General features: G+C 35.0%; 1 pseudogene; it reads right to left on the reverse strand.

Annotated features, from left to right (window-relative positions):
* Positions 1 to 32,011: 32,011 nt before the first annotated feature.
* On the reverse strand, positions 32,012 to 32,427 carry LOC141513500 (peptidyl-prolyl cis-trans isomerase A-like; annotated as a pseudogene).
* Positions 32,428 to 144,179: the final 111,752 nt, after the last annotated feature.

A 144,179-nucleotide genomic window follows, 5' to 3' on the forward strand; every position in this document is an offset into this window, starting at 1 on the left:
CATCCATGCAAAAGTTAACAGCAGAAAGCAATTGAAACTTTAGACCACATTAGGACAATAGAACAGAATTACAGCAGAAGGCATAAATTGAGTGGCTGACACTCTGGAGGAGTTGAAAGGAAAAAAATCAATGAGGGCAAGAATGCACAATTCTACAAATCAGTTAACAAAAGTTACTTATGTAAGGGGTTTAGTTACTGCCCTCCCAACTCAATTAACAAGATGCTCTACACCTCTTGATACCATCCCCCCCCCCAATGGAGAATGCCTCTTTGATTGAATTACAGAATCAATCAAGGGGCATGCTGTGGTTATTTTCCATTTGTACTGTATATATCTTGGATGCCTGTATTTATTCCTACACTGTCTCCCAGATAAGAATGTGTACTCTTTGAGGGGAAGGGATATTTTTTTCTTCTTTAAATTCTTGGAACTTAGCAAGACCTAATAAATGCTAGTCCATTCAGAAAATTGCCTATATCCTGAGATCTGAAATTCTTGGAATGGAAGAAAGGGGGGGAGTGAAATTGGCTAAACAAGTTTTCTTGGAGAATTCAAAAGCAGATGAATTTTAACTGTTCTTAATCCAAAGGAATCTGATGGTGGTAAGAGACTTTCAATTCTGTACATGAAGATTGTAGTTAGAAGCAAGTCATTCAGGTAAATTGCTCATCTTGTTTGCCTATACAGATAAATAGATAGATAGATAGATAGATAGATAGATAGATAGATAGATAGATAGATAGATTCTGTATCTCAATCAAAGAGGCATTGTCACTTTTGGTGTCACTACTGAAAGCATCATCTTCACTGGCAGTGATGTTCATATGTGACTAGTAGGTTAGGTTGGAGGAAATCACCCATTACACTATGATAGTTTATAATTACTAACTACATTCCTAAGTTAAAAACATCATCTGGATAAAATCCATCCCAAGCTCTCAGGTCCGTTGAGCTCCTTAGAGGGTTCCATTGAAGCTCAGTTACTGTCCAATGACAAATAGTCTAAAAGAAAATTCAACTCCAGGTGCTCAATGACTTTCAAGAGTTTAATCAAATCCAGAGCCCCTAAATTCTCAATGTCTCTGTGGATACAGGAACTGGAAATGATCTTCTCAATTCATCATAACTGGGAAATAGGCTTTTGGGACAGGTTACAGTTGAGATCAATGAAATGGGGAGAATGGAGAAACAACAATTGACACAATGAAGAGATTGCTGACACCAGAGTTAGAAAGAGGTGAATTCAAATCCAAGCTCAGACATATACTGTGTGTGACTCTGAGCAATTCACTTAATTTCTTCCTATCTCAGTTTACTCAATTGTAAAACAGAAAATTTTATCTACAGGGATAGGAGGACTTGTGTGACCCTGGGGAAGTCACTTAACCTCATTACCCCACAAAAAACAAAATAATAATAATAATAATAATAATAATAATAATAATAATAATAATGGCAATAATGATAATTATAATAATTGTAATCCTTCTACCTACATCTCAGGGTTATTTTGAGGATATAATGAGACAATACTTGTAAAATACATAGAGCAACTGATTTATAGTAGCTATTTGGCAAACATGTGTTTCCTTTCTTCCTTTTATAAAGAGCTCCAAACTTGGGAGTTATGAAACCTGTATACAGGTTCTGCCACTTGACTTGAAAAAAGTAATTCTTATTCTTCAATCTAATTTTCCTTGTCAGTTGAGGTGTTCATGTAGAACTGGAAAATATCTTAGCTCTTTTCTCTTAGGTTCATTTGAAATCCTAAAGCCAGAATCATTGAATATAACATGTTAGGGAATAAATTATTAGTACTGGAAATGAGAACTCTAGAAAGGATTTTAATTTTTTAAAATTAATCTTAAAAAACCCTTTTCCTTTTTTAGTTCATTCCTGTCTCCTATGCCCCTCTCTCTCTTGCTTAATTTGTCTATTTATTTTCCTATGATAGTGGGAAAGGGAAAGCTGGAGAATGAATAAAAAATGAAACATTTTTTAAACTTTTCTGGCAGAGAGAGAGAGAGAGAGAGAGAGAGAGAGAGAGAGAGAGAGATAAAATCAATCCGAAGCATTCCCATATTGGCAATGTTCAAAAGTGTTCATCTCTTTCCGCATATAGACTTACATCATTTCTCTTCAAGGAGGTGTATAGTATTTTTTAATCACTGGTGCTCTGAAATCTATTAAAGGCAATTCAGGAATTTGTATTGATTTGAGGTCTTTAGTCTATAAAAGGGACTTTAGAACATAGAATCGCAAGATCACACCAGTTGGTAATAGAACTGACACTTGACCTTAGGAGTTCTGATTCTTAGTGTGTTGTTCTTTAGGGGACATGTAGAATGGTATACTTCCCCCAAAGGATATTTGCCCAAATGGTAACCTTAAGATTCTAACTCTAACCTTCTACATATCTATGAATACATTTTTAGTCTTTCCCATGAGTGCAGCTGGTAGAATTCTCCTTCTGTCTAGTCTCCTATTTCTGGATCAAATAGTACAAAACATAAAACAAGCAGAGTTCATTTGTCTAGTTCCCTCTAAAGAGATCTGGTCTCAATAATATAAGTGGAAATATAGAATTTGCTCAAAGAGCAATAGAGGAAAGTCTAACTCAAAAGATTTGAAAGAATGTCAGAGAAAACCTTGTCCTAAATCTTCACTTTATAGGTGAGAAAACTATCTTTCCCATTTCATTCATTCATTCATTCATTTTTTGTGAATATCCATTTTCAGAGACCTGATATGGACCTATGTAACTCTAATTTCAAGGCCTGGGTTCTATCCATATTGTAAAATTGTGGCATAATGCAATTGTTCACATCATTAAATGCCACTGCAGTTCCAGAATAGGACACACTAGATGTGTTTTCATTACAAAGTAAATGTACTATCATGAGTCAATCATATCTATGATAATAATAACTGGTCCCATTGAGGCATCCAAAAGCATTTTTCTCTTCTGTGAGGTGAGTAGCTCAAGAACACCTCTCTTTTTGGTGGCAATGGAGGGAACTGAGGCACAAAGAATTGGGGCAACATTCAGGTTTATGTAGTTAATTTAAACTAAAGTCTTTATTGAATCTAGCTTCCAGATCCCAGAGCTTCTTTTTCAGTTGTAAGTTCCCCAATGCTAAAAAGGAAAAGAAATAATTTAAAAAATATATTGCTATGATTTACAGGAAAAAAAAATCACCAACAGAGCACATAATGAAGTAATTAGAAAAGGGGCATGATTGTTTGGCACAGTTTTAACAAAAATTTATCTGATGATAGCCTAAAAAGGACTCAAAATACAGACATTAAGGACAGCCCATCTGGGAGGAGAATTCCAGATTTGTTGTATTGAGATTTCCCAATATTCAATGTGAATCTCACCCAGACTGCCACTTTAAACATTCAGGACACATAGTTAGTACTGCTAAAGCAAGGGTATCTGATTGAAAGGAATTCTCTGTCTGCAGATCATGTAGTTAAGATGAACAGTTAATGATCATCTTAATTAACCCACAAAACTTTCTGCAAGACTAGTATTCAGCCAACCTTTCGATTCCAGACAGAAATCTATTAAAGGCAGTTCAGGAAATGGAGACAAAAATCTGATGAAAGTTTCTAGCTCACTAGATATAAAAGCTAGCAGGATTGATGACTCTGAGAGTGATCCATTTGCCAATAGCAATATTAAATTAAGTTGGGAAAACATGGCAGGCTGAAATGCCAGCTGAACTCACAGACGAATACACCCTAAATTAAGACAGTGTCACTGTGTTGCTGTAGCCAGAAATGATAGGTTAGTCATGAGGACTATTTAAAGGGATTCTGGAGCCTGGAAGGAGTCTTATAGAAAATTTAGTACAAAGGATGTACTAGTATATTTTCAACAACTGACGCTTGGAGGTGCAGCGGGAGGAATGTACCTGTCTCTCTTTAAATTTAATCCATATTGTTAATATGTTCCCATTCATTTTAAAGAATCAACAAAATAATAAATTGAATCCTGATTTGTACCATTTGCTCATTTTCAAGGTGTAAATTTAATAACCGGCTTTCTTTTGGATTAGAGCTGGCTCCAGCACACAACTGGATCAACCTCCTCATTTTTCAGATACAGAAACTGAAGTCCAGGTAAGGGAAAGAAATTGCCCAAGGTCTGGGTAGTTAAGCTGTGGCAGAAAGATTTGAATCAGGAGTTTTGTCTGCAGATAAGTGTTCTTTTCAAGACAATGCTATCTCCTAAATAGATAAATTAGATTATAACTCTTAGTATCCTTATGTAGGTTTGAATATGCTGCAGGATTAAAGACAAATTATATAATTAAAATTAAATATTTAAAGGTTTAAAAGGTAATGTTTTTATTAAGATTATAATGGAAATAATATAATAATAATTAAACTTCTCCTAACATAATAATTTTCCTCATAACAATTCTGTTGAGAGAAGACTGAAAGTGATATTAGCCTCATTTTATACATGGCAAATGGATCATCAAAGATAAAGTGATAAGTCTATGATTTCATGACTGAAAAGTTGTAAATATTAAACTCATTCAAAAAAACCTTTAAAATTTAAATAATAGTATTTGTGTGCTATTTTAAATTTGCAAAACCCTTTAGAATATTTTATGCTCATAACAATTCCATGTTGCTAATAAGTATAATAGTAATAGCAACAATAATACCAGCTAGTATTTATTTAATATCTACTATGTGCCAGATACTTTATTAAGCCCCTTACAAAGAGTATCTCATTGGATTCTCACAATGACCCTAAAAGGTGGGGGCTATCATTATGCTCATTTTACAGATGAGGAAACTGATATAAATAGAGATTTTCCCAGAGTATCTGAAGATAAATTCATACTCTAATCTTTGGGGCATCTAGGTGATGTGGTAGTTAGAACACTAGCCTTGTCATCAGGAGCATCTGAGTTCAGTTCTGGTCTCCAACACTTGATACTAGATGTATGATATTGGGCAAGAATATAAACTCCATTGACTCCAAAAGTAACAACAACGAAAACAACAAACCAAAAAAACCTCTAATGTCATTTCTAGGTTCATCGCTCCAGTGACATCTCCATGCTTCTTTTACAAAGAGGCTTGAATCCAGGTCCCTTAGTCTAGTGCTCATCAGAATAGGTTAGCACACTATTATAAAGAACTAGCTGCTCAGCTTTTCTACTCTGCATTTTGCCTAAGATGTGACCCATTCTTCCTATTCACTGTACTTCTGCTCCAGACACCTTTCAGTTTTCAATGTAACCCTTACTTGTCTTTTCTCAGTGACTGACTTTTGTTCTGCCACCAAGGCTCAGGTGCAGTGTGGTGTAGATGATAGTATACTAAACCAGGAACCAGGAAGACAGAAGTTTGAATATCACCTCTAGTTGTGTGACATTGGGTCACACATGTGACTCTTTCAAGTCTGTTTCCTCAAACATAAATGGAGATAATGATAGCTCCTATTATCACAGAATTATTGTGAGGATCAAATGAGATGCTAACTCTAAAACCCTTTGTAGATGTTGAAATGCTCACCATATAAATGGTAACTTATTACTGTTATTAGTATAGAAAGGTGCATTTAGCCAGATCTCATTCACAGGAGAGGAAATTAAAGAAAAGGGAAAATGATATGCTCACTGGAATTTGAATCCAAATTTCTTTCTGTCTGACTTCCTTTGGCTTTCTTGTACCATACCTCTTCAAATCCCTTGATGATAATCTAGCTACAATTGCCTTTACCACTTAGGAAACACTTATATTTTCCTCTTGTACCCTCCTTCCCATTGTCCAGTGTGTCCCATCACAGTCAGAGAAGACTTAGCTGCTCACTGTTGATTTCTGCAATAGTTGCAGGCTGCATGAATTCCTAGCTTCCCAGTGTCCCACAACAAGAGTCTGACATTCAGCTCCTGATTGGAAGTGAAGTCACAGATGCAAAATGCCTTATGAAGATGTAAAATGCCTTATGTCACATTTAAAATCTAGTACTAAACATATATTGCAGAAAGCTTTTTCACAATGTTTTCCAAGTGACTGAGGTTTTTGAATAATATTATATTTATGGGAAATCATTACTAGGGGTCATATCATTCTATAAGGCTTTAGGAAGAATTTTAAAACTGAAGGTTATAAGCAAGAGAATATTACAAGAAGATCTGAAGGGAGCATCTCCATAATGTGAATTACCTAATTACCTGAGGCTTTTTTTGCAAAGTATTTTGTAATCAGCCAGTATTTCCAAGGCATAGGTTGTCCCCTTTGAGGACTCAATAAATCAATGTAGCAAGCAAGCAGGCATACATAAATTACCTACTATGCATCAGGCTCTGTCCTAGGTACCAGTGACACAAAGATAAAAATAAACAATTCCTTCATTCGAAAAGTTTATTGTATTACATATGCAATATAAGTACATCTAACCCGTGTCCACTTGACCCGATTCATATCTGGTCCTGGATCCAGAAGATTCAGGAGGAGAACATAAGGTTGTTGACTTAACACAGCTTTTCCTCACTCAAATCTAATTCACGTTCATGTGGGGGAACTCCTATATGTCATGGTTTTCTTTGAGAATGAAGGACACACAGCATCATCTAAATACAAAACAAACATAAAAATGAAAGAGAAATCTAATCCAACCATTTCCTTGTATAAATGAGAAAAATGGAAGTCAGGGATGTAATTTGTTCAAGGTCATACAGACAGTAAAATTCAAAGGTAGGATTTAAGGATTTAAACCCACTGTATTCTCTTGTTCTCTGTCTTTCTGCCTCTCTGTCTCTGTCTGTCTGTCTGTCTGTCTCTTTCTCTCTCTCTCTCTCTCTCTCTCTCTCTCTCTCACACACACACACACACACACACACACACACAAAACTATTTTTCTCCAATTACAAGTAAAAGTATTTTTCAACATTCATTTTTATAAGATTTTGAGTTCCAAACTTTCATTCCTTCCTCCAGTGCCCTATCCTCAATATGGTAAACAACCTGATATAGTTTATACATGTGCAATTATGTTAAACATTTTTCCACATTAGTCATGTTGTAAAAAAAAGGAACAGAACAAAAGGGAAAAACCATGAAAAATAAAACAAAAATGAAAATAGTGTTTGCATTCAGATGTTGTAATTCTTTCTCTGAATGTGGATAGAATTTTCTGTCATGAGTCTTTTGGAATTATCTTGGATCATTGTATTGCTGAGAAGAGCTAAGCCAATTACAGGCATCACACAATGTTCTCATTCTGCTCACTTCACTCAATATCAGTTCATTTTCATCTATACAGAATTTCTGAAATCTGTCTGCTCATAATTTATACATATATAAGCTTTTCCAAAGAACGAAGTTTATCTTTAGGAAAACATGATTTAATTCATGACCTATTTGGATATGTTACATTAAAAGTCTTTTCTCAAATCATCATGGGACTGAAATGATCTTGGGTCTCAAAAGATATGCCAGTGGATCACAAGTTTCCAGGTAAACCTGTGAAGTTATAAAAATGTGATGAATGAGTCTTGGGTTGCTTTCATCACAAATCTATTTTGGCAAGGCCATTACAAATATATGTTACTAATTTTAATTGGGTCTTCACTGTAACCAGTTTTGTTTACAACACCCTGACTCTCCCACTTACCACAGATTATTGTAATCCTTCTCATTCCTCTTCAAGACTCCCATAACTCCCTCTTTCTCCTCTCTGGCAAAAGGACTTTACCTCATATTTCCCTGAAAAAGGATGAAACAAAACAAACAATAAAGCAAAAAAAAAAAAAATCCCAGGAGCAGGAAGAGAAAATTTTAATATCAGTCTAAGGATAACATGGGGGGGGGGCAATCTGCTGGAGATTTCAAGGTACTATAGGATCCAGATTACAGTTCAAGGGGTTTGCTGGGGGATTTCCTGCCAAGATGGTAGAGAGAAGACAGGCACAGTTGTAAAGTCACCTGACCTTTCCCCATCTATGATATGAAACAAACCTCTTAACAGAAATCTAATCTGGAAAACCCAGAAAGAAAAGCCAGGAGAAAGAACATCTACCTCAGGATTTGTCTTCCACAGCCCTGGGTGAGTCCAGGCACAGAGGGTGGATGAGCAGAGCATCAGACTGATTAGCAGTGGGGTTGGAGCCCTAGGAGCCTGATGGCCCAAAAGCCAGACCTGTTTAATGAGCTGGGCTAGAGCCTGGTCAGCTTGGGAGCTTGGAGTCAGTTAGGGAGCTGAGGCACTGGTGTTGGCGCTGACCCTCTGGAGCTTGCAGACAGGGCTGGGGGGAGAATTCCGGTGCAGGAGAGCTGTGGACACCATCCCTGGGCTCCTCTGGTCTGAGGAACTCTGAGTCCACACCTCCATTGTGGCTGAGGCCTCTTCCCAGAACAAACACAATTACAGACTACTTCTGCCTCAGGCACAGGTGTGTGAGCAGAAGAACCAGCCCAGCTGACAATAGGGAGAGGAATGACCTAACTCCTGGGTAGAGCCCACCATTGATTGAAGACAAAAGTATTCAACAGCTTCAATCACTCCCTCCAAACTAAGGGAGACAGACTCAATCAAGGTCACAGACACTCCAGAGAAAGCAACCAGCACCTCCTACTGGCCATGCAGAGAAATTGCACTCAGTGAATAAAGCCTCTAGGGATACCAACACCAAACCTCTGTGAAACCAGCTGTTCCCTAACTCAAGGTCTTAGCAAAATGAAAAAAGATCAGAGAAAAGATGGATCCATAGAAAAATTCTTGGAAGGAAAAGATCCTAGCTCAGAGAGACCTAGAACCTCTGAGGAGATTATGACCTGTGCTCCAGCACAGAAAGACTTCCTTGAAGAAATCAGGAAGGAGTTTAAAAATCAATTGGAAAATTTGGAAGTGTCAATTAACACCTTGCAACAAGAAAAAAAAATCATTGTAAAATACAATTGGACAAATACAAACTGAGAATAAATCTTTCAGATCCTTAATTTGGACAAGGGGTTTGCTGCAAGAAAAAGAGTACTCTATTTTTTGTGAAACTGAAGTGTAGGAAGAGGTAATGGAGGAAGATGTTGGAGTGATTTGAGATGAGGAAGACAGTAGAGGACAGAACTCTGAACAAATGATCTCAGACTTTGGGGTTTAGTCAGTCTGATAGGTTTTGTGGTGTTATCTCAAAATTCTTTTAATTTGTATTTTTCTAATCACTGATGATTTAGAGCAATTTTTCAGTTGACTTGATAATTTGATTTCTTCTAAAAACTTCATTTTCTTGTCCTTTCATCATTTATTAATTGCTCCTAACTTTTAATTTTATAAAGTTGATTCAGTTTTCTATATATTTGAGTAAGTCCTTTATCAGAAAAACTTGTGCTAGTTTTGCTTGTGCATAAATTTTTTAATTGCAAATAATAAAAATGAACTGTTTTACATCTACTTGGTTCATAATAATAATAATCTACTCTTGGTTCATAATAATTTCTTCTTGTATTCAACCTTTTTACAGGTACATTTTTTCTATACTGCAGTACTTTACTTATGAGATTCTCCTTATGTCAATCACCTACAGATTTTGATTTTGTTGGAATACAGTGTGAAATGTTGGTCTATACCTAATTTCTGCCCAGCTGCTTTCCAGTTTCAGATAAAATTTTTTTCACTTAAAAAGCTGGATCTTTGAATTTATCAAACCTTAGATCACAAGGGTCATTTACTATTGTACATTGTTTATCTAATCTGTTCTGCTGCTACCACTCTATTTCGGCAAAAAGTACCATGTTGTTTTGATAACTTCTTTATAACATAGCTTGAAATCTAGAGCTCTAGAAGCTCATCTTCTTTAACATTTTTTTTTCATTGATTCTCTTGATACTCCTGACTGTCTTTCTAATGAATTTTGTTGCTGTTTTTCCTACTTCTATCAAATAATTCTACTTTCATTGATAGGGAAGTGAAAAAGTAAATTAATAGGCAAAATTATCATTTTTATTATATTGGTTTGGACTATCCAGGAACACCTAATATTTCTCTGGTTGTTTTAGATCAGCCTTTATCTGTGAGCAAAAGTATTTTTGAATTGTGTTCACGTAGTTTCTGATTTTATCTTGGCAGGTAGACTCCCAAGAATGTTATATTGTTAGCAGATACTTGTAATGAATTTTTTCTTTCTTTCTCTTGATAGTGTTTTAACATATATAAATATATCCTTCTATCTATCTATCTATCCATCTATCTATACTATATGGAATTATATATTGGTAATTCATAAAAATACTGTTGATTGATGTGGATTTATTTTATATCCTGCAACTTTACTGCAGTTCTTAATTGTTTAAACTAGTTTTCTTTCTTTTCGTTTTATCAATGTGATGTTTTATTTTGAAGGTTTCTCTAAGTATACCTTTATGTCATTTTCAAAGATTAATAGTTTGGTTTTCTCATTGTCTACTTTTATTCCTTCAGTTCATCTTTTACTATTATATCTATATTTTCTAGTACAGAATGGGAAAAACAGCTATGAGAAAGGAAATCCTTGCTTCTTATTCTTATTCCTTTTGAGAGGCTTCAAATTTATCACTATTAGTCATAATGCTTGCTCTTAGCTTTAGATAGATATAATTGTATTTAATTTATTATTTTAAGAAATGTTCCATTTATTGCTATTCTTTCTAGTAGTTTTAGAAGGAATAGATAATGTATATTGTCAATGGATTTTTTAAATTTATTGAAATAATCATATGGTTTTTTTGTTATTTTTTTAATTGAACTGGTCAATTATAATGATAGTTTTCCTAATATTGAATCAACCCTGCTTTCCTTGCATAAATTCCATCAGATCATATTATATGGTCTTTGTGATAATTGTTATAATCTCTTTGCTAATATTATTTTCATCTTTTTGCATATTCAATTAAGAAATGAGCTTATAGTATTCTTTCTCTTCATGCTCCTGTTTCATAAAAGGAGTTTGGTAGGACTCCTTTATCTAAATTTTTTCAAATTATTACATAGCATTGGGATTAATTATTCCTTTAATGTTTTGCAGAATTCATTTGTAAATCAACCTAACCCTAGACATATTTCCTTAGGCAGTCATTCAAGTTGTGTTCAATTTCTTTATCTATGGTAGGGTCATTTGCATATTCTATTTTTTCCTTCTGTTAATTTGGATCCTTTATATTTTTGTAAATATAAACTTAGATTGAGATTGTTAGGTTTTCATTACAGTTATGAGTATAATAACTCCGAATAATTGACAGTACACGCTTCTTTTTTTGGTTTTTATATTGGTAATTTGCTTTTCTTTTTTTTTCTAATAAAATTTAGCAATGGCTTTTGCTGTCCCCCCTCCCCAAACACACAAACACACACACACACACACACACACACATACACACACACACACACACACACACACACACACACAGACAAAAAACACAAAGACACAGCATACAAGCTCGTAGTTTGATTCTTAAGTTTTTTTTTTATTAACTTTAATCTCTCCTTTGACTTGCAGAATTTTCATTTTGGTGTTTAAAGGAAAATTTTTAATTTTTTCTATTTTTTCATTTGCAAGCCCAATTCATTGTTCTTTCTCTATTTTATTGATCCACAAAACATGAATTTTCTTCTTAATACTTTTTTGGTTACATACTATAAGCTTTGGAATTTTATCTCACTGATAAAAATTCTTTTTAATGAATTATTTATATGTTTTCTTTGATCCACTCACTGAAGATGAGATTATTTAGTTTACAATTAGGTTTTAATCTATGGTTGCAGTCTTTTGTTTAATATATTTTATTGCCTTGTGCTCTGAAAATGGTGCATTTACTATCTCTTGCTTTTCTGCATTTAGTTGTGAAATTTGTATTCCCCAATACATGCTCAGTTTTTGTAAAAGGTATATTTCTTCCTATTGTCAGGCAGATTTCTTCAGAGTTCTTGAATATCTAACTTTTCTAATATTCTATTAATTACCTTGACTTCTTTATTATTTGTTTTATGTAGCAAAGAGAGGGGAAAGTTGAAATCCTCAACTAGTCTTGTTTTATTATCTATGTCCTTCTGTAACTCACATATTTTTCCTTTAAGAATTTGGATATATGCCATTGGCTGCATAAATATTTAGTACTGATGTTTTATTATGCATTATTAATTTTAACAAGTTGCAATTTCTCTGCTTGTCCCTTTTAATTTGGTTTATTTTTGCTTTAGCTTTTACAGAGGTCATGATTCCTACCCTTGCCTTATCCACATCAGCTAATGCATACTAGATTCTGTTCTAGTCCTTTATTTTAACTCTGTGTATGTCTCTCTATTTCAATTGCCTTTCTTATAAACAGCATATTGTTGGATTCTAGTTTCTAATCTATTCTGTTATCTGCTTCTAATTTATGGGTAAATTCATCTCATTTAAATTAATGGGTTTGAATGATAGCAAGGCACTTCCCTCTATCCCATTTTCTTTTATTTATCCTTTTCATTCTAGCTTTGTCTTTTTTGTTGTTGATGAGTCATTTCAGTCCTGTCTGACTTTTCATTACTCAATTTAGGAATTTCTTGGCAATGAAAATGGAAAAGTTTTGCATTTCTTTCTCCAATTCATTTTATAGATTAAAATTGAAAGGGTGCCTGGGTGGTGCAGTGGATAGAGCACTGGCCTTGGAGTCAGGAGGACCTGAGTTAAAATCAGACCTCAGACACTTAATAATTAACTAGCTGCATGGCATTGGGCAAGCCACTTAACTCCACCTGCCTTGCAAAAACCTAAAAATAAAAAAAAAAGAACTGAAGAAAATATTATAAAGTGACTTGCTCATGGCCACATAGTAAGTTTTTGAATTCAGGCAGATGAGTCTTCTTGATTCCAAGTCTTGTACTCTATCCATGTACCACTCCCCCCAAAACTAAAATTTGTATAGCCCAGCTTATGTTAACTCATTTGATCCTTACATTAATTCTATGAGGTAGGTGCTTTTATTATCCCATTGTTGTTCTTGTTGCTGCTATTTAATTGTGTCTGACTCTTCCTGACTCTGGCTCATACTAAGTGTGGGATATTCTTGATAAATTCACTGGAGTGTTTTGCAATTTTCTTCATCGGTGGATTAAGGCAAATGATTGCCAAAGTGATGTTGTTTAGTCATTCTCACATCTGACTCTTTGTGACTCTATTTTGGGGTATTTTCTTGGCAAAGATAATGAAATTGCTTGCCATTTTATTTTCTAGTTTATTTTACAAATGAGAGAACAGAGGCAAATTAGGTTAAGTGATTTGCTCAGGGTCACACAGCTAGTGTCTGCGGTTGAATTTAAACTTAGATCTTTCTGACTTCAGGTTCAATACTTTATCCACTGCGTCATCTAGCTGCCCTTTTCATTCTATATGTCCTCTAAAATCAATTTGGCTTCCAATCACAGTCTTCTTGTGTCCCCCTCCCCCTCCCTCATTTTTAATCCCCTTCCTCTCCTTCTCTGATGCTTAAAATAGATTTCTATTACCCATGGTGTGTGTATATTTTTCTCTTTGAACCAATATATATGTGAATAAGATTTAAGAAATGCATCCCACTATCCATCATTTCTCCCTTTCCTATAAAAACTTTTTCCTTGCATGACTCCTTTGTGTGAGATTTCCATTCTTCTCCCTTCCCCTTTGTCTTAGGGCATCCTTCTTACTCTACTATATATGATTTCACATTATTCTAAAATAATTGGTTCACTTCCACACTATCTGAATAGTTTCCTTCTAGCTGTTCTAATAATGAGACAGTTCTTAGAAGACATATGTATATATTTCCACATAGAAAGTTTAAGATGAAACCCTTATGATTTCTCTTTCATATTTTCCTTTCAATACTTCTCTTGACATTTGTATTTGATAATCAAGTTTTCTATTTAGCTCTGGTGTTTTTAATCAGAAATTCTTTAAAGTCCCTTATTTTATTAATTTCCAGTTGTTCCTCAAAGGATTATACTCAGTTTTGTTGGGTAGGTTCCTCTTTGCTGTAATTCCTTTTCTTTTCCCTTGCAGAATTTTATATCTCAACCCCCCAACTCCTTACCATGGTAGTTGATGAATCTTGAGTGATTCTGACTGTGACTCCATGTTTAAGAATGATTTTTGTTGCCTGAAGTTTTTTCTCATTGACTTGAAAATTCTGGAATTTGACTGTAGTTTTCTTGGGTGTTTTAATTTTGTGTTCTCTTTCAAAAGATGATCATTGGATTTTTTTTTTAGTATCTATTTTACCTTTTAGTTCTATGATATTGAGACACAATTTTTCTCGATAAATTACTTGAAATATGATGTTTAGGTTCTTGGTCAAGGATTTTAGGTAATCCAATAATTTTTATGTCATCTTTTCTCAATCTGTTTTCCATCATAGTTGTTTTTCTGAAGAGATATTACACATTTTATTCTATTTTCCCCATTCTTTTGGCTTTCTTTCATTATTTCATGATGTTTCACTGGGCCATTTTACTTTATATTAGTCCAATTCTAACTTTTAAGGAATTGTTTTCTTCACTGAGTTTTAGTACTTCTTTTTCCATTTGACCAATTCTGCTTTTTTGAAGAGTTAGTTTCATGAGCAATTTTTTGCATTTTTTTTTCCATTTGGCCAATTCCATTTTTAAGATATTATTTTCCTCAGATTTTCCCAATGTCTCTTTTTTCCAAGCTGTGAATTGACATTTCACAATTTTTCTTCCTTTTCTTTCACTTCTTTAATTATTTTTGCTACTATTTTTGAGTTCAAAAATATAATTTTAGCTCTTCCAGAAATTCTTGCTACCTTATATCCAATTTTCATTTTTTGTTTGAGGCTTTGCTTGTAACTATTTTGACTTCATTTTTTTTTGTGTGTTTCTATCTTGTTCTTCCCTTCACCATTATAGTTTTTTTTAGGTTTTTGCAAGGCAAATGGGGTTAAGTGGCTTGCCCAAGGCCACACAGCTTGGTAATTCCACCTAGCCGCCCCCATTATAGCTTTTTTTTATGGTCAAATGCTTTACGATTATTGTTTTCCCATTTTTCCATGCTAATTCTTGATTTAGAACTTTATGTTAAAGTTGAGCTCTGATTCTGGTGTTTTTTGTGCACGGGGCCTTTCTCAGGTTTTCTTCTTTTTTTTCCCTCACTGCTATTTTCAGAATTGGAAATTTTCATTGTTTCCAAGGTAGTGTGATCTGAGGAAAGGTGTGGTTACTGCCTGCTCTTTCCTTGGAACTGAAAAAATATGTCCCTAATTCTTAGCAACCCCTCCACCTTTGAATTATAACCCAGAAGTAGGTATAGGTGATGGAATTACTCAGTAGTATCTAGTCCTAATAACATTATTAGCACTGAGTCAACCTGTTATCTCCTTCAATATGAATTACTAGGTATTCTCACTGTCCATTGTTTGAGAGCTCCTAAGTTACTCTGCTTCTGTCTCTACCACTTAGTACCACCATTGGCATTTCCTACACTGAACCATCCCAGATTTCTTCTTCCAAACTCCTAAATTCTTTTGAGCTAAAAGATTCTCTTACTCTGACCTTTTATTAGCTCTGTGACTTTAGAATTCAATTTGAGGCATTATTTTAAAATTGTTTAGAGGGGAATGTTGGGAGAGTTTGATTAAGTGCTTTCTCTACTCCATCATTTTGCCTTTATCCCAGAAATTCTACATTTCCTCTTTTTATTGAGTGCTTAATGTACACTGTCATGTTGTTAGATACCATTCTGTTTACCTATGTATCTATATGCCTGGGCAACTAGATGCTAAGTTCTCGGGAATGCATAAGGTATAATTCCATGAAGTATACTCTAGTGGGAAGAATACCAGACTTTGAGTCAGGAGACTTACCTTAATGTTCTGATTCTAACACTTACCAACTGTGTGACTTTAGGACAAGACCTTCCTTTTTCTAGTCCTGATTTACTTCAGTCATAAAATGTAATGTTTGGGTCAGATGAGCTCTCAGGTCCCTTGCAACTCTAGAATCCATTAAAATAATAGCTTTTCTGATCTTTATAATCTATCTTTCTTTCCCCCATCACTAGGTTTTGCATGTAGTCATTGTTGGATAATCACCTGATTATTGATTGATTGACAGGCACTCCTCAGCATGGAAATTTCCCCCCCCCCCACATATTTTAGTCCATTTTTCAATTACATTCAATACCTCAAAATAGAGGCTGCTTAATTGCAATTTCTCTGTTTAGCCCCGTTTCTTCCTTCTCTGCTTTTGAAAATTTATCATCTTAGTATCTTTTGAAATTGGCATAAATTAAATGACCCCAGCTCTGTGGATAAGTATTCTCCTGAGCACTTTGCTGGGGATTGGAGAGTCCTCTGTATCTTCCTTCAGCACAGCATGCTGCAAGTGCTAGAATTTCTCTTCTTTAGATTATGAGAGAATAAGGACTGATCCTAATTAACAGTGTGTGAGCTCTGGGATTTTCAGAGGGCCTCTTCACTAGAGAACAAGGTTGAGCTAGATCACCAGAATACTGGAAGGGGTTTGACGAGTGATTCTCATGAATGAAGATAATAAGCCCCCTTTTCGATCAAGTCCTGATTTGGGTCATCTCTTCTGTATAATCATCATCCTGCATCAGTTTTCTGCTCCAGTTTTCACAGATCCCTTTGTCTGGACTAGGCCTTTGTTTTTATAATAATAATATTTATGTGGCATATTAAAGTTTTGCAGAGCGCATTACATGTTATCTCCTCACAACTACCCTTTGAGGAAGATATTATTGACATCTCCATTTTGCATATGAAGAAAGTGAGAGTGACTTGCTCAGAGTCATGCAGTTAGGATCAGAGGAAATAATGGAGCCTACATTCTTCTGACCCTCCCATTTCAGTTTTATGTCCACTATGTATCACTGCCTTGAATCAATCTACCCTATACACTGGATTCTTCCCTGATGTGTGTGTGTGTGTGTGTGTGTGTGTGTGTGTGCACCTAGGTGGTGCGGTGGATGGTACACCACTCCTAAAATCAGGAGGACCCAAGTTCATATTCAGCCTCAGACACTTGACAGTTACTAAGCTATGTGACTTTGGGCAAGTTACTAAACCTTAATTACCTCACATCCAGGATTATCTCTAGTCATCCTGATCCATATCTAGTCCCTAACCCCAGATGATTCTAGAGGAGCAATGAGACTGGTGATTTAGCACAGCCCCATTCACTCACATCCAATTCACGTTCATGTCATGGAATCACCTCCTTGATGTCATTCTTCTTTGATAATGAAGAAAAAAAAATACACACACACACACGCACACACACACACACACACACACACGTGTGTATATAATGTATAAGCCTATTTATGTAATCATGTATGCATAAAAGTAAACAATAAAAATACATATATTTCTATGGTTTTTGTCTAAATTCATTGAAAAATTCATCTTCAATCATTACCTCCACTTCCCTCTTACTATTTTCTAAATCAGGTGTGTCCAACTCATGAGCCACAGGCTCCATTTATATTTCATTATTATATACATTGGCAATATGGATTACATTAAATTCATAAATGAATAACAAATTCTATATGTGGCTCTTGACAAGTTCTGTCAGATGATATGACCTCAAAGTGCTAAAAGTTTGGACATTTGTGTTCTAAACATTTGACAGTCATTTTTTGATGTCATCATTTCACTGAAGCTGACCTCTCCAAAGCCGAGAGTGAGGTTATAATTGCCAAATCTAATGACCTTTTTCTTGATCCTCATCCTTTTTGACTTCTCAGTATCATTTGACTCATCCATCACCTTCTTCTGGATACTCTTTCGATGTGTTTGTTTTTTGCTGTCTAGTGATTTTCCTCCAACTTTTTTGATTGCGTCCTCTGTTTCCTTTGCTGAATCATCATAAATCTCAATTCTATCAACTATGACAGTACCCAAAGGGACAGTGTCTTCTCCTCCCTTCAGACTAACTCTCACTCCAGTGACTTTGGCTTGTATATCTATAAAAATTATTCTTATATTATTTTTACCCAGCCCCCAATCCTGCATTTCCAGATGTCTATTTGACATGTGTCCTTAGGTGGCCCATAAACATCTTTAACTTCACTGTTCAAAGAAGAACTCAACACCTTTTCCCCCAAACTCTCCTCCTTCCTAACTTTTCTATGCTGTTCATGCTATCCTCTTGAAAAATCCTTAACTCCTCACTCACTCATCACACATAGTCAATCTATTGTTAAGTTTTATTCTTTCTATCTCCTCAAGACCTCTTCAACATTTTCCTTCTATTCACTTGAACAGTTATCAACCTGGTATACTTCCTTTTCACTTCATGCCTAGACTTATTCTAGCTTTCTGGTCATTCTCCCTTTTTCTATGTCTCTCTCTACCTCGCTCAGTCCATTCTATATTTAGATGCTAAAGTCACCATCTTAAAGAATACCGTGCTCCTTCCATCTATTTACCTTGGCAGTGTCCTTTCCAAAGAGGCACACATGGACAATGAGGTTGACACTTGCATTACCAGAGCTAGCTCCATATCTGGGAGGCTCAGAAAGAAATTGTGTGAGAGAGAAGAGGTATTAGATTGACTATCAAACTGAAGGTCTACAGAGCTGTTATGTCGATCTCATTGCACTATGCCTGTGAAACCTGGACAGTCCACCATGTCAGGACACTGAATCGTGTCCAATTAAATTATCTTAGGAAGATTCTGAAGAGCACCTGGCATGAAAAGATACCAGACACTGAGGTCCTTTCTTGACTTAAACTGCCTAGTATTTCAACAATACTACAGAGAGAAAAACTATGATGGGCTGGACATGTTAGCAAGCCAGATGTACCCTTGTCAAAAAAAAAAACAAAACTATTTTATGGAGAACTCACAGGACAAATACTTACAAGGGGGAGAAGAAGTGACACCGAGTAAGTCTCATTGAAGAACTTTGGAATTGATTGTACAGCATGGGAGATAATGGCACAGGACTGCCCAGCATGGCATGCCCTCATCAGAGAGGGGGCTGCACTCTATGAAGAAGGCAGAATGGAAGCAGCTCAAAGGAAACATGATATTCATAAGTTTAGAGTAACCACACCAGGTGTTCATATGGACTATTTGTACCTAACCCATGGTAAAGTACTCTGAGCCCCTATTGGTCTGATCAGCCTCAGTAGGACATACTGTAATTTGTCTCAAACATAATCATGTAATTTTGGTCTTCTTTGATAAAGAAGGACAAGAACCAATAAACCAACCAATGCAATAAATTCTAGTGGTTCTCTACTCTTTCCAAGTCCAAATAGAAACCGTTCCTTTGAACATTTAAATTCCTTCACAAGCAGATTTCTTTCAAACTTTCTGGATTTTATTTTTTAATTTTTAAAAATACTTATTTATTTTTCCTATTGCATGCAAAGACAGTTTTTAAATCATTTTGTAAGGTTTTTAGTTTCACATTTTTCTCCCTTCCTCCCTTTCCTCCCCCCATCCCCTGACAGAAAGAAATCTAATGAAGGTTTTACATATATTACTGTATTAAACATATATTCATATTAATCATGTGGTGAAAGAAGAATCAAATTAAAAAGAGAGAAACAATGAGAGGGGAAAAAAGGCATAACATAGCAAATTTGTACAAATTGAAAATAGTAAGCTTTGGATCCAGACCCCACAGTTCCTTCTCTGGATGTAGTTGGTATTCTTCATCACAAATACTCAGGAATTGTCTTTGATTATTAAATTGTTGAGCTAAGCAAGTATTTCACTGTTGACCAGCACACATTAATCTCTTCCCCTCACCCCTACTCCTACACTAGCTCACTATGATCTAGTTACTCCTCCCTTTCAGATGCACTCCACCTCTTGACTTTGCAATCTGCCATAAAAAATAGGAGCTTCTTCAAGTCAAGGAACATTTTTTTCCATTCTTTGTAGATCTAGTACTGAGACAGTTCTGGAGCATATTAAGCATTGAATAAATATTTTTAAATTGATTGAGTGAGTGAATCTCTGGTATTCTGATTATCTCCATTTGCTTCCCCTCTAGCTTTTTTTTTCCTTCTACTTTGTGTTTCCCTGGAAACTCAGGAATGCTTTTCATCAATTAAATTCAATAAATATTTTTAAAGTACTGAGTCTTTGCACTATAACCTCCAGAATATGCAGCATATTCTTTGAGAGTATATTTTCTTTTTTTTTTAGTCTTTTATCTCCAGTGTCAAGGCTCAAACTTTGCCCATAGTAGGCACTTAATAAGCATGTGCTGTATTAAATTTAATAGACAAAGATAAGGAAACTTTCTGAGATTTTCTTCAGTTCCAAACTTAAGACTAGAAGGATTGGGAGACTAGGTTTTAATAAAGTCAAATGTCAGAATGGGCAAACATCACTCTCATACTGCCGTCATTTACAGCAGACAGTACAAATTAAAAATCTGTGATGACTCTTTTTTATTGTCAAAAGATCATAAAAAAGAATGGAAAGTAGGACAAATTAATCACCAGTGTAATGAGAATGGAAAATAGTGCAGAATGAATCCATTTTCTATGTGGTATTAAAATTGCCACTTCATTACCCTTTGTGGACTGATGAGTCTTAACTAGGAGGGATCACCTCATTCTTCAGGAACATTCTTCAAAATGGTGACAGTATTCTTGCTTACTTCTCAGAGGATCTTCATAACAATTCTGTGTTGCTATTTTTATGTCTTCTCTGGAATTGTGACTTCTTTTTCCCATAAGTATTGAGGTTGTGATAATTTGGTATGATGCATAGCACATAGTACCAGGAGACATTTTATCTGAAATATTCATCTATATAGACTAATGCCAATTGTATACATGTCCTTGTACAAGTCACTTTTCAGAAACTCAAGTTTTCTATTTATTTATAAGGGGAACTCCAATGTGACTATCTCTGCTTTAAGATCCTTTCTATACTGATCATTTTTTGATCCAAGGTCACAAGTTCATAGGTCCAAGGTATGAGAAACATGGATTTGGAGGGGACCTAAGATGTCATCTACAATGACCCTTCTTATTTCTCAGATGAAGGAATTGGAAGATAATATAGGTCACAGAGGTAGTAACTGATTTATTTAGTCAGGATTTACACCTAGGCCCTCTGATTTCAAACTCAACAATTTTTCTACCACACAAACAACATAAACCTCAGCATTTAAGAAAAAAAATCTGTCCATAATATTTTTAACTTCTCACATTCCATCCCAAAATCCTTCTAATAGAAAATGTATCTGTACTGTGATTTCAGATAGAAATACACATTCAAATTCAATATAGCTTTTTGTGATCACAAAGTGCTTAGAATATATAATCATAGATGGTTTTTATAATACATCCATTCATGAGAAGTTACAGCCCATAACAGAAAAGAAGCAGGATTCAGAATCAACGGAGACCTGGGATGGAATCCTGATGTTTATATTTCTTAACTAAGTCCCACTGGACAGTCAAGTAATTTGTCAAGCACTCAGTTTCTTCATATGTAAAACGAAGAGTCACAATTATTGCACTTGCTTCCTTACAGATTGTCTGTGTGTCTGTGTGTCTGTGTGTGTGTGTGCGTGTGTGTGTGTGTGTGCGTGTGTGTGTGTGAGAGAGAGAGAGAGAGATTGAGATTCTTTGACCCTAAAATTCTATAAGAATATGAATTACTATCCTTGTTGATAATAGAAATATTGTGACACTCTATTCCTATTTAATTTCCCTTTAACTTTTGAGAAGCAAACTCAGACAGGGAAAATCCTATAACTAGAGGTTGGTCATGGAAAATGGAAGCAGCATTCCTGCTCCATTAAATTATCTGGAATTTAATCCAGATTGTCTGGCTGCTCCTTCCATATTCTTTTCACCATGGGGAAACTGGAGAAACTCATGTAATTTTGAGTTGATGCTAATCAAGTCTATTCCATTTATGAACAAAAGAAAATGAAATAAAAACAAAATACTTCAGCAAGGACTTCTTGTTTTCTGGATGAATTTCCTTTTTGAAATGTTAGTCTTAAACATTGCATCAGCAACAATCTATTCACCTGCATTGAGTTTCTGAAGAACGATTAAGTCACTAGGATATACACACATGTATTTTTTTTACAAGACCTCTGTATTTTTTGGATAATAGAAGCACCGGGAAGACATGGTTTCAAGGACTTATTTTCTAGACAATAGGAAATAGCTTAAAAATGTGTCTAATGCCTTCCTCAAGCAAATGCTAAGATTAATATCAATACCAATGTAAATATTGATACTAATGCCAATACTGCTACCACTACCACTACCAATACTAATTCAATTCTAATGTTAACTCTTTGTATTAGCCAGCATTAGCATTACTATTAGCATTAGCAAAAATATCCTTTCACAGCATGGAAATGACCCTGAGTCCTTGAAAACACTAAAGTAAGACAAGTTTGGCTGGCTTTCTCATGATGGAAAGGATTCCAGTAGATTCCTGGAAGGAGATTGTGTCTGTTTTCCTAGAACTAGTTGAGCTAAGGCTGTAGTAGATTGACCTCTTGTTATTGACCTCTTGGGTCATAGCAAAACATGAAAACATTAATGTAGACGAGAGCTCTCATTTGTGTGACTTTCATTTATAAAAGGATGGTTAGTACTACAGTAGAAAGAAGGCTCAGAAGATTCTAAAAAATCTGAGATTTTAGACTGTCTATATATATTAACCATTACTACTTAAATATGAGCTCTTTGTCCAATGACCAATGTTTGGATTTATTACTATAGGAAATGAATTGGCTGAATCTTGACATTCTTATAATAATTGAAAGATGACTCACTGATTCTCCTTGGAGAAGCAAATAAAGGCATTGGCACAGTCAAATTTATCGTGTATTCAAAGGCAATAAGAATTATCATGGGACATTCTGTCATTCTATTTCAGTACTTAGATTAAGTATTTTTAAAAATGAAAATAGCTTTATCTTATGCATCAATTTGTTTTATATACACAGAGGAAGAGAAGAGAGAGAGGAACCAGAGAGACAGACCGATAGAGAGACAGAGAGACAGACAGATGCAAATAGATATGATATGGAGTTAAATAAAGTCCTCTGTGACATCCCACAATAGACCAAATGAAAATACATTTAGAAAACATTTACTGAAGCAATCCTATTTCTCAAGAAGTCCACAAAATTACTTCATGGAGACTGTTTCACTTTCTCTTTACACACACACACACACACACACACACACACACACACACACACACACACACATACATCTTCACTGGATGATCTCATCTCCTCCAATCGTTTCAATTACAATCTCTATGCTGAAAACTTTCAAGTTTACCATTCCTGAAATAATCTTTCATTAACCTTCAATCTCACATCTCTAACTGCCCTTCCAATATCTCAAACAAGATGGTCCAGTAAATATTTCATACTCAATGTATCTAAAATGGATTTTTTTTACTCAAACCTTCCTTGCCTCCTTTGTTGCTGTTTTTCAGTCATTTTGATGCAGAGAATTACGAATGTAGCTTTAATGCTGTTAAAATCTTGTTAATTGTGGAAGGCTGCTTGATCCTGAGATGTCTCCTCTTGACTCCTGTTGTTTATATCCCATCTCCCATTTTTCCCCTCCACCTAACTTTGGCCATAGATGCTGGAATGACAGGAAATGATATGTTGAACTTGGGATAGGAAGGACCAGTATATAGTGGTCCAAGGTGCAAGACCACTCCCCAAGCACCACCCCTTGTCCAACATACTACAGGGTATTGGGAAGCAATGCCCCTTTTTGTTTTCTTAAGTATCGTGGAGCATCATGGGTCTCTCCCATGCCATGTAGGCAGATTAAGCCAAGTCTCATGTCTGCCTGCCCTTCTCTCTCTCTCTCTCTCTCTCTCTCTCTCTCTCTCTCTCTCTCTCTCTCTCTCTCTCTCTCTCTCAACTGTCTTCATCCTTATCACTCTTTATCTCCCTCTCTCTGTCTCTGTCTACCAAGCTTTTGTTATTCACCCTGTTCTAAAGTGCTTGTTGACCCTTCAGGAGGAAAAGGGATTTTTGAAGCTGTTTACTTTGTTATATTTCATAATTAAATCCTGAGCAGTTTTAAAATCCCAAAGGGAGCGTGCAAATTCTTTCACTTTTCAGTGACCTTAGATCTTCTATCTTCTATCTATATAAGGGGCAAAAATTTCAGTTGTGTCAGATTCTTTATGACCACATTTGGGGCTTTTTTTGGCAAAGATACTGAAATGATGTGTTTTTTTCTTCTCCAACTCATTTTACAAATGCGAAAAATGAGGCAAAAAGTTAAGAGACTTGCCCATAGACATACAGCTAGTAAGTTTCTGAGATCAGATTTGAACTCCAAACTTCCTGCCTCCTCACCTGAAGGTTTATCCACTAGGCCACTCAGCTGTTTCCTATTACTTTAGGAGACAATGCCATTCCCCTAGTCTCTCAGTCTCACAATTTAGGAATCATTCCTGACCTCTCACTATTTGTTACCCCCATGTAGCGCTACTATGTTGCTAGAATCTTGAATTCACTTTTTTAACATTTCTAAAATAAACCCCCTCTCCTCTTATACTAAATCCACTTCACGTCAGACCCTCATCACTTCATACCTGGAGGATTCCAATAGATCTACTCTCTACTCTAATCCACCCTTCATTCAGTGCTTAGAGTCCTTTTCCTAAAATGAGGGTCCACTCTGTCACTCTTCTACTCAATAAACTCTAATGGCTTTCCTCTTGCCTCTAGGATAAACTACAAAATTCATTGTTTAATATTCAAAGTCCTTGAGAATCTATCCTCCTCCTATCTTTCCAGTCTTCTTACATTTTACTCCCCAACACAACTCCTCTTCCATCCAGTGACATGCCTTCTGGCTGTTCCATGAACAAGACATTTCATTTCTCAGTGTTGGGCATTTGCTTTGATCATTAATCCCTATAATGTTCTCTCTTCTCTTCTTTGTCTACTGTCCTCTCTGGATTCTTTTAAATCCCAACTAAACTCCACCTTCTACAGGAAACATTCCCCTAGTCCCCTGATTCTAGTGCTTTCACTCTGTTAATAATTTCCTGTGTATATTGTATCAAACATGCTTTGTATTTATTTGTCTGTTGTCTCATTGGATTGCAAGCTTTTGATATTTAGGTACTATATTTTTGCATTTCAGATATCCAAAATTCTTAGTTCTCAGGAGAGGGCCTAGAATGTGTAGGTACTTAATAAATATTAATTGACAGATGTGACCCTGGCCACTCAACCTTTTTTGGCTTCATTATGGTACCTAACACCATTTCCAAAAGCCTTCTAGAAGTCTCTTTATTATTATAAAGCCTTTGGTTGTTTTGGGCATCAAATAAGTTAAAATGCATTATATATGTTTTTTTTAAAAACTTAAAACACTATTTAAATGATCATTATTTTCATTAGATTGAATTTTTCTTTGTTTCTTCTGAATTTACTTTCTACTTCCTATTTCCCTTTCAGAGCTGTTCCCTCTCACCCCCTGAAGCCATCAGGACCCTGTGACTTATTCTTTGGAACTGGCCTGCTATTGATAGTCTAGGTTATTTATCAAGTTAGATCAGGACATGAAGAGTAATAAATTTTCCCTGAGGTCACACAGGTAGCAAGTGGTGAAGAAGGAATTTGAATCCAGGTCTTCTGATATGAAATTCAGTGCTTTTTTCATATGATATTGCACTGAATGTTTTCTCTCTTTATAAAAGAGAGCTTTACAACTAGACATAGGATTCAAAGTAAAAAGAAACCTATGTGGGAGATGTTTAGGGGCTAGAAGAATATCCTCTTGAGGTCACACCACAGAGACAGTGTTCCTCATGAGGTTCAATAAGTTAGAAAATGTAGGAATTTCTAAATCATGAGAAAGTTATTTTCTTTCTGTTGAACAAGAATTGGAAACATTTCATAAAGTCTTGAACACTAAGATTACACTGGCTGCCTTCATTCTTCCCTATTTCAAGGTAACTGTTAAAATGATTCAATTGTCAGTAATAAAATATTCTTAAGATGTCCCTACCATACACTGGAATGATATGACAGCTTCTACTGTTCATAACAGCCTAAACAGTTATAATGTTGTCAGATTTCAAGAGTGGCATTTACTCTTCCAATCCTCACATTCATTTGTGTAACATCATAACTGTTGGAAGGGGGCAGAAAAAGAAAGACACCACCATTTTCTATCTGAATGTATTTCTTGAAGTGTCTGCAAGGGAGAGATTTTGCATACAAATGAGGAAACAATTGAATATAGAGCATCAATGGTCCAGTTAGAGAATTTGAGATGGGGAAGGGGAGGAAGTGTCCTTTCTAGATTTCAAAACTTATAAAAGTACAAATACACATGCAATGGGGTGAAAATGTCCTAGGTTCCTGTTTTGAAAGAGCTAGAATACCTTTCAACTGCCAGTGGAGATAAACAATTTATTGCCTGACTCTTGACAGGTAAAATGTCAGATATGATCTTTCCAAATGTGTGTTGAAAGTAGCCATGAAGTTACGTTTAAATAAAGTCTATTCTCCTTGCCAAAGAAGGAAAAGAAAGAAGAAAGAAAAAGAGAAAGAGAGAGAGAGAAAGAAGAAAGAAAGAAAGAAAGAAAGAAAGAAAGAAAGAAAGAAAGAAAGAAAAGAAAAAGAAAGAAAGAAAGAAAGAAAAGAAAAAGAAAGAAAGCAAGAAAGAAAAAGACACCATTCCAAATACAACATTTGTAACATAAGTTTTTTGTAGTATCAAAGAACTAGAAACAAAGTAGATTCCAGGTAGTTGTAGAATGTCTAAATAAAGGGGGTATATGAATGTAATGAAACATTGCCATGTTGAAAGAAGTAACAAACATTAATCAATAAAAGCATAGAAAGATACACATGAATTGATACTGAGAAAGAAACACAATTTGCACAATGACAACCACAATGGGAATAAAAATAATAATATATAACCAACAATCAAAACAATATTGCAACATTCCAAAGAAGTTTGGTGCCAAAGGAAAAATATAAAATGAAATCCTTCCTATGCACTCCTGTCAATCTTTTGTATAATTTAAGTTGAATAGGTGTGGAACATTGCTTAGAATATTAGAACTTTTTTTGACTTGTTGATAAGTTTTATTGTTTTTCTCTGCATTTATCTTAAACTTTATTGTAAGGAGTGATTCTCAAGGAAGTTAAAGGAGGAAGGATTTAAAGGGGAAATATTCTGTGTCGCTTAAATACTAAAAAAAATGAAATTCTACTAAGAATAAAATCTACTCTTCTTAAGACTTAGTAACAGGAGTCCTCACTTTCAATTGTTTGCCCAAATGGCTTGATAATTCAAATCAATTTATAAATTATTCATTATACATCTATTATATGTAGGTACTATTCAAAGCATTAGAAATAAAAAGACAAAAATGAAATAGATTTTGCCCTCAATGGTAGCATATGAGTTTCTTTCAGTTCTGTTTCATTGCACAGAACGCATTCTTTCCTTACCTACTATTCTTTGATCTCTCTAGGTTAAAACTCATATCAAGCACCTTGTATTATGCAAAACTTACTTGATAGCGCTAGTCACTATTTTGTTTCCATCTTCCAAATAGCTTATAGTCAATTCGTTGTATGTGTACTTCATATCTTATGTGTAATGATTGGCTGGGGTGACAAACAGGCCTATTAAATTACTCCTATCCCTTTCTTCTCCAACTACTAGTTTCTCTGAGATGATTTTCCTACTATAAATATTCCTCAGCTCTGGAATATTGAAGCAACGGAGATATAATTTCCTCTATATCTTATCTCTGAGTCCCAAGCTTGAGACAGAACACCAGCAAAACAACACAGAGTGATTTTTGTGAGAATGTTCCACTTTCATTTGTCTGCCTAGTTGTATTTATGATTACTACATCTAGACTAACAAAAATCTGTAGTAAATTCGATTTATATATTCAAAATTAATATCTGAAGGGAATAAATAATATTTTAACAGGCTTTCACCATGCCTATGAAGAAAGGCTTCAGGTTTTCATCAGAGAATCCTGGATCAGGAATAGGGGAGATATTTTATTAATATGGAACTTCCCTAATTTCCCCAAATCCCTTGTTCTCTATCATCCAAAATATCCTTAATTTCTTCATCTAAACTCTTGTGTTTTCTATTCCATCCTCTGCTTCTCTTTGTCTCCTTTTTCACAACTCTATGAATCTATGAATCTTATGATTCTGATGAAGCTCATTTTCTCTGAGTCTCAGTTCTGGACTCATTTGTCAAGGGATCTCCAACAATTTTCTACCATTTCAGTCAAAGGAGGTAACATTTACATATAAGCAGATGCAAGATATATCCAAATGAATACAAATTAATATTTTTGTGGAATGTTCAAATAGTTGGATGTTAGTAATTTTGAGAAGATATTAGCTGCATTTCAACAGTTTATAATATCTCATAACAAAAAGTTTTATCTAATATTGGCTTTCCTCTTGATTTCATAGGATGAATTTAAAAAAAAAAAGAAATCATCCAATCTAACTCCTTCATCTGACATAAGAGGACACCAAGGCCCAGATAGAAGCTACTTGTCCCAGAGTACACTAGGTAGAAAGTGTCAGTGGAAGGATTAAAACCTATAGTCTCTAATTCCATATAGACCATTTTTTTCTTTCCTTTTTTTTCTTAAATGATTTTGATCTTATTTACTTAACAGAATATTGTCAAGTATTAAGCCAGTATGCCAATTCAGTAAGGGTTCAATCTCAGTGACTTGTAGTCAACTGGTCATTTATATGGCTAAATTTGATGGGTACACCTAGTTTGCAAACCTGGAAAGATGTACATGAATAGATATAAAGTGAAGTGAGCAGAACCAGAATGGTAACAGCATTATTGTACAATGAAGAATTAGGAATGATTTGACCATATTCAGTAATACAAATGATTAAAAAAAAAACAATCCCAAAGGACTCATGATGGAAAATATTGTGCTCTTCCAGGTAACAAATTGTTATTGCCAAATATAGACTAAAGCATACTAATTTTCATTCTTTCTTCATTTCATCCTTCCTTCATTCCTTCCTTCTTTTCATTCTTTTGTTTCTTTCTTACTCTTTCTTTCTCCCTCTCTCCTTCTTTCCTTCCTTCCTTCCTTCCTTCCTTCCTTCCTTCCTTCCTTCTTTCTTTCTTTCCTTCTTTCTTTCTTTCTTTCTGCCTCACTTTAATTCTCCCTCTCTTTCTCTCATTCTTTTTCTTTCTTTCTTTTTATCTTTCTTTTATTCTTTCTTTCTTTCCCCCCCTCCGTCTCTCTCTCGTCTTTCTTGTATAAAATGACTACAATGAAATATTTAACGTGATTCACATGTAACAACTATACCAGAATGCTTGCCAGAGAAGGGAGGAATAGATTGGCTTGGAACTTAAAATGTTAAAAGAAAAAAAAGTTAAAATTATTTTCCATATAATTGGGGAAAATAAAATATTATTAAAAATGTCTTTAGAAAATTAACAAATGAATTAAAAGTTATGTTTAAATGACTAAATTTATATCCCAGTGATTTACCTTCAACTATTCTTACAACAATTCTCAAGAAAATGGCTAGGCCAGAGGCCCTGAATATGTACAGTGTCAGTAATGGTAAAACAAGGAAGGAAAAGGATAGGATCACTTCAAACTCCTTAAAATCACTGGTTTCTTTCAAGATCAGCCTAAAGACCAGCATTCTTTGTGAGACTTTTCCTTTTCTGGTCCTTTCAGCAGATAATGCCTTCAAAGTTAAATTGAATCTGCTTTTAATGAATTATATATACATATATATATGTATATATATATATGTATATATATATATATCCATGTAAGTATTATTCACCACATTTGTTTATTTTATTTAATAAAATTTATTTATAGCATCTATATGCACCTGTATGTTTTTAAATTTTATTTATTTTCATAAATATGTACATGTATATTTTTAAGTTGAAAAATTTCTTTCCACCATCTCTTCCCACCTCCCTCCCCTCAGTGGCAGTCAGTATAGCATTGTACAAACATATTTATGATGAACACATTTTCAAATTAGTCATTTTTAGTATGCAGAATTAGATTTAAGGGAAAGAGATACATAAGACATAATTTTTATAAAGTTTTCATCAGATTTTGAAGGGTTGATTTGTTTTGTTTTATTTTCTTCTTCGGGATGGGGATTACATTGACAATAGCTGGTCTAATACAGTTGTCCTAACTCTTTGAATTACTGAGAGGAACTCTTGCATCAAGGTTGAACTTCTCACAACATTGTTGTTATGTACATTGTTCCCTTTGTTCTGCCCCCTTCACTTAGCATCAGATCCTGTAAGTAATTTGATGCTTCTCTAGAGTCCAAGCATTCATGGTTTCTTATAGAACAATAATATTCCATAGTGTTCATGTACCATAACTTGTTTAGCCATTCCCTAATTGATGGGCATCCCCTCAATTTCCAATTCTTTGCCACCACAAAAAAGCTGCTGTGAATATTTTGGAACATGTGGGACTTTCCCCCTTTTATGTAATTTCTTCTGGATATAGACCTAGAATTAGAATTGCTGGGGCAAAAGGTTTGAACAGGTTTATTGCTCTTTGGTAATAATTCCATATTGCTCTCCCTAATGGTTGAAACCATTTACAACTCCACCAGCAATGCATCAATGCCCAATCCTCCCACAACCCCTCCACCATTGCTCATTTTCCCTTTTGGTCATCATGGCCAAACTAATAGGTGTGAGGTGATATTAATTTACATTTTTACATTAATTTACATTTCTCTAATCAATAATGATTTGGTGCATTTTTCCACATTATATATAGCTTTAATGTCTTTGTTTGAAAACTGTCTATTCATATCATTGACCATTTATCAGTTTGGGACCATTTATAAATTTGATTTAAATTCTCTATATATTTTAGAAATGAGAACTTTATGAGAACTCCTAGCTGTGAATATTGTATACCAGCTTTCTGCTTTTCTTCTAATTTTGACAACATTGATTTTTATTAGTGCAAAAAACTTTTTAATTTAATATACTCAAGCTCCTTCATTTGGTGGTTTATTATGTACTCTAATTTTTCTTTGGTCATACATTATCTCCTTTCCATATCTCATGGATAGAGTATTTCTTGGTCTATAAATTTAACTATGGTTTCATCCTTTATGTCTAAATCCTTTACCCAGGGCAGCTAGGTGGCACAGTGAATAGAGCACTGACCCTGGAGTCAGGATGAGCTGAGTTCTGATCTGGACTTAAATACTTAATAATTCCCTAGCTGTGTGACCTTGGGCAAGTCACTTAACCTAATTGCCTTAAGTAAATAAAAACATTTTTAAAAATAAATCCTGTACCCATTTTTACCTCTTTTTGGTAAAGGGTGAGATGTGGGTCTATGCCTAGTTTTTGTCATACTATTTTCTGATTTTCCCCCACAACTTTTGTCAAATATTGAATTCTTATACTAAAAGCTGATATCTTTGGGTTTGTCAAATAGTAGATTGCTGTAGTTAGTTACTGTGGTTTGTTTTGAAGCTATGCTAAGCCCCTGATCTATTTTTCTATTTCTTAACCAGTCTCAGGCAGTTTTGATGACTACCCCTTTATATTATAGTTTTAGATGTGGTAGAGTTAGGCTACCTTCCTTTACATTTTTTTCCCATAAGTTCCCTTGATATTCTTGACCTTTTATTCACCACATTTAAATGCAATCTCCATGAAAGCAGGGACTGTTTCACTTTTGATTTTTACATTCGAGACATTTCAAATATAGGTGCAAAAATATTATTAATTGGTAGATTTCCATGTAATATTTTTTGTAGTTTAGTTTGGATTTCATAATCATAAACTTAACCCTGTTGTTTCTAGCCAGACTTGTGGAAAGAAAAAGGAAATAAAATCCCAAGAGACTGCAGGAAGTGAGAGCACAAGGATGACAGAGTATAGGAGCAGATTGAATTGGGGTGCTCTCTCCAGCTACAGAGGAATGGTTTGGTGGTTAAGACAGAAAAACAAAACAAAAAACTTACGAGAGGTGTGCACAGTCAGCAATGGTGATCTTTTTGCTGGTCTTGCCATCCTAAGAACCAAAACACTCTATGGTTTCCACAATGCTCATGCCTTCTTTCACTTGACCAAAGACAACAGTACAGATGAAAAACTGGGAATCATTTGTGTTGGCCTGGACCAGTATGCTTCAGAATGAAGTTCTCATCAGTAACTTTCTCCCCATAGATAGACTTGCCACCAGTGCCACCCTAACATATGAACCCAGGAATGATTCTGTGGAAGCAGGATCCCTTTTAACCAAATCCATTCTCTCCACTGCTCAAAACACTGAAATTTTCTGCTCTTTTTTGGAAACTTGTCTGCAAAGACCTCAAAAGTAATCCAGCCCAGGGGTTTGTTATCTACAGCAATGTTGAAGTGCAAGTTGGCCATGGCCACATATGCCTGGCCTGGGAGCAACAGTGGAGGCAGAGGCAGTGGGGAATCAGTGTCTGGTGGTCGGGATGAAAACAAGCACACTGGGTAGCCACATCTGCAAAAACCATAATTTTTTTTCATATTTGAAAGAGCCTATATAGACACCATGATGGGATAATTTAATTTTAGTACAATGAAATTTGTTTGTTTTATCAAAATAAGATCTTGAATTCTTGGATTTAGAAGGGAACTTAGATAACTCCTGACCTCATATTAAATGATATATTACATATATATATATATATATATATATATATATATATATACCCTATTTTTATGTTTAGAAGGCACTAACAAAGAAAGGCTATTATTATTGCTATCATTATCAATATTAACTACCTTTTTACAAATTGGGAAACTGAGACTGTATAGGTGAAATGATTTATTCTAGATATATAGTTAAAAAGTAGTAAAGCATTGCCTTTTAACATGTTTTCTAGCTTATATGTCCAATTCTCTTTCCATTAGAATAGACTACCTCCCTTCAAATTTTCTTCAATTCCTTTTTTGTTTGTTTTTTCAAGGCAGTGGGGTTAAATGGCTTGCCCAAGCTCACCCAGCTAGGTAATTATTAAGTGTCTGAGGCAGGATTTGAACTCAGGTCATCCTGACTCTAGGGCTGGTGCTATATCCACTGCACCAATTAGCTGCCCACTTTTAATTCATTTTTAAATAAATCTGTGATTTTACTTCTTCACATATCTCTTCTAAAATGGTAACTCATTGTCCATTCATTAATTCTAATTCTGTAAAATTCTTTATCAAGCTCTTCTCAGTATACTTCATGGGATCCATCTCTAAATTTATCACTCAGGAAATTCCATCTTCTCCTTTCCTCATGCTTGGGATATTTTTCCTCTTTTCTTCTACCTCATAGAATCCATCTCTTTCATAAAGAAATAACCCAAGTACCACCTTCTTCATGAATCATTTACTCATCCTCCCTACCTTGTTAATCCTGGTACACTCATTTCCTAACAAGCTTTTATTTTACTACTTGGTTTTTATTGATATTTATATTTTATATTAATTCTTTCTATCTATTATCCATCATTTTTATCTATTTTTGTGGCTCTCCCATTGAAACTTTAGGTTGTGTACTACTACTTAGTCCATATTCCAAAGAGATAAAAGAAGAAGGAGAAGGACCAATTTGCATAAAAATATTTATGACCACTCTTTTTTGTAGTGGCAAAGATTTAAAAATTGAGGAAATGCTCATCAATTTAGGAATGACTGGAAAAAAATTGTAACATCTTGATTTTGATGGATTACTATTTTGGGGCTATAAGAAATGATGAACAGGATGTTTTTAGGAAAACTGGGAAGACTTACATGAACTGGTGCAAAGTAAATGAGCAGAATCAAGAGATCATTATACATGGCAACAGGACTTATGATGAAAAATGCTATCCATTTTCAGAGAAATAATTGATTCTGAATGGCAAATTGAAACAATTTTTTTAACTTTATTGTTTTTGTTTTTGTATTTTTCTGTTTTGGTCTTTTCAATGTGGCTAATATGGAATTTTTTTGCATAATTACACATACATAATCTTTATCAGATTGCTTGTCTTTTCAATGAGGAAGTGAGAGAAGGGAGTAAATTTGAAACTCAAAATGTTAAAAAATTTTAGACACTTTTGTTTACATGTATTTGAGAAAAATGGAAGAAAATGAAAAAATCAGTTCTGTGGAAGTATGGATTTTTTTTCATTCTTTATTCTATTATAGTAGATGACACATAGTGAGCTCATGGTTGTTGATTTATAGCTATTCTACCTAATGTGCTAAAGTTCTTCTGATGTTTATTTTTATATTATTGAGTCCCATGCAGCACTCATGCTATTTATCTATTAACTTTCACTCTTGTCAATATGACCTGCATTCCTTGTTATTTGATTATGCATCTCCCGAATATTGTCATTTATGTATTTCAAATTAGATCACTTTTGTGTTGTCCAGAATCATGAAGCTGATATTTCCAGAGAAATTGCATGATACACTGCATTCAATTCTGGGATTCAAATTATAGGATGGGCATTAGCAAACTGAACGTCATCCTCTGAAATATGAGTAGGACATTAACATGACCCAAAACCACTGTTTACCATGGATTAAAATAATAAGGGTAAGATTGAAAATATATATGAATGTTTTCTTTAAATATTTAAAGGTTTGTCATATGGAAGAGGACACAGAGAAGCAAACTAAGATCAAGAGGTTAAAGCTTCATGGAGATAAATTTTGACTCAATATAAGGAAGAACTTTCATTCAATGAACATTTATTATAAACTACCACGTTAAGGGGCCTATTGCCAGAATTAGATCTGGGGGAGAGATATAAAATTTAGATAAAATGCAGTTTCTGACTTCATGGAGTTTAACAATCTAACAGAAATGGGTTGCATTAGAAGACAGTTGTTTCAGGGATGTTTGACTCCATGAATTCATCTGGTATTTTCTTGAAAATGATAATGGTCATTTCTTTTTTCCAATTCATTTTACAGATGAGAGAATTGAAGCAAAATTAAGTAAGGGTCAGCTAGTAAATGTCAGGCAAGATGTGAACTCTAGCCCTTGATCCATTGCCTCACCTTGCCATAGGTATTCAAGTTGAGCCTGAGAAAAAATAAAGAAATAAATTGATGGATAGACAAAAAGACAAATGAATAAATAAAAAAATTATGTAAGAGATGTCATGCAGAGGATTGATGTATGAGGGAGGCACTGTACTAATAATTACTAAAGTCTCTTTCATCTCCAGGATGCCAGGGTATATCTCTCAAGAAATTCCTTGGTCTTAAAAATGTAGTCATGAGATAAGGTATTAGGACTAGAACAATAGTAGTGGGAGTGATGATGAAGATGATGATGATGATGATGATATAAGGAAAAACAGAAATTATGCAACACAATACAGAAAATTGCAAAAATGAAGTTCCTATACATGTTCTTAGGAGTATGTGACCTTATGGATAGAATTTCATATTAGAAGCTTACTATTATTCACAACTCCATTTATAACAAATGCACAAACAATAAATCCAGGCTTCAAAACAGCCTTGAGAATTCAACAACCTGCAAGCAAATAAAACATCATTATATATAAAACTACTGTCCACAGTCAAGTGGATATAACATTGATCTATAAAGCTGTAAAAACAACATTTTAATAGATGTCACTACCCTGAATACCTATGATCTTCAAACTCTATGATATAAACAAAAACCCAACATTTCAAAATATAGATACATAGCACAAGAATTTTAAAAAATAAAATAAAAATATGGCAACAGGATGAAGAACACACATCTCTATCATTCTCTCTGCTAATGGAATTACCTAAAAATGCTTTTAGTGAACCTTGTATCCAAGTTCTTCAACCCTTTTGATAACCTAATCCCTTCTATCTTTTCAGTCTTCTTACACCTTACACCCTGAACAGTACTCTTCAATTCATTGATTTTACCTCCAGTATTCTCCAATAACAAGACAGAACAACTCCTTGCTCCAGGTGTTTTGTCTTTTTGTCTTTTTGTCTTTATATTTATCCTCCATTCCTATAATGCTCTCTGTCCTCTGTTCAGACTGCCAATTTCTGTGGCTTCCTTTAAGTTGAAACTAAAATTGCATCTTTTATTGGAAGACTTTCTCAAGGTCTCGTAATTCCAGTACATTTTATCTGCTAAATAATTCTCATCCATCCTTTATATCACTGTGTATATATTTGTTTACATGTATATATTTGTATTAGTTTTTTGACTCTAAGGGCAGAGACTGTCTTTTACCTCTTTTTGTATTCCTGGGGTTTAATATTGTGTGTGAGATATTGTAGGTAAGTAATAATTACAGTGTTGTTTGATGGAAATTTAAAAACACACACAAATAAACACAGGGCTTTTCTTCTCACCTATATAATAGGTAGCATCAATAAAAATGAAAGAATAATAGAATAGCAGGAAAATGACTTCCCCACAGTCCTGTTTCCGTGGTTGATTTGGCCTCCTTTGAAAAATGGAAACTATTGTTTTCATTACTATTATTTGAACTGTATCAAAGCAGAGAAAAGTACTAATAATAAGCCACACTTCTATAATTCTTGAAAGTTTGTAAAGCACTTTTAATACATAATCTCATTTGATATCGAAGACATGTTAAAGCTGAAATTGTCCTCCGGTCTAATTTCATTTGTTTACACAGTAGATAGGAATGACTGCTTGCTTGATTGACTAAATTTTATTTAATGGGAGGTGATCAATTTTTTTAAGTTTTATTTTTGCATTTATATCAATTCCGTTTTGCCTACTACATAAAAATTCCCACTTTAGATAGAACAATCACATGTAATAACACCTGAGCATTGAAACAATTACAGTGACTAAATTTGACAATGTATACAACATTTTGTCCTCATAGTCATCCTTCTGCCTGCTATGCCAAGGGAGAAATTATCCATTATCTAAGACTTTCATTTTTTTATTATTTAGAATTTGACTTATTTTTGTAGTCTTTTCATTTGCATTTCTAAAATAAGCATTCAGATATAGGCTTTACATTTGTATTCATGCTAAATATAAATCAAAATTGATTGTGCTGTGGAAAAAGATACAGAAGGAAGAATGAAAATATTAGAGATAACAAAATTACATAAAACATAAGACAACTTTCAAAAAATGAAGTATGCTTTGGTCTTCTAAATCATTATTTCTTAATGGGAAAAACAGTTCCAAAGCTTTTTTTAGGTTTTTGCAAGGCAAATGGGGTTAAGTGGCTTGCCCAAGGTCACACAGCTAGCTAATAATTAAGTGCCTGAGACCAGATTTGAACCCAGGTACTCCAGACTCCAGTGCCGGTGCTTTATCCACCTAGCCACCCCTCCTCCAAAGCTTTTTATCCAACATTTGACCCATTTCCCATTAAATACAACTTACATAATGATCACATATAGCAAATGAAAAAAAAACCAAATGAACAAACAAACAACACAAAGCATTTATCCAAGTGTATAAGTAAACAAGTAAGAGAGGGTATAAACAGAGGAATATGTGCCAGATAATGGCAGAGTAAGTGAAAAATCTCTCCCATGGTCGGTGATCAGTTTAACTAAGAGAGTCTCAGTTTTCACCCAGGGAAAAATTTCCCAAAGTCTTTGTATAGCAAACTAGGGAAAGGAAAATGATGATGATTAATAGCTACTTTCATATCAGTATGTTCTCACAATTTTATTCTCCTTTGGCAACCTTAAGTAGGGTTTGGTACCAATCATTTTCTCTCCATAAATCTGGAATCTAGAAGCACCCCAAATGACTAGATAAGAACCCTATTCTCTCCTACTCTTGGCAGCTCTCTTCATCCCACATTGATCTCCACCACAGAGGAGAGAGTCCAGTATCAATGGGCTGTGGGACTCAAATGATATTATCTTCATCATTTCTTACCACACAAAATAATTCATTTCACTCATATATCACTAATTTTTTTTTGCAATTTCCCGAATCAATGAATATCTATTTTCTCTACAGATCTTTGGTATCATAAAGAGAATTCCTATAAACATTTTGATTGATATTAATACTATGTTATTTACTTGGAGTTCAGTGAAGTATATACCCATTAATTGGATCACTATATCAAATATTATGGAAGGCTCAATCACTTCTCTTATATAATTCAGAACCAGAATCCTTGGACCACTTCCAAGCTGCTCCAATGGTGGATTCATGTATTTGTCTTTCATCAATTTTTCTAACATTGACCCATTTTTTTGTCATCTGTGCCAATTCACTTTCATTCCTTTCTCTTTACTGAAAAGTAAACTAAGACCTAGAAAATCATAAGTATTTAAGGGTAAATTAGAACAGAGGACTTTTATCTCAATGAATGTTGTTTCTTCATGTTGTCATGAAAAATGGTTAAAAAATAAACAATAATAAATCATTTCCTGTTAAATCAGGATATGCTCCTAGTCTCTATAAGACCATATTCACTTCATATTCACATTCTGTCTCCTTTCCCTGAGCTCTCTCTTCAAAGCCCAGCATCTGGGAAGCCGCCCTCCCCATGAACAGTTGTCCTTAGATCCATTTCACGATTCAGATCGTTAGCACCTCATTCTTGGAATCCCTACCTTGTAAAATGCCTTATTCTCTCACAGTTAGAAGGGAGAAATGTAGCTGAAAAGAATTCTCCTTTCAGCCTATTCATCTGTTACATCTGAAACAGAGCAAAAGTGTAAGTGAGTTCAGCCTTTGATCCAAAACAAAGAGCAGTGGTGGATTAAGTGTTTGCTGGGGAGTCTGACAGCTCTTGGTGAAAAAAAAAAACAGATTAGTTACATGGGAAAAGAAAATGCATCTAATTCATGGAAGGAAACCAGGTGAGGGAAGTGTTTAGAAAGATGCAGTTACTATGTCCCTGTAAATCTGAAGCATAACCAGATTCAGCTGTAAACAGGTATCTATAAATATACATTTTGCTCTGCAAGGCCTCTGGTCTCTCTGGTAGAAGTGGGCAGGGCAGTAGGCAAAGAGGAGGGGTCCACAGGTAGAATCATTGAGCTCTATCCTCAAATGATGGTTATGGGGAGGGACTCACTAATGGGGGAGAGGTGATTCTCCAATGTGGCAGAAAAGGAGGAGTTTGGAGGGAGAATCTCACCTACCTGAATTGACTCATAATTTGATTATTGCATCTGTATCTCAGTCTCATATGCATAATATGGGTGGTCATAGCTGGACTCACAAGATGTTGTGAGGATCAAATGGGAGGATGGATATGAAACTGTCTGCAGACTTTTTCTTTAGTTCTTGCTATAAGGGAGTAGTCATTCTATTTCATTAGTCCTCAAAAGAAAATGTCCCTTACCCCTTCCCTTCACTACAAGACTCCCTAGTTGCAGAGGGGAAAATAGGAGTAAGAGTCTTTTTATATCCTAAGAAGAAAGAAAAATAAAAAACAGCAGCCTTGGGAGTGTGTGTGTGTGTGTGTGTGTGTGTGCGTGTGATAGTCAGATGAGAATGAAAAACTGTTGGATGGGGGGGGTCACTAAAAGGTATGGGCATCTCTGCTCCATCCACTGCCTCTGACTTGATGGATAGCCCAGAGATCCCCAACATTATCCTGTTTCTTTCCTCCTGTCAGTTCAGTATGGTTTGTTACAGCACTCTGTTTATTATCTGATTGCGTGGAGATTTAAAATATGGTCCTCGGATGCAAAAAGAGGGAGAAAATGGTTGAAAATCAAAGACAAATAAAACAAAGCAAAGCAAAATACTGGACCAAATTAGGTCCTGCCTTTAAAATCTGAAATCCTGCTCTGCTCTGCTATGTCTGTGATTTCTGCTCCATAGCCGTTCTGCTTCTCTCATCACCTGCTATTTTAATGAAACCTCCTGGTACCTACACAAGGAGGGTATTTTTATTAGAGACATCTGGACTGATTTTCATGTTGAAAGCATTTGGTGTAAAACATGAACACATTAAGTCCTAAGATCTCCATCCAAACGTTTCCTTTGAAAAGTGAAAATTATGAAGGAATACATGGCAAGAAGGAAGTATGGGGAGAGTGGCCTTTTTCTCTCCCTTTGCAGAATGGGGGAGACTGGGGGAAGAGAGGGAGGATGGAGGGTGGCAGCAGGGTGAAGAGCAGGGTGGGAGGGAGGCTTCACAGCTTTCCTAATCAGCAAGAAAATACTGGAAATAGATGCTAGGAAATAAGCAGGGTCTGTTTAGACAGAGTGTTTTAGAAGTTGTAAGGGGCTTTAATGAGCACATAGTCCAGGTGCATTATTTTACAGATGGGGAAACCAAGGTGATGAGAGAGGAAAAAGAAACTTACTGAGGATCATACAATTAAGAAGGAAAAATATCAGAATTACAAACTAGATCTTAGTTGTTTTGAGTTCCAAAGTAGTGCTCTTTTCATAAACCCATTCTTAGACAGCTGAACTGATAGATAAGTAGAGAGCCAGATCAACTGTCAAGAGATAAGCAAGTATGGGGTGGCTAGGTGGCGCAGTGAATAGAGCACTGGCCCTGGAGTCAGGAGTACCTGAGTTCAAATCAAATCCGGCCTCAGACACTTAATTATTACCTAGCTGTGTGGCCTTGGGCAAGCCACTTAACCCCATTTGCCTTGCAAAAAAAAAAAAAAACAACCAAAACAAGAGATAAGCAAGTAGATGGAATACTGGGGAGAAAAAACAATGCAGTAGATAGATTACACACACACACACACACACAGACATCCTGACAAAAATGGGGAGGAGGGGTAAAGAATATCTGAGCTAGAAAATTAGTTTTCTTTTACATCTTGGATTTACCCAAATTTTTACCACATTGTTAGTTGTTTGAGGAAGATTATGAAATGGCATTAGCTGTAGTGTTGTGAAGGCTGTGGCTTTGTTAGGCATCTAGAGGTGATTATCAGAGTTCTGAGGAGACCTGAAGGTTTTTAGGTTTCTCTGTATTAGAGTTGTACTAGAGGTTAAGGGAGGAGTTATTGATAATTCCCATTTTTATGATCTTTTTAAGGTTAGAAAAATAATTTTCTTACAATCTAGTGAAATAAAGAATACATGTATTGTAATTTCTATTTTGTAATGAGATAATTGAAGGTCTAAATGGTTAAGTGATTTGCCCTGAATGAAAGTTTATATGCTTTGGGTCCAGTGATCAAAGATTCCTGAATGTGAAACCCAGGGTTATTTTTAATACTTGCAATCCTTTTTTCTTTAGAAAAACCAACAGAGATTCTTTGCTTACAACCAGAGAGAAGAGAGAGTGGAGAGTTGAGGAAGAGAGGAGAGAATGGAAAAGATGAAAACCAGAGTATAACAATGCACATCTTCCAAAAGGACTGGGATATTAAGGAACTGATATAAGGATAAGAGATGGAAGTGGCTTGTCCAAGGATGATAGTAATAGAACAATGATTGAAATCTAGGTCTACTGAGGCCAAAACAAGGTTTATTTTCAACTCTATAAAGTTACTACATCAGGCTGGTTATTTTTTTTTTAAATGAATAGTTTTAATGGTGATGGAGTTTGCTATTTTTCTAAATCTTATTATGCTTAATTTTTAAATAAACATGTTATAATAGTTGGGTAATTTTTGTTTTAATTTGGAAGAGATGCTTGAGGAAGCCTTTTAAATACCTTTCCAACTACATCTCCTAAATTGTCATATTTCATTCATTCATTCATCCAAAAAAATTTGTGTCTGCTCTGCAGATCTCCATATTAGACATACTAGAGAATACAAAGATGAATCTGGAAGGAGACTATTCCCCAGGAACTTACAGTCTAATGGGGGTACTTATATATGAAGTAAAAATTAACTGTACAGTGTTGAGCTTTAGATGTATAAAAATTCAATATGAGCTTGCTATTGTGCTATTGCACAATTTTGTGCAAGACTCTAGGATTAAAAAAAACAAAATAATAACCTAGATCCTCAAGAAGCCTTCAAAATTTTTTCAACAGGAAAAAAAAAGTGAAGTGTTACGAATTCAGATGGAGAACTGGCATTTAACTGATAAGGATGAGCAAACCATCAAAGAGAAAGTATTGGAGCTAAACCTTGAAACATACTTAGAACTCATCCAGTAGATAAGGGTAATGGAGAGGACATTATAAGCATTATGGGCTGGGAAGCTAGTACACCTGGGCTAAAAATTTTATCTTTTAAATAGAAGAACCACTGAAGATTTTTGAGCACAGAACTGATATGGTAATTCCTCATTAAAGCTATTAATCTGCAACAACTTGTTGTATTGCTCTGGTTTTGAGGATCCTTTAATTGTCAACTCTTCTCTAAAGGCCATCCCCATATATAATCACTAATTGCTATTGCTCTCTCCTTCCTGAAATTACCAAGATTGTATTTATTTGGGTACCAATTATATCCATTCCCTTTTATAATGTAATTACCTTGAGGACAATGTGTCCATGTTGTTGCTGGCTTCTTTCCTATACCAGCACCAAGAATTATACTTTGGACATAGCAGTTATGTAAAAATTGTATTTTTACTTTTATAGTCTTGGAAAAGTCATCTGACCTGATTGGGTCTTGTTTTCTTGATCTCTCAGTTGAGTATGAGATAATTTCCAACTTCAGATCCCAAGAGACTATAACTTTATAAGGGCTACTACTGATTCTCATCCCTTTATGCTCTAACCCATCCAAGTTCCTTCATAATTCTCATAATCTAAGGTGGATGTCTGCAATTTATGTACCTCAAAAGTTGATCTTACTCAGTGATCTATCTCTGCATCAGAATAGCATGCGAAAGAATACCTAATCAATACCTTTCAAGATCTCTACAAATCTTCAATGAATCTAACACCAAAATTCATGAGTCTGGAAGAAACTTTTTCTCCCAGAAAGAGATATTCAACTGCCTTATGCAGAAATTGTTCAGTTTCAGGTCTTATTAGGACTTGGTTGGAAATGCAATGCTGTCCCAATTTTATCTCAGGAATTGAATTAATTAGCAAAAAAACATTTGCATGTATAATTTGTTTTTCTTCAGATGCACCAGGATAACAAGCTATTCTTTTACATCATTAGGTTGGAAACATATTATATTTTCATGCAAAGTAGAATCTGTTATTTTTAAAATGTTGAATTCCATCATCTTTATAATATTTGAAAAACAAACGTGTACCAGACACTTAATTTCCTTAACCTGGGTAAGCTCTAAAACATGTGGTCCCATCCTTATCATTTGGATTGATAAGGAACTATAAAGAATATCTAACACTACCACCTCATTTTATAGAAGTGATAAGTGAGACTCTGAGAGGATATGTCATTAATTGGTTAGATAATAAGCATATATTAAATTCTTAACATGTATTATGGACTGTGCTAAAAGCTGGAAGGCAGTTGACTTGCTGAAATACCACAAGAGTTAATGGCAATGTGAGAAATTAGAGAAGCCCAGAATTTTGACCCTAAATCTAACAGCTAATAGTGTTTACTCTTTGACTCGAGAGTTTTAGAATTTGGCTATAATATTCCTAGGAGTTTGAGGTTTTTTTAGGGCGAGGGATCTCTTTTAGGAGGTGATTGGTGATTCTCTCAATTTCTATTTTATCCTCTGCTTCTAGGATCTCAAGGCAATTTTTCTGGATTATTTCTTAAAAAATTGAAATCTAGGCTCTTTTCCTGGCCATGACTTTTAGGGAAGCCCAATAATTTTTTTAAATTAAACTCATGGATCTGTTTTGCAGATCAAGTGCTTTTTCAAGTATTTCACATTTTCTTCTCGTTTTTCATTCTTTTGGTTTTGTTTTATTGATTTCTCACAAAGTCATCTGCTTCCTTTAGCTAATTCTACATTTGATGGAGTTACTTTCTTTGGAGAGATTTTTTTTAAATTTTAAATTTTAAATTTTTTAAATTTAAATTTTAAATTTTTTTAAATCTCTGTTTCCAACTGCTCAATTCTGCTTTTCAGTGTATTTTTCTCTTCATTTTCCTTGTGAACTGGTTTTTACCATGCTATGTTCTTTGGGATTTTTTAATATCTCCTTCAGGATTTTTTTGTATTTCCTTCATCAAACTCATGACTTCCTACATCACTCTCATTTCTCTTCCCAAATTTTCCCCTACCTGCCTTACATGCTTTTTCAAAGTCTTTTTTGAGCTCTTCCATGACCTGAAACCAATTCCTATTTTTCCTATTTTTCTTGGAGGCTTTGTATACAGAAGCTTTGATTTTGTCATCTTCTGAGTGTATAGTTTGATCCTTTATGTGACCAAAGTAATTTTCTATGGCCAGATTATTTGTTTCTGTTGTTTGCTCATTTCTACACATGATTTACCTGATTTACTACACTTCCAAATTGGGGGGGGGGGGGTTGGGACCACCCCCCACCTTAATTTCTTCAAGATCTTTTGAGAGGTTCTGATTGCTCTCCTGTCTGTGGTCTGGTCTGTGGATGACCACAAGCACTCCCCTCTGCCCCAGAGCTGTGAGGAGAATCCCTGCTCCTCTATGGAAGTATGGGTGCCCGAGACTGCAACCTGAATCTGAGTTTGTGCAAAGCAGCAGAGCCCTGTCTCAGGAATAAGAGACTTCTGCAGAATCTCCCCACCCCCTTACTGTATGTGGACTGAGCTCTCTGGAAGGAGCACACAGCAGTTGCTGGGTGAAACTGCAGTTTCTCAAGGTGGGATTACCCTGAGGCTGTCACTGCCCTGAGCTCCATGTTCACTCTGGTGTGGTAGAGTTCTTCCACCAACCTTCCAAGCTGTTCCACAATCCTCTGGGCCAAGAAGTCTGGAAACAACTCTTGCTGCCAAGGAAAGCACCCCCAAGGTTTCATGAGTCCCACAAGCTATTCCTGGAAGGCCAGAGAAGGATTGCTTTAGTACCCACAAAGCTATAGCTGTTCTGGGACTTTTTCCAACTCCTGGTTCTGTGAAATAGACCTTCCCTGTGGATCTACCAAGTTGTCTTGGACTGAGAAATTACTTCACTCAGCCTTTCTGCGGATTCTGCCTCTCTATAATATGGTTAGAGTCATAATTTGATGGCTTTTGGAATTTGGGGGGGAAGAAGTTTCTGGGAATTCTTGCCCTCATGACACCATCTTTGCTTCACCCAAGATGGTTGAATTTGAAAGGAAATATAAAGATTGCAATTTTGGACATGTAAAGGTAGAATATGAGTTCTGTTCATAAAAGAAATCACAAATCTGGACGCAAATAAAAGAAAATTATACATACTTATCTCATTTTAAGTTGTAATATGTTTATTTGTTTATATATCTTTTCCCTACTATTAGGCTATAAACTGCTTCTGGGAAGAAAATGTTCATTATTTTTCTTCTTTATATCTGAACATCAATGATAGAGTTTTGTGTATAGTTGAGTTTTGGTTACTTTGCTCCAGGTGCAGGTCTAGGAACTAAGGGAGTAAATTAAAAACAGGTAGATTTAGTTTGTTGTGAGGAAAAACAGTAGAACAATTGTAGTTACTCCAAATTAGAAAAGGACTTACTTTGGAAGCAGTAGACATCCTTCATTGCAAGGTTTCTAGTAAATACTCTATGACAACTTTCCAGAGGAATTTTAAGACCTTTTTATTAGTATACATGGCCTGTATACACACACACACACACACACACATGCACACACACACACGCCTCTCCATGAACATGTATTATTCACATTTATATGCATTTAGGTATATATTTATGAATATGTGCCCATGTAGATTGTTGGTTGTTGTCCTTTGTACTTTCAAAGATAAAAATTACATTATTTTGGAGTCAAGGTTCAATGTTCTTAACTATAGCTGACCAGAAAAATACAAATTCAAAAGACTCTGCCATAGAACAAGTACTCCATATGAACATTTGGAGTGGAGACATCTAAATTTGCAATTTTCACATTTCTTTTGAGCTACTGAAATTCTGCTTCACTCAAAAAACACAGGCATGCTTTGTTGGACTATACTTTGCCAGTGTCTCCCATGTCACACAATTGATTTCAAAGTTCTTCAACAAGACCTTGAGAGTGTCTTTGTGTGACTTTTTCTGATCACCATGTGAGCATCTCCCTTGAATGAGTTTGTTGTATAATGGCATTTTAGACAAATTTATGTTTGTCATTTGAACGACATGGCCAGCCAGTTCATCAGAGTTGCACTCTCTGCAGTAGAATATGTGTGCATAAGAGAGTATGACTGTATGTATGATGCATGTATGCATGCACATTTATCTGTATCTGTGGTTGTATATCTATTAGTCATCCTATGCACCCAATCCTTCATCTTCTCTTTTTTCTCTTCACAATCATGTCTCTCCCACCAGGACTCAGCTATTATCTCTATGTAGTATCTTTCAGATACCTACTCATAATTTCCTTACATTCTCAAAGACTTGCATTTCCAAATGCCTTTTGGAAATTTCTAGTTTTAAGCTTTTTAAACAAACTCTTAAATCACTTTTTCATAATTTTCTTGCATCACTCTCATTCATTTTCTGGTTATTTTTTTCCTCTTTCTTTTTCTTTAATTCTTCCAGGAGTTCATTTTGCACATAAGTTGAATTAGCATTTCTCTTTGAGACTTTAGTCATAGTTTTTTTTTTTTTTTCCCATAGTGTCCCTTCTATCAGTTGGGTCCTTTCCTTATGATTTTTTAGCATTTTATAAATTCCTTTTTTTAATCTAAGTCATAACGCAGATTTCTACACAGACAACTGTTGCAAGGATGATATTCACATTAATAAGTAGTCCTTTCTTGACAAAATATAATCTTTTTTTTAAATGTTACTTGGTGCTCTCCATTTCCAGTTCTATTATTACTTTGCCAAAGAAAGTATTCATGATGTAAAAGTTTGGGATTTCTGTGGAATCTATAAGATTTTTTCCTTTCTCTCATTCCTTCTTCTTGGGTCATATTTTCAATGGATATATTTCCATGCATTTATTGCTAGCTTTTCATTGAAGTCATTTGCTATCAAAATATATGTAGATTTAATTTGGAGGGTCTTATTGAGTTCTCAGTAGGATATCTCTGCAATTTTACCCACAGCAATTATTAGTGCATATGCTACAATTGATTTCATGGTGGTCCTTTTTTGCAAAACACATATCCTAAGAACTTTAATATGAAATGACTGAATGTCCCATGAAATAATGTTTCTTGTTTTCTTAGAGTGTACATAAAACTAACTCTGTCAAGTCGTATCTTTGCCTCTTCAAGGAGGATCATTGAGCTGGAACTGTCCCCTTTGTTTATAGTTTCATTTATAGAGAGAATGTCAGAACTGAGATGATTATGCCTCATTGGATGCCTAGAGAACAGCTTATCTAGCTGTATGAAGGAGATGGTACATTGAGTTCTGAAAATACCTAGTTATCCAGTTTGGATGGAATGTAGAGTATGCCAATGTTGTAGTAAGATGCTTATAATGTGACAACCACTGAGCAGGAGATATAAATAAAAGCCCCCCCCCCAAAAAAAAAGACAGACCCCTCTCTCATAGGGTAGAAGATAATAGAAAAAGAAAAACTGAAAAGGGTGGGTGATTGGAAGAGAGTAGAAATATCTGAATTAGGGAGATGATAAAGAAGTCTTAAAAAGCACAAAAGCAGTATAACTTGAGGGATTCAGATAGAGGTCCTAGAATACAATGATCCTGCCCTTTAGTAAGAGGGTCCAATCAGGAGGGGAGGAGGGTATGGATGAGATGTGATTACCTGGAAAATTCCATCTTTCAGGATAATATAATTTCTCAAAACTTCAGGGACCAGTTTGAAATTTCAAGGCAAGGTCTTTCTAGGTGTTGGTAGAAGAACCAATGTGAGTTGGAAGGTAAGGAGTTGCAAAAGCCAGAGCCTTTAAGGGAATAATATGAAATGCAAATAAAGAGGTAAACTAATACTAGACTGTAGAGAGAATTCATTGGCAACTGGAAAAGTCTGCATTTTTCATCAGAGGACCAGAATTTTTTGAGCAACGAAATAGCATGATCTTTCCTCTACTTACAGAAGATTATTTTGGTCACTGGTAGTAGGATGCATTGAAAAAAAGGGAAGACTAGGAGTTAGAATAATGGTTATTGACATATTCCAGGTGGCAGTTAAGACCTAAACTGAGATAGTGGTCATGCAAGAAGAGGAAAAAAATGTATGATATGAGATACATAGAGAAGGGAGACTTTATAATATGCGGCAATTAGTAAAGGAGAGGGAGCAACGCTGAGTTTGGTAGCCTAAATGATTAGAAAATTATAAACGTAGAAGTCTGGCTCAGGTCACTAGGGAAGGAAGTAATGAGCTCTATTATACATGTGGAATTTGAGTTGCCAGGAGAATATTCAGAAGGAAATGATGGACTGATAGTTGATGATGTGGGGCTGGGAAAGGCATTAGAATTTCTCTACTTTCTCATGTTATTAGTTGTGACATCTATGGTAGTCATCTGTATAGAAATAATGGAATGCATGGAAACATTTGAGTTCATTATGCAAAGAAGGAAGGGCAAAGGAAGAAATCTAAGAAGGAAAGGGAAAGAACGAGAAGGGAAGAAAATAAGAGGAGAGGTAAGGCAAGGCAAAGCAGAATGATAAAGGCAAAGTGAGACTAACCAAGAAGCTATAGATGTAAATGAAAGGATACTGATTACTATGCAGAGAAGGAGATTTAAAAAGTATAGTCAAATAATAAAGAGGAAATTAAGGAAAGAAAAGTATCACAGAACCCAAGGGAGATCAGTGTATATGAGAGGAGGGGTTGTAAACAGGTTTAAAAGTCAATGAAAGTCAGAACTGAGTGGCAGCTAGGTTTTGCAATGGATAGAGCACAGGTCCTGGAGTCAGGAGGACCTGAGTTCAAATTCAACCTCAGACACTTAATAATTACCTAGCTGTGTGGCCTTGGGCAAGCCACCCCATTGCCTTCCAAAGGAAAAAACAGTCAGCAGTGGTTATCTACTGGCCTTTAAATACTCTAGTGGAAAAATCATGAGTGAAATTATCACATTTCTGGTAAATTAATTTGGCCAGAGAATTATAAAGAAAGGAGCAATGTTCACAGCAACCCAGAAATGGCCCACACGATTGAATCTTCATGCAGTTATTTCACATTGCTACTTCTTCATCATGGCACTATCTATGACTTCCTCTCTCTTTTCTTTCACCTTCTTCCAACAACATTGCAGACTTCATACATTAATTTGATTTTGCTGCATTGAAGCCTTCACTGCAGAAATCTTGAATCACTTCTCTGAGGCATGTTCTAAAAGTCTATTTCTGTGTTTATATTCTATCAACTCCAGGAGCACTATTATAGAGATGGAGAATGATACTGTTCTCCTTGAAAAACTCAGTTTATTCAGCTTTGAATTTGCTCTCACCTATTATTACTCAACCCTGTAAAAGAAATTTAGAAGCTGTTTGTCTCTGACTTCTGGCAAGTACAGCATTTTATTTGATAGTAATTCAATTCATTTTAAGAAATATTAATTAAGCATTTAATAAAAGAAAAATTTAACCTCAATCTGAGGGGGACACAAAGATATATAAAAAGATCTCATACTCTTAATGAACTTCCAGTCTTCAAAGTTTCTCCTGATTATGAATATATAATTGTTCTCTATTCATTTGCTCCTTGAAAATCCCTGAAAAAATAAAACAATCTCTGCAACATTATTCTTAAAGTCCATGATGTTTTTGCTTCTTTTTTTATGTGTTATGAGCAAAATGTTGCAAATCAGAAGATAAACCATGAACCCTTTAATTAATCATAACCTAGAAGTGGAAATAAACAGTTATCTATCTCAATATTTATCTTAAACAAGAATCTCCTGTAAAATGCTCTATACCTCTCACAAATGATCATTTAGATTCCACCAGTGATGGGAAACTCAATACCTCAAATGACCTTGAGTGAATTACACAGGTCATTATTAGAGACAATTAGATGATATAGGGCATAGTCCATAGGGCCAAATCAAGAAGATCTCAGTTTAAAGCTCAGGTCAGATATTACTAGTGGTATGACCTTGGGCCAGACATTTAATATTTGCTTCAGTTTTCTTTTATTTGTAAAATGGGAATTATAGCACTTACCTCCTAAGAAGGATTCAATGAGATATTTGAAAAGTACCTAATACAGTGTGGGTATATAGAAGGTGTTAGATAAATAAATAAAACTATTATTATTATTTATTAATCTCTAATTTTTGTAGGTTTTGGTTATAGTGAGTCAAGATCTTCTCTGTATCCTTCAATCATTGAAATTAGTTCTGCACCCTGGAATGGAATTAAATACATCTAAAATCTTTTCCAAATAAAAATTCTTCAAATATTTAAAGACATTGATCATGCCATCCTCTCTTCCTTTCTCCTTCTGTGTTTTCTATTTTTAAGAATGAATATCTTATACACTTCAACTAGATCTGTTAGGGCATGATTTCAAATCTTTTCCCCATTTTTATCATTTTCTAAATGATTTCCAACTTTTCAATGTTCTTTCTAAGACATGATATCCAAAAATGTTTGCAGTCCTTGAGATGTAGCCTGACTCATGTAGAGATCAGTGGAAACATCTACTCCATCTGGATACCAAGTTTCTAGTATATTGTCTATGATTTCAGTAATATATTTGGCTGCCTTAGTCCATCCTTGCTTTATAATGAATTCATGTCCACCAAAACCAAAGTCTTTATCTTGCCTTGGCATAATCAGAAACATGAATTGGATTTTTCTTGACATTGGGAATAGAAACAGAAAATAAATAGAGTTTATCCTATCTATTTATCCCTAAATACATATTTTTCAACCATTTACCTAAATACATATTTTTCAACCATTAAGCCATTGGAGACTACAAATTCTCACGTAATTGATCTCCAGCAAACTTTGCATGGGTTTGGACATTTCCCCTCACTTAATAGTGGTGGTTCTGATCAAGACCAAAACCATTAACATAAATGTAGATAAATATAAGTGGAATAATGATATTCCCAATTGCTTCTGTGTTAACCAACTTGGCCCATCAATCTTGCCTGACTAGTTAAGAATATATTGAGAGAATTTATAAGCCAAGATGATTCTTTCTTAGAGCATTTGTGCCTAACAGAAGAGGGGAGGGATTAATCATCCTGAGAGGCTGAGTAAACCAAATGAAAGCTGTTCATCTTCTGAAAACCAAATCTCAGGTACAATTTTATTCACTGTTACAATAACTTCTCTTTCTGGGGACACATTATCCCAAATTTAACTTTCCTTCAGGGACCCTTTCTGAGTTTGCTGGAAAATGTAGACCATTTTCAAGAGTGTATGAAGGAACACTGGGGTTAGAAGACATGTGATTTGTGTATAGTCTGGTCTCTGGTGGCAGGAAGAGATTGTCTACAATTCTAGTGTTCTTTTCCTAGTTCCTTTATCCCAAGCTTTCTTCCATCACATTTTTAGTCAAAATTCCCATAGCTTTTGTTAAACTCAAGAAAGGTCTAGCTGTGCTACATTTCTGAATAACTGACAACAGGAGCATCACACTGGAGCTAGGAGGCAAAAGACTTGGGTTCTATTCCTGGTTGCAATATTTTCTAACTATTTAATTCATAATATGTCACTATTCCTTTCTGGGCCTTAGTTCCTATATCTGTGGAATGAGGAAAATAATACTTGCAGTATGTAACTCAAATGTTTTAATGCAAATTGATTATGGTGAAGAATTATAGAAATATGTATTGCTTTTGTTTGGTCATTTCATTTATCTTTATCTCTTTGTGACCCCATCTAGGTTTTTCTTGACAAGGATACTGGAGGGGCTGGATATTGCTTTCTCCAAATCATTTTAGAGATGAAGAAACTGAGGCAAATTTGTTGAAGTGCTTTGCACAGGATCTAGTAAGTGCCTGGAGTCAGATTTGAATTCAGAGAAATGATTCTTCTTGACTCCAGGTCTGGCACTCTATCCATGTGTCACCGAAGTACCCTCTTCCAAATCTCTTTTTAATCTGTTAACCCTGCTTCCATGTCTTTTACATGTATATTAATAATCTGAGACCAGTAAAGAGTTTTCTAAGGGACATTACTAGTTTTTTCAGCTGTCTAGTCCTTTTCTTCCTCATAAGAGTTTTTGAAATGGAACAGAAATCAAAAACAAATAAATAAATGACCTCCACAAAAGATGGTTTGAAAACATTTCAAAAACAAATTCTTCACCACTACCACCACCCACACTTATTTTTGTTTTTGACAAAGTAGTTAATGTTCATCTAAGCATAGAATAGTCAAATTGGATAAGAAGGTATTAGAAGACTTAGCCTATTTCACTGGCCCTTTCAAGATAGTGAAACAACAAAAGAGCAATGTCCAAAACATTAAGCATTGTTGGGGGAAATATGGAAAACAAATACTCATGACTTAAAAGGTATTGTTGAGCTAAGATTTGAATCAATGGGTTGGGTACACTATTAAATGGAATCATGGAACTACCAAAATATTCAAACCACTTGATTGGTAAATGGAGCTAGAGGGGAATTTAGATATAATGTATTTTGATTTCAGGATGTCTATATATATATATATATCCTTGATACTTTTCTTAACAAAGATAGAGCCAGGTGAACTGCACTTTGGTACTAGTTTGGTAGATAATATAGATAGATGAACTTGTAAATTGCTTAGTGCATCAAAGAGTATTTGTTGATTATAGACTAATGGAAAACTTTTGGTCTTATCTTCAATCAAATTATCTCAATTTTAATATCAGTAGCTCAGATGAAGAGATATGGTCTTTTCCTCATGTCCACACATGACTAGATTGAAAAAATAGTTAATACCATGGATGACATACTGGAGATACCAAAGAAACTTAGATGACCCAAATGAAAATCACCATAAACAAGAAAAAATAGGAGAAAATGAAAAGATTTCATCTGAAAAGAAAATTTGGGGAAGAGATGTTTATGAAAATGTGATGTATTGTGGATGACAACAGAGAAAGGAACTCAGACCAACCAATGAATACACTAGGGGCTGATTTACTGTAGGCATACTTTAGTTCAATATAAATTAGCTTCAAATATGTTTAAATTGAGTTATGTTGCTCAATATAAGGAACAACTATCTTACAGTTAGAACTGGCTGAAAGGGAAGAAGGCTGATTTAGGAGGGATTGAGTTTCTGGTTTTGGAGGTATTGTTAATTTAGTGGAAAAAGAAATAGACTGGAAGTTGAGGATCCCACTGCAGACCTCTCAGGGTGATCTTATATTAATCTATAGAGATGGATGTGCTAGAGGCAGCTCTCACTGGCTTAAAATGACCCTGTTTCAACTGCTAGTATGAATATTTAGGCCATGTTGACCAGCAAATTCTATAGATCAAGTTTGATTTATCAGTTCGTTGTGTTTAAACTTAGGAAAGTAATGAAAAAATGTTAAAAAATAAACATGTATTGAGCTTAATTGTGGGTTGTGTTTTTTGGAGAATAAGTTGTTAAACATTTATCAGCAAACCATTAGTTATATAGACCAAGCAAAATTGTCCTCTTGAATTTCCATCTATATGTCAAACCCAGTCTTCTTTGTCCTAGTGATGCAGGTACCTTGAGGATATTATACATCACAATAAAATATGATGATATTCAAGGAGAAAACTGAAGGCTGAAGAGGCCCCAAAGGTATACTCAGAAGTTCATCCCAGAGCTCAATCTATGAGCTCATCATTCAGAACATCAAGATTTGCTACTACAAAGCTGAAGTTTTCATTCAGTCAAATTAGCTTTTTCATAGATTTAAAAGAGTATCATAAATACATAGGGGATAAAGCACTGGGCCTGGAGTCAGGAAGATCTGAGTTCAAATCAGACCTCAAATGCTTATTAACTCTGTGACTCTGAGCAACTCACTTAACCTTGCTTATCTCAGTTTCTTCATCTGTAAAATGATTTGGAGAAGGACATGGTTAATTCACTCCAGTATCATTGCCAAAAAACTTCAGTCACAAGTAGTTAGACACAATTGAAAATTACTGAACAACAGCAAAAAATTGAATTCTGCTATTTAGATGATCTTGACATCTATAATTCAGTACAGAGTCCTATAATAGATTACTAATTTTGGATGACTTGTGTTTGTGTCACATTCTGCTGGTTCTTAGTTACATGACCTTAAGCAAGTAATTTCTCTCTGGAACTCAATTTCCTTGTTTCTAAATTAAGATTACTAGATAAGAAAATATCTAATGTTCCTTTCAGCTCTAATTCTAATGATTCTCTTGTCACCTCCAAATCTTGTAAAACTATATCTTTAACTCCTAAAGAAGAAATATTAATGAGGAGCCTCTTTCCTTTCTTCTTGATATTTTTGTGTTTCTGATGGAACAAATAGTTCATGAGGCAGTAGGTGGCAGAGTGGAATTGAGAAGAAATAAGTTTAAATACTTCCATAAATTCATACTAGCTGTGAGACCAAGGGCAAGTCATTTGAACTTGCAAAGCCTGTTTCCTCATCTGTTGAATGGAAATGATAATAGATTATATATCATAAGATTGTTATAAGGATCAAATGATAATATTGATACAAAAGTGTTCTCAAGTTAGATGCAAAGGGCATTTGATTGTTAAATTTTTATTGTAGGAATTTACACCATAAAAATTAGCAAATGCTACAAATCACAGCTTAATTTATTATTTTGCTATTATTTCGACTTAAAGGGATAGAAAAGTCAATAATTCAGGTTTAAAATTAAAGTGTCTTGTGCACATTTTGCCAGAGAGTAATTATCTAGTGCAATCCTTTTAATTGAGATAAAGAAACTGAAGACTAGAAAGGTTATTTTATTTACACAAGTAAGGGGGTAGTATAACTAGTATTAGAACCTCTATCTTCTAATTTTAGACCCAATACTCTCCTCACTATATCATGTCTAGGTGGCTTGCTGAATAGAGTCAGGTATGAAGTCAAGAAGACAGAAGTTCAAATTTGACCTTCTTATCTTTGGGTCAAATACGTCACTTAATCTCTTCCTGCCTCGTTTTCTTCATCTGCAAAATGAGGATAATAATAATAATAATAATATCATTAATCTCCCATAATTGTATCAAATTAAATATTTCTAAAAGTGACTGAATCCTACAAACCCCTATTTTAATATCAGTCATCATCATCCTCATCATCATCCTGTTAGAAAATGGCAGTTGGGGCTTCTAGGTTCATAGAGTCAGAACCCACTAGGAGCTGAGAGAGTACCTGTTGTAATCTCCTTTTTCCAAAGAACAGGCAATTGATCCAGAGATATTATAGTATAATGGAAAGAGCTCTGGAATTAGAGCTCTTTAGACAGAAGCCCATGGTTTAAATAATCTCTTAAGATTCTTACTGCCAGGTGAATGTTGAGCAAGATACTTTAACTACTTCTCTCTTCCTCCTCTTTTCTAATATATAAAAGGAGTGGGTTAGACAAAATGGCCTTTCCAGCATGAAATCCATGTTAGAACGGGGTTTAGAAGTCTGTCTAGCTCAAGACCATACTGTCGAGGAGGAATAGAATCAAGATCAAACCATTATCTTCTTATCCCAAGTCCAATTGCCTTCCTACCAATGGATGTATTGACTTATTAGTCATTGTATTAGTCATTGTATAGTTATTATCATTGTTCCTGGCAAATTATATCATAATTTCCTGTTGTAGCACATTATGTTTATATATGTGTGCGTATGTATTATAAATCTTAGTCATGTATATACATGTATATACAGTTTCCTATATGTATACATATATATGCATTTTATATATATATAGATATATATTTGTTTATGATTAGACAAAACTGGAGCAGCTAGGTGGTGTAGTAGGTGGAGCACCGACTGTGGAATCTGGAAGACAGAAGTTTAAATCCAGACAAACATATACTAGCTGTGTGACCTTGGGAAAGTCACTTAACCCTGATTGTCTCACAAACAGAGCTATCTCCACTTGTTCTGATTCATATCTGACCTCAAGATCTTAGATGGCTCTGGAGGAGAAAGTGAGGCTGGTGACTTAGCACACCCTCACTCAAAAAATGCAATTCATATGCTTGTCATGGCATCATCTCCTTGATGAAAATGGTCTTCTTTGAGAATGAAGGACAAAAAATAAAAGGTAAAACTAAGTTCAGATTATTGATCAATATTGGTATAAAAAGTTTATTTTTTTTGCAAGGCAAAGGGAGTTAAGTGGCTTTCCCAAGGCCACACAACTAGGTAATTATTAAGTGTCTGAGACCAGATTTGAACCCAGGGACTCCTGACTCCAGGCCGGTGCTTTATCCACTGTGCCACCTAGCCACCCCCGAAAAAGTTTATTTATAAGAATATGTGCACTTATATATAATCTCAGATCTCTTTAGGTTGCATGACATCATCTCCAAAGCAAAATTTTAAGTAAGCATTCTCTGCCCCTTTGTATCTGATTATTACTTTTACTTTTAGCTATTTAATTTCTCAACATGGCCTGGCAACAAGAACACAAGCCAATAGGAATAATGCTATTGGTATAGCTAGTGGGTCCAGGGAATCATCAAGCCGGCACACAATACACAATAGAAAACCAATGAGTTTTTAATTTATGATGACTATAATACGTTTATATTCCTAATAAAGCCAATTATTGTTGAATTCACTATTTCTCAATTTTCCACCTCAGCTTAGACAAAACAAATCTAGAGCTATTCAAAACAAATAAATAAATAAATAAAATAAACTCTAGTAATTGCAACCACTGCAGCTGTCAAGGAAATTGTCTAATAATTATTTGCTCAATACAACGACCCTCACAGGAATTTGAGAACATATTGGAAATATGCATCTGCTTGGTAGAAGAGGTGATCTAAAAAATTGACAAAAGATATTTTTGCCCTGGATTCAAGCAATTTTAAGGTATTTTAGATACCTTAAAAAATTCTAGTCATGATCTAACACCCCATGGTATAAGGGAGACAGCCCTAGAGTGAAAATAAAGAGATTTGGATTCTTGTCCTTATTCTGCCAATCACATGCTGTGTGACCAATTTCCCTCTCTGAAATTCAGTGTCTAGAACTTTAACATGAAAAAATTGAATGAGATGATTTTTTAAAGGTCCCTTCTAACTCTGAAATTCTATATTCTAAAGTTGCTTGCAGTACTGGTGTTCTGTTAAAACATTTAATGTCCTAAATTCTTTTCTGTTATTATTTCTTGTTATTATGTCCTATTCTATGTTCTAATATCTCTCCCATATTTGAAAGCATATGTTTTAAGGTCCTTTCTACTTCTAATATTCTATTCTTTAAAAAATTATTTGTTAAAATGAATATATTTTCCCATTAACAAAGACTTATTTTCTCTTCTACTTATCTCTAACAAAAATACAAAACCAAAATTATTCTAACAAATATTCAAACTGATTGTATTCTAAGGTGCCTGACAGATTTTACCTTAAAGGACCCTTCCAGCACATGTTACTTTCAAAGATTCTTTCTAACCCCAGTAATATATACTAATTATCTGAGGGTTCTGAGAAGACTCAAACATATTGAAACTATTGACTCTCTTGATCTAATCTGGCACAGAAAGTTAGCATCCTTGAATGTCTTAGGTATTTTGGTTCTTATCCACAGCTTAATCTCTCTGTGCAGATGTCTCAGGCTCTAATTTCCTCCTTATCTTTTTATTGTTTCTATTATATTTGGCTGATTCAAATTTTGAATTGTGTTTATTACACGTCTACCAATGTAGTGCTTTGTCTCAGGACTGTCTAAATCATTATTATTAAAAAACAAGGGAAATAACAATAATAATAGTAATAAGCAACCCTAGAGTGAAATCCTCCATTACAAAATTTTATTGACTATGGTACCACTGGGCCACTTAGGTTTAAAACAATACAGAGTCTTCTTCCAGTAATAGTCATATTTTGTATAACATGTTTAATTTGTCTGGTTTCATCCATTTGTTCCACTGAAAATTTCAAAAAAGATAGTGGGGTAGCTTGGTGGCACAGTGGATAGAACACAGGCTCTGGAGTCAGGAAGACCTGAGTTCAAATCAGACCTCAGACTCTTAATAATTCCCTAGCTGTGTTACCTTGGGCAAGTGACACACCATTGCCTTAAACAAATTTTTAAAAAAGGGTTTTATATGATTTCTGGATCACCAAAATTCCCAAATTCATCACCTTGTGGTTATGAACCATTCAACTCATGACTAGTCTGGAATGTGGATGACAGATACGGAGTTGATCACTCAAGCCCATACTTTTGCACCTTGTTATTATGTCCTAAGTATGAATTTCTCATTGGTCAAAACCAATGGTTAGAACTAAAGATCACTGGTATGTAACAGTGGGGAGTTGGGACTTTTGTGACTGTGATATTTGGAATCTGGTAAATTTGCTAATATAACAGTTTTTATGGTTTTCCAGCCCTCAGAAATATCTTTTTTTTTTTTTTTTTAGATTTTTGCAAGGCAAAAGGGGTTGAGTGGCTTGCCCCACACAGCTAGGTAATTATTAAGTGTCTGAGACCAGATTTGAACCCAGGTACTCCTGACTCCAAGGTGGGTGCTTTATCTACTAAGCCACCTAGCCGCCGCCCTCAGAAATATCTTAACTGAGGTTCCAGGAACAAGCCTCATTGGTGAATATTTATCTTTTAATTAATTTCTTGCTTTGCTGTTTGCCTCATTATTCTAGGATTGCTTATCTTCTCAACCAGGAAGACCTTGGTTACTCAGTTCTCTAATTCCACCTCAAATTAAGATTTTTGAGGAATATTCTTCTTTTGGTTTTAGTCTAAAGTCCCCAGAAGTGGGAAGGACATTAAAAGATGTTTTGCGAGGGTGAAGTCAAGATGGCAGAGAGAAGTCAGAAACTTCCTTAAGCTCTCTTTAGAAACACCATTATTCAAGTTTCTGAATGGATTCTGGAGATACAGAACCCACATCAAAGTCTGTCTCATGTAGAGATGGGGAATGATCAGGACAGAGTAGATCCCAGGTCAGGGAAATCAAACCACAAGATACCAGCTAGATTTATCATCCACAGAAGAGATCTGTAATGGAGTCCCCTAGGATCCAACTCAGCAAGCTAACTCAGGCACCCTGGAGCCCTGTTCAGATGGTGTGACTAGGTTGGATGACTGAGTCCAATGAGCATGCCACTAGCTTTCTCATCACAGAAGGTCTGCAAACAGGTACCTCGCCCAATACAAGAAACTTGGAACAGTACCACTGAAGCCCAGGAGCAGAATTAAAAATGAGAAAGAATAATCAGAGAAAAGTCAGGACTATAGAAAGTTACTATGGAGATAAGGAAGACCACAAAACTATCTCAGAAAATGTACTACATATGAAGCCCCATTGGGGAATATGAATTTTCTCTAGCCCCAAAAGACCTCTTATACCAACTCACAAAGGATTTAAAAAATAAAAGAAGAAAAGAGAAGAAAAGAAAAATGGAGAAAAGAAATGAGTCATGCAGTATAATGGAAAATTGACTGAAGAATTTAGCTCTTTTCAAAGTAAAAAAGGATACTGGGCAAAAAACTCTCAATTCCTCAGGCAAAACACTATTACTCAAAGAGGCAGAAGAGTTGCCCATCTAATTTGATAAAGTAGTTTCCTCACCAAAATTTCTCTGCTAGAATCAAATGACTGCTCTGAATAAAAACAATACTACTAGCATCTACTAAGTACTAGACACTGTGTATGTGCTGGCCATAAAAAGAAAATTGCATTTTAAAAAGTAGTTATTTGGGGCAGCTAGGTGGTACAGTGGATAGAGCACTGGACCTGGAGTCATGAGTACCTTAGTTCAAAACCCGGCCTCAGACACACTTAATAATTACCTTGCTATTTGCTTTGCCTTCAATTTAAAAAACATGTTAACATTTTTCTCAAGGAATTCAAAGTTTAATGAAGAAGACAACATACAAATAATTATCTATCAAGAAGCAATTATTTAGTGGAGGAGATACAGAGAAAGACAATATAAGATCCTGAGTGTTGAAATCTATGAACTATTGTGTAAGACCCTGAATGTTGAAACCTATGAACTCTTGTCTAAATTCTGCCCCTAAGTTCCTGCTTGGTCAGGTAGCTGGATTACTGCCAGATCAGCTCCTGGGGATTCTGCCTGGTCAGCCCTTGGACCATGCAGCAAGGGGGCTTCTTCAAGGACCTGCATCCAATAAGACCATGCCACACCATCTCAAGATAATCTGCAGGCAGATGCTTGAAACTCCCCTACCAAACCATATATAAGGTCTCTCCTCACTTTATTTGCGGTTCCTGGATCTAGCCCTGACCTAGGATGGAACCCTAGCTCGAGCTAGTTTAATAAACCCTTGCTATTTCATCTCCATCATGTTGAGTGCCTCTGTTCTGTAATTGGAGGGCTTTTCTTGGACCTTAACAACAAAAATTAAGGGAGATAAGGGGAGACATTTTGCAGAGATGGTAATTTAGGTGGATCTTGAAATAAGACACAGATGTCAGAAGACAGAGATAAGGATTATGAAAGTTTAGGCATGTCCATCAGCTAAGGAAAATTAATACTCATGAGATAATGTGTCTTGTACAAAAAAATGAAAATGAGTCCAGTGTCTTTGAATGACAGAGTACTTAAAGGGGAGCAAGGTTAGATCTTATTGTGAAGACAGGAAAAGGAGAAAGGGGTCAGTTTATCATTGGTTTTAACAGTCAAAAAGAAGCTTTTATGTTTGATTTTGAACATAATAGGGAACCATTAGGGTTTGTTGGATGAAAAGTAAATTAGAAAATGACTTCATTGATTGAATGATGGAATTAGAGTTGAGAGATGCTTGAGGCAACAAGACCTATCAGTAGGTAGGTTATTGTAATAGTTCAAGTGGGAGGAAATGAGAATCCATAACCATAGAGGAGGCAACATCAGAGGAAAAGCATTGTAAATATAAATGTTGTTAAGAAGATAGGATATTTTGGACTTGGCAGAAAATGGAATATAGAATGTTAAAGAATAAGGAGTGAAGGGTAACACCTAGGTTGGAAATTTGTGTGATTGTGCAGATATTGTACTCTATTATTACAGCAAAATTAGGAGGAAGGAAAGATTTGCAGAGAATGACAAACCATTTATTTTGGACATGTTGAGCTCAAGATGTCTATGGAACATCTAATTCAAGATTATCAAAGGCAGTGGTCAATGTGAGATCTGATGTCAGAATTAGGATAGGCTAAATAAATCTTAGGGGTCCTCAAAGAGATGATAATTGGATGGATGGGAGCTAGTAAGATCATCAAGTGAAATAATATATAAAAGGAAAAATAAAGGAGTCCAGGAGAGAACTTTAAAAAACACTCATGGTTAATGAGCATGACCTAGATGAAAATCTATCAAAGAAGGGGGAATGAGCGGTCAGATGGGTAGAAGGAGAACTAGGAGAGAGACAGTGATGTCCTAAAAAGGTCGAGATGGTTACTATAGTGGACAAAGAAATGAATATTACATGGAAGTCTAAGGAATGAGATCTGTTTCTATCACCATGTCATCTGTTTGATCTTGGCAAGTTACCCATCCTGGGATTCAGTTGTCTTCTAAGTCATAAGAAGATCTTAATTCCTGTCATGTTTGTCTTAAGAAGTTGGAAAGTGAATGAAATAAGTTAATGAAAGTGTTGTAAACTATGAAATGATATGTTATTATAGGTTATTACTATTAGCAGTGAAGTGTGAACACAATTCAGTGTAGACTAATCACCTTTATTTGGTTCTTGAGGATATGGTGTGTCATGGAAAGAGAACTAGGCTTGGTTTCCAAGGGTTTGGGTTTGAATATTGTCTCTGGTATTTATAATTCGTTATAATTTATTTGTATTTACTAAATTTCTATTTCACAGATACAAGGAACACAAAGACAAACCCAAACATTACCTGCACTCCAAGCACTCTGGATGACATGAACACAGATAGTTAATATAACATATAGAACAAAATATAAAAATAATATTTGGGGGGGGATGTGAATAACAGCCAGGAAAATCAGTAAGGTAATCAGGAAGGGCCTCATAGCATAGACTCCTGGTGTAACTTTTGGAGAATAGTAAGAATTCTTCCACTAGGGGATGGACATGGATATGGACAAGGAGGGCATGCCAGACATCCAGGACAGAATGCTCAAAGTCAAAGAGGTAGGAAATACAATGTACTTTGCTAAAAACATAAAGAAAGCAGGTTTAAATGAGGACTTGATGCAGAATAATGTAAGGATTGTCTGAAAAGGTCAATTGGAACAAGAATGAAAGACCTTTAAATGCCATACTTTGTAATTACATATATTTATGCATACATACACATAAAGGCTATATAAATGTCTTAGTGCAATTTTAAGTTTTAATACCTTAAAACTGTTCTGAGCCATGCAAAGTACTTAGTCTATGAGTATATAGATATTTGGGAGTATGTGTGTATGTGTGTTGCATGTAGTTATGTATGATGATGATGATGATGATGATGATATTTATCCTTTGTTCTTGAAGGTGATGCCACAATAAGCACATGAATCAAATTTGAGCATGGAAGTTCTATGCTAAGTCATCAGCCTCACTTTCTCCTCCAGAGCCTTCTGGCTCCAATGGCCAGATATGAATCAAGACAACTGGAGATGGCCATGGATAAAAGGCAATTGGAGTTAAGTGACTTATCCAAAGTCATGCAATTAGTAAGTGAATTTGAATTCAGGGCCTCCTGATTCCAAGGCCAGGGCTCTATCCACCGTGCCACCTAGTTGCCGCATAGGTATGAACATTCATAACATATATTTGCATAAACATATATAGGTATACAATAAATATTTGTATATACATACTCATAAAAATGATGATGATGATGTCAAAAAAGACTATGGTGTCAGGATGGTGACGCCATTACATGCGCATGACTTGATTTTAAGGCGCTGTACCAAGTCACTAGTCTCACTTCTCCTCCAGAGCCATCTGGGTCCAGGGCCAAATATAGATCAAAATGACTGGAGACAGCCCCATATACTCACCCACATCCACAACCATGTCTAGAAGCACATCCATATCTGTATCCATGTCATTGTTCTTCAGTCATTTCTGTTGTGTCTGACTCCTTGTGACCCCATTTAGTGTTTTTGGGGCAGAAATACTGGAGTGGTTTTCCATTTCCTTCTCCAGCTCATTTTACAGTTGAGGAAACTGAAGCAAACAGAGTGACAAGACTAGTAAGTGTCTGAGATCAGATTTGAACTCAAGAAAATGAGTCATCCTTATTCAAGGATGTTCTTTCTAGTTGCCCTATCCATACTACCTCGTTGTCACATCCCTATGTCTACACCCATTGGGGTGGAAGGTATTTTCAAGAAAAACTAGACTCTTTGGTGCGAGGGCTGCTTTCTACCTTTGATGTCCACTTGAGTCACCTAGCTCTCATTGTGATTCCAGGAAGCTATAGCATATACAATGGGCACAACCCCAGTAAACCTTTTCAGCAGGTAGGCTAAAGCAGGTTGAGGGAATTGAGGGTGTCTCAAACTTGTCAGTGAGTTGTGCTGGGGGAGGGTGCCTACCCCCAAGCATGTGAAGTCTTCCACTAGTAGAATGAGCAGAGGGGAACAATTTGTTCTGATGGCCATGAAACGAACTGAAGCAGATGCTGTGGAGCATTTAGAGCTTGGTGAGACATCAAAGACACCAAGGTCATACACTTTACCTAGAGCCATCACCAGTTGTCTTGATTCTGTTTTGCCATGCTGGATCATGATGACTTTGGAGGAGAGATTGAGGTAGATGACTTCGTGTAGCGTTCAATTTACACAGACATCAAAAGAAATCACCCACAGCAGGTATGGATATAAGGGATCTGTAGTCACCCCACACACAGGTGATCCCGGCTATTGGGTTGTTTTGAGTACTGTAGTACTTGTAGACAAGTTCACTTACCTTGGCAGTGTCCTTTCCAAGGAGGTACACATGGACAATGAGGTTGACACTCACCTTGCCAGAGCTAGTTGAGTATTTGGGAGGGTCTGAAAGAAAGTATGGGAGAGAAGAGGTATTAGACTGACTACCAAACTGAAGGTCTACAGAGTCGTTGTGTTGACCTCATTGCTACATGCCTGTAAAAATTGGACAGTCTACCAGTATCATGTCAGGAAACTGAATAAATTCCATTTAAATGTTCTTAGGAAGATTCTGAAGGTCACCTGGCAGGAAAAGATACCAGACATTGAGGTCCTTTCTCAAGTTAAACTGCTTAGCATTCCAACATTCCTAGAGGGTGTAACTGATGAATTGGACACATTCTTAGAATGCCAGAAGTATGCTTGACAAAAAGTCAAGAGAGAGAACTTGGAGAACTCACATAAGGGGGCCAGAAGAAGAGATATTGAGACACCATGAAGATCTTTCTTAAGAACTTTAGAAATGATTGTACGTTATGGGAGATACTGGCACAAGTCTGCCCAACATGATGTGCCATCATCAGTCAAGGTGCTGTGCTCTATGAGGAAGGCAGAATTGAAAAATCCAAAGTAAATGTGACATCTGTGAGTTTAGAGTACACACCCCAGGTGTTCACGTGGATTATTTGTGCCCAGTATGTGGTAGAGCATTATGAGCTCTATAGCTGCACATACTATAATTTGTCTCAAACATGGTGATGTCATTTTGGCCTTCTTTGATAGCAAAGGAAAAGAACCAACCAGCTAACCAACACCCATCTACATCCATATCTGCATCTACAGGCAGAAATATGTCTAAAAACACATTCATATGCATATATAATGCATAAACATACACATGGACATACAGAAATAAACTTATAAATGCATTTATGTGTATGCATGTATATATGTATATTCATGTATGTATATTTAGGACAACTACATAAGACAAAAGGTGAAAAAATATAAAATTTACTCATGGTAACTTGATACCATTGAGTGTATATTTGTTCTACAGAATGGCAAATGGTACCTAAAATCCCCAAAGGAAGCCTCCATAGCTCTGACACTGGGATTATGGATCTGGAAGAGTTTGTCTCCTCCAAATCTTTGTTTATCCTAGGTACAGAAAAGGGAAGAGATCTGGCTAAGCTCCCAAAGTTTTTCTTTTTTTCCTTTTTTTGCTTTTTGTAAGGCAATGGGGCTAAATGACTTGCTCAAGGTCACACATCTAGATAATTATTAAGTGTCTGATAGCTGATTTGAACCCAGGTCCTCCTGATTGCAGGGTTGGTGCTCTATACACTGTGCTACCTAGTTCCTCCAGTTCCCATAATTTGTTTAAAACTATCCCTCAACATCAGTGTTACCTTTCATCTTATCCATTTTGGGCTCTTGTTTCCCTACTCCCCCATTCCAGTTCCTTTCAATACAATTTTTTTTCTTTATCAAAGGCTCCCCTCCTCTAATTAACCTCAGTACAATCATATCACAGAACCCCTAGAGAGGGGTAATTAATGACGTTTGTAAAATCAACCAATGTCAGGAAAGTCTGAATTTGAACTCATGTCCTATCTTGCCACTCCTGTTTTTATCCTCTCTACCAATAATTATTTTCTTTCTTCCTCTCAAGAAAAATGAGGGGTGTGTTAGCTAAATGAGAAGCTTTTAGAATTTGGAGATTTCCGATGAACCATTAAAGATTAGTTTAGAAATGATTTATGTGTCTAAATTGTTAATAAGTTCAACAGGATTTTAATACATGAGGGTTCTAATTAATATTTATAGGCTCTCAGAGATGAGAAATGATCCCAAAGAAAGCATATTGAACTGGCTTGAAGGGTTGCAAGCCTCTGAGAACAGCACAGAAGATAAGATAAAAGGCAAACCTTAATGAGAATTTCAGAAAGTTTTGGTGGAGTATTTCTGAACTAGAAGAAGGTGGGTTACATCTTGGGTCACGCCCTTGGATCTTGGGTAACTATTTTCTCATCTGGAGAATCAATTCCTACATTTATAAAGGAAATAATAATCAAAATACTTTTTTTTTTTTTTTAGTGAAAAGGCTATCCTGAGTTTAGAGTCAGACTGGGTCAGAATTTTGCCTCAGCAACTTCATAGCAGTACGACCCTAGACAAGTACCTTCCCCTCCTCTGAGCCTCAGTTGCTTCTTCTGTAAAGCAAAGAGTTTGAACAAGATGAACTCTGAATTCCCACTTGAGATCTAGATTTTCAAATCCCCTGATCCCTGCACTACTCCCCCCTTAATCATTTTGGGAGAATCTAGGGAGATGATGTGTGTAAAGCGCTTTGTAAACTGAGATAATAAAGAATAAAGCACTAAACAAATGTTAGCTATTAATAGTATGCAAAGAGAATTCAAAGCAGGAACTGTTGGGTGATATTTACTTTGCCTTGTGGCAAGAGGCTCTGAAAAGAAGCTTCCAGGTTCACTGAATTTATTTCACAAAAGGAGCTCTAATTTTAGTGAGACTGGGGTAGTAAATTGAAGGAGGAAGACAGGAAGTAAATCAACAAGTGAACTAGTCACCAGTCATAAAAGTTTGCAAGACAGAGGTAAAATTTCTCCAATAGGATTTTATGCATAAAAATCATAAGGAAACAATATTAAAAAAATTGCCAAGAGAGACATGACTTGAATTGTCTTCATTAATAACAATTTTTTGAATATATACCAACCTCAAAGAAATATATAAAGAAAATGGCCACTTGAATAACCCTGGTGGTAGGCAACTCACTATCTCATTGAGTCATGGTTAGACAATGATAATGACTATAACCATAAAAGATGACAGTTGTGAAGAAAATGCTATGCAAACCTTAAAGTGATCTATAAATATCCTATCATATGTTCATAAAGAGCATAATAATATTAAAATAGAACTAATAATAGCATTTATATATATATATATATATATTTTTAAAGTTTGTGAAAACTTTCTAGCTAATTTGATTCCCCTAACAACTTTATGAAATATTTTCTAGATGAAGAAGCAGACTTAAGAGGTTGAGATTCATTCAGAATCTACCACAGGTAAGTATGTGAGCTATGATTCTAAGTCAGTTTTGCTGATTTCAAGTCCAGCACTCTACCCACAATGCTAATTGCCACCCCAATGCTATCTAATCATTTATATTAGTAATACCTTGTAATACTATCTGTCTGCACTATTTTTTCATGTATTATATCTCATAAGAGTCCTGTGAGATAGGTGAGACATTGTTATAAGGTCAACATTAAGAAACAAGAAATGGATTTATTTTGTAAATTAGAGAGTTTTTCATTACAGAAATTGCTTACCATTGGGAAAATGCTTATTGGAAGTGCTAAAAAAAATTTTATCCTTTGGGCAATGCATTGGATAAAATGAACTCTACCAACCCTTCCTGGGCAGCTAGATGGAACAATGATACAATGTTTAGAGTATTGAACCTAAAACTGGGAAGATTCAACCTTGAGTTCAATTCCAGTCTCAGACACTTATTAACTGTGTGACTTTCAGGTAGTCACTTTAACCCTGTTTACCTCAGTTTTCACAATCATAAAATGAATTGTAGAAGGAAATGGCAAACCATTAAAGCATCTGCCAGAAAAAGTCAGATGGGTTGACCAAGAGTAAGACATAACTGAAAGGACAGAATAACAATTTACCTTTCCACACATTATGCTCTTCCATGCCCTCAAGATATTGTCCTATTGCTCCCCTTTTCATAGGTAAATTTCTACCAAAATCATTCTATGCTCAGTCACAGATGTATTTTCTTTCCTCTCATTCACTCCTTCTGGCTTTGTAATCTGATTTCTAACCTTATCACTCACTTTACTCAGGAAAAACTCTTCTTTCCAAAGTAATCATCTCTTAATTGCCAAATACGTTTTTATCTTCTCAGACTTCATCATTCTTGACCTATTTGTTTCATTTGACTCTACTGACTTCGCTCTCCTTGGGCATTTTCTATCTCTCTCTCTCTCTCTCTCTCTCTCTCTCTCTCTCTATCTCTCTCTCTCTCTCTCTCTCTCTCTCTCTCCCCATTTCCCCATTTCTGTCTCTCTGCACCTCTCTCTTGTTGAAAGATGAGTGGAATGAGATCTGAGATTTCTACAGTAGTATATTATAGATTAGAAATAGTTGAACTCTTCTGCCCCTCCTTGCCTGACAAGCAACTTCTGGGGTATCATAACCAAAATATAAAGTGTCAACTGACCCTGTCTTATCTGCAGAAGGCTGAATGTCCATACATTCTTTGGGGTAATTCTGTTTTGGTTTGAATTATATGCTTTTTTTTCCTTTAGATTAGTTTACCTGTTTAGATTGTGAAGACCACATTCCTCACTAATGAGGATGGCTCAGTGCGGGGTGGGGGGGGTGGAGGGGTGGGGGGGGAGTGGGGGGGATTGCCTTAGGATATATGACCCTTAGGGTCTTTGACTCTGCTTCATTCTCCATCTTTAAGGCTGAGTGGAGCCTGCTTCTGGAGAATCAAATAGAGGTTTTTCTCTTCCTTTCCTCTTTCTTGAGAAATCTCCAAAATTTATTGGAGTGGTCGCATTTGTCCTACACAATGATATTCTCTTTTCAGAAAACTAACAGATCTACCTATCCAGGTCTAATCTGTTCAGTTTTACATAATCAACTACCTTTTAGACAATTTGATCTGAATGTCCTGAAGACATAGCAAATACAATATGTTACAAACAGATCTTAATTTTCCTCTCCTCCTAAATTGCCTGTTTAGCAATTTAGGCCCCCACCATCATTCTTCCAGGTTCCTGGAGGGTTAACAACCTTTATATCATCCTTTATTTTGTATTCTTCTCCAATCTGTTGCCAGAGCTTGTTATTTTTACCTCTATAGCATCTTTCTCATCTGAATTCTTTTATCTGTTTATATAATCACCATCTTAATTCAGGTACTTATCACATCTTTTTTGGATACTAATAATGGTCTTTTATTTGATCCCCTATATTCAAGTTTCTGTTCCAATCAATTTTCCACACAACTGTGAATATGATTTTCCATAATTATACATTTTATTTGTCATTCTCCCTATTTTAATAAACTCCAATTTGTTACTCTGTTATATAAATTGTATACATTATATAATTTAATAATAATATATAAGCACATATATTGTTTAAAAGTATCTAGGATGAAACATAAACTCCAGTGTCTGACTTTTAACATCCTTCAGACCCTGGTCCCAGCCTATATTTCCAGCTTCACTGTCAGGTATTCCCCTTCTCACCTGCTCTGATCCAATCCCAAGTATCCTCCTCCCGGTTTGTCAGACACAGCACTCTATCTTCTTTATGATTTTATGGTTATTCCCCATGTCTGTCGTTTTTATCTCTGTTTCAGAGAAGCCCTTGTTTTATAGCAATCTCCATGTCCTTCAATACACAACTCAAGCCCCACCATTTTTACAAAACTTTTTCATATCACTCAGTGAAGTCATCTTCCATATCCATATAAAATCATATTATAGTCTATATATACATATATATATATGAATACTTGTGTATATACGTACCCAGACACATTATACATGTATATATATATATATATATATATACATATATAAATATAATCTTTTCCAATAAACTATACTCTCTTTAAGCACAGGATTACTCTTTATTCTTTTTTCTTTTTCCTTCCTTCCTTATTTCTTTTTTCCTTCCTTCCTTTTGTCTTTCTTCTCTTCCTCCTTCTTTCTTCCTCTTTTCTTCCTCTCTTTTTCCCTTCCTTCCTTCCTTCCTTTCTTTCTTCCTTTCTCTATTTTCTTCCTTCCTTCCTTCCTTCCTTCCTTCCTTCCTTCCTTCCTTCCTTCCTTCCTTCCTTCCTTTCTTTCTTCTTTCTTTCTTTCATTCTTCTTTCTTTCTTTCTTTCTTTCTTTCTTTCTTTCTTTCTCCTTTTTTCTTTCTCTCTTTCTTTTTTTTCTTTCTTCCTTCCAAAATTTTACATAAATAACAGGAAAACAGAAGGGACTCTCTCTCTCTTCTCTCTCTCTCTCTCTCTCTCTCTCTCTCTCTCTCTCTCTCTCTCTCCCTCTCTCTCTCCAAAAATCCCTGTATGTATATATATATATATATATATATATATATATATATATATATATATATATTTGTATATATAATATATATGTATATATATGTATATATATATATATGATTTTTGATTCATTGACTTTCAATGATTACCTATATAAGATATGATTTCATACTTCCAAGGGGTTTATTGTCAAGATAAAACTTGATTTCACTATATATTTTACAGCTACAAAAAAAAATTGATCCATATGATTTAAAATGTAAAAATAGGGGGCAGCTAGGCAACGTAGTGGATAAAGCACTGGCCCTGGAGTCAAGGAGTACCTGGGTTCAAATCCGGTCTCAGACACTTAATAATTACCTAGCTGTGTGGCCTTGAGCAAACCACTTAACCCCGTTTGCCTTGCAAAAACCTAAAAAAAATGTAAGAATAGACCTATCCTCTTCTTCCCTATCAGACAACATCTGGAGTAGGGAATATGCTTCCACATTCTAGGAAGGGCAACAAGCTCAATCTTTTCTGGAAAAAAATAACCAATATTGTAAGAGAACTGCAGATAAAGTGTCAAATTCAGTTCTGTGATTTCAGGAAATCCAATGCTGCCAGTCACAGCGTAAGTCAGATAAAATGTAGTTGAGAGACATTTAACAAAATAAATTCAAATATATAATAGAACATAGAAAATGTTAGTTTCTGATTTTTCTACGTTAATATGTGATATAGAGGAATAGGTTTCTATTTGAGTTTTTAGCACAGTAGACAGTTGTACCAGGATAGGTGTATCTGCTTTCAAGAGTTACTGAGTAGTATGATGTAAAAAACAAAACAAAAAAAAAACCCAACAACAAACAGATTTAGACTAAAGGGCAAGATGCATGGAATAAGAAGCATAAAGACACTATATGGAAGTAGTATATTGCATTGGGCAACAGAGAAAAGGAATGTAGTAGAAAGAATTTAAACTAAGAATCAGGGCACTAATTTTTTCCTCTAATTAACAGCAAGACTATAGGGAAAATAATTTTCTTCCCTGTAACATGGAGGCAGAAGGTTAGACTAAATAAATTCCAAACTGCCTTCCCCTTGTATCCTTTGAACCTTATTGTACCATGCTTGTTATAACACTGAATTCCTTGACTTTGTCAAGGATTTAAAGAATTTTCATAAGGAATAGGAACTAAAGCTTCACAAGTTGGCCTCAGAGAGTAGAATCAAAAACATTGGACAGAAGTTTCTGAGAAACAAGTATCAGATCTATGCAAGGAAAGATAAAGATATCCTAGCTATTAAAATTGTGCAAAAGTGAAATGGGATGTCACAGGAGGTAATAGATTTTTTTGGAAGTCTTCAAACAAATAACGAATGGTCCTTTTTTTTTGGAGGTAATGTTCAGGCATTTTGTGGTTATGCAGAGCTTAGAATAGCTGACTTTTGTAGTCTCTTTTATCTTTGAGAGTCTTTCACTTATTAAACAATTAAACATCTACTGTGTACTGGGCCTCCTTAGTTTACCCATCTGGAACATAAATGTATTATATATATATATATATATATATATATATATATATATATATATATATATATATACATATATATATATATATATATATCTTCTAAGGTCTCTCTCAGCTCTAGATCTATGTTCTGAAAAGTGATGACTAATTCAGTACCATAATTATTTGTGTATGTAACATATACCTCTTATTTGAGCAAAAGGTCAGTCTATTTGAGGTCAGAGTCTATTTTCTTTTTTAATCATAGCTCCCTTAGTTAATGATTGCTTTCTAAACATAGAAGGTATTTAAGAAATATGTTGAATTGTCATTGAAATTGAATATATACAAGTGATTTTCTAGGAAATTTGTCAGGGGAAAACAAAATGAAATGATACAAACTTAACAGTAATATATCTTATACTTGGAAAAAAATGCTTCATGTGGTTGTGGGGAAAGTAGGATTTAAGATGCTTGTGATAGCACATTTTGATCTCATAAAATTTGATTTAAACTTTTGACCCTTAATGTTTCACAGCTGTTTTTGAAGTCACACATTCAGTTCCCATCAGCCTTACTCTGGAATGTAATGGAACAGAGTGTTTGCTTTAAGGAACTGGCCATATGTGGATCAGTTGGCCAAGTCCCTTTCCAAACTTGTCAAGTTCCAGGGATAGAGAAGGCTTTTGTTCCTGCTTCTCTGCTGACAGCAGTCACCTTTTTTAACTGGATGTTTTTACAACCTGGAGATGGAGGAGGCCCTAGAGTCTATGTCCCCCTTAAAGATAACAGACTGCAGGTGGTCAGGAAAGTGGGAAATCTTGAGGGTTCAAGTTCCAAAGAACACATTGTAATAAATCAAAAACTGCAACTAGGCGAAAGTGAAAAAATTAAAAAGAAACCTGCTTGCCTGTTATTTATATAAAATGATAATAATGGGGAAAAACTGCAAAGGAATATTTTGAGGCAAATAGAATCCTTCTAAGATCCTAAATTCCTCACTGAATTTTAGAAGCATAGCCTCTCCAACTTGGCTAGGACCAGAGACATTGTCAACTAGCTTCTTTACCTAAAATCCTAGTTCCCCTTGCACCATTGCTGACAAGTCATCCACCAGATCACATCTAACAAGCAACAGAGACAGACAACTCCCTTCTTCCCAAAGCAATTCAATCCATGGTAAGATTGTTTTAATTGCTAAGAAACCATTGTTTATTTTGAGAAAAAAAAACTACCTCTCTGTAACTTATATATTTTAAATTCAAAAAATGAATTTCCTAATAGAAACAAATGGAATGAATCCTGGCTTTTATCATTTCTTAAATAAATAGAATTAATATGAATCCATCATATAATTTTTATCAAGGTATGAAAACTCATCCTTGTGCCTTGAATGTAAGAATGTTTTCCTTTACAAACACATCTAAATTTTATATGTATCATAAAATGTGATGCTTTGGAATAAACTTTGGAATACAGAAAGTTAGACTATTTAATATTAAATCTTGAAGTGACTTTAGAATGCAGCATGTTAGAATATTAGAACTTAGAATATTGCATTGAGTGGGATGAAATCTTAGAGTATTGAATATTATAATATAAACAGAATGACCTGGTAAGAAGGTCATCTAGTCTATACCCCATCATTTTAGATAAGGACTTGTACCTTTTGGAGACCTTGACTCACTGGCAGAAATAATGAAAGGAAGACAGATTTCTTTGATTACTTCCTTTCACTCACTTCCTCTCCATCCCATCCCTTCTTGAAATAGAAAGCTACTTCAGGGTTTGTCCATCTAAAACATCCTGAGAATTCTTCCTAATTCTCAAAATCAGCATTTGATATCCAGGCAGTTGAGTCATGCTGATCCCATAGTGATTTTTTGCTCTGAACAAAAGATGATAGTGGACTGGGTGAGGCAGAGGGTTAAGTAGTACCCAGGCAATGATGCTCTTTCTGCCTGGAAAAAAAAAACAAAAACAAAACATGATTTTTATTGATGGCCTTGGACAATATGTTTAACTTCTCTCGACTTATTTGTTCATGCAGTAATTTTTTTAAATTTTTCTTTATGCTTCATCCACCACATACTTAATCAGTTGGCCAATCACCCAACAAATATTCATTCATTTATTATTTGTCAGACATTGTTCATTCTACCTCTAGACAGGTAGGTATCAAAGCAGTTAACAAGGTATCTATTTCAACTTTTATGGATGTGATAAAGATAGGGCCTGAAGGATAGTATATAAGATGAATCCAAATTGGTTAAATAAACACATCAATGATCATGAATAAGGTTTGGCCTTAGCAAAGTTCCTGAAGGATCTATACTTATCATTGATCTTTTATCATGATTCAGATAAAAGCATCATTGGTAAGCTTAGCACTGTTAAAGATGATTCAAAGTTTCAAAAGTTAGTATATATGGATATAAATCAGAGTACAAAAGATCCCAATTGTTTTGAATGATAGGATGCAAATCTAGGAAAATAAAATTTAACAGAACTAAATGTGAAGGGCAGAATGAATAGTCATGGATAGTCCAAGAACTCAAGACAATAAGTTCTGAAATTTTTAATGCACTATAAACTCAATATAAACCAAGGGTATAGTATATCAGTTCGCATCTCCTACCCTCTTCATACAGAATTAAACTAAACAAAACAAATCATTATCTTGGGTCACATTAAAACATTTGTCAGCACACCCCTTCATATATGCTCCAACATTTAATCAGAAGTTTGAGGATTGCTTGATAAGGATGCTCCAATGGGGTTCCTGTTCAGACAAGGGGTGAATTGATGGCTTTTTAACTCCCCAACTCAAAAGTTCTGTGATTCAGTATTTCTAGGAACTGAAGTCCTCAGAGAAATGCATGATCCTTGAAGAGTAATCATGAATACATGCCAATAAATTAATTCTTGGATGCTTTCCTATGGGTTCTTGATCTGTCTGAGAAAAATAGATGTTTTCATTGCTCATTCTCAGAACAGTTCCCAGAAACCAATCTATGGAGAGGTACCTTACCCTGCAGATGGTAAACCTTTTGGCTGGGAATGTGGGTTCAGCAGGCCTGGGGCCATCAGATAGCAGTGTTGTAATATGTCAATCAGCTTTGGGAAGCCTCTTTGGATAAGAGAAAAAGCACAATTCATGTAGATATTCATGAATAGGAATTGTTAGGAGTAGCTACTTCAAGATACAATTCGTGTATTTTTCAGATCAACTCATGTCACTTTTACTCAGGGGCTATTTATTTCCTCTAGGATCATTACCACAATAATAATAATAATAACAGTATTACTCAACTATGCCAAGCATTTTACAAGTACTATTTCTTTTGATTTTAATTTCCAGAGGTAGTTGCTATTAATTTCAATTCACTATTTTACAGTTGAGGAAACTGAGGTAAACAGAGATGAAGTGACTTGCCAAAATTCACAAAGACAAGTTCAGTGTCTGAATCTAGAATTGAACTGAAGTATTCCTGACTCCAGGAAAGCCATGTTAAACACTGGTTCTCTAGTTGCCATATTAAATAAAAAATCCTTTCTTCAGCATTTGAAACTCTTCCCAATTTGGTGTCCCTTCCTGTCTTCCAGGCTTCTTATACTCTACCATCCTGCACACTCTAAACACCAGTCATATTGGACTACTCACTATTCTTAAAATAAGCCTCAACTCCTAGTATAGGAATGTTCTACCTCCTTATATCTGCTTCTTATAATAATTAAGTTTTTTTTTTCAAAACTCAGCTCATTTCCTCCAAAGAGCTCATCCTTTTCCCAAACTGCTTGAAATTTGGCTTTTAAGTTTCTGCTCATCGGCTCCATATATATCGTATATACACATCTCTCTGTTTCCTTCTTGAAAGTAGGGACTCATTTGTCTCTCTGTCTCTAGGGATAACCCATATTTCATAGACCACAATAACTGCATCATAATAGCAATTGCCATTTTAATATGATGTGAACTGGACCTGAAATTAGAAAGACAAGTTTAAATCCAGTCTCAGATACTTACTAGCTGTGTGACCTTGGGCATGTCCCTTAATCCTGATTGCCTTGCATCCAGGACTATAGCCAGTTATCCTGATCCATATCTGGCACCTGGACCCAGATGATTCCAGGGGAGAAAGTGAAACTGGTAACTAAGCACAGCATCCCTCACTCAAATCCATGTCTTGTGCTTGTCATGGCATCACCTCCCTGTTGTCCTTGTCTTCTTCAAGAACAAAGGATAAACATCATCCCAAGTCTATTATAAAGAATTTGACACATTTTGTTTCATTTAACACTTGCAACAACACTGTGTTGCTATTGTTCCCCTTTTATAGAGTAAGAAACGAGGGCACAGAGTTAAGCAGCTTGCCCAAATCCAACAATTAGGAGATATTGGAGGCAGCATTCAAACTCAGCATTTCTTGATTCCAAATTCATATCCTTTTAACCATCTGACTGATAAATGCTTAGGGATTGACTGCTTTATGAAATTCAATAGCCCATTGTAGAACTGCAGTTCCCACTTCAAAAAAAATCATTCCTTTGGGTTTTGAGTAGGGAAATTTAAAATTCACATGTTAAATTGGATCTAGAACTCTCAAAAATATAACATAAACAACTTAGTCTGAAGAGGAACTTCAAAGGTCCACCCCATATCTCTAAAAGAGTCCTGTATAGCATTCCCCTAATGTGATCTTTATTTTTTTTTTAAAAAAGGGTTTACTTCAAAATCTTCAGTAAGGGAAACTCACACCATTATGCTGTAGCCAGAACAATAACTGATTCACAAATATTGCTTTTTATCAACTTCCCAACTACTTTGCAAAGAAGGGCTTGTAAATTTGCTCTTTTCTTTTATTGATTTTGGGCAACTGAAGCTTTTGCCCAGGATCACATAGCTAGTAAGTTTTTGAGATTGGATTGAACTGAGATCCTCCTGACTCCAGAAGAGGTTCTCTATCCCCTGGACCACTTAGCTGTCCAAGGTTCCCTATTTTATACTTGAAAATAGTAGGCTCTCAGATATATTAAATGACTTTACCCAAGGTCACAAAACTTGGAAGTATCAGTGACACAGACTTAAACCAATTGGAAGTTTCCTCTTCCAACGAGCTGAAACATGTCTCTCTAATTTCCTTTCACTCTGACTTCTGGGAACCAGTAGAACATGTATAATCTCTCTTCCAGCAGCTCTTTAAACACTTGAAGACAATTACCATGGTTCCTCCAAGTTATACATCTCCAGTCTTTTCAGCTAATCCTTGAATTGATTGATTCTAAGACCAATGAAGTGCAAAAAATAATAATAAAAAGAAAAAAAAAAGCTCTGGACACCCAGGATAAGAACTCTGGTTTTTATCATCACTTTATTGCCAAGTCCCTATATGACACTAAAGGAGAAACTTCTTTCTATGTCTCAGTTTATTCCCATGTAAATTATGATTGTATTCTAAGTCTCTCTGACTCCAGTATTGTAGGGGTAAACATGTCCCTGGGATACATTGCAGAAAGTGCTTCCTTTTCTGAGCCTCATTTTACTCCATTGTAAAATATCAGGATTGGATACTTTAGTTTCTTCTGGCTCTAATGTTGTAGGGATACAAATCAAAATGGTTGGTATCACCCTTTTTCTTCCTTTCCAGTTTTGCTGCTGGCCGATTGAAAGGACCTATTATTTGGCTTGAATCTTCTTATACTCCTTGTGCCTAAATCCAGAATATTAAAGGCTTTTAAAATGTTAATAACCATCTTTTCCCTACACAACCATGAGACTACAGATGGCTTGTTCAGGCCCTGCCTAAGCCCTGCACCCAGAAAATCAAATATCACACATTGAAATGTCCTTGGCATGACTCAGAGACAGACGCTGTGGCCAGGCATTCATTGTGGGGAATCTCACTTTGCTAGTTAGCATTCAGTTCAAAAGTCAGTCCCTTGATTTTTGCAATGAACCAACTTGCCTCTCACCGTCTGTTTTCCTGAGACATGAAATGCTGAATTCTCTCATTTTTTTCCATTTGTTCCTTAATCAGCTTCCAGAGATGCTGCCTCTGTACCAAGAGAAAAAAATGTATTCTTTGATTAGCATCCTTAAGATCATAGTCTCATAGAGTATTAGAAGTGGAAGAGGTCTTAAAACATAAAATGTTAGTCCTAAAAGTAGCCTGAGCATAAAAAATAGTAGTTGGAAGGGATTCTAGGATGTGATGAAAGAATAGATGAATAGAATTTTGAAACTAAGAAGAACCAATAAGAATGCTAGCTCCTTTAGTTTAGGGATGCTAATACTGTACAACTTGGTTTCCTTAACTCCTAACATATCATAACTTTAAATAATAGGTGTTGTATTTAATTAGTATTTAGAGAAATGAATGAAAAATGCTCTAGTTCAGATGTTAAATTTGAAAAATGAAGAAAAATTGATGGGAGTCACTCCTAAAACAATAGATCTTTTAGGTTTATAGAAAGAACCCAATGGACACTAGTGAGTGGAAGCAGTTCTTTAAGACTTCAAGAATTTGTAAATTAGTGGATCAGGGTTTTCCCTCCTTCAGTGGATTCAGTAATTTAAGAGACTGACTTTGGGAATTATATGGCTGAAAAATTAATAATTTTCTGGCTAGAGTGTTGATGAACTTCTAGGAGCTCTCTTAGGCTCAATCTCAGATGGCTAGCAGGCACTGCATCTTTCTTACTGCACATAGAGTCTTTTGAGGTTTTTTTTAGGTTTTTGCAAGGCGAATGGGGTTAAGTGGCTTGCCCAAGGCCACACAGCTAGGTCACTATTAAGTGTCTGAGACCAGATTTGAACCCAGATACTCCTGACTCCAGAGCCGGTGCTTTATTCACTTTGCCACCTAGCTGCCCCTAAGTCTTTTGAGTTTTGAAAGAAACTAGATACCCCTGAATCTCCTGATCAGGGATTTGAGGATATATTTATTTATGATATCATCACAATCATCCTCTACCTCATCAGCATTACCACCATAAAAATAATGATCAATGTAGTCTGAGTAAACCATACTGGCTCTGTATTGAAAATTACAGGATGTCAATACATTGGCTTGCCTTTATTGAGGCTATAATACTATATGCCTGGTATGTGATTCTAATTAATTCAATTCGAGAAGCATTTATTTTTTTTTCTATTTGTTTGGTCCCAAGGATATGAAGACAAAGCAAAAAAAAAAAAGAATTTTTTAAAAAAAATTTAAAAAGTTTTGCCCTCAAAGAGCTTTTTTGCTCCTCCATATGTACTATAATAAAATAAGAAAAAAACAAAAGCAATATTGTGCCTTTGCCAAAGGCTTTTTGGTAAAGAAGACACGCCTTTCTCCCTCCCTGAAGGGACACCAAATGACTGTAGTTGGAGGAATAATGGATCATCAGAGAAAGATGAGAGGGGAATTAGAGAAAGATTGAAAAGACTTTTATTTCAAAGGATTAGAAATAGAATAGACCCTTAGGGCAGCTGGCAAAAGCAGACTTGAAATGGATCATGAAAGGAGATTAGAAATATAACCCAAGTGCTGTCTACTTAGACAGACAAGCAAAAGATGGTCTGTCTGTCCTAAGGGTTAGACAAACATATCCATACTGAAGGGAAATGCTAAGTGTGATGAGAGCCAGAGAGAAGCAGCTTTGATGGAGTGGAAAGAGCAATGGATATGGTTTTTAGTACCAGGGTTCAAATGTCTATTCTGTCTTACTAGTTGTGGTACCAAGTGAAAGTTTTTTAATTACTCCAAACCTCCATTTTTTTTAGGTTTTTGCAAGGCAAGCAGGGTTAAGTGGCTTGCCCAAGGCCACACAGCTAGGTAATTATTAAATGTCTGAAACCTGATTTGAACCCAGGCATTCCTGACTCCAAGGCCAGTGCTTTATCCACTATGCCACCTAGCTGCCCCGAACTTCCATTTTCTAACAGGTAAAAGGTAAATAGAACCGACTGACATCTAAATTCTATTCTGGCAAAAATACCTCCATTTTTACTCTGGTACTTATGAAGGATTCACTGTGGTGGGCTAATAATAATAATAATAATATATTTATATATAATTTTCATACTTTCTGCTATTGACCTCTTAGTCACAATATCTGTGAAGTATGTGATTAGGTACTTATTATCTTATCTCTATAGATCTGCTCCTCTGGAGTGAGTATCCTTAATAATGAGAACTTGAATCCATTAGATAGAGATGAAGAAATTGAGATAGAAGCATGTAACTGAAATTTCTCTGGTTACAAAACGTTTAAGTAGCAGAGAAAGTATATGAACCTACAGTTTTCTGACATCAGAGTTAAGTTCAGTCCTATTTGACAGAATAATCAGATTCCACAATTTGACCCTGTTTCCATTTCCAGTAATGATATGAATAATGATAACCTACATTTAAATAATGCATTAAGATTTTTAATTTGTTTTTTCTTATTTTATCCTCTCAACAGACCTGGGAAGTGAGTGCCATTTTACAGATGAGGAAACTAAGGCTGACAGAGCTTAAAGGACTTCTTCCTTATCCAGGACCATGCTTTAATCACTCCACCATCTAGTTGATTCTTTTATAGATTTCTCTTTCACTTACCTTATGTTTCAGTCAAACTTCTTTACTTTCTATTCCCAAATCATGCATGTCCTTGTTTCTATCCTTTGCTTTTGTGCATATTTTATTTTCATTTCCCCTGGAATTCTCCTTTTTTCCCCCCACAGAAATCACAGCCCTCCTTTAAACCCCAATTTGAAGTCCTCTTTTTCCAAGAAGCTTTTCCAAGTTCCTTTTTTACCAATGACCCCTCCATCCAACTTCTCACAAACCCTTCTGTAAAGCACACCCAAATTAATTCAAATGGTACATGGGCTGCTATGGTGACTCTGCTCTAAGACTGTGAACCATCCTTACAGGTAATTTGTGATGCCTGTTATCCAACATCAGAAGTCAATTCTAGGAAAGGACTTTGCACAATTGAATCAAAGCATCACTGACTACTGGTAATTGATACCTGGAAGTCAGGCATAGAACCTGTGGAGATTCATCCAGTTTCTCTCTAGATCCAGTTCTCTAATTCTAAACTCTTTAAATAATGGACAGTCTCTCTCTCTCTCTCTCTCTCTCTCTCTCTCTCTCTCTCTCTCTCTCTCTCTCTCCTCAGTTTGTGTAACCCTGGACAAATAACTGAAATCTGATTGCAATAAATAAATAAATTTATAAATGAATGAATGAAGCAATCGAGATATGAATGCCAGACATATTTCTCATTTCAGGAAGATATAACCACCATGAGTTTTACACACACCTAGACTCAACCTCACAATCTTTCTTTACCCTTCACTTTCCTTCATTCCTTGTATTTAATTAGTCAACAAAATCTGTTGTTTTGACTTCTGCAGTGTCTTTCATGTCCATCTGTTCATCTCTATTCAGTTATTCAGAAACCTGAGATCAGAAGCTCAGAACCTATTTCTTGAATGATTTTTAATAACTCAGTTTTCTAATCCTACATTTGTTAGTCATTGTTTCCAATCAATCCATCCTTCACCAATGCCAATGTAATCTTCTTAATGTGCTACAGTGATCTTGTCATTCCTTAATCAGAAATCTTTTGTTACTCCCTGTTGCCTATTAAATAAAATGAACTTTTCCCTTGTATTTAAGGCTTTCAATAATCTGGAAAACTAATGATCTTTTCCATTCTCATTTCATACAAATCCCTTTCATGCTTTCTATATACCAGACACCTATGGTAGTTTGATTTATTAATATAGTTTGACATATTGTTGAATGTGAAGAAAGAATGGCAGGATATTTACCAACACTGAGACTATGAGCAAGTCACAACCTCCTAGAATCTTTATTATGTCCTCTTCATAATATTATTCAGCCTGCTTTAATCACTAGATTGTTGTAAGGAAAGTGATTTGAAATTTTCAATGATTTTCTTAACCTAACCTTTCTATCTTCATACCTTCTTCTTTTCTAACACTATGTTTGTTCCATACTGATTGGTGTCTCCCTGTCTTAGACCTAAGTGGTGGAAACTGATAAGATGCAATTGAATAGGATGCCTCTCCTCCCTGTAAAACAACTGAACCTCTCTGATCTCAGACTCCCAAACTGACCCAAATTTATGTAAATTTTAAGTTCTGCCTTGAAGCATGGACCTGGGAACCCCAACTATAAGTCTGGTATATTCAGAAGTCAAGTCCCAGAAACAATTTCTGATAAGATCATCTTGTTCTCTCTCCTGTTTAGATGGTAATATCTGGGCTTATCTCCCTTCCTTGCCCTTCCCAGTCTGTTTTGGAAAGGTCTGTCCCAAACTGGGATTTTGAGAATGAATTAATGAATTACCTTGTTCTTTCCCATCTCCTTCTTCATATTTCCTGAGATAGCCCCATTTCCACCATATATCCTTCCCTCAGTTATGTCAAATAAAAGGACCTATTGCTCTCAGCAATGACTGACTCATCAAATTCTCTTGTGAAGTCCTTTTTAGCACAGCAACAGAGCCTAACACAAACATATATCACTTTTCATTGGACTGGATAGCATTGGCACACAACATGATATTAAATCTACTTCAGATGTTATCATAAAGAATTTAAGTTAAGCCAAAAGCAAGGCGATGGATTTTGGAAAAAAAAGGTGTTTTTCAAGTTTACTTGTGTTTCATAGGTTTCCTAGACTGATGGGAATCTGTGACTTAAATCTGTTTGCCTATATCAAGACATTTCTGAAGATAAATGGGAGGTGGGATCAGGAATGCCACTGTTCTTTGAAAACTGATCACAAGAAGTCAAGGAACAGAAGAGAAGAGAAGAGAAGAGAAGAGAAGAGAAGAGAAGAGAAGAGAAGAGAAGAGGGGAGAGAGAGAGAGAGAGAGAGAGAGAGAGAGAGAGAGAGAGAGAGAGAGAGAGAGAGAGAGAGAATAGTGAGAGTTTTCTCTGGACAACCCACTTCAGTTTTGAATTTTTGCCAAAAGCTGTCCCTCTTAGTGCCAGTAAGCTGCCAGTAAAAAATGTAACTGGAAAAGGAGATAAAACTTTCAAGCTGAGATGGTAATATTGCTGTGTATGAAATCATAGGGCAAATTAAAGAGATTTTGACAGCAAAGGATCTTGAAATTTGTTCAGATTAATTTAGGTTCTACCTTCCTCCTGAATCCCCTCTCCACACTCTCCTGAATAGTATTCAATTTTTTCTTAACCATGGAGTTAATACTCAAAAGAAAGGAATGGTTCAGTTTATACAACTTTCTCTGTCTCTGTCTCTCATTCCAATAACTTGAATGATTCTTAAGTTATTTTTTAATTGTTCCAGACTACCGCAAACTCTCCACACTAAAGTTAAATATGTGAAAGTGGACGCTTCCAAGAGAATTGTAGCTAGGTGACATTGTATATTTAGTTGTTAATAAGAAGAAACCTCCAAATCTGGAATAGTTTAAGAAAAAATGTTATTGGGGAGAGAGAGAGAGAGAGAGAGAGAGAGAGAGAGAGAGAGAGAGAGAGAGAGAGAGAAGAAAGTGGCTTCCTCTATAAGTCTTTGTGAGGTTATATTATATAGGATTCAGACAGTGTCCTTATGAACATTTGTCCTATTGGTCTCATGTAGGCATTAGATAGTCTCCAAGAAAATGACAATTTGAGATGAATAACTACAGGTAAGTCAATCTAATTTTGGGAACCCAAAATAGGAGTTTAGGATGAATGCAAAATGAGACAATCAGTTTGTGGGAACTAAGTACTGCTTACAATCATCAGGTTTCCTGGGAGTGTCTCTGAGATCATCTTGACCTTTGCAGGAAGCTTTTTAGATTAGACAGTTTTCTAGTCAAATGAAGCTGTGTTCAAACGATATTAATGATACAATCAGAAGATAAATTTCAGAGACTTTCTAGCTATGTTGATCCAAAGCATTGACTGTGCTTCATTTTCCTCATCTGTGACATGAGGGCTATAGCTTTGATGGTCTCCAAGGTACCTCCAGTTTTGAATCTATGATCCTATTTGTCAATGGATAAGTTGCCTGACACATAGCAAGACTAACCCTAAGGGAACATATACACTGTCTATGCCTCGCAAATATTCACAGAGTTTCTAGCTTTGAACTACCTACCAGAACTATGGATATATTAGTAAAATTATTGAGATGTCGAAGTCACATGGAACCTTGAGGAGGAAGAGGAGAAGGGGATAATCATCTATTATACACTTAAGGAACAAACATTTATTAGACACTTAAGGAATAGGCATCTATTGTACACTTACTATGGCCCAGGGGTTGACCTAAGGTATTTACAACTATCTCTTTAGAGGCAACCATCCTGTTAATGAAGTGCCATCATTGTCTCCAATTTAAAGATTAGGAAACAGCGACAGAAGTTAAGTGACTTGTTCAGAGTAACATACTCAGGGAATATCTAAGACCAATTTGAACCCATTCTTTCTGAAACAAGGTCCAATAATCAATTTTACTACCTAATTGCCACATTAAGTTACTAAATCTTCCCAGAGTTTTCCCCTCTATATTTATTCTATTTATTTCTATTTTATTTATCTTTATACATGAGTTTATTTTTATTTGCTATATTTATTTTAATCTAAGTCCCTCACTTGCCTGATCGTTCACCAGGTTGACAAGCTTATTTGTCAATATTTTACCTTTAGTCCATCACTCAATCAATAAACATGTATTAAGCAATTTTTGTGTCTCAAGCATTTTATGCTAAGGTCTGTGGATACAAAAAAAGAGTTAAAAATCCCTAACTTGTGGGGGGGGGAGACTTCACAGTCTAACTAAAGAGTAAATAAGTAAACAAATATGTAAAGACAAGATATATATAGAGATTAAATAGGAAATAATTAACAGAGGAAAGACACTAGAATTAAGAGAAATTAGTAAAGGCTTCCTGTAGAAGATATGATTTTAGTTGAGACTTAAAGGAAGCCAAGGAAATCAACAGGCAGAGATGAGGAATGAGGGTATTACAGACATGAGAAATAGTCAGAGAAAATCACTTAGAAATAACTGCTCTAAAGAACTGCTTATTTATGCTTTGTCTCTTTGTTTGTATGTGTGTGTGTGTGTGTGTGTGTGTGAGATATACTCTTCAAGAGTCTGGGGAAGTGGATCACTTTTCAAAATAATACTTTTAACTGCCTATTAAAATAGAGTACATAGGATCACAAAGGGAAACCATTATATTGATATAAAGATGTAATTTTGTCCAATCCAAGTTCACAGACCACTTGAAATTTCTCTACTCTCCCCCAACCACAGTTAAGAATGCTTGCAATAAAGTAAATTAAAATGGAGCTCTAAAGAACATAAAGAGGATATAGCATAACACTTTAATCTAAAGGATTTTTTTTAGATATGAAGGAACTGAAGCCAAGAAAGGTTAAAGTGATATTCTTGTATAAAAGTCTAGTTATTATCTGTCCTGGAATTCCATCACAGCACTTCTAATTCCTGATAGTTCTTACCTGCAATACTTAGTCCCACTACATCATGTCAACTTGTTCTGCTCTTTTAGTCTGGGGAACTGTTAGTGTCTTTCATGTATATTAACCATATTGCTACACTGGGTTTTTTATTTTCATTCCTTCATAGTACTCCATAACCTATTTCCATGCTTTTGCACTGATTGTGTCCAACTTTAGCCTGGAATTTTCTCTATCCTCAAATCTACCTTGTAAAATTGGGGCCATTGCCAGTTTCCAGTTATCTTGACTTTTCTCTTGCCACTGGACCTCAGTAACTCTAGAGCAGAAAGGTTAAAGCTTTGCACAGCTCTGCCTCATTTAAATTCAGTTTACATACCTGTCAAGACATTGCCCTTGTGAGGTCATTGGTCCCTTTGATGATGAAGGACTAAAAACAATCTAACAAATTTAATAATCTGTGAGTAGAAGCAGCTGCATTCCAAGGACCAAGTATACCTGTTCAAGTTGAAGAATGCTTGTTTTTCTTGTTCTTCTTGTTCTTTATCTTGTTCTATTTTTCTTCTCCTCATTCTCCTCCTTTTGCTTTGTCTCTATCTTCATCTTCATCCCTCCTCCTTCTCCTCTTCCTCTTCATTTTTCTTCTCCTTCTTCCTTCACCATTTTTGATTTGCATTTAGGGCTCCATTCCCTTGCAAGTGGGTGTTCTGTCTAAATGAATATATTGCTGACATATATTTTATAAGAGATCTTGGAAATATGACAGCTCTATATCTTTTATTTTAATTTCCTATTTTTTTCATTTATTTATTTTTCAAAAAGCTGGAATACTTAACTCCTAATAGTGCTCAGTTTTCATTTCTGATTTCCTGAAATATAGTTCTGAAAATTCAGGACTTTAAAAAATTCATTGTGATTCAAATTGAATTGCTTGACTATGCCTTTAAACCCATTGAATGGTTAATAATAGTTCCTAGTACAAATCTCTGTTGATCATTATTTGGGTTTTGAAGACTTGGTTGGTTGGTTGGTTCTTGTTCTTTGTTATCAAAGAAGACCAAAATGACATCAGTGTGTTTGAGGCAAATTACAGTGTGTCTGTATTACATTGGTCTGATCAGACCAATACAAGCTCTGAATGCTCTAGCACAGTTTGGGTGAAAATAGCCCATGTGAACAACTGGGTGGGCACTCTACAGTTACCAATATCACATTTCCTTTGAGCTGCTTCAATTCTGACTTTCTAACAGAGTGAAGCACCCTCACTGATGAGGGCATGCCATGCTGGGCAGTTCTGTGCCAGTGTCTCCCATGCTGTACTATAAATTCTAACGTTCTTCAGTGGGGCCTTCAGGATATCTTGGTATCGCTTCTTCTGACCCATTGTGAGTGCTTGCACTGTGTGAGTTCTCTATAAATGTCTTTTTTGGCAAGTGTACACCTGGCATTCTAACAATGTATACAGCCCATCATAGCTGCACTCTCTGTAATATATTGGAATGCTAGGAAGTTCAGCTCTAGAAAGGATCTCAGTGTCTGGTATCTTCTGCCAAGTGACCTTCAGTATCTTCCTAAAACAATTTAAATGGAAGTACATCAGTATCCTGTCATGGCGCTGGTAGACTGTCTGGGTTTCATAGGCATATTAGCAATAAGGTCAACGCAATGACTCTCTAGACCTTCAGTATGATAGTCAGTCTAATACCTCTTCTCTCCCACACTTTCTTTTAGAGCTTTCCTAATGCTGAACTAGCAATGGCAATGTGAGTATTAACATCATTGTCCATGTGTATCTCCTTGGAAAGGACATTTCCGAGATAAGTGAACTCCACAGTACTCAAAACTTCTCTATTCACTTTAACCAATGATTCCACATGTGTAGTGTGTGATGCTGGCTGATGGAGCATCTTGGGTTTTCTTGGTGTTAATTGTGAGATCAAAATTAGCACAAACAGCAGATAATTGGTCCATACTTTGTTACATCTCAGTTTCAGAGACTGCATTGAGTGCCTAATGATCTGCAAATAAATCATTCACCAAGACTTCCTCCACTTTGGTCTTGGCTTGCAGTTTGTTTTTTTTTTTTTTTTTCAAATTGAAGGATTTCACATCAGTGTGGTAGCTGCCCTTGATGCCATATTCATCCTCAGTGAAGGTTTTGGAGAAAAGTGGCCTAAAGCATCATGGTAAAAAAAAGTATGGGAGCAAAGACCTCTGATGACTTAGAATGAGTACAAATAGTCATTAGTTTTTGTTCTTCTCTCTCCCAGAATGATCCTTTTGTGATAGCAAAGTAGGTCATCTTTTGTCCCAATTCTTACCTAGAACTTAGTCTTTGAATGAGTGTTGCCTCAGACAGACTGGGACCTGAGAAAGACCTTAATTTTAAAAAATCAAGATCATCTATTATATCTTGGGCCATCACCAGTCATCTTGACATGTCTTGCTGCTAGTGAATTCCTATAATACTGGAAAAGAGAATGGAAGCTGATGACTTTGTATAGCTTTTCCTCACTTAAAGCCAATTCAGAAGGAAGTCAAAATATCACCAAATGTCATTGGTCCTCTTCGAGATTAAAGGATGAACATAAACAACACCACCTCTTAAAAGTCCTTAATTTCCCTTAAGTTTCAGCTTAAACAACACTTTTTACATTAAAACATTCCTGATTACCCTCCCCTTCAAAATCTAGTGTTTTCTCCAAACAAAACTGTATAATTTCTGTTTCTGCCTCTCTGTCTCTGTCTCTGTGTCTCTCTTTCTACAAGCATCATATAAGATACATGTACATATATGCATATGTGTGTGAAAAAGAGAATGGTTCCCTTGGCCAAGTAAGGAAAAGGGCCAGTAACTTTTGTTTTTATAGTCAGTGCATAGAAGACACTTCTTGTTCAGGCATGGGGTTTTATTGGCAAAGATAATGGAGTGGTTTGTCATTTCCTTCTCCACTCCATTTTACATAGGTCAACAGGACTGTTATCTGCTTAGGTCTCTCAGAGCTAGGGTCTGAGACCATATTTCAACTGTCAAAAATGAATCTTCCCAATTTCAGCCATCACATTCTGTCTACTACTCCACCAGTTGCCTAGAATACTCTAAAGTTTTATTTATTTTATTAGGGCCATCCTGTTCAATACATACTAATTTGAGAAATCAGTCCTGACCAAAAATCATATGAATGATGAGTGATAATGGGAAAGCACTCTCTGAACAAATTGAGTTTATTCATAATTTTTTTGTAATTTGAAAAGGAGAAAGAAATACCACATTGCTTATAATGGATCTTGAGACATTGAAATTACCTCCTATTTTTAGAGAATTTTCACTTTTTTGAGTTCAGATAAAGTTTGCAGGGGGTGGGGGACCTTCTCTTTTCTTTTCCACAAATAATTGAGACATTTCACCTACTTTAGTGTAATTATACTGTCAAAAGGGAGACGGTTCAAATAATTAGTAACATAATTAGTGAAGCATTTCTGTTCACTTTGTCCTCAGTTCAAATAAAATCCTTGTTTCCAATGCCCTTTACAACAAGGTGTAATTTTCAACAAGAGTGGGAAAAAGTGTTTAATGAACAAAAGAAGCCTAGGAAACTGTTAAGAATGTATTTTTTAATTACCTCAGATTCAGGAGAATTTTGCATCTTTAACAAATAAAAATGAGATTATATGGAAAAGTGCCTTCAGAAAAGGCAGAACGTAGTTCTTGCATTTGAGGATAACATTCCATTTTCTTATGCCTGAGAGCAACCAACTGTGAATGGGAATCCTGGACGTTCATGATAGAAAGGACCTCAGAATTTAGTATACCATTGCTGGAAAGTATCTGAAAGTCTGTTAGAATAGAGAGAAGCTGGTCCAAATAGCAAAATAAAAAAGTGATGCTAGATATAATCTTCTCATTTTGTAGATTGTATAGCTGAGTTAAAAAAAAGGAAAGTGACTTGCTCCAAGTTCAATTATTATTCTCCTCTATAATGTTGACTTGACAAAAACAACAAAGAAAAATAATTCACACTGACATCATTTATTTTTTAATATTCAGCATTCCTTTTTTCCAATTAAGTTTAAAAACAATTTGAATATTACTTTGTCCAAAATATGAGCTTCAAATTCTTTCTCCCTCTCCTCCTCAACCTCATTATGAAGACAAGTAGTTTATGTTTTGAAGTTATATTGTGAAAGCAAACACAGACAAAATTTTTTCCCAATAATTTTTTTAAAGTTGCTTCAGTTTGCATTCAGACTCTACCAATTTTTTCCTTTAAAAAAATGTATCTTTTTAAAGCAATGGGGTTAAGTGACTTGCCCAAGGCCACACAGCTAGGCAATTATGAAGTGTCTGAGCCTGGATTTGAATTCAGGTCCTCCTGACTCCAGGGGCAGTGCTCTATCCACTGTACTACCTAGCTGCCCCCAGCTCTTTCTTTAGTGATAGAGAGAACCTTTCATCATTAACTCCTTCAGAATTGTTTTGGATCATTAGAATAACAAATTATTCACAGTAATCATCACTCAATATTGCTGATACAATTTACAATGTTCTGCTGATTCTGCTCATTTCACTTTGCAACAGTTCATACAAGTCTGAAAATATTTTCTTAAAGGAACTCACTATAATAAAATAATGTGCTCCGCAATAACTTACTTCAGTCAAAGGGAAATGCTATCTTTAAAAAGGAACAAATATAAAATCTTTTATTTATGTTCAAAAAATCTACCAAAGATCAGTAATGGGGAAATATGACTAGTTCTTTTGGGCAAGAGTCTTCATTGCTCTACTAGAAAGCAAGTTCAGACTACCAAAAGAAATGACATTTTTTTCTTTTCCTCTGTCCAGGTTAATATATATGGATTGGCTCAAGATTTACAAAGAATAATGACAAGAAAGTCTCGGAAGGGGTGGCTAGGTGGCACCGGCTTTGGAGTCAGGAGTACCAGGGTTCAAATCCGGTCTCAGACACTTCATAATTGCCTAGCTCTGTGGCCTTGGGCAAGTCACTTAACCCCATTGCCTTGAAAAATCTAAAAAAATAACCCAAGACTCTGAAATTCACAGTCTAGTGGAGGGAAAAGCAATCATAATGAGGAAAAACTGAATATCCTTATAAGTCAATCAGTTGAACAAACCAGAAAATTTTTAATCTGGAGAAGATTTGCTTTTGGTAGAAGAAGGCAATCATAAATGCTATCTTTGGGTACTCAAAAGAGCATAGTGTTTTCCTCATCTCAAAAGGGGGGAAAGGAACAAAGGATGGAAGTCAGGAGGCAGTTTTAAGCCCATACTATATAGCAGAAGGAGAACTAGATTGAGTGTAAAGAGCTCATGGCTCAAGACCTCTTTCTACTATTAACTCACTGTTAGCTGGTTCTGGAAGTCAGGAAGACCTGGAATTGTGTCCAACTTCTGAGGTTTAATAGTTGTGTGACCATCAGAAAGTCATGTAACATATCTTATCCTCAGTTTAATCAGTTGGGATGAAGAGGAAGGGAATAGGCATAAATGACTGCTCTTTGCTAGGCACTTCATAAATATCATCTCATTTAATCTTCACAACAACCCTGGAAGGCATGTCATATTATCACCATTTTGTAGTTGAAGAACCAACACTCTCTCCATTGAATACCTAGTTGCCTTTACGAAATGGGTACAATAATAATTATAGTATTTTTTAGAAGGTGGTCATAAGATTCAAATGTGGTAATATATGTAAGATCTTATCTTAATATAAACTAGCAATATTAATGAATTAGACTGCCTAAAAATAAAATGGAGTAGGATATAGGAGTTTTCCATTTTTAGAAATATTCAAATAGAAGTCAGATGACCATGTATAGAGAATATTTTACACAGAATTCTTTTTAAGTGTAATAGAAAACTCAAATCATTTTCATCTCTGGAATTTTGTGATTCTATGAACCTATTTAGTTATTTTCACATTTTTCAAGCCTTCTCATTTAAAAAAAAAGCTAAGCTTGATAAATGAGTACTATTAAAGATTGTTTGTTATTGTGTCCTGGGTTACTATTTTAAGGGCAAAAAACACTCATAAATATATGGATGTTTCCATTGTAAATGGATGCTTTTTAGCCAGCAAAAAAATTCATTTTCTCTAATATATGTTTTTAACATGTCCTGAGGAAATTCTGTGCAATAGCTCACCAGGACCTTACCCTGTTTCTTCCATTATTATCAGATAAAAGCTGATCCATCATCCATGTGGTTCCCTTTCTCCACATGATGAATAATGATGGGAAAGCACAAACCTCTTTCCCAACAGAACAACATCAAGTTTTAAACAATTTGGGAATTTATTGTTAAGCCTCTTGGGATCTGGGCCAAGCCTACCTACTCACACATCAATTACTGTATTACCTTTCAAAGGTTTTTGACAAAGGAGACTCTGGCTTCATGCACAGAGAAATGAGTGTTGGTGTTAAGCTTTCCTGAGCAGCTGGATTAGAGCTAGAATGTGTGTAGCTACTCCAGGGATCCAACAATATCACTTTGATTTCTCTTCATCTCTTCTTGATCCTCTCTTGGAATAAATATTTTAGACAGTGCAGTCATAGATCCTAGGGGATTTTGAATCCTTTTGCCAGCAAGTGGCTACTTTTCACAGTTTGGCCTAAATTGGGACCTCTCAGAGACAAAACTCCTCAATTCCATTGACTTGTGCAAGATTGAGATTATTGTTTTTCTGTGCTTTTTTCTTTTGATTGACTCCTAACAAGGGAATAGGTAGTACATTCAGACATGAGGGATCACAAATGAATGATAAAGAATTCTTTAAAGGAAAGAGAACACAGTATAATTTAGAAATCATAATAAATAAAGGCACAGTTAATAGAACTACAGATTGAAAGGTTTAAGTGACAGGTAATAAACACACACACATACATTTATAGATCAAAGAATAAGTGAATGAAAAAATGAATTGTTTCTCATATAAGTGATTGAATTGACAAAAAAGAAAAATTGCAAATTTGATAGATAGATAGATAGATAGATAGATAGATAGATAGATAGATAGACAGACAGACAAATAGACTGACAGACAACTTTTATAGCACTGTTGTAAAAACAGGAAAATAGGAATGAATGTAGGGGGGAGACAGACAGTGAAGTGATAGACACTGGGAAGTTAATAATCTGCCTTATGAAATTTCTCTACCTTGGACAATGTTCTTCCATGGTGGTGTCATGTTATCAATACCTGTCCCTACTATTCAATGATATTTCAAGTAGCTTCCTCTTCTTTAGAAAAATAGTTGAATAGAATAAAGAACTAGACCTGGAGTAAGAAGAATTGGCCCCAGAACGTGCTTCTGCTACTTATCAGCTCTCTCTTAGGCATGTTGTTTCGATATATGATAACTTTCTTGCCTCTCAATTATAACTAAGAAGCATTTCAAATTATCCTGACCTATATCTTGCCATTAGATCCAGATGACTCCAGAAAATAAACTGAGGTTGCTGATTTTGCACAGCCCTCCCTCACACAAATTCAATTCATTTGCATGTCATGACATCACCTCTCTGATGTCATGGTCTTCTTTGAAAATGAAGGATACTGGCTTCTGGGGCAGAGTCAAGATGATGGTGTGAGGCTAACATGCTCTTGGAGCTTTTCCCTACCAAAGAAAAATGAAACCTCTGAACTGACAATAAAGTTATAGATACCACCAAGAAAAAGTTTTCAATGGTAGACATTATAGAGGATCTTCAGTGAAGCTGGGAAGTAAAGGGGAAATGGGGGAAGTAAAATCAAGCAAGGCAGGAGAACTGGAACACCAGCAGGAGACTTTAAGTCACAGTGAAGTCCAGGTACTGACAGATTGACAATAGCATAGGTTCTGGCATCTGGATAGCAAGCCAGCATGGAGGTACCAAGTCCAAACACAGTCTGAACCATGGGAACACCAGGGCAGACAGGAGTGGGTTGAGAACAAACAATTGAATAGGCAGAACCTGGACATAAAGGAAAAAATAAACCTCTAAAAAAAGCAAGGCATAGACTGCACAGGCAACATTTTGTCCAACAACAAGCCAGGGAACAGACAACAGCTCCAGCATAAAAACTTGGATCTATACTCCCTATACCCCAGGAGCAGAGTTAAAATCACAAAGTTGAACAAAAAACAGTAAAAGTGTGCTTCCTATAGAAAACTACTTTATAGACAAAGATGAAAACAATGCTATGCCAGAAGAAAAAAATCAGTGAAAAAAATCACTCACAGGAAAATCCAAAATCTCATGGAAGAAATTAAAAAAAGAATTTAAAAACCAAAGAAGAGGAAGAAGAAAAATGGGAAAAAATAGGAGTCATGCAGGAAAATTATGAAAAATTGACCAAAGAAATAAACTCCTTTAAAAGCAAAAATAACCAATTGGAAAAAGGAAAGGAAATTAACAAAATTTAACTGAAGAAAAATAAAACCTTAAAAATTAGAATTGAACAAATGAAAATCAATAACTCTATGAGATTACAAGATTCCATCAAACAAAATAAAAAGACTGGAAAAATTGAAAAAAAAAACCATAAAGTACCATTTAAGAAAAGCAAATGACCAGGAAAATAGATCCAGGATAGATAATTTATGAATTATCAGACTATCAAAAAGAGGAGATTAAAAAAAGAACTTAGACAACATCATGCAGGAAATTATGAGAGAAAACTGTTCAAATCTGCAAGAAGAAGAAGAAGACAATATAGCCATTGAAAGAATGAGAAAGAAAAAGACCCCAGGATAAAACACTTCAAGGACTATTATAGTCAACTTCTAGAACTCTAAAATAAAGGAGAAAATATTGTAAGCAGCAAAAAGGAAACAATTTATATATAAAGAAAACACAACCAGATTCACACCTCAACACTGAAGGACCTGAGGACCTGTAATAACATATATAGGAAAGCAAAGGACCTGGGATTACAACCAAGAATTTAAAACCCTGAAAAATTCAGCAAATACTGACAGGGGAAAAGATGAATGTTCAATGAAATAAAGAACTTCCAAAATTTCATTCCAAAAAGACCAGAACTAAACAAAGAAGTCAATCACCAATATAAGACTAAAAAGCTTCATAAAAAGGTAAATGAAAACAGCAAGGATGCACAAAACAAAACAAATGCTAGCCAAGACAATGAAGTATAGGCAACCCTAAAAGAGAAGATATATAACACTTGTAACTCTTGAGAATTGTGCCTCTCTTAGGATAATTATAAATGAAGAGATTGGATTTAGAGGATATGGGTATGGTTCAGTCTTGTCTCTCCATTGAAGAGGTCCAAGATGATATCACTAAGTTTGAGACAGAAAGTCCTGATGAATGGCAGGAGAGTTTACTCTAAATATAAGTCAATTGCCTTTGACTTACCTTAATTCTTCTGTGTTCAAAACTGAGTAGTCCTGAATCAGTGTCTCCCATAAGTTGCAATCAATTGTAAAGTTCTTAAATGAGACCTTCAGAGTGTCCCAGAAATTAGAACATTTTGAGGTTTTTATAATTAATTAAATAAATAAATCATGGTTGACCTTAATCCATACTTTATTTAACAAAAGGTTAAGTACCCTGGGTGTGGGGGGGGGGGATATGGGAGAAAATATGCCTCAGTGGAGGAATACAAATACTTAAAGACATGATTTGTCATTAGATGATATTTTGACTCATAAGGGTTGTGTGTCCTTGGAATGTACATGAAAATGGGTTAAGGTAAAAAAAATGATTATAATTTGTTGTAATCCAAGATTTTTGAAAACTGTACTTTCTAATGAGACAGAAGAGGGGAAGTGACTTTAAGGCAAAACTGTTTATCAATAAGTAAGCAAGCAATCAATCTGTGATGTTACTTTGATATCTATTTGAGCTTGTTAAGCAATCAATTAATCAAGCTGTGATTGATGTTATCTGATTATTAATACTTGAGTGAAAAATAACCAGATGAAGATGCACAAAGATTCATAATTTTAGAAGGAAAGAAGGAAAAGTGTGAAAACTGAGCAAGTTCTATTCAAAGATCTGGCCCAGAGAGGGAATAAGATACATTTCCACTTGGGTTTAAAAATCTATCCTATTCTATAGGAAAGGAAGGGGAGGGAGGGAAAGATAAGGGAAGAAAGGACTGAGAAAAAAGGAATGCAAAGGTATAAGGGAAAATAGACTGAATGTTAAATTTTAAAAGTTAAAGGGGAAAGGGAGTAAAACTTTTGTGAGGAGGAATAAGTGGAAAGGAAAAAGAAAAAAACATCAATATGGAAAGATAGCATGGAGGGAGATACAGAAATAGTAATCTCAATTGAAAATGTAAATGGTATGAATTTTCCCAAAAACAGAAGTAGATAGCAGAATGGATTAAAAACTAGAACCCTACAATATGTTGTTTACAAGAAAAACATTTGAAGCAGAGAGATACACACTGGGTAAAGGTAAAAAGATGGAGCAAAATATATTATGCTTCAGCTGAAGTAAAAAAAAAATCAGGGGTAGCAATCCTGATCTCAGATAAAGCAAAAGCAGCAAAAAAGATATCATTAAAAGAGATAAGAAAGGAAATTATATTTTCTTAAAAGGTACCATAGTTAATTAAGATATATAATTATTAAACATGTATGCACCTTGTGGTATAGCATACAAATTCCTAGAGGAAAAGCTGAGTGAAATGCAAGGAGACATGGACAGCAAAACTACAATAATGAGGGACATCAACCTCCCTCTCTCAGAACTAAATGAATTTAACCACAAAAATAAACAAGAAGGAAATTAAGGTGAATGAAATCTTAGAAAACTTAGATATGATAAACCTTTGGAGAAAACTCACTGAAGATAGAAAAGAATATAATTTTTCCTCTGCAGTACATGGCACCTCTCCCAAAATTGACCATGTACTAGGGAAAAAAACATATAATCAAATGCAGAAAGGCAGACTTAATAAATGAATACTTCTCAGACCATGATGCAATAAAAATTGCAAGTAATGAAGGAACATGGAAAGATAAACCAAAAACTGATTGGAAACTAAATAACAATTTTAAATAATGAATGAATGGATCAAACAGCAAATTGTAAAAATAATCAACAATTATATCCAAGACTTACAGTTCTAGGCCTACATCCAGAAGAAATCATAAAAAAAATGGAAAAATTACCACATGCTCCAAAATATTCATAGCAGCTTTTTATGTAGTAGCAAAAAATTCAAACTTGAGGGGATGCCCATCAATTGAGGAATTGTTAAACAAATTATAGTGCATGAATATTATGGGACACTATTGTTTTATCAGAAACTATATATGGTTGGACTCTAGAAAATCTTGGAATGAATTATAATATCTAATATTGAGCAAAGGGAACAGAAGCAAGAGAACAGGGTATACATTAACAACAACATTTTGAGATGATCAACACTGATGGGTGCAGTTCCTCTCAGAAGTTCAGAGATCTAGGAAAACCCTCTTAGATTGGCTATGGACAATGTTATTCCCATCCAGAGAAAGAACAATAAAACAAAACAAAACAAAAAATAAAATCCTTCAGAATCTGATGAGCATTATACATACATACATACACTTAAAAAATCTCTTATGTATTTCTTTCCCTTAATCCTAGTTCCTTGCACAAAAAATGACTAATATCTAAACATGTTTGACACAAATATGTATGCTCAATATTAACCTGGATGTTCAATACTGGGAGGGGGGATGGCAGTGTGGAAATTTTTTTTTTTAATTTAAAAGGTACATTATACATATGGATGAATGTTGAAAAACCTTTATAATATGTATTTGCAAAAATAGAATATCAATAAGAAAATAAGAAAAAGAATGAAGGTTAAACAACAGCAACTTTAAATAATCTTAGATGGTTGCTTCTTTGTTTTTGTGTATGATACCTTATGATTAGTTTTCCCAGAACACTAGAGATAATATTTTTTTGCAAGAAACCAACAATCAACAAAAAACTAAGAATATGTGACAGTGGATCACAACTGAAGAATATGAGGCCCACAAAATCAAATAATTATAATGATGGTAATTCATGGACATGACAAAGTATTTTAAGACTATAGAGAGACCAAAGATAGTGTCAGATTATAAACCAAATGATAACAAGTATCATGTCTTAATTTTGGTGATGTCACTTTTTCGCTGCCAAAAACAAGAATTCACACCTACTAAACACAATAATTGTTGAATTATTTGTATTGAATTATACCAGTCTTGATTATTCAAGAACTGCCATAGAGCAAAAACAAATGATGTTTCTATAAGTCCTAGAACACTGAGTTATATGGAATATGAATTATAGAATATCAGGGTTTAAATGAACCTAAATTACCAAAAAAACTCAGAACAAAGAACACAGAGTGTTAGAATTGGAAGGAACCCATATTATAGAATGTTAAAACTGAAAGAGACATCAGGAGTTCACCTACTCTTATCCTCTCATCTTGTAGAACATACTGAGACTGAAAAAGAGGAATTGATTTACCCAAGGTTACACAAATACCTTGTTTCTTAACTCTAACTTCAATACCGTTCCCCTCCCCCAAGGATTTCAACTCCAGAATGTCCCATGGATGTGGTTGTTGATATGCATATTAGATTAGACTTGTTAGAACATATTATTAAATACATATGTATGTATGTATTTGCAATAGCAGCTACCTCCTTAAATTCTAGTATCTTCTAAGCAAAATGGGTTGACTTCAAATATGCAAAAAATGGGAACATAATATTAAATGTGACAAACATTTCCACTGCTCTAAAGCTGTGATCACAGCCACAGCTGTGAGAAATGATAAAATGGCAACATGGACTGAAATAAGATTTTCTGCCAGAAAAATGATGGAACTTAAAAAGTCAGAAATAGATGGAACCAATCTCTGGTTTGAAGTTGTACATGTTGGGCTATCCATTGATCTTTGATTTTGGAAAACAAAAAATGTTTGTAACATATGACCCAGAACTCTAAGATCTGGAGTTTACATGGAATAAATTGAAACCTGTGGGCTGAGGAGAGGTGTTTGCCAAAATTCTTTTCTTTTTTGTTTTTTAAACTTACATGAGGTTTCCTCCTGAATGCCTCAGGATTATGTCTAGATCTCTATAGACACGGGAAAAATGTTACCCAGTTCTTATGGAAGCACAGGAGTGAACAATGTATTTTGTGGACAAGATAGATTTTATTTCTACCTATAGATAATGAAGAAAGCATTAAAAATATTCATTGGAATCAATAGTCAAGGCAACTTTTATTTGCTTTCTGGAGATTTCCATTCTCCTGCTCCACTCCCATTCCAGGAACCTATATAGCCTTATGGACTCAAAATGCTATATTGTGATTTAAAATCTCCCAAAAGGAAAATTCACTTGATCCCAACTGAAAACTGGATTCTAGAATTAGATCTGAAAGGGCTATCAGAGACGTTTTAACCCCTCATTTTATAGATGAGAAACTACAAAATCACAGAATTTGAATGTTGAGGTTGACCTCAACAACCAGCTAATTGAACCCACATGCAAATGAATTCCCAATATAATATTTTGGTAAATGATTATTTAGTCTCTGCTTGAATATTTATGAGGAGGTGTACACATTCCTATCTTTCAAGGTAGCTCAACTCATTTGTGGGCAGTTTCAATGTGAGAAATTTCTTCTTTCTATCAAGCATATATTTTCCTATATGAAAATACTCATCACTTCCAGTTCTATAATATGAATTCCAGATAGAGCTAGCTTAATCCCCTTCTACATGACAGTCATTAAAAGAATTGAAAAAAAGTATATGCCCCTCATGCATCTTCTCTCATCTTCAGGGTCAATATCCCCAGTTTGTTCTTTCAGTTGATACTCAAATAAGATGTACTTAGGACCCATTTCCATCCTGGCTAAACTTCTGTATATTCTCCAGCCTTATCATAGCCCTTCATAAACTACAGTGCCAAGAACTAAATATGATGCATCAGATAAAGTTTGACAAAGGGACTGCTTACTTGTTATTCCTGGAAGTGATTGCCCTCTTAATGCAACCAAGATTGCATTTTTTTTTGCTTTGTTTTAGGGGGTTTTTGGCTTCCATATTAAACTCTAAATTTATATTGAACTGGCAGAACAAGAAAACCTCTAATTCTTTTTCAGACAAATTGGTATCTAACCATTCCTACCCCAAATTGTACTTAGAAAATTGATTTTTTTTTTAGTTTTGGGTTTTTTTTTTGGCAAGGCAATGGGATTAAGTGGCTTTCCCAAGACCACACAGCTAGGTAATTATTAAGTGTCTGAGGACAGAATTGAACTCAGGTCTTCCTGACTCCAGGGCCAGTGTTTTATCCACTGAACCACCTAGCCACCCCGAAAATTGACTTTTTTTACACCTAAATGTAATATTTAACATTTATACTTATTAATTTTTTTATATTACATTCAGTCCAGTGCAAAATATCTGTCAAAGAATTTGGGGATCCTTTCTCTATGCTACTGATCCCTCTTAGCTTAACTTCATTAACAAATTGAGAATGTGTCTTTATCTTTATTCATGTCGTTGACAAAACTACTGAGTAGAACAAGGGTGAGCATGGAGGCTGAGGGTTTTCCACTGGATACCTCCTTCTATGCTAACATAGAATTATTAATGATTGCGTGATAAATTTGACCTCCCACCCATTCTGAATATATCAATTGAATTTTTGTCTATGCCAAATGTATTCAATTCTTAATAAGAAATGTATGAAATATTTCATCAAAAGCACTGGAAAATTTAGTAAACCTATAGTTTGTAGGTTCTCTTCTCTTTCCTTCTTTGAAAATGAAGATAGCATTTTTTGTCAACCTTGTGTTTCTCTCATTTTCCACAATCAAATATTGTGTACAGTAGTACAGCAGTCATATCTACTAATTAATGAAACATTTGAGGAGAAAATGAATGTAGAACAAGTAACTTGAATCATAAAGAACAATTAGATAATCTATTTTCTACTGGCTCATTGTGGGGATCAATTGTCTGATAGTATTTTTTTGTTGTTACAGGTTGTCATCCCTATGATAAAATCTATTCCCTTTAGCAAAAAAAGATAGAAAGGATTTCCTCTGTCTGCTTTCTGTTGTTAATTATAATTTTTTCATTCAAACAAGTAAAAGTTGTTTCCTTTCTTTGAACTTATTTTTGTTTCCAAAATGAATAAAAATCAATGTAAAAAATGCCCAATATTCTGCCTACTCTTTTCACTCTGAGTTTCCTTTGACAGTCTTAGTTCCTGCTGAACATCACTCACCCTATCCCTAATTTCATAGGGTTGCCTTATTCTCCCAGCTTTGGGGTTAAGGACTTAATCTCTCATACTTCAGTAACTATCTCCCAAAGCCTCCAGATGTATCATTTTACCCTAAGATTTAAGGTTGCCCTAAATCAAGAGTGGGGAATGTCCAACCCACAGACTGTATAAGACCCATGAAATCATTTGATCTGGCCTTGATGATGTTTCTCCTTCTGAAGATGTCCATGTCCTCAGGGAGGTGATGCCATTACAAGCACCTGAATTGTATTTGAGTGTGTGGGGGGTTCTAAGTCACCAGCCTCACTGTCTCCTGCAGAACCAACTGGATCCAGTGGTCAGATATGAATCAAGATCAGTGGAGATTGGCCTGGATATGAAGCAATCAGGGTTCAGCGACTTGCCCAAGGTCAAAAAGGTAGTGAGTATGAAATGTTTGATTCAATCTCCTATCCTCCTGACTCCAAAGTCAATGCTTCGACCACTGTGCCACCTAGCTTCCCCAATATGATTTTACCAAGGCAAATGCAGGTGGGATTTGAAATTGAATAAATCTAGCTTTTTAGGAATTAATTAATTAAATGTTTTTTTCCCAAATATAGTAGAATAATTTGTAAGTTGGTGTCCTTGACAGAAAAAAAGATTCCCCCAAACCCAATATGGAAAAATACATGTGGACATAATGTATTTTTGTAGTCTACACCACTCATGTTCATAGGTGGGAAGCATGGTCCTGGTTTACTCTTTACTATTGGCAAAGAAGAAAAGAAGAAGAAGAAGAAGAAGAAGAAGAAGAAGAAGAAGAAGAAGAAGAAGAAGAAGAAGAAGATAGAATATACATATAATATGTCAAAAATATATATATATAATAGTAATAAGTAATAACAGAGAATTATTATCCATACAAATCCTGGGGTACAACATGTAAAGATTTCAAAATTGTTAAGATACAGTATGTGCATTTGAGTAACTAAGTCAGATAGAATATAGAATCATGTCCTCTTCTTCCTCCTAATCCTTTTTGTTGTTCTCCTTTTCCTCCTCCTCCTCTTCTTCTTCTTCCTCTCCTCCTCCTTTTCCTTCTTTCTTCCTTTCTTTCTTCCTTCCTTCCTTCCTTTCTTTCTTTCTTTCTTTCTTTCTTTCTTTCTTTCTTTCTTTCTTTCTTGCTTGCTTGCTTTCTTGCTTGCTTGCTTGCTTCTTTCATCTTCTTTCTTCTTCTTCTATGTAAACTCATGCCTGAATATCAAGATTCTGAGATTCCACCTTTATTTACTCATTTACTAGTAGAAGAAACAATGCAGTTAACAAAATAGGATTATGTATAATGCTTTGACATTAATACCCTGGGTCCTCAACAAGCCCCTGTAAAATATAACTGTATTACCTTGGAGAACATATGCATTAACCTCATTATCAACCAAGAACACCTTAGGTCAGATTAATTTAACAAATATTTCACTTTAGAAGATAAAAAGGGACACTGATTTACTAGAAAGCAGGACTGATAAGTTTTGATATTTGAGAATTAAGAAATGAGGAGGTCATCTTGTCAAGGAAGAAGAGGTCTGCATAAGACAGAACACCTAGAGAAAAGTCCTGAAGAGACAGGGAAGAGAACATAGAATTTCAGAATAACAGGATTGAAAAGAACCTTAGAATTCTTTCAGTTCAAGTAGTTAAGGGAAGGAATCCTGTAAAACATCTTGAATGTCACTCAAGACACTTGGATGAATAACTTACCATTTCCAGAGACATCTTCAAGGTTTTTGACAATTCAAATTATTACATCTTTTTTTGTTGTTATTGTTTTCTCTTGACACTCATCTTCCCCTATCCCCCACCTTCCAACCAACACTATATAACCTAAACCTGTTTCTAATATTTCTATCCTTTGTTTCTTTTTTGCCTTTATAGACTAAGCAGATTGAATCTGCTGTCTTTTGGATATGATATCCCTTCAAACATTTTTGATAATCCTCTATTATTACTTATTACCATTTAGTATATTTTTACTTAATATTCTTTGCTATTACTCCTCTTCTCTTCCTTCCCCTTCCCCAGCCTTACTTTTTTCTCTTTATACTTTTCTCTTTCCTCTCCTCCCCATCTTTTCTTTATGTATTTGAGGAGAGAAAAGGAGGAAAGTCCAGCTCCATCTTCTCCACTCTGCAAGGATAATCATGCAACATAACTTATCAATTAAAATAGAGCAATAGAGCTACTCGACTTAGTTTCTCAAATGCACATATTGCATCTTAGCAATTTTGAAATCTTTACATGGTGCGCCCCAGGACTTGTACAGAGTAGGTGTTTAACCATAATTGTTGAATCAAGATTCACCATCTTTTTATCTTTTCTTGTCCAATTCTTTATGACTAAAATGTCCTCCCTACCATCTCTCCCTGTTCAAAGTCGACCCATCCTTCAAAACCAAACATAAATGTCACATCTACTAAAAAGCAAGATTTATCGCTTCTTGAAAGATTTGTTTTCTTTTTCAGGCAGCATAGTGTTTGCACATCTCTTATTCATTTACTACATTTTTAGTATAATTATTTGGTCATTTCTCACTGCAACAAATTAGAAACTTCTCAAGTGATTTGTTGTTGGTAGGTGTGTTACTCATATCAGACTCTTCATAGCCCATTCGCAGTTTTCTTGGAAAAAAATATTGGAGTGGTCTCTCATTTTCTTCACCATCTACATTACAATCTAAGAAACTAAGGCAAATAGACTGAAATGACTTGCCCAGTATCACATAACTAGTAAGTATCTGAGACCAGATTTGAACTCAGGTCTTCCTCAATCAGACCCCTTACGTCTTTTTTTTTTTTTTGTAGGGGAAGATGGGTGTCAATAGAAAACAACAAAAAATAACAACAAAAATGATGTTGAATTGTCAAAAAACTTGAAGATGTCTCTGGAAATGGTAGGTTATTCATCCAAGTTTCTTGAGTGACATTCAAGATGTTTGAATTCCTTTCCTTAACTACTTGAACTGAAAGAATTCTAGGGTTCCTTTCAATTCTGTTATTCTAAAGGGCAGAAAATTAACTTTTATCTGAATTGTGGATTTGCATAACATCCCATAAGTGCTGTCTAAGAAAACATATTAATAACTATCTTCCACTAATCAGTGAAAATTCTATTCCTGAGTTATCATCTGATTTAGGGGGGGAGTGTGGGAGATGAAATAATGAACCATAAGTGTTTGGACAATCATAATATTAACATCCAACCACATGACATTTGAGCCATTATTTGATAGGTAGTCACCATGACAGTTAAAACAAAAAAATTAAATGACCTTCCTAGTGGTTAATGTAGTAATGTGACCTGAAACAACCTAGATCCATTACATATTTCACAGAAGAACTCAGATAGTGGTAATGCAGTTAATATTACATTACAGTGCATAGATATTGTCCCTTGTCAATTAAGTTACCTTTTCTATGAAGGAGGACAGTAATGGGCTCTCCATAGTTCTTATGGTATACCTAGTTTCTCCTGTAACAACGAGATAAAAGGGCTAATATATCAGGCAAGACAATCAGAGAAGGGAGCTGCTTAAGAAAGTAGTTAAGAAAATGATTGTCAGATACAGGTATCTTATCTAATATCTATGCTCCAAGGTATTTTGATTAATTTTGAGGACTGAAATAATGTCTCAATAAAATATACTTGTTCTAAATTAATGGTATTTAACTCTTCCAACTCATACTCCCCTCATCTGAGTCATCTTTCAATCTTGATTCTAATGTATCAGTTACCAGAATAATTTTCAGATTCTCTTTTTCCTATATTTCATTTCCAATGCATAAACTAACAGAATCATTGAATTAAAGGGTAGATAAGAGGTTATTTAGTTTATCATGCACTTCATCATGAATTTCCTTAATAACATTTCCACCAGGTAATCATCTTGTCTCCACATGAAGACTTGTAATAGGGGAACTCAAAGAATTACATCATATTTTCGGGCAGCTCCAATATTTTTATTTTTTCCAATTATGTATAAACCTAGTTTTCTTTTTTCTTTATTTATTTTCTTTGATATGCACATGTATATTTTTTAGTTACAAAATTTCCTTTCACCGTCTCTTCTCAAACCCCTCCCCTCAGCAGCAACAGTCAGGTTAACATTGCACATACATATTTTGATACAGTTGTTTACAGATTAGTTTTTTGGTTTGAGAAATCAAGATTAAGGGGAAAAGATACATAAGAGATAATTTTTATAACATGTTCATCAGATTCTAAAGGGTTGTTGTTCTTGTTCTGTGTGTGTGTGTGTGTGTGTGTGTGTGTGTGTGTGTGTGTGTGTGTGTGTGTGTGTGTTTTGTTTTGTTTTTCGTCCTCTGGATGGGGATAATATTGTCCATAACTGGTCTAATACAGTTTTCCTAGCTCTCTGAACTTTTGTGAGGAGCTGCCTCCATCAAGGATGTTGTTGATATTTGCATTGATCTCTTGGTTCTATTCCCTTCACTCAGCATTAGATCCTGTAAGTCATTCTATGCTTCTCTAGACCCCAACTATTTATGATGTTTTTTTATAGAACAACAGTATTTCATAGTATTCATTTACCAAAACTTGTTTAGCCATTCCCCAATTGATGGGCATCACCTCAATTTCCAATTCTTTGCCACTTCAAAAAAAGTTGCTATGTATATTTGGAATGTGTAGGACTTTTTTCCTTTTAATATAATTTCTTTTGGATATAGACCTAGAATGGGAATTGAATTGCTGTATCACACAGTATGAACAGTTTTATTGCTCTTTGGGCATAGTGCCATAATGCTCTCCAGAAAGGTTGGATCCAGTCACAACTCCACCAGAAATGCTTCTGAAGATAGTTCTCAACATTCATTTTTGTAATGTTTATACTCGCCCACACTTACTTAAGATTAAAAAATAATCTGATCTACATTATACATGCAAAATTATATTACACTATTTCCATATGAGTCATCCTGTGGGGGTGGGAAAATAATCAGAAAAAGGGAAAACCTTGATACAAAAGCATACAAAATTTAAGAAGTGAAGTTACTTTACCTTGTACTCCATAGTTCTTTCTCCAAAGGCCAACAGCATTTTCTATCTAAAGTGATTGGAATTGTCTATGATCAATGTATTTCTGAGAAGAACTAAGTCTATCATACTAGATCATCACACAAAGTTGCTATTTTGGTCGATAATGTTCTCCTGGTTTTCCTCCTTTCATTTAATATCAGTTTATATGTCTTTCCAGGTTTTCTTGAAATCTGCTGAGCCTCTCCAACATTTAAGAAGTTTTATCTCCCTTATTCACAGCTAAAATTTGTCTCACTGCCACTTCCACTTCTTGCTTCCTAAGTCTACCTTCAGAGATCAAGCAGAAAAAAATCTAATGTTTGTTCCATACATTATAACTTATGAAATATTGAATACTATGATGACTTCCTTAAGTGTTCTCTACTTTAGGATAACCACTCCCCTTTTCTTCATCTAGTCCTCATATTGTATAGTCTTTCAATTTCATCCTTATTCTCCTTGTTCCTCCTTTTATTGATTACAAATATTATGCCTAAATGTATCATCCAGGTTTAATATAATATTCCAAATGTGATCTTCCTAAGGCTTAAAACAGGAGAACTGCCACATTTTATATTCTGAATATTCTACCTCTCACAATGCAATCTAACAATTTTTATATTTCTCTGTCCTGTGAGTATGTGATTGATAGGTGGAAAAATGTTTAGCTTCTAAACAATTAAATTTACTTTTATTTTACAGTTGATTGTTGTAACCATTTAGAAATTTTTTGTGATCTTGAGTGTGTCAATGTAATCATTAGATTATCGATTAACATCATCATCATCATCTAATACTAATGATGATAATAATAACTAATAGAGATAGTTTTTAATGTATTATACTTCCCATCTACCTTTGTCTGTTTTGAAAATATAATAATCTGATCATTTACTTCTTTTCAAGTTCACTCAAAAACTTGTTTACTAGAATGGGTCTCACAAAAGATGCTTGAATTCTGTACTAGGAACATTAGTCCAACATGATATAGAAAATTAAAGGAGAATTTAATTTTTTATGTGTATGTAAGTCTATGTATGATGTGAATAGACTTTTTGTCAGGTGAAAATAAACTCAAATGGACAAAAAAAATTCACATTGTTATAAAACCAATTACATTAAATTTAACTTTTTAAGTTTGCAGATGCCAATTTAAAAATCTTTTCTTAAAAGTACTCCCTTTTAGCCAACAAGAAACCAAACTATTCCTAATATTATATACACTTCTCTTCTTTTAGCACAAGGTAGTATCAAACAATTTATCAGACATTCTGCCAAAATGTAGGCAAAGTATGTCTTTGGTATTACTCAGTCCACCAGTGTAATGTTCCATCAAAGAAAAGAAATGAGGTTAGTTTGACATGATTAGTTATTAATGAAGCTATATTGGTTCTTAGCAATCACTGTTTCATTACCAAATGATAACAATCCATCATTTTGATGATATATTCTAGATCATTGTCAATAATCAAAATTAAGTTTGTTCACCCATAGACTTCATTGTCTTCCACTTTTTGTAAGCACAATCAGCACTATCTTTTGCAGGCCAGCAACATCTTCTCTATTCTCTGTGATTTTCTTAAAATCACTGAGGACCACTCAGTTTCTTCACTATTCATTACCCAAGCTCAGTGACTTGAAGTTATAGAAGTTATCTAGGTGTTTCTTTACTATCATTTTTTTGGTTTCAATTTCTTGTCTACCATTATTGTACAGTCATTTGTAACCCAAGAATAACCATCTGTGGAAGAGAAAACTGAAGAAAAAATAAACAATGCTGTCTTTGTATAATGCTGCTTATTGTCTAATGACCCTATACACTACACCTAACCTAGCCTTTTTTGATCATCTTTTGCCTTCAATATAGATTTAAAAAGCTACTGATCTTGCTTCTACTGTTCTTTCCAAAATCCAAATTTCTTCAATGATTATATAGTTCTTATTATAGGGTGATGCTATTCCTCAAATTTATACTCATTTATTGAACCTTAGACTTATTCATTAACTTAATGTTAAATAAACCCATAAAACCATTGAATTGGTCCCTTAATTCCCTACATTTCTACTTCCCTATTTTTCCTCTTCATTGTGATAATATATGATTTTGTCTTTGTTATTTCATTCTGGACAAGTTCTCAGCTTCTTGATTGATTTCTTCTATTGACTGACTGTCATGGCAATCTTTTCTTCTTTTATTACTTGGGTTTCCTTGAAGTATAGCTCTCAAAAAATTCAGATGCATCTCTCTCTCTCTCTCTCTCTCTCTCTCTCTCTCTCTCATACACACACACACACACACACACACACACACACACACACACACACACAAACAAATACAAATTCTAAATTGATGGAGTAGTCAATCCGAGTCAATCCCTCAAATGTTTGATCACTCCTACTTCAAGAAATAATCTATTCTTGTTCATATGAGACAGTTTTTAAAGAGCAATTTTAATACCAGTTTTTGAAGAATAAGACTATTGGTCATTTGATAAATCCCACTCTCTCAGAGTCATAGATCATATGATAAAAAGATAATAGATATTAAAGGAATCTACAAGACCATGTTATTCAGCAGTTCTTAAAATCTTTGTGTCATAGTTTTTATTAGCAGTCAAGTGAAGCCTATAAACCTCTTCTCATATATCTATTTTAAATGTATAAAGCATGTATGTATGTATGTAAATATGTATATGTATGCATGTATTTAGAAAATTAACCAAATATTGAAACATAGGTTAAATTTCCTGATTTATTTTTCAACCTAGAAAACCCAAAAATATGTCAGAAGTCAGACAGGAACATATATAACATCAATACTCGTTCTAAATATACCACTCTTCCTCCTATAACCTCCTGTGGATTCACTCAGGCTTTCAAAAAATCCTTCTGCAATATAGTGACTTTCACTACAGATATTAGCCAATATATATGAAGTATCATAAATAGCATATCTGCTCTCTCAGGTTTATTAATTTTATTTTCATTTCTGACTTCTCTTCCTCCTACTTGTCCTTCTTCCACCTGTTGAGAAGGAAAGAAATATAATATATATTATATAAATGAAATTATGAAAAACAGATTCCTATTATATAAACTATTTAAAAAATATGAAATAAAGGAATTCTGCCAATTCCTCTCATGGCACCAATATAGTGCTGATACCTAAACCAGGAAGAACCAAAAGAGACAAAAAAAATTATAAACCAATCTATCTAATAAGCATTGTTGCAATAATCTTAAATAAAATTTTAGCAATGATACTAGAGCAAGTTATTATCGGGATAAGACATCATGATCAGATAGGATTTATAAGAAGCATGCATGGATGTTTCAATATTAGAAAAACACTCAACATAATTGAATATATCAATAGCAAAACCAAGAGAAATCATAGGATCATATCAAAAGATACATCTTACAATCAAAGTTGGAGAGATTGTGGGAGGATTGGCATCTTAGTGCATTGTTGGTAGAATTGTGAACTTATCCAACCTTTCTGGAGACAAATGAAACTATGTTCAAAGAGCAATAAAATTAATCATATCCTTTGACCCAGCAATTCCAATTCTTGGTCTTTATCCAGAATCAATCATAAAAAAATGGAAAAAGTCATTAATGTTCCAAAATATTTGCAACAGCTTTTTTTGTAGTGGCAAAGAATTGGAAATTGAGGAGATGCCCATCAATTGGGGAATGGTTAAATGACATTCCCTCAGTTTGAGACCACATTTGATATCTTACATTTCCTGGATTTTTTTTTTACATTTAAGATAAATTGTTACCAAAGACAACTCTCTGGTTAGGAACATTGATTAGTATTGTTAGTAACGAAAATGTTAAAAAAAAAACCAAATAATTCAAAATAAATAAAAGAAAGAAAAAAAGTTGACAAGAATGGTCTTATACCCTGAAGAGATTATGAAAAGGGGCAAAAACATCACCTGTACAAAAATATTCATTGCAGCTCTGTTTGTAGTGGCAAAGAAAAGGAAACTGAGGGAATGTTCATCAATTGGGGAATGGCTTAACAAACTGTGGTATATGTATGTGATGGAACAATATTGTTCTATTAGAAACCAGGAGGGATGGAAATTCAGTAAAGCCTGGAAGGACTTGCATGAACTGATGCTGAGCAAGATGAACAGAACCAGAAGAACATTGTACACCCTAACAGCAGCATGGGAGTGATGATCAACCTTGATGGACTTGCTCATACCAACATGCAACAAGCAGGCACAGTCTTGGGATATCTGTGATGGAGAATGTCATCTGTATCCTGAGAAAGAATTGTGGAGTTTGAACAAAAACCAAAGACTATTACCTTCAAATATTTTTAAAAAATGTTATCTTATTATGTAATTCTGCTATACCACACACTATATGTTTCTTCCTTAAGTATATGATTTCTCTTTTATCACATTCAGCGTAGATGAGTGCATACTATAGGAATGATGTAAAGACTAACAAACTGCTTTCTGTGGGAAGTAGGGGGAGGGAAGCAAGATTGGGGGGAAAATAGTAAAACTCAAAATAAATAAAACCTTTCTAAATTAAAAAAAAGAATGCTCATGTGTATATTTTCAGAATTAAAAAAAGTCTTGGAAAATGAACAACTATATGTTCTGCTTAATATGTCATTGTCGAGATATCTTTTTTTAAACCATTCATTTAAAACTTTCACTTGAATCAGTTCAAGAAAGTCACAGTGCGGTATTAAGAAAATGGGACTTAGAGTCAGAATACCTTTGTTCCAGTCTTGTAGCTGTCATTATCAACTATGTAACTTTGGTCAAATGATTTCATCTGTCTGGTGGGGGTTTGTTTCTTGTGTAAAATTAGAATATTAACCAGAACATCTATAAGGTCTAAACCCAACAATATAAAATATAAGTCACTTTAGCTCTTGAGTTTTTTTAAGTTTTCTGTATCTCAGTTTCTTCATCTATAAATTGGATTTAAGAACACTTGCAAAATCTTTAGGAAGTGTTTGTGTGTGTGTGTGTGTGTGTGTGTGTGTGTGTGTGTGTGTGTATGTGATGTCATATGGTCCCATTCTATTATGTGTCTGTGTTATATGCTTAGGCTCCAAAGGAAAACAATCTCTGCTCTCCAGGATCTCACAGCAAAATGAGAGGAAAACATAAATGTATGTAAAAACTTGATAAAGATAAATTTGAGGATCAAATGAAATAATAGATATAATTCATTAAATAGATACATGTAGTCACATTCTTCTCATTCTACATTTTTTTTATATTTTCTTTCTCTTTTCATCTATTCTTTCATTGTTCACCATTCTGCTCCTCCTATATTTAATGGAGTTCAGGTAGAAAAATACTTTGACAAATGACTGCCTTTCTATTTTTATTCTTCCATTCATTTGTCTTATTATGTATGTTTGTTTATGTTTTATTTATTTATTGCCTATTGTTTGTTGAGCTTTTGCACAATTGGATATAATATGAATGTCTTTTATATAAAGTGTTGAGATACAAGTTTATCTTCTGTATGGGCACTGAAAGCATTTTAGGAGCATCTCTAAAACACAGGATGATGGGAAATATGTATATGTGCTTATGTATGACCTTGATTTCCCCCACTGTGTCTTTACAGGATGAGAACTTTTAATTATAAGTAGATTGTACATAAGGAGTGCTACTTTTAAAAATTAGACTTCATTTTATTCTTATTGTTACATTTGGATGATTACAGGCAATAGTTTTATCTCTAATAATTCTCCAGATCCAGTTTAGTTTCAATCTACTAACATTTATTAAGCACCTACAAGTTCCATGTACTCTTTTAAGTATGAATTTTATTTCTTATCTGTTTTTCCTTTCCTCAAATTCTTGAGAGAATTAAGAGTGCTTTTAAATTTGATAATATGAAAATTTACTGTTTCTTCATTGGTAAAATATAGCAAACTTCTGGTTTAAAATTCTAGCTGCTTGATCATATCTTTCCAGGTATTTGGTAGGCCAAAATTTTATGAACCCTGCAATGAGATGGTTCAGTTTCTAATTTTCCCTATAAAACATGCAATTAAGTTCAGGTCCCAAAAGAGTGACTTTCATATAATTTCTGGTAGCAGTGACCCTTTATCTTAAATCCTTATTTATGTAAACAAATCTCCATGATTCATACACTTAATTCCTCTTTGTCTACATATTTTTGGTGGAGTTCTATTTTTCTTTCTTTCTTTCTTTCTTTCTTTCTTTCTTTCTTTCTTTCTTTCTTTCTTTCTTCCTTTCTTTCTTTCTGAGAGGGAGCATTCTGATTCTCTTCTTGAAAATAAGGCATTTCATAGGCTCCACCCTGAGGGAAATCAAAATCAGTTACATTCAGTAAGTCCAGTAGTATGTATCTCTTGCTAACCTTCCTCATTGCCCTGTGTAATGGCAACTATCTCTTCCGAAAGGATTTCCAAAAGTATTTAAGTTGTTTATCTTGTGATCTGAGAACACTGATCAATTCTCTGCCTTCTTTTCTGACATGGATGTCTTAAACTTTCTATAACTACTTTCTTGTGATGCTCATGGTTTAGCAGTTCTTGTTATATCTTCTAAAGACATTATTCTCTATTTTATTATTGTTGTTAATGCTAATATTTGCAGGTGGAGAGAAAGGAAGTGGGATCATTTTTATAAGGGTTCAAATCAGTGGTAAAATTGAGACTTGAACTTCTTTTTTCAATGTTCCTTTCTGTGTTCAGAATATCAGAATGTAGGAATTAAAGCCAGAAAGGACATTAGTGATAAAGTTGTCATTGGACTACAAGATCATAGTTTTTGGTAGTCAGGGGTTGTCAGAGACCATCTAGTTTAAATTTCTCATTTTACAGGGAAAGAAAATGAGGTTCAGAAGTCAGAAGATGTATCCATGTTAACAGAGATAAGTAGCAAGATTGAGTTTGGATTTTATGACTTCTGGCTCCAAATCTCATTGTGATTATTGGTCTCTTTTGCATTGCCAACACACACACACACACACACACACACACACACACACACACACACACACACAAAACCACATACACAGTCTGACACAAATACAACAGTATTGGTTAATGATTGACTGACATTCCATATCAGTTTCTATATCAGACATTCTATATCTTTAAAGTTGTTTGGATAATTCCTTTCCAAAGTAGATATATGTGAACTCAGAGTTATGATAACTTTATTCAAAAAATGTAAAACACTCTTTGTACCTTCAAATTCTCATGGGTATCTTATTTCATTAAAATATATTGTGGATTAATATTTGAGTAGCCCTATGTCATACACATTGAACTAAATTCAATATTTCTATACAATCACATTTCACATGGAACTCAGGCATCTTTGCTGGCTCTCCATTTAAATCTTTTACCTTATTTTTGCTTTATTGGGGGAATAAAGCGAACTATATTTCAGAAAAGGCATCTATGCACACCAGATCAGGTTTGAAAGTCATATGCATAATGGGAAGACGTTGAGTCTTCCTTATAATGTATGCAATATGCTTTCAATAATTCAGTCATCTCCAACTCTTCTCATACCATTTGGGATTTTCTTGACAAGGATACTGGAATGGTTTCCATTTCCTTTTCCAAATCACTTTATAAACAGAATGAAGGGACTTACCCAGAGATGCATAGCTCATAAGTGTCTAAGGTGGTATTTGAATTCAAGAAGCTGTGCCTTTCTTTTTCAATCCTATATTCTATGCACTGTGCCACTTAAGAGTCTATCATCCTGTGAACATGAAATAGAGAGAAAATAATTTTCTGTCATAAAACAGATATAAATCTATGAAAAGAAATTTTTCACAGTATACCATGTTGTGACCCCAACATTAGTTGAGATCAAGACAAATGCTAACTATGCCTAGGATCAGCTTTTCTATGCTCTTCTCATTTAGATTCATTTCTAGAAACAATTATACTTTCTTAGAACTTCCTCACCCAATTAATCAATTAGTCAACAAACATTTAAGCATCTACTTTATGTTAGTGTACTGGAAGCTAGAGGTACAAAGACAAAAATGAACTACTGCTGCTAATAGTTCATATTCCTACAAACCTTTAATGATTATGTAATCATAGTGATATTATTTTGGTCTTCTTCAATAAGGACACGAACCAACCATGAAATCATAAATCTGGAGCCGGAAGGATTGAGGCCATCTCTGTCCCTTCTTTTGCCTCTCATTTTACAGATGAGGAAACTGAGACTGAGGGGAGGTCAGTGACTTGTTCACAGAGTCAGTGTGGTAGTTGGCAACACAGGGAGAAAGATCAAGCCAGGAGTTCTTTCACCTTATACTATGCTACCTTTGGTTTTATAAAGTATTTTCCTCAAAATTAAGCATAATTATTTTTATGTATTAAGCACATAAACTAAGAAACTGAGGCTCCAGAAAATTGTAGCCTCAGAACTATCTTTCATTATTTCCACTACACAAAGCTCAACTCCCTTCCATGTCTCATCTCCCTGGAATAACCTACATACATGCCCATTTTGATGAGTTTCTAACCCACAATAGGCATATTTTTGAATGGGTAAGAGAATCATGCCTAGTCCTGGTTCTATTACTTACTTATTGATTCACTTTTCAAATGTGATTTTTCCATTCTGAAACTCAGTTTCCTCATTTATTAAATGAGTGGGTTCTACTGATTGATCCCTGAGGTCTGTTAGGGAACTAACCAGCTATGGATTAATCAATGACTCTCTTGAATTACTTTGTATTTATATCCAGATAACTAAGTGCAAGATAAACTTCATATATTTCATACTATATATATTATTAACCAGTTACCTAAGTCAAATGACACTTTCAATTCTTTACACACTTCTTACCTCCATTTGTATAAAATTTTGACCATGAGTGCTTAGGCCAAAGGCAACTTTGAAAGATTTGTCAGACATTTCTGCAAAGGATGTTTAGAGGAGTTTTTGCTAGACTGTTGTCTATTTGTTACCACCATTTGTTTTAGATGCACTGTTTGGGGTACAGGAGGATGAAAGAGACCATGGAGAGCAGCTAGTCTCAAAGGCAGCATGGGGTATTGACCTCAGATTCTTCATCTGGGAAACAGAAATAATCATTTCCTTAGTACTTTCTTCCCAAAGCTGTGGTGAGGATCAAAAGACAAAGTGTTTTAAAAGCCTTATAGTTCTGAATAAATATTCATTATTCTTTTTTCTTCAATTTTATTTTATTTTAAAGTAATATCCCCTCCCTCCCATCTCTACCCATTCCACCTCTATTGAAAAAAACAAGAAAAATAAAATTCCAAACATGTATCATCAAGCAAGACAAATTCCCACATTAAATGCCACTGCAACATTTTTCTTTTTTTATCGTTATTTTATTTTTCCAAATAGATTATGAAAGTTTTTCAAAAATCATTCATATGCATATGTATATTTTTAAGTTACAAAATTTCCTTCCACCCTCCCTTCTCACCACTTTGCTCTTATTTGATATGTCAAAAATAAATATTAAATAAATATTATACCAATGGGCTAATTTAGACTGTTAGGAGTAAAGAGGGACCTAAAAATTAATCTTCTTCAGCACTTTCTTTCCATTGTGCTATGTGGCATGGTGGACAGAGATCTGGGGAAGACTTGCCTTTGATCCTTGTCATGCGACCTTAGATGAATGCTTTGTTTTCTGTCTCAGTTTCCTCTTCATGGTTATGTGAGGATAAAAGGAAATAATTTGTAAAATATTGTATAAAGCTCAAAGCACTATAAAATTGCTAGCTATTTTTTTACATCTGAGGATATTGAGGTACAAAGAGTGGAAAACACTTGCTCAATGCAAATATACAGCACATGGACAATTGAGAATCAGTGTCTGTGCCTCTCTCTTACCCCTTTCCCAGAAATTCTTTGACCTTTCCCAATCATGTCAGTGATATTCACCCTATCATTTAAAAGGTTTATACGATTCTAAGAATTTCATTCTACAACTCCCCAGATATACTTGCCTTCTGAAATATTATAGAATCTAAAATGTGTGCCGTTTTAAAGGTAGGAAAATTCTCCTCTCAAAATTTTCTTCAAGCATATACATATAAGGCATTCTGAAATGCTAGAACACTTTAGTGTGCTTATTATGATAATATATTTTTATAGATCAACAATCTCATCAATGGAGGATGGTAGCACCTTGCTAGGGAAACTCACAACACATTAAAATATTGCTCTTCTCTTTATCTTTCCAGTAATCTCTCATCAAAGATTCCCCAATCCATGCAAGGTTTTTCTTCTGGTTCTCACAGTGTAAACAAGATTCTTTGTTAATTGTAAATAATATCGGGGAAAGTATGTAATAGATACATTCCTTGAGGGCACAGGTGCTTTCATGTATGTCTTTATGACCCAACAACTGATACATTGCTTACACCTAATAGACTCTTAATATGTTTAGAGAATTAAATTAAATAAAATTAATCAGAATTATAACAATTATGTGATAGATAAGTAGGTAAATGTAGGCAAAATAGATAAAATGTAGAAATTCAAAATTTCAGAATGATACCTGTCATTGTATAGTCTCATGGGTTTATATTTGGGAGAGAACTTAAGGTCTTTATGTCCAACCATCCCTCCTTCTCCCATCTCTTTTTTATTTTTTATTTATTTTTATTTATTTTTTAGGTTTTTGCAAGACAATGGGGTTAAGTGGCTTGCCCAAGGCCATACAGCTAGGTAATTTTTAAGTGTCTGAGGTCGGATTTGAACTCAGGTCCTCCTGACTCCAGGGCCGGTGCTCTATTGACTGTGCCACCTAGCCACCCAATTGCCATTCATTCTTGATAAAGACCATGACATCAGGAAGTGATGTCTTGACAAGCATTTGAACTGGATTTCAGTGAGGGGGCTGTGCTATTTCACCAGTTGTTCTTTCTCCTCCAGAGCCATCTGGGTGCAGGGGTCATATATGAATCTGGAAGACTGGAGATGACCCTGGATTCAGTAACCCAGGATTCAATCAACTGCCCAAGTACACACAGCCAGTAAGAATCAAAGTGTGTGAGATTAGATTTGAAATCCCATCCTCCTGAATCCAAGTTCAGGGTTCTATCCACCTCATCACCTAGCTGACCCGAACTTTAACTTTTAAATTTGTCTTGAAAGAGGAGAGGTATTTGATGAGGAAGAGGTGAGAAAGGAGTGTATTATAAATAAAAGGGATGATCATTGAAAAGGCATGAGACAGAAGGACTCCTTTTTTTGTTGCTGTTATCAAACTTACTGTTGTTGCTGTGGCTACAGTTGCTATTTCTGTTGCTGTTGTCATTGTTCTTTCATTTGTGAAGAACAATGTTATCCAATTGATGTTTTGATTTGTGTATGATTGAGACTTAAACGAGGGGAAGCTGTACAATGTCATCACCCTCACTCTTTCTCCTTTAGTCATCAAATTCTAGAAGCAGGACAAAAACCAAGATGACTGGTGATGGACCAGGATCTAGTGAATGACCTTGTCATCTCTGAGCTTGATCAAGTTGTAAATTCTCCACAGGTCCTGCTTTAGCTGCCTTCAAGAATATTGGAAAAATTGTTCACATTCATGGAGGGAATCTTCACACCTTCCTAACTAAACACCTCTCTAATTCACAGATGGGTCTCAGGCCCCTCAATTATCCTCAATCAGGTTTAGCCCATCTGCTGAGAAGGATTATCAGGCTGTAGCCTCTGAAATGCTACAGCTTCTTGGAACCACAGGTGAGAATTTAATGCCAGGTGATGTTTATCCTTCATTCTCAGAGAAGATCATGACCTCAGGAAAGTGATGCCATGACACACCTTTGAATAGGATCTGGGTAAGAGTGTACTGTTCTAAGTCACCAGTCTTACTTTTTTCCAGAGCCACCTGGATCCAGTGCCAGATATGACTCAGGACAACTAGAGATGGTCTTAGATGCAAGGCAATAAGGGTGAAGTGACTTGCTCAAGGTCATCCAGCTAGTGTCAAGTGTTTGAGTCTTGGTTCGAACTCTCATCCTCCTGACTCTAAGGCCAATGCTTTATGCACTGTGCCACCTAGTTGTCCTAATGCCAGGTAGACCTTAAAAGTAGATGACCTGTCCTGAAAAGGGCTCAGCAGCAATCATACCAGAGGTGCTCGGCCTCTTAAATTTGACGCCTCGCCCCACTACACACAAACCACTGTTGTATAGTAGGAACAGAGAGAAGATCCGATTGATTGGATTATTGTATAATAGAAAGAACAATGTGCAAATCTCTAAGACAGGTAGGTGCCAGGTAAAGGCCTTTGCAAGTTAAACATTTATTTGTAGTTTTGCTTATTTTTTTTTCTAGAGAGTAGGGGGATCCACTGGAATTTACTGAGTAGAGGAATGGCATGGTCAGATCTGTGCTTAAGGGAAATCACTGGTAGTTGTATAGAATATAGGTTAGGGTACAGACATACTTGGAGGTAGTTATGAACCTATTGAGATAACTGAGACCAGAGGTGAGGATTAAGGTGCTGTCTCTGTGAGGGGCAAAATTCTTAAAGTATTGGGGAAATAGAGGGGATAAGATTTGACCAGTAATTAGATATGTGGTTTGAGGGAGAATAAAGAGATAAGGATAAGGCTAAAGGGCAAATGAAGAGCATAAATAAATTTTAAGGAAATGCTAGAAAATGAAGAATGGAACTAAGATAGAAAGTCATTGGAGATAGTATTAGGAAATGAGACCAGGCCATGTAATCATTATAAAATTTTAAACTTAATTTGGGGCATGTTGGGTCCTTATTTAAACATGTAGTAGAGCTGATGGAAAGGAAATGTAGAGAGCATATCTGTTTGTCAGTCAGTATGCATTTATTAGACACTATCTGACAGTGACTATGATAAGTGTGTGTGTGTGTGTCTGTGTGTCTGTGTGTCTGTGTGTATTGTATGGGTGTGGGTGATCATGTATATGCATATATGTGTTTATATACCTGTTGAGATTCTGTAGCATTCTCAAACTGCATTGAAGCTACTGGTAGAATTTTTGAATATCAATTTTCTTTGTGAGAAATCATCAAATGAATCCATTGGGTATTAGAGCTGGGAGGAACCTTAAAGATCACCTAAGCTAAAAAATTCCCCACCAAAAAAAATCCTCATTTCCAAATGAGGAAACTGAGGGCAAAAGAGTGACAAGTCCAACATCATATAGCTAGAATCAAGAAGTAAACATGGATTCAACTCCTAGTTTCTCCCAACTTCTGGTTCAGTGCTCCTTCAAAGATTACGCTACATTTTCTGTTACAAGTAAATATACCAGCTACTGAAGGGTGTGTTGATTTTATTGAAATATCCTCCTTGGTTCAATTCTCAGAGGCTAAAGTTTTAGCTGAGGCCAAAGAGAAACCAGGCCTCTGATCTATGCCCTGGCTCAAGTTTCCTGATCTAATTATAATCTAATTGAGTTCTCTCTCTTTCCTCTTAGGTGATCACTGTGACATTAAATTACAGGATTTAAACATATAATTTCCTAAACTTAAAAGTGATTTATCTTCAAAGGCCTTTGTACCAGGTCACTTTTTCATGTGATATGTCAGTGGCTAGATCTATTATTCACAGGCATTATTACTGAATTAGAGCATTCAAGAGCAGGGAGAAGACTTGAGAGGTCATCAGTACCAATCTGCACTTTTGGACAGAGCTACCCCATAAGCATCTTAAACATGAGAGAGTGTAGCCTATTTTCTGAGGGTCCCAAGGTTACTTCACATTTGATTTGGGTATATTGAGCTGTGTCTCCAGCCTTGGGTAGGGATAAAATCAATACATACATTGTCTTTCATCTGGTTCTCCTTTGTGACTAGGGACATATATTTATAGGATGGGGGGGCAATCATCCCACAGATACCCTCTTCTGCTTTTCCAGGGACATGACATTCCATAACCCCTTTACTGAAAGCTAGTGATTAATAACATTAGATTGTACCACCACCCAATCTACACATATGGGAAAACATAAACATGAATATATAAACACATGTGCACATCCATTAACACAAGCCAGCACTATGACCAAATATAAAGTCCAGGTAAAGGGAAATACAAACTCTCTAGGCCAGGAATATCAGGAATATTTGAGGTTTAATATAATCTTCCCTTTTTCTTTTAGCTTTCCTTGAAAACTCACAGGGTTCATTATATGGACAACATATTGTCAATTGTATACTTCCTTCATTGTGAGGCAACTTTTCCTGAAACTATTTTATAGAAGTAATAATACCTCACTGAGGTTAATTGGGTCTTATGAAATGCATATCTCTGTAGTAATATTTAAGTATATGTAATATTTATATCTCTATGAGAATACCTACCACCTCCTCAAAGAGGTGGATTGATTCAAAAGGGCTTTTCAATCAACATCTGAACCATAGAGGTTATGTCTCCCATTGATACCTACTTGTGCTTCAGGTCATTGTGCAATGACTTTACAATTTTGCTTTCATAGGCTTTTTAAAGTCCTTCCCTTCCTTTAACAGAGGCATATTTAAAACCCACAATGTTTTCATAGCCAGAGTTAGTACTAGGAAGCAGCTAATAAATGCAATGAAGAATCTGAATAGTTTCAAGAATCTGAATCTCTCCTTATGAACCCAAACCCTTGCTTATTGATAAATGGTATCTTAAATGACATAATATCAGACACAATATAAACACATTGACTGTTGGAGTTGTTCAAAAGCTTACAATATAGTCTTAAAAAGTTGGATGTCTTAGATGGAAGAGAAGCTAGAATATGGAATGTCAGAGTTGAAAGTGTTCTTAGAACACACATTAATAGAGCTGTAAGATATCTTTGAAGATAAAGTGTTAGAATATAGGGTATAGAATGTTAGACAAAAGAAGAGGGGCTGTCATTAGAAGACAAAGTATAAGCGCTTTAGGGACCTTAAAATATATTGTTATTTTTTAGGGTTATTTTTTTGCAAGGCAAATGGGGTTAAGTGGTTTGTCCAAGGCCACAGAGCTAGGTAATTATTAGGTGTCTGAGGCTGGATTTGAACTCAGGTACTCCTGACTCCAGGGACAGTTCTCTATCTACTGTGCCACCTAGACACCCCAGAATATATTATGTTTGAGCTAAAAGAGACTTTAACTGTCTTTCTCTTTCCTTCCTTCCTTCCTTCCTTCCTTCCTTCCTTCCTTCCTTCCTTCCTTCCTTCCTTCCTCCTCCCTCCCTTCTCTCTGTCTCTCTCTCTGTCTCACTCTCTGTCTCTCTCTGTCTCTCTCTCTGTCTCTCTCTCTGTCTCTCTCTCTCTGTCTCTCTCTCTCTCTCTCTCTCTCTCTCTCTCTCTTCTTTCTCAGTAGTTAGGTAGTACAATGGATAGGACACTGACCTTGGAGTCAGGGGGATGAGAATTCGAATCTGGTCTCTGACTATGTAACCTTAGGTTAGTCACTTGATTGTGATTGCCTCGCATCCTGGGATATCACCAGTCATCTTGATTCATATCTGGTCACTGGACCAAGATGACACTGGAGCAGAAAATGGGACTGGTGACTTAGCACAGTGCCCCCCCCATTCAAATCCAATTCACATGCTTGTCATGGTATCACCTTCCTGATGTCATGGTCTTCTTTGGGAACAAAGGAAAAACCTCATAATTACCTCTTTCTTTCTCCATCTGTTCCTATTTTAACATATTCTTCTATTCTCCTTTAACATCTTTATTCATCCATATCTTAGGTATACATGTATGTATATATATATATATATATATATATATATATATATATATTTACCATGTATATATTGCTACTTTAAATAAAACTTTGATTTTTGAAACAGTGTTGTAAATTGGGAAAATAGTCAGAAGTGATATAGGGCAAGTCTTTGGGTCTCAATTTCCTCATCTATAAAATAAGAGTAACTAAGAGGTGCAACTCTGGAGTCAGGAGGACATGCATTGAAATCTGGCCTCAGACATTTGATACCTATGACTTGTGACCTTGGGCAAGTCACTTAACCATGATTGCCATTCATCCAGGGCTATCTCCAGTCATCCTGATCCATATCTGGCCATTGAAGCCAGATGGCTCTGGAGGAGAAAGTGAGACTGGTGGTTTAGCCCAGCACTCCATCTCTTAAATCTAATTCACATGTTTGTCATACAATTCTGGTATTATGGCATTCTGACATCACCTCCATGATGTCAAAGTCTGCTTTGAGAATAAAGAATGAACATCATTAAGATCTATATATCTATAAGAATAAATCTGTTAAAAAAGGCAACAAAATGATTATAAAAGATTAAAATTGCTATTCACCCAAGAAAAGACACATAGTCGGCAGTATGAATGGTAACATACTCTAATAAAAAATTATGAAGCAAAATCAGAGAAAAAATATTTTCAAATAGATATACAACCAAGGACAAAGTATGCTATGCTTATTGATTGAGAAAGAGATGAGAGAGATGGCCATTGTCTACCACCAGAACTTATTTAATGTTAAATGAGTGAGAGGAAGACTCCCAATATTTTCTTTAAGTGGATCTTACACAAAGATACACAAAGAAAAGCAAAAGATGAAAAGATGCAAATAAGTTGTCATCTGAACTATTAAAAGTCTACACCAAAGAAATCAGATCCTTACAGAATCATGAATGTTTCAAACCATTTTCCCTCCCTCCCTCCTTCTGTTTCTGTCTGTACCCTTTAGTTTTCCTCTGTCTAGATTTCTCTATCTGTCTCTGTCTCTCATTCTCTCATAGATATGAAAGATATATCTTTATGTTTGTATATTTCTCATAAGTCTATAAAAAACAAGGGCACAAAATATACCTAACAAGAAAGACAAAATAAGGACTATGATGAAAGAAGGCAAGTTTAATTTCACAGCTATCACAGAGATTTGGAAGGATGAGACCCCTGACTGTAATATTGCTATAGAAAGGGAGGCTTCACAAAAGAAGATAGAAAACTCAGATATCAAATTCTAACCTCATAGTGAAAAAAAAATCTCCAGTGATAAGTAAAAAGTACAGTTGTCTAAAAGGGCTTGGAAACTCATCAACTTACTGATTTTAGAGAGAAGTGTAGAGAAAATTGATGCAAAGATAGATAAAATAAGAAGAATAAAAAAAGTATCATATGATTCTCTAGGAATCTTGACATGAATGTTAATAACTAAAATCCACTCAGGCTGGTGATGATAGCTAGGGGGTGCCATAATATAGAGGAGCTGTCAGAGAATTTGGAATTAATGAACCTTACTTATCATCTCAACCTTGTCACAATTTTTTGTGACTTGGACATCACCCCATCTCTTTGGGACTGTGATTTTTCATCTGCAAAATGTGGGATATGGGCTAGATTGCCTCTTCAGTTCTTTTTAGTTCTAAACAATGATGTTGTGATATCTGTATTTTAATCTGGATTGGTGCCAGGAAATGTGCTGCTACTATGAAGAGTTTTCCCGGATACTAATGTAGATTTTATGTTCATTCTGTAAAATTCATTCTACAGTATCAGAGTATGATATTACCCAATGTTTATGGATGGATGACTCTAACATATCCATTGTGCACTCCACTCAAGGATGAAATTCCTTGTTACTTTCATAGATTATTTTGCCTTTTTCCCTCTTTGAAAGGAACATAAAACCTTAGCATTTGAAGTTTGAAGTTTGGTCATCTTTCTGACTGGACTGGCTAAAAGCGAAGAGGATTTTGCTCAAGAATTTGGTAACTTTGAGGAAAAATGTTCTGAACTTAAGGAAGACTTCTTTTGCTTTCAGTCATGTCTGATGCTACATGATTGCAATTGGGATTTTCTTAACCCAAGAATGGTTAGGCATTTTCTTCTCCAGCTCATTTCACAGCTGAGGAAACTAAGGCAAACAAGGTTAAGTGACTTGCCCAGAGTCACTCTGCTGTTAAGGGAAGGAGGTCAGATTTGAGCCCAGGAAAAGTATTCTTTCTGTCTCTGGGTATATTGTTCTATCCACTGTTGTTATCTAGCTGCCTCTCCTTTACATTACATTCAGGAGCTAGCTAGCAGGAAGGAGAAATGAATAAGCAATTACAGAGCACCCACCTCTGCCAGGTGCTTGCAAATATTATTATATTTAATCCTTACAACAACCCTAAGATGGTACATGAATACTATGGAATACTATTGTTCCATAAGAAACCATAAATGGTTGGACTCTAGAGAAGCATGGAATGACTTACAGACTCTGATGCTGAGCAAAGGGAGTAGAACCAAGAGAACACTGTACATATCAAGGATAACACTGTGAGATGAACAACCTTGATGGAAGCAACTCCTCTCAGCAGTTCAGAGAGCAAGGACAACTGTATTAGAAAGTCTATGCACTATGTTATCTCCATTGAAAGAAAGAAAAACAAAACAAAACAACACACACACACACACACACATTCCTTCAGAATTTGAGGAACATTTTATAAAAATTATCTCGTATGCATCTCTTTCCCTTAATCCTGATCCCTCATACCGAAAATAACTAATCCGTAAACAAATTTATCAAAATATGTAATACAATGCTAACCTGACTGTTCGCCACTGAGGGAAGGGAGGTGAGAAGGGAGAGTGGAAGGAAATTTTGTAACTTAAAAATATGTATATGCATCTGGATGAAAATAAATTATAAAAAATGAAAATAAAAAATGAAAACAACAAGCCTGAGAAGAATGTGTTATTATTATCCACATTTTACAGTTAAGGAAATTGATGCAGATGGAAGATGTTATATGCTTCAAGTCTTACAACAATTGGGTATCTGAGACTGGATTTCAATTCTTGTCCTCCTGACTCCCAATCTATACTTCTACCTACTTTACCACCTAGCTTCTTCAATTTCTATCTATGTGACTAGAAAGGAAAGGGATGCATAAGCTAAGTCTCACTTCAATTTTATTGGCAATGTCCAGTCAGTATTACTGAGTTCTCTGTCTACGAGAACAGTCAGAAGCCACCTATTCCAATTTTTGCTGAGAAGGCCATTATATAAATTAAGTGAGTGGTATCAAGGCACAGTTAATATCAAGTGAATGACAACCATCGGAAAAAAACAATACCATCATCATCATCATCATCATCATCACTATAATCACCACCACCACCAACATCAACACTACCATCACCACCAACAATTCTTTGATTTTCTGCTCAAAGAGGAGATAGAATAATAGAAACAGAGGGTCGGAGATGTAGTTTTCCAAATGGCATAGTCATGATATATTGGTTTTGCAACCACAATGTTAACTCATTTTGAACTTTTAGTCTATTGAAACTAGCAAACATCTTCATTCTGCACCTCCGTGCCATTCCCCTCACCTCCTACTAATGATTGGTTGCCTTATTTAGTACTTGTAAAGTTGAATAGTTTTGTGCCCAAGTATAATCATTACTATATTTTCCTTAGTTAATTTATGCCAAATTATTGAACCTGGCAAGTTTTTTGATACTTAAAACCCTCCAACTTCAATAATTCTTGAAGACATACCACTACTCCTTTGATATCATAGCTCACATTCCTCCCTATACATTCAATATGAATTCTAGCCAAACTCCCATTGAGCTCTCCATCTTAAATTTCTCTCAAAATTCAGCTTCTCTTGGAGGCTCCCCTGATTTCCCTGGTTGTTAATAATCTTTTGCCATGAAGCTCACATACCACTTTGTTTTCTATTTTTTTTATGAGCTTACTTCAAGTCCAAACTAAAAATCTCAACCTCTACAGGATGCCTCTTCTGATCTTCACTAATTCTTGGGCCTTCCGTAGATAGTGTCTAATTTATCTTATATGAATCATTGATATATTGAAATTTTTAAGTCATTTCCCCTATCAAATATTCCCTTCCCTCCCCAGAGATGATTATCATTAGACATAAATTTGTGTGTGCTTACTCACATATAAATACATGCACAGAAAACACACAAAATGCATACATGTAACTATATGTGCACACACAATCACAAATCATCAAAATATGTATGCAAATGCACAATGTAACATGTATACTTAATACATGGACAATTTACATGCAAGTATACATGCATATATTTTTGCAAGTATACATTACACATATAGGTCTATACATATGCATATGTGTGTATACACACATACAAACATTCTATCCATGCTTCTGTTTTTCAGTTACTTCTCTGGATGCACATATCATCTTTGAAGCACTTAAATAATGAACTTTGGAGGAGGTAGTTGACTTTTTCTGTTTGGCTCCAATAAGCAACAGGTAGACTGTAAGTGCATTTGTTTCCAATGAGATAGGTGGACTCTGCCTCTGACTGTAACCCAAAGAGTTATATTCCTAACCCAAAGAGATTAATTTAGAATTCATATTAGGAAAAAAAATCATAAAAACTCTAAAAATTAAGGGCTGTTCCCATGTGGAATAAATTTCCTCAAGAGGTGATAAGTTCCCCATCCTTGGAGAATTTCAAGAAAAGATTGAACAGCCACTTAGTCAGTTTGTTTAGTGAGTATTTATTTTGAATATAGATTGCACTTAATGGATCAGACTTTCAAATCGGGTGATTCTATGAAATGGAAAGTAGAAATTAGGGAGCAATAGTCAAGTATGACTGGAGGAGAGGAGAACAAAGTAAGGTTGAAATGGTCAAAGAAATCAGTTCATGATGATAAATATAAAGTAAATTAGTTTATATTTTATTGTACAGATAATGGGAGGGTGGTGAAGGCTGCCAGTTAAACCAATGTGTTATAAAGAATAGTTTTTTTCAGCTCCATGTAGGAGAGGAGAGAATAAAGGCAGGAAGAGCATGGAAGACAATATCATTATTTTCTAAGAAAGAGATAATCAGATTCCTGACTATTATACTGGCATTCTGAATAGAGGAGAGGGAATAGTTGTGGGGTATATTTTAAGTTTATGATTAACAGATTATCTGTGTTAGCCAAAGCAACTTGAGAAGCCATGCATTAAGACAAGAAGATGATGAAATCTATTTTAATTGAGGGAATGTTCATGTGAATTAAATCAGGAATCTCTTGAAATACAAAAGAATTATTCCATGCATTGATCATAATTCTTCCTTCTGAGAATAATGAGACATTTAATCTGTCTTCAAATCTTCAAGGGCAGCTAGGAAGCACAATGGATAGAGGGCTGGCCTTGGAGTCAGAAGGAATGAAGTGTAAATCAGGCCTCAAACACTTGACTCATGCTAGCTGTGTGATCTTGGGCAAGTCACTTCACTCTGATTGCCTCACATCCAGGGCCATCTCCAGTCATCCTGATTCATATCTGTCCACTGGACCCAGATGGCTCTGGAGGAGAAAAATTAGTCCAGTGACTTAGCACAGCACCCCCCACACTCAAATTCAATTCCCATGCTTGTTATGGCATCACCTCTCTGATGTCATGGTCTTCTTTGAGAATGAAGGACAAACATCACTATCTTCAATATCCTGTTCCTTCAAATTCTTGAATACAGTGGATGTATCTCTCTACTCTAAAATGGTTTTCAGCCAAACATCTTATTGCTTCCCCAGTATATGTACCATGATTAACGCTTTTAAAAGTAAAGAAACTGAGACTCAAAGATGACAAATTACTTGTCCAGTGTCATACAGATCGGAACGATCAGAGATAAGCAATGTTCTCTCCTTTATATTGTTCTACCTTTAATGGATCTCCAACAGAACACTTGGTATGGGTGCATTTTCCATACCCCACCTCTAAAAACATTTTCACAGTCCCATATGCTTAGGCTTATTCTACTTTCAACTTTTTAACCATGTTTAGCCACAATGTGTGAGCTAATGGATCTGTAGACTAGCAGAAAAAGGAGAGCTGGAATTTCAGAGAGAAAACCAGAATGAAAGATTATCCTTAATTTACATGATATATGTGTCTATATACAAACAAAACATATGGGATTATATATGTCATTATTCAGTTATTTTCCAGTCATGATAGGCTATTTGTGATCCTCTTAGTGGTTTTCTTGGAAAAGATACTGGTATGGTTTGCCATTTCCTTCTCTAGCTCATTTTACATATAAAGGACTGAGGCAAAGAATGTAAAGTAACTTATTTAGGGTCCCAAGACTAATAATGCATCTAAAGCTGGATTTTAACTCAGAAAAATGAGTCCTTCTAACTCTAACTCTGACACTTTATTTACTTAACACCTAGCTGCCCCTGGATCTATCTATATGTGTGTATACATATGTTTGTATATACATATGCACATACATATCTACAAATATCCACACACACATATGTTTGGTATACATATACAAATGCAGGTATATGAATTTGCATATATAAATGTTATTATATACACATACATATATACAGCTATCTAAAACATGTATATGTGAATGCACACACACACACACACACACACACACACACACATACTCATATGTATCTTTTGTTTCCAAGATAGTAGTCAGAATTATGAGTCATTTTTCTAATGATGGCAAGGCAGTTGGGGAGAATTTACTTCAGGATAATACATAGTTTCTGTGTTTCTAAAGCACTGACTACTGCATAGGGGTGGAGTGGTTCAAATCCTGAAGTTGAAGTCAGAAAGACATAAGTTCCTTGTGTGATTGTGCCAGTCACTTAGCTTCATCCAGCCTCAGTTTCTTCATTTGTAACAAGGGTATATGACTCAATCATCTCTAAGATTTCCTTTAGATTTAACTTGTTATCCTATGATTATATAAATAAAATCAGGAAAGAGCATCTTATCTGGCATAAAGTAGGGCCGAGGAAGGAAGAAAATCCATTTTAGAAATGGCAACTTGAAGATTCGGTTTTGGATCCTTTGTCTAAGCCAAAGTAGGCTTACCCTAGTCATGCATTCTGTTAATACTCTTTCTACTTTAGCACTCATAGAATGTAAGCTCCTTGAGAGTAGAGATGATTTCATTTTCGTATTTTAATCTCTGGCACTTAGCACAGTGTATGGGACATGATAGCTACTTAATCAGTGCTTATTAATTGAGAAATTGATTGATGATAGTACAAGCAATGGAATGATGCCCCAAAACTCTGTTTACAAAGACTATAGGCTGACCTCAGAATTTCATTCTCTTTGATTCTTATTGCTTGCACCCAGAAAGCCTCTGGGAAAATTTTCAAATATAGTTCTCGTCTCAGAATCCACAGATGTAGTTAAAATGGGTCCCAAGCTCCCATACAAGCAGTAGAATTACCAATGTATTTGTCAGGTACAAGAAAGCCTTTATTACATTCCATAGAAAATACAGAAAATACAAAGGACTCAAAGGAGGCCATAAACAAATTCAGGAAACACATAAACGACTCACAATAGCCTATAAACAATCAATACAGTTCTCCTTCCTCTCCAGAGAGTCCTGTTTTCCCAGGTGTCCTAAAGTTGCTCATATCCAAAGAACTATACCATCAATTGAAGCTTCTCAGAAACTAAAAACATTTGGGGTTGCTAGATGGTCATCAACCCAATAATCTTAAGAGTGCTACTTTCATTACATAGATACTCTCAAAGAGAACCAGCTTTCTTGTAAAATTTTAGGGGTTTGGATTCTTCTCCAAAAAGAAACAAACATAAGAAAGTAGAGGTTAGATATTTTTTCCCATTTCACCCAAACCAAAAATAAAAAAATTTGTAGTTAAAGTAGGGGCAAGTTCCAGACCCCTTGATCCTCCATGCTATGGCTGTAGTTCTTTTCCAGGGTCCCTTCTAGCTCCAGAGTCCATATGTGTGACTTTTCTTGCCAAGAAGAATTCTAGTCAGGATATTTCTCTTTTTTTGATAGAAGCCTGATCCCTGAACTCTCAAATGTAGAACTACACTCAGGGCAACTCTTGGGATGGACACATAGCTCTACATACCCTCTTCTCTTGCAAGAAGACTAAATTCCAGCATTGTGCTATCGAGAAAATTCTAGCACTCAGAAATTCTGATCATTTGACCATATGTCATCCGTCTCTATGACTGCCATGTAGTTGAGAAGGTATATCACTACCTGCATAAGGTTCATCTTCCAGGAATTCTCCTTTTAAGCTGACTGTAGATAAAAATCTATGAAGAAGCTTCCAGGTATCTGAAAGATGGCAAAGCAGTGGTGCTCATCATATTTGAATGACGTCTGATCTAGCTTTGTTGTTTACTCAGTATCTTTTTGAAAGCAAAAGCAAAGGGGAAACAAGAAAGTGTCCTCAATGAAGATTCTTATAGGCTACAACGGAGTGGATTCTCAATGAACTTGTTCCACAATAGTGAAAACCAACTGATTATAAAAACTTCAATGAAATCCATCTGCTAGGAGGTAATAAGGAACATTATGCCTTCCACAAGAACACACACTCAAAATTCCCAACAAGGACTGATTCTTGGTGTTCATTAAACTGAATGAAGAATTCTTGTGCTTAATTAAATCTCTCTCTCTCTCTCTCTCTCTCTCTCTCTCTCTCTCTCTCTCTCTCTCTCTCTTTCTCTCTCTCTTTTTCCCCATCTCCTGGAAACTTCTCTCTAATTTCATTTAACAGGTAACATCCCTTCCTTTAGTATTTTAAATGTATTTTATTTTTCCACAATTACCTGTAAAAATAACTTTTTTTTCTAAATTTTTAGTTCCAAATTCTCTCCCTTTTTTCTCTCCCACCCCCCTCAATTAGAAAGCTAGTAATTTGACATTATTTATGCATGTCTAGTCCTAGTACTGAGTTGAAAGAAATAAAACTGATATCCCTCATTGTCCATGCATAGTTGTGGCAGTACCCTGAGGTAATCCAGTCTGAGGACAGTTTGAGTTTCAAGAAATAAAGACTTGGGTCATCTAGGTGGCTCAGTGGATGGAGCACCAGCCCTGGAGTCAGGAGAACCTGAGTACAAATCTGATGTTATACACTTAATACTTTGTGGTGTAAACTTGGGCAGATCCCTTAACACTATTGCTTTCTTAAAGAAATAATAATAAACAAACAAATAAATAAAGACTTTCAAAGTAAATCATGTCCTTGGAATTAGAGTTAATAAATTGTGTAGCATGCCTTCCCCTTTATGTCTATGCCTTATCCTGACTGAGACCACCATTAACCAGCATTATTGCTTAATTTTTATTTTGTTTTATTTTTTTGGTGTTCACTAGATTCATCACTTCCTCCCCTCTCCACCCCATGCCCTTGCTAAAGCTCCCCTATGAATCCCCTTCCCCAATGCTCTTGGGTAAAATTTCCAGCACCCCTGGGGATAGATCTGTCCTGGTATGCCACAGTTGATGAGAGCCTTCTGCTGTCTGTTTGGGCTCTCATTTCCTTAATGGGATGCTGCTAACTGTAGACACCCGTAGCTCTTTAAAACATACAGTTGTAAATAATACATTTTAACTAGAAGACGAGGCCAGTCCTTGACCCCACATACTGACAAAAGCCATTCTCTCCCCAGGCTCCCGTTTAATTTCAGTTAACATATGCAAGCTCATCTGATCCAAGTCAGCATGTCACCATTGAGAGAACAAGTGAGAGTGGTTGTTGGTGTGGTTACATCAAAAACAGCCTGGCCCCATGGAGAATTCCTTGAGACTATCAACTACACATTGCTGCTGCTCATGTAGTTTTTTCTTTGGTTGGCAATGAACAAACATCCTTTCCAAAGTAAGACACAGAAACAGCAATAATGAAAGGATGAAATGGAAGTTTAGTGCTGGAAGGGATCTTTGAACATAAATTGTTAGGAGACAGATTGTTAGAGCTATGAGGAGATCTGGACTATGACTACACAGACAACAGCTTGTTAGAGCTTAAAGCACTCAGAATATAGAATGGTAGACTTGCAAGGGAGCTCGGGTAGAATCTAGTTAAACTCCCTCATTTTATGGATCATGAAATTGATGTATAGATAACAGAAGAGATTTTCCCAACATCACTAAGAAAATAAGTGATGGTGAATTTGAATCCTGGTTTTGCATATTAGAATATAATCTTCTGTGAGGCAGAAACTGTCTCAGTTTTGTATTCATATTTCCAATGCTTGGCACTGAAACTGAAACATACATGGCAGGCAATAAATAAATGCTGGTTAATCAATTGATTGTCAGCTAATTCTCCTTCCAGTGCTTTTCATTTTACAATGAAAGTCAGTTATTAAAAGTACAAGTTTTTGATAAGTGTCTGTATCACTATTTATATTCTGTGCTTATGTATAGCTGATTTCAGCCATTTTTTTCAGTCTTGTCTAACTCTTTGTTATTCTATTTGGGATTTTTTGACAACTATATTGGAGGATTTTACCATTTCCTTCTCCAACTCATATTGCATTGAGAAAATTGATGCAAACAAGGTTAAGAGACTTGCACAATGTCACATAACTAGTGTCTGAGACGAAATTTGAACTCAGATTTTCCTGACTCCAGACCCTGTTATCCATCATGCCACCTTGCTGCCCAGTTTATCTCACTAAGGGTAGTATATCTTACTATCCACATTCAATCTGTTGTCTTCCTAATATTTATCAATTATTTCAATATCTCTCAAAAAATTTCACTGCTGACTTTACAGCCTTCCAAATGCATGCCCTAGATGATGCAGTAAATAGAACAGTGGCCTTGGAGTCAGGAAAAATGGGAGTTTGAATCCAGCCTCTGACACTTACTTACTGTGTGACCTTAGGCAAGCTACTTAGCCCTGACAGTTCTGCATCCAGTGCCATCTCCAGGAGTCCCGATTCATATCTTGTGTCTAGACCCAGATGGCTATGGAGGAGAAAGGGAGACTGGTGACTTTGCACAGGACCCCCTCACTCAAATCCAATTCATGTATTTGTCATGGCATCACTCCCCCAATATCACGGTCCTCTTTGAGAATGAAGGACAAACATTATTATCATGCTCACCGAAGAGCAATAAAACTGTTCATACCCTTAGACTCAGCAATTCAAATTCTATGTCTATTTCCAGAAGAACTTATAGAAAAAGGTGTCAAAGAATTGGAAATTGGGGAGACGTCTATAAATTGAAGAGTGACCAAAGTTATAGTACATGAATGCTATGGATTGCTATTACTCTATAAGAAGACCTAAATGGTCAGACTCTAGCGAAACATGTAATGACTTATGGGATCTGATACTGAGTGAAGGGAGTAGAACCAAGAGAAAAATGTGCATATTAACAACAACATTGCGAGGTGAACAACCTTGAGGGAAGCAGCTCCTCTCAGCAGTTCAGAGAGGTAGGATAACTTAGATTATACTGGCTATGGACTATATTATACCCATCTAGAAGAGGAAAAATAAAATGAAGCAAAACAAAATAAAAAAACTCTTCAGAATCTGATGAACACGTTATAAAAATTATCTCTTATGTATCCCTTTCCCTTAATCCTAATTCCTCATTCTGAAAATTACTAATCTGTAAACATGTATATCAAAGTATGTATGTACAATGACTGTTCAACAATGAGGGAAGGGAGGTGGGAAGGGAGGGTGGAAGGAAATTTTGAAACTTAAAAATATACATGGGCATATCAATGAGAATAAATAAATATTTAAAAAAAACATTATTATCTTGCTCAGATGTCCACAATACCCTGCTGGTTGGTCTTCCTGCCACAAATCTTTCCCACTCTGATCCATCCTCACTCAATTGCTAAAGTTTCCTTTCTAAAGGATAGACTCCTGACCATGTTACCCTTATTCCCTTCCTCAGTAAAATCCAGAGACTCCCTGTCACATAAAACATCAAATAAAAAAAAATCTCTTGGATTCAAAATCATTTTTAATTGGTTCCCTTTTTGAGGTTTTGTGTACCTTACACCAGTGATGTTCAAACATGGAAGTGAACTAAACTCTCTCTCTCTCTCTCTCTCTCTCTCTCTCTCTCTCTCTCTCTCTCTCTATATATATATATATATATATATATATATATATATAATAGATTATATTAATAGGTTAAAATTTATTCTATTTTTCCTGAATTATTATTGATTGTGCTAAATATTTCTCTACTTTATTTTATCTAGGCTCCCCTGAATATCTGGTATGACCTGGAGCCCACAGGTATGCCTTATTCTTTGTGCCAGTAGCATTAACCTTCTTGCTGTTCCTCACACAAGATAATTGTTTTCATATCCAGGAATTTTTGCTGGCTAACCCTAAGCTTGGAATGTTTTTCTTTGTTATTTTTGCCTCCTGGTTTCTTGACTTTCTTCAAGTCTCTACTTACATTCATTTTTTGAAAGCTTTCCCCCAAATCTCTTAATCCTGTTTCCTTCCCTCAGTTGATTTTTCCCTCTAATTTTCCTGTATATAGTATATACTACATGCTTCTTTATATAATATATCCCACATTAGACTATCAACTCTTGGAAGAAAGAGCTGGTTCTTATCTTTCTTTGCAGAAAGTAGAAGAAAAACAGATCTCACATATAGCTATTTTACTCAGAGTTCTATAAGTCTTCATTGAAGTATTCACTTGCTCCATTAGCATTCTCTTAATATCAAGAAAACAAGAATCTTGTAGAAGTGCCTTAACTGTTCATGGTCTCAATTTCCTAATCTAAAAATTTGAAAGAACAGCATTTACGCTATTCTTCTATTAAACAGATAGGATGAGCTTCTCAATGTCAACACACAAATACAGAAAATATAAGTAATAAATAAAATGAATTAGAGAAAGTGTCCAGGAAAGTCATTTCTGCTTCATTCATTTCACTTGAACTTGGTGGAATATGATATCTCTGTTGGAATTAGACAAAGAAAAGGTGGTAATTTAATCAAAAATTGAACTTCTGGGATGGAGCCAAGATGGCAGCACAAAGCTAACATACTTCTGGAGCTTTACCCTTTCAAAGATAAATGAAGTTTCTACTCTGATGTTCACACTAGAGATCCCTCCAAGAATAAAAAGATTCAAAAAAAGTTTTCAAATATAGACATAAAGGAGCATCTTTTGTGAAGCTCTGTCTTTGGGGGAGAAATTGGAAGCAAAATCTAGGAGGTAGGAGGTCAGGAAAGCCAGTAGAAGGTTCTTAGCCACAGTACAATCCAGGTCCCAACAGCTTAACTAAAAACAGAGGTCCTAGCAGCTAGACAACAAGCCAACAGGGAGGACTCTATCCCCAAACAAACTCTGAACCCTGAAAACACAGGATAAAAGACAGAACTAGGATAGGAACAAACCACTGTTAAATCTGAACCTGGACATAAAGGAGGGAAAAAGCCTCTACAAAGGCAAGGTCTGGAATGCATAGGCAAGATCTTGGGCAACAACAATCCAAGGATCAGACCCCAGTACTAGCAAAAAACAAAACAAAACAAAACTAGGATCTATATTCCTTATAACCCAGGAGTAGAGCTAAAATAACAAAGAGGAACAAAGGAGCTAAAAGAGCAAGCAATTTAGAAAACTACCTTACAGATAAAGATGACAGCAATGCCATGTCTGAAGAAGAAAGCCATGATTTTTCACTCACAAGGGAAGTATCAAAACAGACTATAAATTGGACTCAAATGCAAAAGTTCATTGAAGAGTTTAAAAAAGAATTTAAAAACCAAAGAAGAAAGAAGAAAAAATGGAAAAAAAAATGAAAGCCATATAGGAAAATTATGAAAAACTGGCCAAAGAAATAAATTCCATTAAAAGGAAAAAAATAACCAATAGGAAAAGGAAAAACAGAAGTTAATTGAAGAAAATAAAGCCCTAAAATTAGTATTTAACAAATAGAAACCAATGAATATATAAGACTACAAGATTACATCAAACAAAATAAAAAGACTGAAAAAATCAAAGAAAATGTAAAGCACCTTTCAGGGAGAACAGATAACCTGGAATAAATATCCAGGAGAGAGATAATCTATGAATCATTGGAGTACTCGAAAACCTGGAACAAAAAATGAAACATCATGCAGGAAATTATAAGGGAAAACTGTCCAAATCTACTAGAACAAGATAACAATATAACCATTGAAAGAATCCACAGAACCCCTTCAGAAAGAGACCAGAGGATAAAAACTCCAAGGGCTGTAATAGCCAAATTCCAGAGCCCTCAAATAAAGGAGAGAATATTGTAAGCAGCAAAAAGAAAATGATTCAAATACAAAGGAAACACAGGACTCATACAGAACCTATCAGCTTCAACACTGAAGGATCAGAAGACCTACATTAACATATTTTGGAGAGCAAAGGACCTGGGACTACAACCCAAAATGGATTGCCCTATAAAATTAAGGAAATACTGTCAGGGAAAATGATGGATGTTCAACAAAATAGAGGACTTCCAGTTTTCTGGCATAAAGAACAGAACTGAACAGAGAATTCAATAAGTGACTGAAGAGTTGCATAAAAATGTGTTAATGAAAAGGGGAAGGAAAAATAAAACAAATGTTGATCAAGACCATCAAATTGTATACAAGGCAAGATATAACATTCTAGATCTTTAGAACTTTGTTCCTCTTAGGATAATTAAAGGATAGAATATAATTGAAGATAGTGAACCTAAAGAATATGGGTATAATTGGATCTTATCTCTCCACTGAAGAAGTCCAAGATGACATCACTATTTTGAGACAAAAAGCCCTGAAGAAAAGCAGGGATGATAACTTTAAATTTAAGTGTCCTGTTATCCTTTGACCCACTTTAATCCTACTATGCATAGCACCTTGTCTAATGAGTGGCATCATAAACTTCAAGGTCCTGAGTCAGTGTCTCTGTAATTTAAAATCATTTGTAAAGTTCTCAGGTGAGACCTCCAGAGCCTTCCAGTACTTAAAGATCTTTAAGATTCTTGCAGTTCATTAGATAAGAGCTTGGCCTGTGCTTCACTTAACAAGGGGTTAAATACCCTGGGTGGGGTAAGAGAGACAGAGAATAGTCCTTGCTTCATTTACCAATGGGTAAAGTACCTGGGTGGGGAGGATTTGGGGGTAAAATGTGAAAGAAAATGGGTCTTATTTCACTTAACAAGGGGTAAAATGCCTTGATCCTGGTGGAGAGAGGAATGGGGGGGATAATGTGTAAGAGAAACTAGACCCAGAGGGAGGGGCATACATAGTTCAAGAAATGATATGACTTTGGATGATACTTTGGTTCATTTAGAGGATTGTGTGTACTTGAACGATACTTTAGGGGTGGCTAGGTGGCACAGTGGATAAAGCACTGGCCCTGGAGTCAGGAGTACCTGGGTTCAAATCTGGTCTCAGACACTTAATAGTTACCTAGCTGTATGGCCTTGGACAAGCCACTTAACCCCTGGTTGCCTTGCAAAAATAATCTTAAAAAAAGATAATTTAAAAGGGTAAAGATAAAAAATGAATATAATTATAATTCAATGCAACTTGAGTCAATGCTGCTTATCTAGTAATCAAACAATCTTTGATGATACCTTGATGACAATATGAGCTTATCAAGCAATCAAATGATCAAACTGTGAATGGTGATAAATGATTAATAGTATTAGAGTAATAAATAAAACCAAAGGAAGAGGCAAAGGGAAAGAAGGGAGAATGTCAATGCTGAGTAAGTTCTATTCAACAGATTTATCTCAGAGTGGGAATAAGATACATTCCCAGTTGGGTTTAAAAAGCTAACCTAATCTACAGGGAAGGGGGGTGGAGACTGGGAAAGGGAAAAATAAGGGAAGATGGGATTGAAGAAAGGGAAAGAGAAAGCATAAGTGAAAATAAATTGAAAGTTACATTTTTAAAAGAAAAGTCAAAGGGGAAAGGTAGTAAAATTTTGATGAGGAGAAATAAGAGAAAGGAAAGAGATGAATATAAGTGGAGAAAGATAGCATGAAGGGAAATACAGAATTAGTAATCTTAACTGTAAATGTAAATGGGATGAACTGTCCCATAAAATGGAAGCAAATAGCAGAATGGATTAAAAGCCAGAATTCAGCAATATGTTGTTGAAAAGAAACACTTTTGAAACAGAGATATACACATAGGGGGAAAGGTAAAGGGTTTGATGAATATATATTATTCCTCAGTTGAAGTAAAAAAAAATCTGGGATAGTGTTCCTAATCTATAAGAAAGTAAAAAAGCAAAAATCAAATTCATTAAAAGGATAAGGAAGGAAATTACATCTTCTTAAAAGGTACCATTGGTAATGAAGGTATATCATTACTAAACATGTATGCACCTAGTAGTATAGTATCCAAATTCCTAGAAGAAAAGCTGAGTGAATTACAAGGAGACAAAGACAGCAAAACTTTAATAATGAGAAACCTCAATCTTGCTCTCTCAGAACTAGATAAATAACAAAATAAACAAGAAGGAAGTTAATCAGGTAAATGAAGTTTTAGAAAACCTATATGATAGATCTCTGGAGAAAACTTACTGGGAATAGAAAAGGATATATCTTTTTTCTCTACAGTATATTTTCTACAACATATATATACACCAAAATTTACTACATACTAGGCCACAAAATCCTTATAATCAGATGCAGATAAGCAGAAATAACAAATACATACATACTGCTCAGACCAGGATGCAATAACAATTACACATAATAAAGGACCATGGGAAAAAATGAACCAAGAACTAACTGGAAATTAAATAATTTTATTGTAAATAATGGGTAGATCAAAGAGAAAATAATGGAAATTATCGATAATTACATCTAAGAAAAAAGATAATGATGAGAGATCATACAAAAATTTATGGTATGTATGCAAGGCATATTTGAGGGGAAGCTTTTTATTTCTAAATGCTTATATCAATAAAATAAAGAGGAGGTCAATGAATTGGGTATGCAACTAAAAAGATATAAAAAGAACAAATTGAAAATCCCCAATTAGATATCAAATTAGAAATTCTGAAAATCAAGGGAGATATTAATAAAATTCAAGAAAGAAGCCCATTTATCTCATAAATTAAACAAAGAGTTGGTTTTATGAAAAAGTCAATAAAATAGACAAACCTTTGGTTAATCTGATTGAAAAAAAAGAATCTATTTACCAGCCTCAAAAAATGAAAAAGGTGAACTAACCACCAATGAGGAGGAAAGTAAAATGATAATTCGGAGCTACTTTGCTGAACTGTGTTCCAATAAATTGGATAACCTGAGTGAAATAGATGAATATTTACAAAAACACAAACTGCCCAGCTTAACAAAAGAGAAAATAAGTCACTTAAATAACCCCATTTCAGAAAAAAAGAAATCAATAAAACTCGCTAAGTAAAAGTCTCCATGTCCAGATGGATTCACAAGTGAAGTCTACCAGAAATTTAAGGAACAATTAATTCCCATTCTACATAAACTATTTAATAAATAGAAGAGGAAGGAGTTTTGTTGAACTCCCTTTATGAAACCATAATGGTGATGATACCTAAACCAGGAAGAACCAAAACAAACAAAGAAAATTATAGACCAATCTCCCTAATTAATATGAATGCAAAAATATTAAATAGAATATTAGCAATGAAATTTCAGCAAGTTATTATCAGAATAATACATGATGATAAGGTTGGATTTATACAAGGAAGGCAAGGATGGTACGACAGTATGAAAAAATACTCAACATAATTAAACATATCAATAACAAAACCAACAGATATCATCTGATTGTCTCAATAGATGCTGAAAAAGCCTTTGATAAAATACAACATCCATTCCTATTAAAAACACTAGAAAGTTTAGGAATAAATTGAATTTTCCTTAAAATAATAAATGTTTTCCTATCTAAATCCATCAACAAACATTATATGTAATGGGAATAAATTCAGAACATTTCCAGTAGAATCAAGCATGAAACAAAGATGCCCATTATCACTATTACTATTTAATACAGTATTAGAAATATTAGCAGTAGCAATAAGAGAAGAAAAAGAAATTGAAAGAATGAGAATGTGTAATGAGGAAGCAAAACTTTTACTCTTTGCAGATATATGATGTTATAGCAGAGAATCTGAGAAAATCATCTAATTAAACTGCTTAAAACAATTAACAAATTCAGCAATGCAGCAGCATATAAAGTAACCCCACATAAATCATCAGGATTTCTGTATATTAACAACAAAGCCCCAAAACTAGGGATAGAAAGAGAAATCCCTTTTAAAATAGCTATAGACAACATTAAATACTTGGGAATCTACCTCCCAAGGCAAACCCAGAAACTGTTTGAACACAATTATAAAACACTTCTCACCCAAATAAAATCAGATCTAAATGATTGGGAAAATACCAAATGATCATGGTTAGGTTGAGCTAATATAATAAAAATGACAATTCTATCCAAACTAAATTGCTTATTCAGTGCCTCACCAATCAAACTATCAAATAACTACTTTACTGAGCTAGAAAAAGTAATAACAAAATTCATCTGGAGTAACAAAATAATAAGAATAGGAAGGGAACTGATGAAAAAAAATGTAAAGGAAGACGACCTAGTTCTAGCAGATCTAAAATTATACTATAAGCAACAGTCCTCAAAACTGCCTGGTATTGGTTAAGAAATATAGTAATGGATCAGATAGGTTCTAAAGAAGTCATAGTAAATGACTATGGCAGTTTATTATTCAACACACCCAAAGACATCAACTTCTGGGACAAGAACTCACTGTTTGACAAAAATTGTTGGGAAAACTAGAAAATAGTATGGCAAAACTTAGGCATAGATCCACAACTCACACTACACCAAAATAAGGTCAAAAATGTGTATAGGATTTTGACATAAAGAACAATACCATAAAAACATTAATAGACCAAGAAATACTCTATCAGATCTATGGAAAGGAGATAAACTTATGAGCAAAAAAGAATTAGAGTACATTATATACAGCAAAATGAATGATTTTGGCTATATTAAATTAAAAAGGTTTTGCCCTAATAAAATCAATGCAGCCAAAATTAGAAGGAAAGCAGAAAGATGGCAAACAAATCTTCAAAACTAGGAGTTCTCATAAAGGTCTCATTTCTAAAATATATAGAGAAGTGTACCAAATTTATGAGATCACAAGTCATTCCTCAACTGACAAATGATCAAAGGATTTGAACAGAGAGTTTTCAAATGAAGAAATTAAAGATATATATATATATATATATATATATATATATATATATATACATATATATATGTATATATATATTATATAATCACATGAAAAAGGGCTCCAAATCATTATTAATTAGAAAAATGCAAATTAAAACAACAATGAAGTATCATCTCACACCTTTCAGATTGGCTAAGATGAGAAAAAAGGGAAAATGATCAAAGTTGGAGAGATTGTGGGAGGATTGGGACATTTATGTATTGCTGGTGGGGATTTGAATGGATCCAACCTTTCTGTAGAACAGTATGGATCTATGCCCAAAAAGCAGTAAAGCTGTTCATGTCCCTTGATTCAACAATTCCAATTCTAGGTCTATGTCCTAAAGAAATATTAGAAAAATGTTAAATTCCTACATTTTCCAAAATATTCATAGCAGCTCTTTTTGTAGAGGCAAAGAAATGGAAATTGAGGGGATGTCCATCAATTGGGGAATGACTAAACAAGTTATGATACATGAATACTATGGAATACTATTGTTCTATAACAAACCATAAATATTTGTATTCTAGAGATGCATGGAATGGCTTACGGGATCTAAGGCTGAGGGAAAGGAGAAGGACCAAGAGAACAATGTACACATCAAGAACAACATTTTGAGATGAACAACCTTGATGGAGTCCACTCCTCTTAGCAGTTCATTGAACTAGAGGAACTCTGTTTTACTGACTATGGACTAAATCATCCGCATCAAAAGACAGAAAAACAGCACAAAATAAAATTCACACACACACACACACACACACACACACACACACACACACAAAAACCCAACATTCAGAATATAATAAACACTTTACAAAAATCTTCTAATCCTCTTTCCTTTAATCCTCATTCCTCATACCGAAAATTACTAATCTGTAAACATGTTTATCAAAATATGTATATACAATGCTATGAATGACAATCCTATGTATGTACAATATATGTACAAATATGTATGTACAATTTTGCTGCTGAGGGGAGGGGAATGGGAAGGAAGAGTGGAAGGAAATTTTGTAATTTAAAAATATTCACGTGCATATTTATTAAAATATACAAATAAATTTAATTGAAAATTAAAATAAATAAAAATATAAAAACTTTAACCAAAAGTTCGAGAAAAATAAAAAGGGAAAGTGAAATAACACATGTGTACAGAAATCCACTAAATGAGGAGGGATGGGACATAGTAGAGTACATTAGAGGAAGGATCACTTGAAGGAGGAACAGTGCTGAAAGCATCATGGGAGTATCCTACAGACCATCCACCCAGGATGACAATATGAATTTTGGAATTATACTGTGATGTTGTCATGGAGATATAACTTAATAATGTTGGAGAACCATACCCTATAGAAATTAGCTGGAGTTATTTCTCTCCTAAAAGAAGAGAGGCTAATAAATTTTATTTGTTTAAAGAAGGTTTAATTTTTTTTAAGATAGAAAATGAAACAAAGAAAAAACCACAATTTTGATTATTATGGAGGACCTTGGTTGCTATAGTTGAAATAATAGGAACTTTGGGAAGAAATGAGCATTGCATCTCTGTTTTCTTGATAAACCAGATGGAGGGAATGAGATATTGTCTAATTTGTATCTAAGAATTTGAAATCACAGACTTCTTTGTTCAGAGAAAGGTTAACATCCTACAGTCTAAAATTTTACAGCATATATATATATATATATATATATATATATATATATACATATATATAATGACACTTCTAATATCTACTTAAAAATTATTGATGTATTGGAAAATACTTTGTAAACCCTAATATTCTATGCAATTTTGAGGTATTATTTCTAATAAGAGAATTTATTCAGAAACTCATTACTTATGTAGCTATTCTAAATCATGCTGCTATTGTCTTTTTCATGTGAAAGAATAATTCTACAGGTATTCTTTTGACTAGGAATCTTGTTTTAAAATGGAAAATTAAAATGAATTTTAGAGCCACTTGGAATCAGACTCTCTTCCCACAAGGTAAATTCTTTACACAAGAAGTTGAATTATATCTTACACATCATTATAAATGTAAGCACATACAAGACTCAGTGCATACATAATATGTATAAAAACAAAAGAAAATTCTGGTTATGGGATTCATATTGGTTATATGAATTAAAATTATATAGGAAACATTATCATAGTGCTTCAAATACATATTTCACATGATTTCTATCACATGATTCAGTGGTTAGAATATTAGGCCTGAAGTCAGGACAACCTAAGTTTAAATCTGGCCTCAGAAACTTACTGTGTGACCTTAGGCAAGTCACTGAACCTCTGTTTGCCTCAGTTTCCTCATTTGTAAAATACAAATAATAATATCAACTGCCTCCCAAAATTGTTTTAGAGATTAAAGGAGATAATAATAGTTGTAAAGGGTTCAGCATAGTCTGGAAAATAATATGAATTATACAGAGATTAGCTATTTTTAGAGGTATATTAGGCAGGCATCATCTTGATTTTATGGATGAATAAACTGAGATCAAGAGAGAGAGGATGTGACTTACTCACAGCCACAGGATAGTAAATGACAGAAATACAACTCAAGTTCCATTTTTTTCCTCACCTTGTCATGTCAGCTCACTCTGCCACCTTCTTTTCTTATCTTAGGCTTAGAATTGCTGTAATTTTTATTGATTACTCATGTCTGACTCTTCATGATCTGCTTTTAGGTTTTCTTGGCATAGATATTAGAGTGCCTTGCATTTCCTTCTCCAGCTCATTTTACAGATGACTAAACTAATTAAAATGACTTACCCAGGGTCACACAGCTAAGGAAAAGTCTGAGGTAGATTTGAACTCATATAGATAAGTCTTTCTGACTCAAGGCTTGCCATTCTACACACTATACCATGTTAAAATAAATAGTCTTAATAGGAATCTGTATAGCTTGTCTTAGAAAGCCTGAAGCACCTAAGTCTTTCTGAGTCATTTGTAATTTCAGAGAAAAGTGCTTGATATCTGAAACAGCAACCAAGAACATAGTATTTGGTTTGGCAGCTGGTAATACAGTAAAGACTGAAGGAAACTGATTTCAAAGGTATGGAGTCAATCTGCCTAGAATATTGTTTAGAAATATCAATATCCATGTTTGTGGAATGACTGAGGTATCTTTTTACTATTAGGAAATCTCTTTTCTCTTGAGTTTTTTAGAATTACTTAATACTGGAATGTGATATTTGGAAAGGCCCACAAAGAAGATTATTTAACCTAAACCTCTCTCCCTTCAAAAATACCATTTCAGTTGGCTGGATAGATGGTCTCCTAACTTCTGTTTAAAAATCTTCAGTGAGCATACAGTTTCCACTTCTGAAAGAAGTCTAGTCCTTTGAAGGACAGTTCTCATATTTAGAAGGATCTTCAGACTTTAATAAAAATATCTTGATGTTGCACTTTTCTGTATCTCAAATATTTTACAAGTGTTCACAGAATCTCTTTTTTTTTATTTTTTATTTTTGCAAGGCAATGGGGGTTAAGTGGCTTGCCCAAGGCTACACAGCTAGGTAATTATTAAGTGTCTGAAGTCAGATTTGAACTCAGGTACTCCTGACTCCAGGGACAGTGCTCTATCCACTGCGCCACCTAGCTGCCCTCACAGAATCTCTTTATGCCCAAGTTGGAAATGAAAGAATTGACAATAACCCAAGTATATTCAAAAAAAATCTTGACTAAGTCACCTTCCAAGAATGACTATTGAAGTCACTGTTGTATAATGGAAAAAGTCTGAAGGTTTTCTATAAAAATCACAGAATACTATGCCCCTTAAAAATATAATGTTATCATTTCTTGACACAGAGTGGGAGATAAGGGGATAAAGGCCAACTGAAGAGTACTAGATCCCAAGGCAGGCTGGAGTTAGAATGAAAGCAAAATTGGAACAAAGAAGTT

The sequence above is a fragment of the Macrotis lagotis genome, chromosome 1, assembly GCF_037893015.1.
Source record: "Macrotis lagotis isolate mMagLag1 chromosome 1, bilby.v1.9.chrom.fasta, whole genome shotgun sequence".
Lineage (NCBI taxonomy): Eukaryota > Metazoa > Chordata > Mammalia > Peramelemorphia > Peramelidae > Macrotis > Macrotis lagotis.